Genomic DNA, 137,291 nt, shown 5'->3' on the forward strand with positions numbered 1-137,291 from the left:
TCAATGGATAGATCACCCACACAGAAAATCAATAAGGAAAGAGTGTTTTTAAACAACACATTAGACCAAATAGACTAACAGATAAAGAACATTCTATCCAAAAAAAGAATACATATTTGTTTCAAATGCACATGAAACATTCTCCAAGATAGGTCATGTTAGGTTGCAAAACAAGCCTCAATAAATTTAAGAAAATTGAAATCATATCAAGCATCTTTCCAACCACAACATGGTGAAACTGGAAATCAATTACAAGGAAAAAACTGAAACCTCTTCTTTAAATGGTTGGTCAATTCACCATGAAGTGATCTTAGCCTGACATTTCCTTTGTAAGAATTTTATAATTACTAATTCTCTTTCCTCATTATGTATTCAGATTTTCTGCTTCTTCTAGTGTCAGTTTCACAGGTCTAGGAATTTGTCCATTTCAGTTATGTTATCTAATTTGTTGGCATACAGTTGTTAATAGTACTCCCTTATAATCCTTTTTAATTCTGTAAGGTCTATAGTGAAATTTTTTTCATTTCTGACTTTAATAACTGGAGTCTTCTTTTTCTCGGTCAATTTAGTTGAAGTTTTCTCCATTTTGTTGACGTTTACTAAGTACCAACTTTTGGTTTCACAAATTTTCTTTATTGTTTTTCTATTCTTTATTTTGGTTCTCATTTCCTTCCTTCGGCTTGTTTTGGCTTTATTTTGCTCATCTCCTTCTAGTTGTTAACTAGATAGAAACTAAGATTAGATTAGGTTAGTTTTTGATTGACCTCTTCTTTTTTAAGTAACTTGCTGTCCATTAGGTCTCAGGCCTCCATGGTGTTGCTCAGCAAGCAGATAGCCCACTGCACTCTGGTCACATTGCCTCCTGGCATCAAGGCTGGATGGTTGTTGAAACTAGCTGGAAACCAATCTACAAACTGAACAGAGTTCCTTGACTTCATGGCTATAATTGCAGCATTCACATCCTTAGGGACCATATCCCCTCTGTATAGTAAGCAACAGGCCATATACTTGCCAAGTTGAAAATCACACTTGACTGGTTGCCTAGACAACTTAAAGAAAATAGTGGTATGACTGACACAGAGATCTACTTGCAGTAGGTTTTGTCAGCAGAGATGATGAGGGCAAAGGCTGTCATGGGGAAATGTATTCTCAGATAAGGTACAGTGTTAGTCTGGAACTCAATTAGATCTACATTCAAGGACCCTTCAAACCAGAGGGAAACAGTAATGGAAGATCTATCAGCCTATTTATGCAGTAATAAGACAGGTGTTCTACCCCAACTACATGATGGCACATGTCATAGATGGTCATGGGTGGTGAGGATAGAGCTATAAGGCTCTACTGCAGCAGTGGGGATCCTGAGGGCTGGATACACAAAGAACTCCCAATTTAATCTTCCTGCTATATTCTATCAAAAGCCACACTATTAAGAGAGATGTGAACCCTAATTCAACACCTCCTTCAAAGCTTAAGAAAATTAAAAATCCCTTTCCCTTAAGTCCTCTACAGTGTCTGCCAGCTTTGGATCATCTCTAGATCAAGACTGACAATCTCTGACCCCACAGAGTTGTGAACCCAGGCGTGGTTGTTTGTAGCATCTCCCCTCCGTTATGCTAAGAAGCTGCTCTAGGTGGAAGAGTGAATGGTACTTCCCTGTAAGAATTCCATCTACAACAGTTGGTTCTTGATCTGGGAGGGGTTCCTTGGGCACACACTTCCCAGCTCTTGCCTCACAAAAAAAGGTATCAAAAGGCACTCATAGTCTCCAATTTTTCCAACTGATGCTTTTTATTGTCAAAAATGATGTCACCTGGCTGGATTCCATATTCCAGGCAACTGTGTTCCCAGAAAGTGCCCCCAATCTGAATACCAGCTTTGCCAATGTTAACAGAAGGGCATTTCCTCTTGTTGATCTGAAGGTGTCAACACTGCCCTGTGATAGTGATTCTAAATTGTTTCCTAAAGACAGCACATAATCTGATATTTTTACATATACTTTTCCAGTTTGTATCTTTTGATTAGAAAGCTTAATATACTTTATATACCATAAAATACATTTTATATATCATTTTATGTACAATAAAATATATCAAGCTTTCTCTTAATTTTTCTATTGTCTTCTTTAGTGTTAGATATTTCTAATATACCATTCCTTTGTTTCCCCTTTACATTTTTTATTTACTTAATGGTTTCCCCAGTAATTACAATTAAAACCTTACTTAAAGCAATCTAGTTTGCTAGCTTTAATTTCAATAGGAAACAGAAACTTTACCCCAATATATTTCCATTTGCTCCCCTCTCCTTTGTGGTATAATTGTCATACAATTTGTATCTTTACACATTTTAAGCCCCTTCAGTTTTATAATTAATGCTTTATGTAGTTTTCTTTTAAATCAGACATAAGAACTACAAACAAAAATACATATTGTCATTTATATTTACCTATGTAGTTACCTTTACCAGTGTCTGTATTTTTGTGTATGGATTGAAGTTACTATCTAGTGTGCCTTTACTTCAGCCTGTATTTTTTTTGTAGGCCAGGTATTCTCTCAATTTTTGTGTATGTAACAATGTCTTAATGTTATAAGGTCTTAATAACACCTTCATTTTTGCTAGATATAAAATTTTGGTTGAGAGGGTTCTCTTCTAACACTTTGAATATGTCATTCAAGTGAATTCTAGCCTCTATTTTTTTAAGGTTATTTGTTTTGAGTGAGAGAGAGTGAGTGCACATGTGTGCACACACAAGAGTGGGGCAGGGGCAGGGGCAGACAGAGAGGGGGAGAGAGAGAATCCCAAGCAGGCTCCACACTGTCAGTGCAGCGTCTGATGTGGGGCTCAAACTCACGAACCATGAGATCATGACCTGAGCTGAAATCAAGAGTGGGAGGTTTAAGTGACTGAGCCACCCAGGCAGCCCAAGCCTCTGTTATTTCTGATGAAAAATCAGCTGTTACTCTTATTGAGGATACCTTGTACTCAATTAGTCATTTCTCTTGCTACTTTCAAGATTCCCTCTTTAGCTTAGCTTTTAATAGCTTATGATATGTTTGGTGGTAGATCTCTTCAAGTTTATCTTACTTGGAGTTTTCTAAACTTGAATATGCAGATTCATAATTTTCATGAAATTTGGAAAATTTTCAACCATTTCTTCAAATATCCTTTCCATCTCTTTCCCTCCTTTCTGGGACTCCCATTATGCTGTTGGTATCCTTGAAGGTGGTCCCAAGCCTCAGTTTTTTTGTTTTTTTGGGGTTGTTTTTTTTTTTTGGTGTCTCAGTTTTTTTTATTTTTTTGTTTTTTCAATATATGAAGTTTATTGTCAAATTGGTTTCCATACAACATCCAGTGCTCATCCCAAAAGGTGCCCTCCTCAATACCCATCACCCACCCTCCCCTCCCTCACACCCCCCATCAACCCTCAGTTTGTTCTCAGTTTTTAAGAGTCTCTTATGCTTTGGCTCTCTTCCACTCTAACCTCTTTTTTTTTTCTTCCCCTCCCCCATGGGTTTCTGTTAAGTTTCTCAGGATCACATAAGAATGAAACCATATGGTATCTGTCTTTCTCTGTATGGCTTATTTCACTTAGCATCACACTCTCCAGTTCCATCCATGTTGCTACAAAGGGCCATATTTCATTCTTTCTCATTGCCACGTAGTACTCCATTGTGTATATAAACCACAATTTCTTTATCCATTCATCAGTTGATGGACATTTAGGCTCTTTCCATAATTTGGCTATTGTTGAGAGTGCTGCTATAAACATTGGGGTACAAGTGCCCCTATGCATCAGTACTCCTGTATTCCTTGGGCAAATTCCTAGCAGTGCTATTGAAGCCTCAGTCTTTTCAGTTTTCTTTTTCTTTCTGTTCCTATTCAAGATAATCTCAACTGACTCATCTTTAAATTCACTGATCTTTTGTCAATCCAAATGTGCTCTTGAGCTTCTCTAATGAATTTTTCATTCCAGTTATTATACTTATCAGCTCCCTAATTTCTATTTGATTCTTTCTTACAATTTCTCTTTATTGATATTGTTTGGGGAGATGTTATTCTCATACCTTCCTTTAATTCTTTATATACGGTTTCCTGTAGTTCTTTGAACATATTTATAATAGATGATATAAACTCTTTGTGTACTAAGTTCAACATCCAGGTTTGCTTTGGACAGTTTTTCTTGATTGCTTATTCTTTCTCGCACACAGACCATACTTTCCTGTTTCTTTGCATCGCTCACTTTTGTTGTTTTCAAAACTGGACATTTTAAATATAGCAATTTCCAACTGTGGAATCAGATTTTTTCCCCTCTCAACCCAGAGTTTATTGTTACTACCAGTTTTTATTAACAATGATGATGATGTTTACTTAGTGACTTTCCTGGGCTAATTCTATGAAATGTGTATTCTTTTCATGTTGAGCTTTGTTTAGTGGTCAGTTAATAATTGGACAGACATTTCCTTAAAATGCCTGAAACCAATAAACCTCTGAACCTTTGCTTAGAGGCTGTATTTTCAACACCCTGGCAGTTTACAATTCTGCCTTAGCCTTCACATCCTGTTTTCCAGAACCTCAAGATCAGCCAGTATGAAAGATCAAAGTCTTTGTAGGACATACACACAGCTTTGAACATGTCCACAGCCTTTAGAAATCCAGGAATTCATTACAGTTTTTCAAAGCAGCCTATTAACATCATTCCCAGGTTTTCCTATTAAACTGTTTTCCCTCAACAGGTGTTGAGGTGTTACCACCTCAGGCAGCTGTGATGTTCAACAAATGCCATGATTTTTTTTTCAACAAATGCCCTGGGAAAAGAGTTTTTCCACTGAGCAAACTCTGACTCAGGTCAATAAAGACAAGCCCTGTGCATGGGGCTTTCCCAGAGAGCTGCCATATAGGTCGAATAGTGACAATTCCTGGCAATGGTGCTTTTTGAGAATATTGGTTATTAAAACCATTGGTTTTCACAGCTAACATGACTGTAAGGCTGCTGGTTTATGAGGCTACTGCAGATCTGGGGGCAGGGGCATGGGAACAGGACAAGTTAAAACATGACAAAGCTTACAATTCTTACCAAGATTCAGCTGTTTTTCCTTGAATAAATGTTCTTCAAATTGATGCAAGTCCTTGGTTAATTCCCAGAGTTCTGAAAAAGTTGATTTTGACAATATTCTGCCAGTGTTCTTACTGCTTTTATGGAGGATATTTTCAGAAGTCCTTACTCTGACCAATCCAGAACTGCTTCCACATGTAGTTTTAATAACAGAAGATATGTTATACCAACAACTAAGAAATGATAAAGCATGTCACTTGCTGAGTTAACAGATGTTGACATTTAAATACACCCTGAAATGACTTAGCATTGATACTATGAAATGAACCAGAAGCTTCCCATAAATTTCTTTTCAGAAAAAGTTCATATTCTTAATTTTTTTTTTAACGTTTATTTATTTTTGAGACAGAGAAAGACAGAGCATGAACGGGGGAGGGGCAGAGAGAGAGGGAGACACAGAATCGGAAAAAGGCTCCAGGCTCTGAGCCATCTGCCCAGAGCCTGACGCGGGGCTCAAACTCACGGACCGCGAGATTGTGACCTGAGCCGAAGTCGGACGCTTAACCGACTGAGCCACCCAGGCACCCCCAGAAAAAGTTCATATTCTTAATTCTCTCCTTTTCAGTACCTTGATCTAATACAGGACATTTTATTTGCCTCAATTACTTTAGTGAAATGTGCCATCCTTGACTCTTTCCTCACATCCGTTATTCCCCTGCCCAAATCATCCTGATTAGCTACTTTATTCTAACATAAACTGGACTGTGCAATTCAGCTGCTCATAAGTTTCTAATAGTTTCATCTCCTATAGAACTCACAATCCTCTATGATCTATGTGCAAAATATTTTTCCAAGCCCATTCTCAGCTCCCCCATTAATGTCCTATACTCCAGCCAAATTCTTGCCTTTTCCCAAATCTACTCTTTGAGCTCTTTTAATTCCCTTGGCCTGAAATACCATCTCCATTTACAAACAAGTGAAATTCCATTGTTCCTCTAAAATGGTTCAAATGTCTATTCCTCAACCTTATCATTCTTCTCTTGCCTTTCTTTCTTGTAGTGACATACATTATTGCTTTTCTTATAGCTCATTATACTGCATCATTCTCAAACTGCCCACAGGACAGTGAACATATCTACTTGCCTTTGCATTGCCGTTAAACATATATACACATATTTCAACAAACATATGTAGCATTTGGGGTGCCTGGGTAGCTCAGTTGATTAGGCATCTGACTTCAGCTCAGGTCATGACCTCACGGTTTGTGAGTTTGAGCCCCGCGTCAGGCTCTGTGCTGACAGCTCAGAGCCTGGATCCTGCTTCGGATTCTGTGTCTCCTTTCTCTATCTGCCCCTCCCTTATTCTCCCTCTCTCAAAAATGAATAAACTTTTAAAAAAAATTTTTTAATAAACATGGGGCATTAAAGAGATACTTAAGAATTTGTCTCTTTTCATCACACATCATTATTTGCCATTTTAAAACAATAAATAAAAATAAATACTACCTTGGTATGCCACAAAATCTGATTGCCACCCCAGTTTCACAAGAGAAAAGTTTCTAGGCATTATGTGGAAAAAAAGGATCTCACCAATTTTGGCAAACACTGGGTTAAATAAAACTAAACAGTTTCTTTTCTAGACATTTTAGAAATGTTACCATCTAATGTGTATAATCAATCTCCAATTTAGCATTCATTATTTTCCAAACAACTAATCACAGAACTCTTTTTGTGCTGAACATCCCAAGGGACTAGTGTTCAGCAAAACACATTTGGAAAATGCCGGTCTAATTCTTTAAACACTAAGTATAAACAAAGTGATCTATTCTTTGTTCTTTTTAATTATCCAAGTCTACTTTAAACCTAACTACTGCATCTTTATAACTGAATCAGCTAAAATTAAGCTCTACTATAAAACAGGAAACCCAAAAAGTAGCAATGGCTTGAATGTGTGGCAATGGTTCTCTTTACTATGCATTAGAATATGACTTAAAGTGCTTGTTAAAACACAGATTTTCAGGCTCTACCCCTGGATTCTCATTTAGTAAATCTAGAATGGAGCCAAGAATCTGCATTTCTAATAAGTTCTCAGGTGATGGTGAGGCTGCTAGTACAGGGACCACACTTTGACGTAAGGATTTTATTCTCTCAAGTAATATGAAAGGTCGAGGCTGGTACAGAAGCTCCAGAATGTTAAGGACATTAGCCCCTTTTAACTTGCTACTCCATCACCCCAGTCAGGGTTTCATCCTGACTTTCATCAAAGTCATTCATGATCCAAGGAGGCTGCCTAAATTCTAACCACCATGTTCACTTCTAAGCAATAAAAAAGGGGTAAAGGCAAAAGAGCACATCTCCCAGCTAAGTCAGCTCCTTTTAAGGAGCCTTATTTGCAAGAACTTATGCAAAAGACCTCAACTAATGGTTAGGAAATGGTAAATGTAGTCTTTTAGGCAAATACATTACCATCCCAAATGAAACTGGGACCTATTATTAACAAAGAAAGGAAGGCTGGGTTTTAAATAGGCAACTAGATACTCTACCATACTACTTTAGTCCATATACACTTCAATCACCAAGTTCAACTGGTCTGCCTTCTAATTATTTCATAAATTTGTCCCATGAGTTTCATCACTATCTCTATTTCTCTAGACCTTGTTTTCATCATTTCTCACCTACTTTATTTTAACAGCCTTCTAACCAGTCTCCCTACCTCCTATCCTGGTAGTAAGCAGAAGACGGATTTTGAAGAAGGTAAAGCTATTTAAAATTCTTCAACGACTCCACATTTTCTATAAAATGATTAGGTCTGAGTATTTTACTATTTTTACAAAGCCTTCACCCACCTACTATAGGACTATTCCCTGCCTATACTATTAAACACAACAAACTGTTTCTCCCTTCAGTGCTTTTATAATGTTTTCTCTGCCAATTAAAATACTCTTGCCCCTCCTTCAACTTTATTACTCATTCTTTAACATTTCACTAAGGTACTACCTCTTCCAGAATGCCTTCCATGACATCCCTCTTCCACAGTGTAAGTATCCCTCCTGTGCATTCCCATAAAGCTCTGTACAGAGCTATCACTGGATATTCCACATTGTAGTATGAAGATTCATTTGTATCTCTGACTTTCTCAATAGACTGTGTGCTTTATAAGTGTACAGACAATGTTTTAATTACCTTTATATCTCCAGAACTGAGCACAAAACCAATTATCATTTGTTGAATGTATCACCTTTCACCATTAGCTGGCTCATATAACTGAAAATCTGCATATGATTTGTCCAAAAATCTAATAACTTTTCTATTGTAAGTATCATAGTCTAATTATGCAATTTCAAAAAGTAACCACAGACAAAAAATCCTTCCATAACAACTCCAGTTAAATGAAATTTCAAAGTATACAATTTTTTGTATAGCCAAACATCTTTTATTTTTCACAACTGGAATACTAGACACAACCTAACTAGCTCCAGAACACTTCTAGATTTTTTCTGTTTATTTAACTAAACAGTTTTAAAAGGAACATCTGCAACAACAAAAAAATACTAATCTATCAATCAAAGTTGGCTTCACCATTTCTTGTCTTTTCCTTATATTTATTCAAGTTCTCTGTCTTTAATTCTTCTTCCTCTTTATATTGGGTATATTCAGTATCTTTTTCTGGGTTTGGAGGTGATTTCCCCTTTGGCACCAAGAAACATTCAGCATTCCAAACCTGCTCAGCAGTCATTGAACTTCTACAATAGATCAAGCTATAGAGGAGGGATTTGACATTATCATCCTGCAAGGAAAAAGACAGGTTACAAAACAAAAGTAAAATCAAAACAAAAAGACAAACCTCTATAAGGAAGGAGGATCCAATGCAAAAATACTTTTAATCAATAACACAAAGCTAAAATCAATTTTTCCTATTTAGATTTTTTACGATTTCTACAAAATTCAATTTATTTTTATTGGAAAGGAATTATTACTCCTATAATAAAACAATGGCATTGAATTACAAGGAAAAACTGTAATAGGAAAGAGAATCACAGCTGAAATATCTCAAAAACAAGTGAGATTCCAAAAAAGAGTATTTTAAGACTATTCCTTTTCCCTTTTTTTAGGGCACTGGTCAGAGTTTGACACTATGAAATTATTACACTGAAGCTCTGTCTGGAAGGGTAATCTCCTTTACTGATCAACTGTCTCTGGTTTCAGTTTTGAGGTTATCACCTCTAGGAACTCTTCAACCACCACTACCATTGTCATCATTCTCATTTTTTTTTCAATTTTTATATCATCATCATCATGGGAGCCAGAATTTATTAGGTATCACTATTTCAAAGTTATTTGTATTATCAATTTAAACAACACTATAAAACTGCTCTTCCATTATTTCCACCTGACAAAGCATCTGGGTATGTCTTTTTTCCTCTCTATGATGACTCCTAACAGAACATATTTCACACTGAATAAAAATCACCTATTTATTGCTACTGTCCTCATTAGACTCTAAGATCCTCAAGATCAGAAATTTTAGTATATCACTTCATCCCCAACACATCCCCTAGCACAGTGGTAGGGATATAGCAGATACTCAGTAAACACCTGCTAAATTTATGATTGACAATGCCCACATTGCACTCTACAGAATGTTTTTTAAAATATTTAAAGACAGAATCTTCAACAGATATAAACTAAAAATTACAAAATCTAAATGAGAAAAAATTAGCACATGCTTGTGAAAACCACAAAAGTAGATTTAAAACAAGTAGAAAATCATATCAGGATTTTGGAAAAAGACTCTCATCACAAATGTGTCAATTTTCCCTAAGTTAATTTATAAACCTTATATGATTCTAAAAAAATATAATCATTTTTTTGGAACTAGATTTAGTTAACTGTAAAGATCTTTTAGAAAAACAATAAGCAAAAAGTGACATGAAAGCTCTAATAAAAAAAATAGCAATGAGGAAGAAATTAGCCCTCCCAAGTATTAAAAGGTAAAAATCTGTTAATTAAAAGAATATAACACTGAAATATGAAAAAAAAAAAACCAATGAAACAAATTAGAAAAACTAAAACTCCAGCACAAATGAAATTTTAGTATGCAAAACAATGGCATTTGAAGGGAGGATATAACTTTTTAATAAAAGGCACTGGGACAAAGGGATACCCCATGGAAAAAGAGAAGATCAGATCTATTCCTCACACCAAAGGATAATTCCAAATGTATCAAAAATCTAAATGTAAAAAATAAAATTATATAAGTACTAGGAAAATATTACTCAACTCCCAAAAGTAATGGCAAACAAAAAATTCTTCCTTAAGCTTTTCCCTCTCATGGATTACTAAATTTCACTAAATCTTAAAACACAATTAAAGAACAAATACAAAAACCATCTCTCTAAAACTCAAACTTAGGGGCACCTGAGTAGCTCAGTCAATTAAGCATCCAACTTCAGCTCAGGTCATGATCTCATGGTTTGGTTCACGAGTTTGAGCCCCGCATCCATCTCTCTGCTATAAGTACAGAGCCCTCTTCAGATCCTCTGTCCCCCCTCTCTTTGCCCTTCCTCTGCTGGTTCTCTCTCTCCCTCTCAAAAATAAATTAAATTAAATTAAATTAAATTAAATTAAATTAAATTAAATAAATAAATGTTTTAAAAAATCAAAACCAAAATTAACTATGTATCTGATGATATAATCATATAGAAAATAATTCAAGTAACTTTAAGACATGTATTTTGATTTTACGATCTTAGTGGGATAAAATTCTAATGAGATTTATCCTAAGAACAAATAGAAAAACCTACCAAGAAATGTTAAAAACTATATCCAAGAACCTTAAGTATCTCTAATAATATCATTGTTATTACTAAACTATTACATTTGTTGTAGAATAAAGCTATTATGTAACTGCTAATATCATAAATATTAAGATAATTAGTGTAAAAGGAAGAGGAGATTTAAATTTAAGTAAAATGTCTATAATCTTGAATTTGACTTGGAAAAACTTATACAATGTATTCATTTTTACTTTTCTTTTTTTTAAAAAAAATTTTTTTTGATGTTTATTTACTGGTGGGGAGGACAGAAGTGGATGAGACAGAGGATCCAAAGCAGGCTCTGGGCTGTCAGAGCCCAATGTGGGGCTCGAACTCACAAACTGTGAGATCATGACCTGAAGCCAAAGTCAGACACTCAACCGAGTCAGGCGCCCCTCATTTTTATTTTTCTAAAAAAAAATATGCACTGCCTTTTGAAAAGATCCAATAACAATGAGCAACCTTTAAACCCATATCTTTGTCTCCAAATTTCCAACTAAAAGGATTCAGGATTCCTTGGAAAATTGACCAATCCAGTTATTGGATAAGGATTGTAGGAGATAATTAGGTACATAGTATCATGCAAAAATCAATTTATAAAAGACAGATCTGTGACAAAAGCCACAGGATGCATCTTAAATAACATTCTCCAAAAAATGGGACAATGTGAGCAAAAAATTGACTTAAAATTAAATGAGACACATGAAACTATGTTTAAATCTATTACGATTTTAAAATATTTAAAACAAAATTTTGAAATCTGACTGATGTCTTCTGGAGCTACAAAGACACCAACTCACTATTGTTAAAATTGCTTTCCCTGAAATTACTGAATGAAGTAAAATTTAGGGTAACCCAATATCTGGTGAGACAAAGTTTATTTTTACAGAAGGATTCCAATTAATAAACACAGATGCAGTAACAGAACTGAAAAATCACCATTCTTCAATAAAACAAAATATCTATACTACAATCATCAATTAATGCTAAAACTATTAGGCAGTAAATGGAAAAATTAATTAATGCATGGATTAGGCTGAACCCATTGATCACTCTTACTGTGACACCTGACACCTTATGACACCCCTCACATGATACAACAGATGTGGAAAGCACCACCTATAATACATACTTGGTGTAAAAACTGAATCTGAGGGGCGCCTGGGTGGCTCAATCAATTAAGCGTCCAAGTTCAGCTCAGGTCATGATCTCACAGTCCCCCCTGTGTCGGGCCCTGTGCTGACAGCTCGGAGCCTGGAGCCTGCTACGGATTCTATGTCTCCCTCTCTCTCTGCCCCTCCCCCACTCATGCTCTGTCTCCCTCACTCTCAACAAATAAATAAATGTTAAAAAAAATTTTTAAAAACTGAATCTGAATTAATTATGTCTCCATATCTACAAGTTTTTTTTTTTTTAACTGGAGAAAGGGGAAATATGAAGTAATACCATAAAGATGTAATCAATCAATTCCAAAATGTGAAATTAAAGTTTCTTCACCAAATAAATGGCATGTAGAAAAGGATGTGGGTGTGAGGAAACTTTACAGATCACAGGAAATTTAATAGATATATTAACCAAATACAAGTTGATCTTGCTGAGATCTTGATCAGAAAAAATACATATATATAAATATATTTGAGAAAATTAAGAAACTAAAACATGACCTTGAAGAATTATTTCTGGGTGGGGGGAACCTGGGTGTCTCAGTCGGTTGAATGTCCAACTTCAGGTCAGGTCCGTGATCTCATGGTTCATGGGTTTGAGTCCCATATCAGGCTCTGTGCTAACGACTCAGAGCATGGAGCCTGTTTCAGATTCTGTGTCTCCCTCTCTCTCTGTCCCTCTCCTACTAGCACTCTGACTCTGTCTCTCAAAAATAAATAAACATTAAAAGAAATTTTTCTAATAAAAAAAATAAAAAAACATTGCTGGGAAGGTAAGCTGGTACAGCCACTGTGGAAGACAGTATGGAGGTTCCAAAAAAAATTTTAAATAGAACTACCATATGATCCAGAAATTCCACTTCTGGGTATTTATTTGAAGAAAACAAAAACACTAACCCAAAAAGATATACACTGCAGTATTATTTTATAATAGCCCAGAACTATAATAGCCCAAAACTAAAAACACTAACCCAAAAAGATGTTCGCTGCAGTATTATTTTATAATAGCCAAGATATAGAAACAACCTAAGTGTACATCAACAGATGAAGAAAATGTGGTGTAAATTATGGAAGCAGCCCAAGTGTCTACCCATAGATCAAAAGATATAGAAAATGTGGGTACGTACACAGACACACACACACACACACACACACACACACACACACACAATAACAATACAAATATTATTCAGCCATAAAAAAGAATGAAATCCTGCCATCTGCAACAACATGGTTGGACCTAGAGAGTATAATGCTAAGTGAAATAAGAAATGCTCAGTCAGAGAAAGACAAATACCATATGATTTCACCCATGTGTGGAATTTAAGAAACAAAACAAACGAGCAGAAGAAAAAGAGAGACAAAACAACAAACGGCCTCTTAACTGTTACTGTGTAACTGACAGAGGTATTACAGGATAATTAATTCACTAGTTACCATGTAACTGCATAGTGTTGGCACAAGGATCAATAAACAAGCCAAAGAACAGAATAGAGCCCAGGATTCATGAGTACATGGAAATTTGGCACAGAACAGAGTGGCATCATTCATCAGTGGGGACAGAATGACACTTGAATAAATGGTGCTGGGTCAATTATCTATCCACATATAAAAAGATACAATTAGAACCTTACTGAATATATACAAAAATGGATTCCAGAGAGATTAAAAATACAGAGGGGAAACAGAGGAAAAAGTGAGTCCAAAAAATGGCAGATGAAGAACATTTACCACAATAGAAAAGATTCATTCATTCAAAAAATATTTAATAAGGTTTTACTATATCTCAAACACTGCTATGGACACTAGGGATACAACGATGCACAACACAAAGTCCCTGCCCTTACTGAGCTACAGATTAAATATAATTTTTTAAAAACTTAATGAAACAATAATCTACTTTTATTTTTTTAATGCTTATTTATCTTGAGAGAAAGTGAGCGAGTACAAACAGGAAAAGGGCAAAGAGACAGGGATAGAGAGAATCCCAAGCAGACTCTGTGCCATCAGCACAGAGCCCAACGTGGGTCTCGAACTCACAAATTGTGAGCCAAAATCAAGAGTCAGATGCTCAACTGACTGAACCACTGAGGCACCCCACAATAATCTATTTTTAAAAGGATAGATACATACCTAGACTTTTCTGGGAAGATTCACAATAACAATGGTGCTTCTGGATGGCTGAGGTACATAATGATAGAGATGTGCTTCTTTTCGTAACTTTTGAATATTTTATCATACATAAGATATATTAAGGAACTACCTTGAAATCAACATAAGAGCTGTACAACAGAGAATGAACTGCTCTGAACTTAAGCAGAGGCTGAAGGCCATCTGTTGGATCTATTACTGAAGAAATTCTTCTGAGGGCTAGAAACTAGTGAATTAATTATCCTCTAATACCTCTGTCAGTTACATAATTCCATTTCTCTCCACTTGTGATATCGCCCCTGTAAGGTCTAGACTACAGTTCCCTCATTTGTTTGATAACTACGTGTGATTGCAAAACATAAAGACAGCCCCATTCCCAGCACTAACAGCTGCCTCAGATCACACAAGCAAACACTACACAAGCCAAGTATTCTTCTAATTTGATTTCCACAAGTAGCTACCCACATTAAATAAAGACTTCTATTTATTCACCTTCTTTATGTATACACCTAGCAGAGTGCCTAGCACACAGCTAATGGATTACAACCTGCGGTAGGCAAACTTCTAAGATGTTCCCCAATGATTTCTCCTTCCTGGTATTCATGTCCTTATACAATCCCTTCCCGCTGAGTGTAGGATTGACATAGTGAGTTGGTTATGAAAAACTGTGACTTCAGTCTAGCTAACAGACTCTGTCTACTACTTTCTCTGCTCATACACTTTGATGAAACAAGCTGCCATGATGGAAATATGGCAAAAATTGAGGGCAACTGCTGGTCAGCTAGAGGGGAACTGAAGTCTATCAACAATCATGTGAGCTTAAAAGTAGATCTTCCTTGGGGCGCCTGGGTGGCTCAGTCGGTTAAGCGGTCGACTTCGGCTCAGGTCATGATCTCGCGGTCTGTGAGTTCGAGCCCCGCATCGGGCTCTGTGCTGACAGCTCAGAGCCTGGAGCCTGTTTCAGATTCTGTGTCTCCCTCTCTCTGACCCTCCCCCGTTCATGCTCTCTCTCTGTGTCAAAAATAAATAAACATTAAAAAATTAAAAAAAAAAAAAAAGTAGATCTTCCTCAGCTGAGCATTAAGATGATTACTACAGGGGTGCCTGGGTGGCTCAGTCGGTTAAGCGACCGACTTCGGCTCAGGTCATGATCTTGCAGTCCATGAGTTCGAGCCCTGCGTCAGGCTCTGTGCTGACAGCTCAAAGCCTGGAGCCTGTTTCAGATTCTGTGTCTCCCTCTCTCTGACCCTCCCCTGTTCATGCTCTGTCTCTCCCGGTCTCAAAAATAAAACGTTAAAAAAAATTTTTTTTTAAAAAGATGACTACTACAGCCTAGAAGATAACTCAATTGCAGCCTGTGAAAGACCCTGAAGCAGAGAACCCAAAGAAGCCATGCTCAGATTCCTGACTCACAAACAATAGGACAGTAAATGTGTGTTAAATCACTAAATTTCAGGATAATTTGTTGCAGTGTAATTTTTATATTAAGCCTAAAAGAGGAGTTTCAAGTGTTCACTTTGGGGGAAGCTGTAACCTCTAACATAGCAGTACTGGTATTTTTCTAATGGCAAGAAATTTGTATCATAGGTTTTTTAAAAGTGTAAGACATTATCAACTTTGTTATCCCATTTCTATACTATAGCCAGTAAGTGTAATAAAATATTTCATAGTCTCCCAAAAATTGTCTCCAATGTTTTTTACTACTATCCAAGAAGTGTGGAAAGCTCCTTAGTAATCATTTCTAATGATTGTTTTTTAAATGCTAACTTCATGGGGCGCCTGGGTGGCGCAGTCGGTTAAGCGTCCGACTTCAGCCAGGTCACGATCTCGCGGTCTGTGAGTTCGAGCCCCGCGTCAGGCTCTGGGCTGATGGCTCGGAGCCTGGAGCCTGTTTCCAATTCTGTGTGTCTCCCTCTCTCTCTGCCCCTTCCCCGTTCATGCTCTGTCTCTCTCTGTCCCAAAAATAAATAAAAAACGTTGAAAAAAAATTTTTTTTTAAATAAATAAATAAATAAATAAATAAAAAATAAAAAAATAAATGCTAACTTCATGGGATATTAGATGTTACAAAATACAGTATTTCTGTGGCCAAATAAGTTAAAGGACTACAGAGTTAAATAAAACTGTATGCGTTCCTTCACTGCAGTCCACACAATCAAAATGGCATGAGATCATGTTATCTGGAAGGAAGAAATAAAACTGTTTTTGTTCATAGACAGATAACAACTGTATTAGAAAATCTGAAAGCACCAGAAAAAAGACTCCTAGAACTAGTGACTATAGAAATGTTGTCACATATAAAGTTAACATACAAAAGTCACTTTCCTATATACAGCAATGAATAAGTGGAATTTGAATTTAAAAACACAATGCACACACAAAAAAATATTTACATATAAATCTAACAAAAAAGGTATAAGATCTATATGAGGAAAAGTGCAAAACTCTGATGAAAGAAATTAAAGAACTAAATAAATGGAGAGATATTCCATGTTCATGGATAAGAAGACTCAATACTGTCAAGGTATCAATTCTCTCCAACTTGATCTATAGATTCAATGCAATCTCAATCAAATTCCCAGAAAGTTATTTTGTGGATATGAACAAAGTGATTCTGAAGCTTACATGGAGAGGCAATAAGACCCAGAATAGCTAACACAATATTGAAGAACAAAGTTAAAGGACTGACATTACCAACTTCAAGACTTACTATAAAGCTACACTAATCAAGAAGACTTTGTGGTATCAGCTAAAGAATAAACAAATAGATCAATGAATAAAAACAGACCTGTTAATTATAGTCAACTAATTTCTGACAAAATAGAAAAGGCAATACAATGAAGATAGTCTTTTCAACAAATGGCACTGAAACTAGACATCCATATGAATCAAGACACAGACCCTACACTCTTCACAAAAAATTAACCCAAAACAGATCACAGATCTAAATGTGAAAGGCAAAACTAAAAACTCCCATACATAACATAGGAGAAAACCTTGATGAAGTTGGGTTTGGCGATGACTTCTAGATACAAGGCCAAATGCCATGAAAGAAGAAACTGATAAACTGGATTTCATTAAAATTAAAATTAAAAATTTCTGCTCTGCAAAAGACACTGTCAAGAAAATTAGAAGACAAGCCACAAATTATGAGACAATATTTGCAAAAGACATTTCTGATAAAGGACTGTGTTTTAAAATATACAAAGATTTCTTAAAAGTCAACAATAAGAAAACAACATGACTTAAGATGGGCCAAAAACCTTGCCAGACACCTCACCAAAGAAGATATACACAGATGGCAAATCAGCATATGAAAAAAATGTTCCAGATCATGTCTCAGAAAAATGTAAAATAAAAACAAGATACCACTATATATCTAGAATACTAACAATACCAAATGCTAGCTAGCAAGGATGTGGAGCAATAGGAATGGTAACGCAAGATGGTACAGCCACCTTAGAAGACAGTTTGGCACTAACAAAACTAAACATTCTTACCATACAATCCAGCAACTGTGCTCCTTGGTACTGACCCAAGGGAATGAAAATTTATGTCCACACAAAACCTGCACATGGATATTTATTCATAACTGTTAAAACCTACACAAAACCCAAATGATCTTCAGTAGGTAAATAGGTAAATAAACTGTGGTACATTCAGAAAATGAGGTATCATTCAGCACTAACAAGAAATGAGCTATTAAGCCATGAAAAGACCTGGAAGAACCTTAAATGCATATTACTAAGTGGGAAAAAGCCAGTCTGGACAGGCTACATACTGTATGATTCCAACTACATGACATTTTAAAAAAAGCAAAACCCTGGAGACAATAAAAAGATTGATGGTACCAGGGGTTTAGAGCAGGCAAAACACAGGTGATTTTTAGGGCAGTGTAAATACTTTGTAGGATACTATAATGGTGAATACATGTCATTATACACTTGTCCAAACCCATAGGGATACACAATGCCAGGGAACCCTAATGTAAACTACAGACGTTAGGTGATAATGGTTTGTCAATGCAGGTTATCAACTATAACAAATGGACCACTCTGGTGGGGGATGCTAATGGACTATGTATATGTGAGAGGAGGGGGTATATGGGAAATCTGTGTACCTTCCTCTCAATTTTGCTGTGAACCTAAAACTTCTCTTTAATAAAATAAAGTCATAAAAATAGTTGTAAAATATTTTAAATAAGTATTTTTTTAATGACATGAGAAGGGCACCTGGGTGGCTCAGTCAGTTGAGCGTCAAACTCGATTTTTTCAGCTCAGGTCGTGATCTCACAGCTCATGAATTTGAGCCCCATATCAGGCTCTGTGCTGAGAGCATGGAGATTGCTTAGGATCCTCTTTCTCCCTCCTCTTTCTGCCCCTCCCCTGCTTGTCCTCACTCTGTTCTCTCTCCCAAAATAAATAAACTGTAAATGTTTTAAAAATGGCATAAGAACTTTTAGAGTTTGATTATCATACCTCCATAAACTCATTTACTGTCATATTTATAACCTATTAATATCTAGTCATACTGGACTATTCCCTTTCAAAAGAACTTAATATTTTAATGTCTTAGTGCAGGTTATTATCTTTACCTAGGCTACCATCATCTCATTCTACCTCTTGTAAACTCCTAATTCAATGTTGAAGATTCTCCTCAAATTACTTGGGTGGCATTTTCTACCTACCCCTTCCCTCTCCCTTTCTCTGCAGAATTAAAAATTATCTTTCTCCAAAGTACTTTCTTAGTACCCTTCTTAGGGATCTTGGTTGTTCACTTGTTCACATTTCTAAATTATCCATTTATTCAATGCTGCAATCCTGGTAATCTAGGATCTAGTTCAATTCCCAGGGTAAAATAGATACTCAAAAAACGTACGTTGGCTGAATACAGCATAAATGGCAAAGCAATATGAATGATAAACATACGACAAAGAAAAGATAAAGTTAGATACTTATAAAAAGTAGTAAAACATTAATTTTAATATAATATGATCTTGAAAGATACCATAAAGACTATTTTTAATTATTACTTATATTATTTATATAATTTGTGTGGAAAATGGACAATCTAGCAGTATTTTCTAGCAATAATTCTCTGGCAGTAGTGTAAACAAGGCATTTGAATTTTTTCAGTATTTCTTTATTGTGAATGCTGTTTTGCATTCTTACAAAAAAGTAGAGGGCATTTTCAAATATTTACATTTTACATTACTGCTACACCTACAGCATATGTTTCCAACCAGTAAATGATAAAAAGACCACATACCAAATGAAACTGATCCACTTTTGGGATTCCATCTTCATTTGTCTCAAATTTCTGATTTTGAACAGAAAGCTGTTAAAGAAAATGAGAACAAATAAATTCCCAATGTAACAAAACATTAATCCTTACAACCCAGTCAAATCTGGAACTCTTCAGATTCTGCAGAAAAAAGAAGGGCTCACTCAAAGGACACACATTATCTTTTAAAGAATAAAAACACTTTCATGTTAATAACTACTTGTTCACAGATAACAGTTCCTGGGGCTCCTCAAGTATCAATCAGATTTGATGAATAAACTACATGCAATTTCAATACTTCATCACCTTTTGAGTAAATATATTAAAACTCAGCAGTTTATATCATGTTGGTTGTATACATTAAGTACAAATAAATTAAGCATGTTTCTTTCCTCCCTAATACTTAACCTATATAATTCAAGAAACACGTGTTAAACTTTTAAAACTCTTACATATGGAGAATTTCTTTCATACCCAAAGTATTCCAAATCCTATTTATTTCACCCAGCACCAACAACCATCAACCAATGATCACTTTTACCCTATGCACAAACCCATATATATTGTTTTTGAGGTAAATCCTATATGTCTCATAATTTCATCTGTAAATATTTTAGTACATATTTCTAAAAGATAAAGTCTTTTACTGTGACACAATATTATCACATTAAAAATCAGTAAATTTTTTTTAGTAATTCTTTAATACAGGCATACCTCAGAGATATTATGGATGTGGATCTAGACCACTGCAATAAAACAAATATCACAATAAAGCAAGTCAAATGAATCTTTTGCTTTCCCAGTGCACATAAAAGTTACATTTATATCATACTGTAGTTTATTAAGTGTACAATAGCATTATGCCTAAAAGAAAAACCATATATATATATATATATATATATATATATATATATTAAAAAATACCTACTGTTAGAAAATGCTAACCATCATCTAAGCTTCAGTGAGTCATAATCACTGATCACAGATCACCATAATGAATTTAATAATAATCAAAAAAGCCTGAAATATTATGAAAGTTACCAAAATGTGACACAGACATTACATAGACAAATGCTGTTGGAAAAACGGCACCAACAAATGCTTGACACAGGGTTGCCACAAACTTTCAATTTGTAAAAAATGAAGCATCTGCAAAATGCAATAAAGTGAAGCACAATGAAACTAGATATGCCTGTATAAAATATCATTTTCAATTTTTTTAAGATTTTATTTTTGAGTAATCTCTATACCCAACATGGGGCTCAAACTTAACAACCCCAATCAAGAGTTACATGTTCTACCCAATGAGCCAGCCAGGCACCCCTAGTTTTCAAATTTTTAATCATCTCATAAATATCATAAGTTACTTTACTTATATAAAGTTTATTTAAATCCATACCCAAATAAGTTCCACACACTGTAATTTAAAAATGAGCAAAAAGACAGGGTGCCTGGGTGGCTCAGTCAGTTAAGCATCCAACTTTGGCTTACGTCATGATTTCACAGTTCACAGTTTGGGCCCCACACTGGGCTCTCTGCTGTAAGCATGGATCCTTTGTCCTCCTCTCTCTCTGCCCCTCCCCTGCTTGTTCTCTCTCTCTCTCTCTCTCTCTCTCTCTCGCTCTCTCTCTCTCTCTCTCCTTCCCTCCCTCCCTCCCTCCCTCCTCTCTCTCTCGCTCTCAAAAATAAATATTTTTTTTTTTAATGAGCAAAAGGACTTCTGGTTTATTCCTGCTTCTCACCATTAAGTAAAACTATGTTTCAAATAACATAACAACCAAAGGCAATCTCCAAAAGGTCAAAAGAGGAAAATAAACTGATTAGAGACCCTGGGATGGGAGGAGTGAGAGTGACAGGGTGTCTTAAGGCCCCCACATAAAAAAAACAAAAACAAAAAAAATGTGACTCAAATAGGATAAACTCAAATTAATGAAACTTCTGAAAACTAAAAACAAAACAAAATAATCTTGAAAGCAACCGAAGAAAAACATTACCTACTGAGAAATATCAATTTGAATAACAGAGCATTTCTTATGTGAAACCATGGAAACCAGAAGGAAGTGGCACATCTTTCACCCGATAAAAGAACTTTCAACCACAAATTCTATATCCAGCAAAACTATCCATCGGGAAAAAAGGTGAAATCAAAATGCTCTCCGATGAAGGGAAACTAAAAGAATATGTCACCAGAAGACATACTCTTAAAGACTGGCTAAAGGAAGTACTTCAACCAAAAAGGAAATAAATTTTGAAAAAAGTACGGGGTGCAGCACCTGGGTGGCTCAGTTGGTTGAGCATCCAACTCTTGGTTTTGGCTCAGGTCATGATCTCACAGTTCATGGAACTGAGTCCTGCAACACGCTCTGCGATGCACAGCCTGCTTGGGATTCATTCATATTCTCTCTCTCTCTCTCTCTCTCTCAATAAATTAAATAAACATTTAAAAGAAAAATGAATATTGGAGCATCAGGAAGGAGTAACAATGGAAAGAACAGAAATATGAGGGAATACCAAAGACTATCCCTCTCACCATAAGTTTCCTAAATCATATACAATGACTGATTGTATTACACTATCTCACATTCAAGACAATGCTGGTTAAAAGTAGGAGGGCAAAGGAACCTAAACAAAAGGCTTCTACACTTCACTCAAAGTGTTGAAACACTGATACCAGTAGAATGTAATAAGACACATACATATAATATCCATACTAACAACTAAGAAAACTACAGAAGGCAATACACTCAAAAACACCATAATAAATCAAGATCAACTCTTAAAAAATATTCAAGTAACCCAAAGGAAGGCAAGAAAAATCAATAAATAAGAAACAGAAGAAAAAAAACAAAACAAATAATAAAATGATAGATTTACCCCCAAAGTATCAATAATCACCTTAAGTGTTACAACAACATAAATTGACCTAGAGAGTATTATACTAAAGGAAAGTCAGACAGAGAAAGACAAATACCATATGATTTCACTTCAATGTGGAATCTAAAAAACAAACAAAATAGACGCATAGATACAGAGAATAATCTGGTGATTGTTAAAGGGGTGGAATTTGGGGGAGATGGACAAAAGATGAGAAAGGGATTAAAAGATAGAAACTTTCAGTTATAAAATAAACAAGACATTGGGATGCAATGGAAAACATAGGGCATATGGTTAGTAATAATTCAGCAACTTTATATGGTGACAGATGGCAACTAGATTCACTTCATAATGTGTATATATAAATGCTGAATCATTATATTGTGCACCTGAAACTAATATAATATTGTAAGTCAACTACATTTCAATTAAAAAAATAAAATTTCCTAGTGTTAACTAGAAAATTCCCATGTTTTAAAAATATTTCTTAAATCACCATAAGTATCTACTACCTCAATTAAAAAGCAAAGACTTAGCAAATATAAAACACAATGCAATAGTATGTACAACCATATTTACAAGAAATTGACTTCAAATTCAACACAGTTTTAAAATAAATGGATGGTAAAAAAAAAAATACCACACAAAATTAATTTTAAAAACAAAGAGATGGTCATATTAATTATAAGATAAAGTAGATGTTAGAGCAGAGAAAATCAGTACAAAGAAGGATGTTACATAATGATAAAAGGATCAATACACCAGAAAGACATTACAATCCTAATATGTACACACCAAACAATAAGATCTTAAGATATAGGAAGCAGAAATGGTAAAGTTGAAAGGAGAAATACACAAATTCAAATTAGAGTTGCAGGCTTCAGCAGCTCTCTCAAAAACTAATGAAACTACTAGATAGAAAAACAATAAGGATAAAAAGATATGAAGAACATAATTAACGAGATGTAATTTACATGTATATGTATAGTAAATTCCACCCAATAACAGAATACACATTTTTTTTTCAAGATCTCAAGAAATATTCACCAACATAGACCATATCCTAGCAATAAAACAAACCTCAACCAATGTTCAAGGATGGTATCACATAGATTACGCTCTTTGGCCACTATTAAATCAAAGTAGAAATACAGAAATACAGTAAGAAAATGTCTGAACACACGAAAACTAAATACCACAGTTCTAAATAATTCATGGTCAAGAAGAAATCTCAAAGGAAGTTAAAACATACATAAAACAAAATGAAACGGCAGGTAAGATTTGCTTACTGACTCCTGAGATTCCCAGGAGCATCCAGACAAACTCTTAAGAACCATGTGGTTCAAGTGCTACAGGCTGAAATAGATTACTATTTCCCTTACCTCTGTTATCCTACACCTTTCAACAAAAGCTTCAATTTCCTGTATTAAAACTCTTTAGAAGTGAAGTAAAGCATGGCTTCTGTTTTCCTGACTGAACCCTAACTGAGTCCTCAAAACTACATTCTATCCAGCATCAAAGCAAAGAAAATTGCAGATTATAAGAAGTTAATAAAAAGAAAACTACAGGCCCAAAAATGGTATCACTCAAGTTAAGCTCCCAAGTCAGTAAACCAAGACTTATTAATATCTAACTTAACTTCAGTTTCAACCTCCCCCCAGGAATGTAACCTCTAGCCAATCAACATAGGAATTTCCTGGTCAGCACTAGGAAATTTACTGACAAATCCCCTTTGTTCCCCTTAGGAGAATGATCTTGCCTAAAACAATGGATTTTTTGCAAATGATTCCTTTTATTCTACTTCCACTTTACCTTTAAAAACCTTTCCTTTTCTATAGTCCTTTGGAGCTCGCTTCTACTTACTAGACGGGATATTGCCAGATCCATGAATTGATTAATAAAGCTAACAGATCTTTAAAATTTATTCAGTTGACATTTTGTTATTTAACAAAGGCTTATCTTCTAACAAGCCTCTTACTAAGAAGCTAATTAGCCTCTTATTAGCATGAACTAGCACACTGATCTAAGAGATAATTAGAAAATTTTGAGAATTCATAACAGGTAAAAATGCCAAGGCATGATTAACTAGAAGGCAAGATGAGGGAGATGGAAGAATCAAAGTAGAACACAAGTTGTTGGCTCAGATGACTGGAAAAGGCTATTGGGGGAAAGTTGGGTGAAATGGGATAGTAGTAAAGAGTGCACATTCTGGAGACAGACTGGCTGGGTTTGAATCTTGGTTCCACCTCTTAGCAGCCATGGGATCCTAGACAAATCATCTAATTTCTCTTTGCCTCAGTTTCCTCACTCATAAGCCTGTGGGGAATAAGCTTAGGAATTCCCTGAGCTTGCACCGATGGGTCAACAAGCCATAAAGAAATAGAAAGACACAGGATGTACGCATCCAAAATTAGATAAACAAGATTAGGTAAACAGGGCAAGGGCCCCCAATATAGGACAAAGGTATAGGAACAGGAAATCTCAGGATGAAAATACCCAAGACTGGGTAAACAAGATTAGGTATTCAGGGAGGAAGCACCCCCCAATTTAGCACAATAGCAGAAAGCTGCTTTCACAGGAAGGAAGGACCAAAATAGGTAAATAGTTAAACAGGGCTATAGACAGCAGCAGGGCAAAGTTGCCCAGAGTGGAGCTAATTAGCAAAAGATAGATGCCTTGTTGACCCTGATGTAGCATGCTCTGTCTTATCCCCTAGGCTAGCTAAGATAAACAGATGGGGTACTTCATGCCTGCTGTAAACAACCATCTGCCTGGCATCAGGACTTTGTTTTTTATTGACCCAAACCCCTAATATGTTTTTACTGACCAAAACCCCTAATACCACATATCTTCAAAACCCCCTTTCCCTCACACCTATGAGTTAATGTTCACAGTTTAATTGCCTCTTTGTGCATGCCCATCATGCTTATAAGTCTTCTGATCCTAGTAAAAATGGAGCAAGGACCCTTACTCAGGCTCTTGTCTCCTCCTGGACATTAGCCTCTCTCTCATTTCAATCCTGCATCCACTCTCTTGCTGGACAAGAGAGAACTCCAGACCCAGAGTCTACTACAAAAGGCCACTGCAAGAATTAGGTTGGATAAATACATGCAAAGTAACTGATACATAGTAAGTACTCAATAAGTGTTACCTATTTTTGTTTTTTAAGTATCACGTAACTCAGGACATAGGGTTAGCAATGTAAAATGTTGTTTTTATAAGGGCCTCTAGTCTTATCCCTAAGAATAGCTTGGTAATTAAATGTTGACAATAGTGAATCTGGTTGAAGAGTATAAAGAGTTTCATGATTCTTTGTTTCTGAGTAAAAATTTCCACAACAAAACAAAAACTAATAGTTGTGGTTGTCCTAACTGGCCCACTTTGATCTTAGGGATAATGGTTTGTATGACAGACTAGATTTCCTTTCTTATAATTGCTAGAAGAAAGATTAGAGCTATCCTAAGTGGCTTATCCATAGAAAATGTATTCATCAAGGATAGAAAAAAGGCTTGTTTTTCAATCAGTACTAATCCTTTTGAGTGCTATTTTCAGGTCATATCTGAGCCCAATGAACATGACCATGATCATTTTGCAGTGTCTGCTATAAGAAAAGAATGGCAACACATGAATTGTGTATCAGCAGTACTAAACAGGTTTCAGTGGTGGATATTTGGTAGTACTCTCATTCATGGTTTGATTTTATGTTCACACCCTCTCTTTCTTATCTACTTTCAATTTATCATGTCTTGTTCTATTTTAAAGTACTTCTGTGAATGAATTGCCTTGTGTCCTTTCTGGAACAATATAAGGTATCTAGTAAATTAAGATGATGTTATGCAGCAGGAATGTACACACTACTGGAAACTCTGGCCAGAGAACTGGGTTACTGTCATAAATGTGGGAGCTACTAACAAATAAATGGTACCAGACACTATGAGAGTAAATAAGAAAACCCAAGGAAAGGCTATACAGTGAAAATTTTAGTAGAATGTAAGGAAAAATGGTGGGGGCACTAACACTTAACATGCATTAAAGAAGAGTAAAGGAAATGCCCAGTCACAAAGGTAAAAGGAACTCAGAAGATGTGCCATAGAAAACAATGAGTAAAGAAATTACCGTGGGGGCACCTGGGTGGCTCAGTTGGTTAAGCTGCCGATTTCAGCTCAGGTCATATGATCTCACCATTTGGTAGTTCAAGCCCCATGTTTGGCTCTGTGCTGACAGCTCAAAGCCTGGAGCCTGCTTCAGATTCGGTGTCTCCCTCTCTCTCTGCCGCTCCCCACACACATACTCCCTCCCTCCTCTCTCTCTCTCTCTCTCCCTCTCTCTCAAAAATAAACATTAAAAAAAAAAGAAATAATTCACACACCCACACAACATTGAGTCTTCAGTCTATGACCATGATGGCTTCGTATTTGGCTTTCTTTGCCCCTGCCCTGCTTGCACTCTCTCCCTCTCTCTCAAAATAAACATTAAAATAAATAAATTAATTAATTAATTAATTACTGCGGATTTTTTGTTTTGAAATTTTTTAATGTTTATTTCTGAGAGAGAGAGAACGAGCCTGGGAGGGGCAGAGAGAGAGGGAGACACAGAATCTGAAGCAGGCTCCAGGCCTTGAGCTGTCAGCACAGAGCCTGACATGGGGCTTCAACTCACAAAGTGCAACTTCATCACCTGAGCTGAAGCCCAACACTTAACTGACTGAGCCACCCAGGCACCCGTTTTGTTTTTGTGATACACCAGACTTAACCATATTTTTAGGCTGACGGAGAAGTACAGAATAAGAAGAAATACACTGAGGCAGTAATTGACATCCAGGTATAATTTATATAAAATATTTTATAAGTCAGTTAAGCACCAACTTTGGCTCAGGTCATGATCTCGTGGTTTGTGAATTTGAGCCCCATGCTGGGCTCTTTGCTGACAGCTCAGAGCCTGGAGCCTGCTTCAGATTCTGTGTCTCCCTCTCTCTGCCTCTCCCCTGCTCATACTCTGTCTCTCTTTCTCAAATATAAACATCAAAACAATTTTTCAAAAAAAAAAGGCCCAGAAGCATTTTTGCTAAAATTGTATTGAATCCATAGACTTATTTAAGAATTCACATCCAGAGGTACCTGGGTGGCTCAGTCAGTTGAGTGTCCGAATTTGGCTCAGGTCATGATCTCACAGTCCATGAGTTCAAGCCCCACATCAGGCTCTGTGCTGACAGCTCAGCCTGGAGCCTGCTTCAGATTCTGTGTTTCCCTCTCTCTCTGCCCCTCTCCCACACACATACACTCTCTCCTCTTCTCTTCTCTTCTCTCTCTCTCTCTCTCAAAAATAAACATTAAAAAAAAAGAATTCACATCCATACAACATTGAGTCTTCAGTCCATGACCATGATGCAACTCTCCATTTATTTACGTCTTATTTAATTTTGCTCAATATATCATAGTTTTCAGGGTATAGGTCTTACATATCTTTTGTCATGTTTATCCCTAAAAACTCCGTATTTTTGATACCTATGTAAATGATTTTAATTTCAATTTCCTATTGTTGGTTGCTAGTATAGAGAAATACAGTTAATTATCATGCTGACTACATCCTGCAACCTTGCTAAACTTACTGGTTAGTCGTAGTAGCTCTTAAGTACATTCCTCAAGACTGTACATAATTAATCATGTCATTTTTGAATAAAAACAGCTTTACTTCTCCATTTTTAAACTGTATGCATTTCATTTGTTTTTGTAGTCTTATTATACTGGCTAAAACTAGGATCAGCAAACTCTCACTTGCACACCAAATTTATGCCACTGCTTATTTCTTATACAGCCTACATGCCAAGAATGGTTTTCACATTTTTAAGTGTTTAATAGAAAATTAGGAGTGTCTGGGTGGCTCAGTTAGTTAAGCACCCAACTCGATTTCAGCTCAGGTCATGATCTCACAGTCATGAGATAAAAACCCACATTAGGCTCTGCACTAACACAGAGCCTGCTTGAGATTCTCTCTCTCCTCTCTCTCTCTCTCTCTGCCCCTCCCCTGCCTTCATGCTCTTTCCCTCCCAAAATAAATAAATAAACATTTTATTTATTTTTTTAATATGAAATTTATTGTCAAATTGGTTTCCATACAACACCCAGTGCTCATCCCAACAGGTGCCCTCCTCAGTGCCCATCATCCACCCTCCCTTTCCTCCCACCCCCATCAACCCTCAGTTTATTCTCAGTTTTTAAATAAACATTTAAAAAGTAAAATAAAGAAAAGAAAAGAATACTATTTCGAGGCACCTAGGTGGCTCAGTCAGTTAAGCATCCAACTCTTGATTTCAGCTCAGGTCATGATCTCCCAGTTCGTGAGTTCAAGCCCCATATCAGGCTCCAGGCTGGCAGTGCAGAGCCTGCTTGGGATTCTCTCTCTCTCTCTCTCTCTCTCTCTGCCCCAATCCCTGCTCACTCTCTCTCTCTCTCAAAAATAAACTTGAAAAAAAAAAGAATACTATTTCATGACACATTAAAATTATATGAAATTCAAACTTCAATTCCATAAATAAAGTTTTACTTACTTATTTATTTATTTATTGCAACAGAGCCATTCATTCATTTACATATTTTATGGCTACCTTATGGAGCAGCAGAGACTATATGACTCACATAGCCTAAAATATTTACCATCTGGCCCTTTATAGAAAATTTTGCTGACCCCTGGGCTAGAACCTCCAGAACAATGTTAAGCAAAAGAAATAAAAACAGAAAAATATAAAAAAAGAAAAACAAAAAAAAGAAGTAAAAACATATTCCTCCCTTGTTAATACCAATCCCTCAAAATTCACAGGAAAGAATAGGTTTAAGCCATGGATTAAAAAACAGCTATTTGGTTTATAATGAAAACAGGAACACTTACTCAAGGCTCATTTAACATTTACTTTCCACATATGCAGGAACTGCTTACAGATTAATATAGGACAAAATTATCTTCACTGTTAATCTTGCCTTAAAGAAAGGTAAAACAATAGCATAATATGTAAAATATATATCAAGCAAATTGTAGAAAGTATACAATAGGTGACAGGAAGTATATGAATAGTTTTTGAAAAAACTGTAAAAAAAAGAAAAGAACAATTTTCTACTAAATTTTTCTAATTTTTCTTCTAAAAATCTACCACTGCTTTTCATCCAGAGCAATATGTTGAGCAAAACCACTATAAAATTATCACTTTATATACTTAAGCACATACAAATGTGTTTGTACATATATATGTATATGTATATATATACACATATACATATATATGTATATGTATATACATATATATACATATATGTACATATGTTTGTACATATGTACACATATGTGTATATATATATATATACATATATATATATATATGAAACTAATCTATTACAATAAAAAATTACATACCCATAATAAAAGGCAGCCATAAGCATACAAGTCAGAACTTGGAGAAGCAGGCTTTCCCATTTTCAGTTCAGGTGATATCAAACTCAAGTCACCAACCATCATGTTCACTGAGGCTCGCTGATTCTACAAAAACAACAGGTTAAAAATTTTAGAGGCAACACAGATGAGTTAAGTCCTCTGCATTTAATTAACACAAAAAAACAAATTCATTTGAAATATTTCATTCTCTCTTGCTTTAAAATATTTTTATTCAGGGGCACCTGGGTGGCTCAGTCAGTTGAGCAACCGACTTCGGCTCAGGTCACGATCCCACGGTTTGTGAGTTTGAGCCCCGCGTCGGGCTCTGTGCTGACAGCTCGGAGCCTGGAGCCTGCTTATGATTCTGTGTCTCCCTCTCTCTCTGCCCCTCCCCTACTCTTGCTCTGTCTCTCTCTGTCTCAGAAATAAACATTAAAAAAAAAAAAAAAAAAAAAAATTTATTCAATTTTTGCTATTATAAATTGCTCTTAAAATTAGTCTCATACAATTAATAGTGAGACTTTGGTTACATTTCACATTACAGATTGAAGTAGATTAAAAACCAAAAAACACCAATTATTTAAATATTTGGTACTTCTTGTAAAAATAAAGTTCATTAGGGCAAGAAGGAGTGCTATTTTCTAATTCTGAAAATTCTAAATAACTTTAAAAATTGGAAGTCAACAAAGTACTTTCTTTCCTTACTGATCATTTTTTAATTTGCTTTCTTTTTTTTTTTTTAATGTTTATTTATTTATTTATTTTGAGAGACAGAGTGTGAGTAGGAGAGGGGCAGAGAGAGGGAGAGACACAGAATTCAAAGCAGGCTCCAGGCTCTGAGCTGTCAGCACAGAGCCCGACTCCAAGCTTGAACTCACAAACCATGAGATCATGACCTGAGCCGAAGTTGGACGCTTAACTGACTGAGCTACCCAGGCGCCTCATTTTTTAAAATTGTTTTAATGTCTATTTTTGAGAGAGAACAGGAGCAAGGGAAGGGCAGAGAGAGAGAGGGAGACATAGAATCCGACACAGGCTCCAGGCTCTGAGCCTCTGAGCTGTCACCACAGAGCAGGAAGTGGGGCTCGAACCCGTGAACTTGTGACCTGAGCTGAAGGTGGACACTTAACTGATTGAGTGACCCAGGCGCTGTGATCATTTTCTTTTTTTTTTTAATGGTTTTTTTTGTTGTTTTTTTTGTTTTTTTGTTTTTTTACTCTTGACAGAAAGAGAGACAGAACGTGACAGGGGAGGAGCAGAGAGAGAGGGAGACACAGAATCTGAAGCAGGTTCCAGGCTCAGAACTATCAGCACAGAGCCCAACACGGGTCTCAAACTAACAAACCGTGCAAGATCATGACATGAGCCGAAGTCAGACACTTAACTGAGCCACCCAGGCACCCCTGTTTTTGGGGTTTTTTTTGAGGTACCAAACTATTTTCCAAAGTGATTCCTCTATCTTTTCACATTCTCATCAGCAATGTTTGAGGATTTCAATTTCTCTGCATTCTTGCGAACATTTTATTGTCTGACCAGTTTTTTTTTTAAGTTTGTTTAGAAAGAGAGAGAAAATCCCAAGCAGGCACCCTGTCAGCGCCAAACCCAATGTGGGTCTTGAACTCAGGAACAGTGAGATAATGACCTGAGCCAAAATGAAGAATCAGATGCTTAACAGAGCGCAACACCCAGGTGCCCCAGAGCAATTCCCTTTTGACTAGTATAAGTCATAATGCTTTATACTTCAGTCATCTGCAAATCACACGGTAATGCCACCTGTGTATATGCAGTCTTAATGGTTTTCATATGGTAGCTCAAAAAGATGAGAAAATGAAAATGTAAAACTATAAAGAAATGCTGGATTATGAAGGATTTATACAATGTATATTTATTGAAATATTTATCATATTAGTTTTTCTGAAAATTAAGATAATGTCCTAAGAAAAACAACTAAATGAGGAGTTTAAAAAGGTTCTCAACTGGTAAGGGTCCTGGTTAACTCACCTTTTGAGCATGCCATTTGCAATATTATACATATCATAATTACTCCAAGAATTATTCTTCCCCCTTTATACTGACTTGTCAACTGTCGTTATCCCACAAAACATTGTTTTAATTTTCATTTAAAATTATTTACACTGAAATACTGATTAAACTCACCTTTGCTCAACTTTTTCACACTTTCAGATTGAAATATTAATCAGGAAGAAAAATTTGAAAGATAGTCTGTTGTCAAGATCACTGCTTTTCAGACTTTACAGTGCATGTGAATCACCTGGGATCTTGTTAATATGCAAATTTTTATTCAGCATTTTTGGGATGGAGATTGTGCATTTCTTCTTTTTTTTTAAGAGGCTCTTTTTTTTTTTTTTTAACGTTTATTTATTTTTGAGACAGAGGGAGACAGAGCATGAACGGGGGAGGGGCAGAGAAAGAGGGAGACACGGAATCTTAGGCAGGCTCCAGGCTCCGAGCCATCAGCCCAGAGCCTGACGCAGGGCTTGAACTCACAGACCGCGAGATCGTGACCTGAGTTAAAGTCAGATGCTTAACCGACTGAGCCACCCGGGCACCCTGTGCATTTCTTAACAAGCTCTCAGGTGATGCTGTAGCTGCTGGTCTTTTGGTTACACTGTGAGAAGCAAGGATAAACATACTGGGAGGAGAAGACATAATTAACAATTAGTGGTATGTGCTAAGTAATTATCGTGCTAATTACCTTTACCTTTACAATCACTCTTTAAGGTAGATATTATTCCCATTTTATAGTTGATTTAGCCTCAAAGAGTTTAAAACCCAAGGTCACACAGCAAGTAAGTGGGAGGGTAAGAATTGCAGCCAAGGTCTGAATCCAGGGTTCATGTTCTTGTTACTGATAATCCTTTGACATTAGAAATCACTGGAAATGGTATACTTGAAAAATGATGGAGAAGGGGGTAGTGGGAAGAGCCCAGGTGGCTCAGTGGGTTAAGCATCCGACTTCAGCTCAGGTCATGATCTTGCGGTTTATGAGTTAGAGCCCCCTATCAGGCTCTGTGCTGACAACTCAGGAGCCTGCTTCAGACTCTGTCTTCCTCTCTCTCTGCCCCTCCCCTGCTTGCTATCTCTCTCTCTCTCTCTCTCTGTTAAAAATAAACATTAAAAGAAAAAAATTTTTAAAAAGGTGGAAGAGTTACTATAGAGCAAAACAAATATATATAGCAAAAAATTCCACTCCCAAGGGAAATGAAAATATATGTCCACACAAAAATTTGTATACTAATGTCCATAGCAGCATTATTCACAATAATCAAAAAGTGGAAACAACCCAAATGTCTATCAAATGATGACTATAAAACCAAAATATGGTACACCCACAGAATAAAATATTACTTGGGCATTTTAAAAAAGGAATGATGTTCGGATGCATGCTATAAGACACATAAACCTTGAAAACATTACACTAAATGAAATAAGCCAATCACAAAAGGCCACATATTGAATGATTCCATTTATAGGAAATGTCTGGACTAGTACATCCACAGGGATGAAATTGAATTAGCGGTTTCCAAAGGGCTGAGTAAAGGAGGAAATGAGGAGTGACTGCAAATTCATATGGAGTTTCTTTTGGAGGGAGTGTCCTGAAATTAGAAAGGTGATCAATGTACCACTGTGTCAATATACTGAAAAACAGTACTGATTGTACACATTATAATATGTAAATTATATCTCAATAAAGCTGTTGTTTTAAAAAAGAAACCTGGGCCGCCTGGGACGCTCAGTCAGTTGAGTATCCAACTCTTGACTTCAGATGAGGGCATGATCCCAGGGTCATGGGATCAGGCCCTGCATCAGGCTCCATGCTGCACATGGAACCTGCTTAAGATCCTCTCTCTCTCCCTCTGCCACTCTCCCTTGCTCATGTGCACATGCACTCTATCTCTAAAAAAAATAAAATAAAATTTAAAAAACTGCTGCCTTGTGATCATATATATTTTGAGGCCACCCATTCTGCCAAAAAAAAAAAAAAAAAAATAGACCACAATATGCTCTTTCATTGTCTGATATCTCCTATCTCTACAAACTGCTTGTTCTGAGGTAATATGACACCAAATTAGCAACTAATGTAGTTGAACCAGCACTTAAACTAAATGGAAAAGTCCAGGGATGCCTGGGTGGCTCAGTCAGTTGAGCATCCAACTCTTGATTTCAACTCAGGTCATGATCTCATGGTTCATGGGATCAAGCCCCAGATTCTCTCTCTCCCTCTCTCTGCCCCTCCCCTGCTCATATGTTCTGTATCTGAAAATAAATAAACTTTAAAATACTTTTACATACTCTCTCTGTCCCAAAAATAAATAAAAAACGTTGGAAAAAAAAAAAAAAAATTTAAAATACTTTTACATAAACAAACAAAAAAAAACCCAGAAAAGTCCAAGGTTCTCAAGTTTCTAAAAATGCCCATTAATCAAAAAATAGCAAAGTACCTATAACTACATTCTATCTACATGGGGGAGGGCACAAGCAGAAGGGGACACAGGAGTTTTCCTTGTATATATCCAAGGAATTAAATATTTCTTGATGATGAAAAAATAATTAACAAGTAGTGTCGTCAATGTCAATGAATATAATGTTAGTCTGCTCCTAATACTTAGGTTTAAAAAATACAATACACAGACTTAGAAACTCTTGTTCTAGCACCTAGCTGGTAACAGTTAATTGTTTATATTACATGCTACATGTCTTAACCAAGGCAAAGATCTCATAATAAATTACCATATTATGTAAAAGGCTGAACTAATGTCTAATAATATTAAATATTAATCTATTTGTAAAACCACTATATTTTACCACAGATTTGGTGAAGTCAAAATCTCCGACAATTCCTTGTTCACGATTTAAAGCAAATACATTGTTCTGATGAAGTGATCCATGAATTATGTCAGCCTTGTGCAATGTATGCAGGCCCTGGGCAACACCTCTCATGACCTTTAAAGCTTCCTACAGATAAGCACACAAAAAAGAAGTCAGGAAGTAGGCAAATCATTTTAACACTGAATCTTTTCTTTAATTAAAAGACTTTTCCAAGAGAGTACCTCCAAATGATCCTTTAATAAGAATATAGCATAGAGAAGGAATTAAAGACCTGAAGCCCTGATTATGTAACATCATACACATATAACTTAAGACACTACAGCCCCTAACATTGAGATTACAAATAATGAACATATAAAGCACCTAGAGACTAAATAGTGTTACCAGATAAGAAGAATCAGGGCATCCTGTATTTTTATTACTAATTCAAATTTACAATACAAATTAAAGCTGTTACTTAAGCACTTATAATATCAAATACACTATACTATGCAATTTACATACAGCACAACTTAAAGGTTATAAGCATGGGCTTTGGTACCAAAAGACCTAATTTCAATTCTCATCTTTGCCTCTTGCTGAGGACCCTGTGCAAGTCACTGAATCTCTGTGACCCTCATTTTTCTCATCTGTATATAACAGCATCACAGGGTTGATGTGACAATGAAATAGCCTGATACCAGGCAAAATTTTACATAATATATAAAGCATGTAGTATTCCCTCTAACATTAGGTGTTATTTTCTCATTTATTAGAAATAGTGTTTTTTACTCACTTCTGAAGTTAAAGGCACACTGGCTTGAACAGCACTCAGGTTTGCCCGAGGATAGTACGGGACCATCAGATAAGCCATAGGATCAGACTAAAAAAGCAAAACAGAATGAAACTCAAAGTGAAAAATTCTTCAATGTATTTTCAGTATACAGTGATTATACAAAATAACTTTCTCTTTTTGTTAAAAGGAATGAACTACCTTTTTAAAGCTTGGAGGTAAAACTTACTGTAAATAAAATGTTTTCTGTAAGAGATTAGCATAAAAACTTTACTGGGGTACCTGGATGGCTCAGTCGGTTAAGTGTCCGACTTCAGCTCAGGTCATGATATCGCGGACTGTGAGTTCGAGCCCTGTGTCAGGCTCTGTGCTATCAGCGCAAAGCCTGCTTCAGATCCTCTGTCCCCCCGCCTCTCTCTCTGTCCACCCCCATCATGCTCTCTCTCTCAAAAATAAAATGAACATTAAAAAAAAAACTTTACCTTACACAAAAATAGGAATATCAGTGGTAGCAACCCAGAATCTTCTTTAGTTTCTCTCCAAGCTCTGTGATAGGCAGCTGTTCTCTGAATCACCCTGGCTTCTGTGTCCACATCTACACAATAGCCCTGATACCAGAAAAAGAGGCAATGATAATCCCAACATTAAAAATCCTACTATAGTTATACATCATTCCAACTTAAACATAGTAATTATAAATTAAATTACATCTAATTTTTTTTAATTGTATAAGTACCTTTTCTACCTGCTTTGAATATATAAATTTCCTTTATAATTTAGAAAGAACAATTCTACCTATGCCTTAATAAATATTCTATAACACACTGCCACAATGGCCAAATTAATTATCCTATGATGATAAACAGTTTCCCAGATCAGTAAAGTAACCAAAGAGAAGACTGTATTGGCAAAATAGCTGAGATTTCTAAGAGAAGTATAAGAAAATAAGAACTTTAAAAGGCTAGAATTGGACAGAAAGTAATAAGTTCACCCAAAAAAGACAACCAAGTATATCCAATTAAAGACATGTGTTATTTAGGGAAATGAGGGAAACTCCGAATTCAAAATTAGTTCTGGCAGCCAAACTGGAAGCATAATCATCAGGCTAGTCAACTCATATAATTCAAAAAACAAGCAGTGGATTTTCACTTTCCTGAAAGTAATGCCACCACTCCCCTGTAATATGTCTGAATCTCCCATAAATCAAAACTTAAACTTACCTTTAAAAGAATTATCTGTCCATTTACCTCAGAACAAACCAAAGGGCGCTTGCCACTAAGTTCCTTCATGGGCTCAGCATCAAGAAGATCCCGTTCCAAACTCATAGTAAGAAGACCACCAGATTTCTAGGCACAAATTTTTGTTACAGTTGAAGAATCCAAACAATTCCACTACTTTTAAATCATCGACATAATTAACTACATGCTATGAGATGGTTTGAACATCATCAACCCTACTAGAGAAACCAATAAAATAAAAATACTGAATGCTTCCTAGTTTTTCTAGTTCCTAGCTCTTGAAATCCTCTCACCCAAAGTATAATCAACATACATGTAATGGCTGCTACAGTTCCAGAACAAATTCTAAATATAACTGGGTTAATCAGACATGCATCCAAAAAGCCCTGATGTTTACTTGGAAAACTTCATGTGTTTCCTAAAAAATATTAAAATGATAACAAATACAAAGAAGGTTGCAGAATGAGAATGAGAACTCTAAAAATTATGACCCCTATGAAGTAATTCTAACACCTCTGCCTCTGAAGTGGAATCCTCAAAAGTGAAAATGGCTTTCAAATATTTTAATTCTATTAGATATTTCTGCCACTTTTTAAAAGGAATAAAATTTTTGCACTAAAACCTGACTACCAACATTTTAGATCAAGGTAAATCTTATCGTGGTGTAGTTTTAGTAACAAGGGTTGCAAAAGTGTTTTCTGATTTTTATTTTTATGTGTTGTCAATATATTTAAGTAAACCACAAAATATAATCAACCAACAGGGGTTTCCTAGGCATACATCACAGTCAAACAACTTAAAATCAATAAAAGAGTCCATCAGCTATGATTAAAATGTTTTATAATGTTCCACAATGAAGAGATCAGCACATTTTTAAAAACTAATTTCCAATTCCTACACAGCACCACATACTCACCCACCATGCATCCTACATGAGAGAGTGTCTAAGCTAGAATTAAATAATTATGAGGAAAACACCACATTATTTTAAAGTCTAGTCTGGAAAAATTTGATAGTAATTGCTGTAACAATTTAAGGAGACTTTAATTTTACATATTTATAGTTCATAAGTCTATGTGTACAACCCTTTCTGTACTACATTTAAGCTATTATCATGAGTTTAATGACAATCTTATAGAATAGATATTTCATCTAGTCCCTTACCCTTAGCAGGCAATATAAAACACAGAGCTAATAGATTCTGCCCTAAGAGTCACAGTTTACCAATCCTGTTCTATACTGCCCTTCTATCTAATATACTGATCTCCCAGGCTTTGAATCCTGCCTACCTAGAAAACTATACCCATGTCAACATCTCTACTTGACCAGTTCTCTAGAATTCTTTACTACCTGCTTTAACTTAAAAGATATATTCTGCTTAAATTCCTCATGAGTGGCACTGTCCTGCTTTTATTCTAACTCCTTTAAGTTTATTTATTTTGAGAGACAGAGAGTGAGGGAAAGAGAGAGCATGTGAGTGGAGGAGGGTCAGAGAGAAAGGGAAAGAGAGAATCCCAAGAAGGCTCCAGTTGTCAGCACAGCTGACAGGGGCTCCATCTCACAAACCGTGACATCATGACCTGGGCTGGAATCAGTCACACACTTAACCGATTCAGCCAACTGGGCACCCCTATTCTAACTCTTGAATCAATAGCTAAAACTGTTTTATCATTTAAGAAAATAAACACCTGTCATTCAAACAAGTGCCATGCAATGTACTGAATAGACATGAGGAAAAGAGAAAACAGAAACAAACATGCAAATTAATATAAACATTAAAATACAATATGCCAATACTAAAGACAATCTTGAGGAAAAGTTCTAACATTACCCAGAAACTATTCATCAGGAACATTTTCATAGTAAGGATAAATTTAACACTAACACACGATTGTACCATCACTTTTAACCCTCCCTGCAGAGTAGTAATTTTCAGGGGCAACAAAGCTTACCATGTACTTAAGTAATCCTATTTCAGGAAAAAGGAGAGGCAGCTCAGGAAACCATTTATGTACCAAGCTATTCAGCTTCTCCTAAATTTAAAAAATATTTTTATTAAGGATATATATGTGTATATATATATATATATATATATATATATATATATATATATATATATATATATAGGTCATATATATTCAATTGTGACATGTTGGTCTTCAGGAAAAAAAAACATACCAGTAACTCCCTTATTGTATCTCTAACAAGATACATAATCTATTGTATATAGATAGCCTAATAAGATACATAATCACTGACTTTGCCTTCTACCACAAGAAATATCATCTTGGATCTCAATTACCATCTTACTAATAGAAGAAAAACTTAATTACCAATTTTACTCTTGGTATACATAAATAGGCACAATATCTTGCCTAAAATCAAAGTATATAATCACTTCCAAGCTAAAATGAAAATGTGTGTTGATAACATCAATTTGTATCATAGAATTGTCATCATTTCTCAAAATATTAAGAACACACTTAACATTTTAAAATAATAGTTATTTCATTTAGGAGAGAAAAAATCATAAAAGCCTTGAAAGAAGAAACAAATATGCAGCCCTACAAAAGCTACTGTGAAGCAAATGTGAAAACTGAGGATACTTAGAAAAGTCACTTGTCACATTTATTAAGTAAAACTTTTGGATACTTGTCAAGTCACTGGGAGACAGCTATTTATCCAAGGTTCATAAGGTAAATAATTAAATACACATAAGGTAAATAATTACACAGTCAGATGAGATTACTATAAACTATAACACTTTAAATGTGTATTATTTTCATTGTATTTTTAATGTTCAAAGCAGTGTCTACCTTACTTGTTCCCCATAACATCCATGAAACATAAAATAGTCTTTCCATTTTAAAATGGAAAAGATCCTTCCATTTTAAAAAGAAAATACACTCATAAACTCTCCCTAATATTAGCATAAGAATAGAGACTTAAAGAGGTAATTTCCCCCCAAAAATCAGGTAGTTGCATTCTGTTATATTCTTCAATTAAATTATGCTGCCCCATTAGTGTTTTCATTGCAGCATTACGTTAAAACAGTGTTCATTTAGATTTTAATAAAGGAAAAAATCTTTAGCTTTGTATGAAACAGAAAACATGCAGTATGCAAAAGTATGTTTGTGTTATAATCTTGATTCTTGCAAAAACAGGCAGAAAGTAGACTAAAAGGAAGTTAAGTACAAAGTTAACAGTGATTACTACTGTTATAACTGTATGCAAAAGTTACAGGTGATTTTTTTCCTCTTTATAATTTTCTGTGATTTCCACATTTGGTACAATGGTTATGAATTATTTTCTCATCAGAAATTAATTTCTAAAGTCACATAAACATTACTATGCAAACATAACTATGCCAATATAATCTCCAGCCTTGTCATTATAGTCTACTTCATAAAATAGATATATGAATTCAATTTCTAGAGTAAGAACTAATTCAAAACTTCAAAGAATTAAATACTTACATATTCCTCCTGCTCACGATAAACTTCCTGAAAGACACTATTGCGCAAGTCAGTTATTTCTTGTTTTATTTTCTCAATTTCAGATCCATCATGGTCATCCAACTTTAACCAGAAAGAAAAAAGTGACCTTACAGGTTTATGAAAGTAGACTCAAAACAAGTCTTCCTAGTATACTAGAATATAACTTCTATAACAAATCGCTCTGATTTCTATGTATCCTTCTGTACCTAGCACATAACAGACCCTCATAACACCCACTGAATTAATATTTATTACTTTATTCTAACACTGATTTTTCCCAAACCTACAAAAAGGATTAAAAACTAAAGACATAAATCAACACAGATTTTTCTGGTCTCTTAATTTGCTATACATTTTCTCCAAGAAGATGACCAACTGCCATCACAAAGTAAATGTCAAGAATAGGAACAAGAATACAATTACATTCCCTAGAATTGTTTTCTACATGAGATTTGGTTAAAAAAAAAAAAAATGACTAAATGTATGGTATGTCTATTAAAGGAAAGACAATGTAGGACTCACAAAGACTCCACAAAACTCCAATAATAAATTAGCCACCTTAAAAAGTACATGTGTTTTCAACATTGTATTTCTCCAAGTTAAAAAATTTCAACTAAAAAAGACCCCATTCCCCACAGCCCAAAATAGAATAAGAAGCTAGAAAAATCTTTAAACCATTAAATTAGTTTCACTTCAAGCCCAATTAAGTGCTCCAAAGAGGAAGAGAGACAGTTCAAGTTGGATTAAGATATAATGAGGATTCCTTTTGTCTGTAAATCAAATCCTCAAGGGAACCCAAGGAATTACAAATTTATTCAATTTCAAACCTAAAGAAGAAGGTTAGTCCAGATTAGAGTGTCTTAATTCTTCCAGTTCTATTATCATATGAAAACAACTTAGTATATTCACAAGAAATAGTTTGTCTAGCCATTAAAAAGAGAGCTAACAAAAAACATCATGATCTTAAAAATACTTTAGGACAAAATTCTACCTTTAGAGGAGTACCTTGCTTTAATAGGTGTATATTATAACAGGTATTGTAACAGTCTAAACCAAAAGAATTTTTAAATTATTTTCAAGGATTTACAGTTACTAAAAACCAAGGCAGCAATATCAAATGTTTCTAAAGAACATTTAATGACATGGTAAAATGTTTACACTATTAATATAATAATTTTACTTACATACAAAGAAAAAAAACATGAAATATATAAAACAAAATGTAAATAATGGTTCTCCTATTTTAAAGAATGTATTTACACATTACTTTGACGAAGCAGAGTAAAATGAGGTACACACAGAATTCAGCAAGAACCAAGAGTTTCCTTACTTCTTCCAAATTATTCTTTTCAACCAATTTCCATCTCAGTCGAGCTTTTAAATTTTTCAGTGTCTTTTTAATGGACAGCAAGTGATCCACATTGGGGCTTTTATTTAAATATTCGATAATCTGCCTCTTAAACTAGTAAGAAAAAAAAGTTATTGTATTTTCAAAACATAGACAACAATATTTATTGAAGTCACTTACTGACCATTTATTATATTTCTATTAAAATTCAACTAGTATTGAACTGAGTTCAGAATGAAATAAGAAATTCTACAATTTTCAACAAGACAATTCTACTAACTGATTTCTTAGTTACCACATTTCTTTTCAGAAGAGTATCAGTCCCAGCAATCAAAGTAGCAAAGGGCAGGGGCGCCTGGGTGGCGCAGTCGGTTAAGCGTCCGACTTCAGCCAGGTCACGATCTCGCGGTCCGTGAGTTCGAGCCCCACGTCAGGCTCTGGGCTGATGGCTCGGAGCCTGGAGCCTGTTTCCGATTCTGTGTCTGCCTCTCTCTCTGCCCCTCCCCCATTCATGCTCTGTCTCTCTCTGTCCCAAAAATAAATAAAAAACGTTGAAAAAAAATTAAAAAAAAAAAAGTAGCAAAGGGCAAAGAAATATTTCACGCTGAGACCCACAATGAGACACATTTTGCTAGAGATGATGCAAACTGGGATTTCTAGTGAGGATGTAAACTGAAATTACCTTTCCCCAAAGTAGTTTGACAATATGTATCAAGTTTTAAGAGTGTTCATTCCTTTTGGGACACCTGGGTGGCTCAGTAGACTAAGTGTACACTCTTGATTTCAGCTGAGGTCATGATCTCCGATTTCGTGAGATACAGCCTCACATCAGGCTCCTTGACAGCACAGAGCCTGCTTGGGATTCTTTCTCTCTCCCTCTCTCTGTCCCTCCCTCTCCCTCTCCCTCTCTCTCTCTCTCATAATAAGCTCTAAAGACAAATGTTCATTCCTTTTGACTTAGTAATTAACAATTTTTGGGAATCTATCTTAAAAACACACAAAATTATGCAAAAGAGTATGTACAGTGTTACTCATGGTTAAAAAAATTAGAAGTAACCTGAACATCTAACACAGATGAAAGGTTAAATCATGTTATACATCTATGCAAATGATGATGTTACAGTTGCTCAAAATGACAGTATAGAAGAATCATTAATCACATAGGCAATATTCATAATACACCGTTAAGAAACATCTTCAAAACAACTTACAACACAATGCAATCAATGCACAAGACATATATATATATATATATATATCCACACACACACACACACACACACACACACGTGTGTGTGTGTGTGTGTGTGTGTGTGTGTGTGTGTGTGTAAGTCACCATCCAAAAAGAAAATACTCTGAAACTGGCACTGATCATCAGGCAAGGGGATTATAATCGATATTTTTACTTCTCCTTATCTTTCTGTTTTTAGCAAATTTTCTACTGTAAACTTGTATAGGCATAAAGATAACAATGTTTTTTTTTGTTTTGTTTTGTCTCCTTTATACTTATTTTTTTATTCTTGATTATTTATTCTACACAGACATTTAGAATAGAGCAAGGACTCATCAAGTTTAGTTGAATATTACATACCGCCTCTAATTTAGTCCCACAGATGAAACCACACTAAGTTTAAACATAAGTAACATTACCACAAGTAACATTATCCATGTTCTGGATACCCATCACCAGGGAAATGTTAAACCCCAATGATACAGATTTAAACCTCAAAAGTATCATTCTAACTATAAGGTTTTTTGATTTTGTTTTTGTTTTTTGATTTACCAAATTGGGATCTTCACAGATCCTGACACAGATTTCTTTCTTTGTTTTTAAAAATTTCAAGTTTTTATTTTAATTCTACTTAGGTAACACAGAGTTGTAATATTAGTTTCAGAAATAGAATTTAGTGATCTATCACTTACATAGAACACTCAGGGCTCATCACAGTAAGTGCTCTCTCAATACCCATCACCCATTTAGTGCATCACCCATCCACCTCCTCTCCAGCAATCCTCAGTTTGCTCTCCATAGTTAAGAGTCTCTTATGGTTTGTCTCCCTCTCTTCTTTTTTCTTCCTTTCCCCTATGTTCATCTGTTTTGTTTCTTAAATTCCACGAGTGAAATCGTATGGTATTTGTCTTTCTCTGACTTATTTCACTTAGCATAATACACTGTAGCTCCATCCACATCATCCATGTCATTGCAAATGGCAAAATTTCATTATTTTTGATGACTAATATTCCATTGTGTGTCTATGCATATATATGTGTCTATGGATATATACATCCCCCACATCTTTACCCAGCAACTGCACTACTAGGTATTTATACAAAGGATAGAAAAATAGGGATTCAAAGGGGCACATGTACCCTGATGTTTATAGTGGCATTATCAACAATAGTCAAATTATGGAAAGAACCCAAATGTCCAACAACTAACGAATTAATAAAGAAGATGTGGTAAAGGTTAGGTTTTAAAGAATACAAGGAAATCAAAGATTTATAACAATCAAAAAATTCAACATTTTTTATCAACTAAATTGTTATTTCCACTGTAGGGTGAATTTAATTACAAATCAGCTAACAATGGCTACACTGTTTTCCTAGCAATAATAAATAATTACCTACACACTGGATATTAAACTATTTGAAAAAAAACTTAAGTCCTAAAAAATTCAAAGCATCAATATATAAGACCAAAAAAATAAAGCATAATCCAACCTCAATACTGTCCTTGTACTTGGATTGTACTGTAGCGATAAGCCTTTCCTCTAAACGGATCTTTTGTAGTATTTGACTATATGTATTTAAAATGATCTCCTTGTCTGCATCACCTTGCTCCTAAGTGAAATAAATCATACATATGGAATTACTGACAAAAGAGTATCCAAAATAATTTAAACCTACAATAACAATGAATAAACTTTAAAATGTTGCCTTTAAGAAATTTCTATTTCAAAGTATTTCTTAAACATGTATCTTTTTCTAAGCAAAAGAGAGATTGATGTCAAAGATGTTCATATAGGAAATTTTGCTCCCATTACACTATTATTCCTATACCTTTCTAGAGTAGTATTAAAGGAAATCAGGGATACCACTCCATTAAATGTAGGAACTAAACAGAACTTCAACACTTTAAATTATTTTTAGAAATCATCTATTAAACACTTCTAAAATCAAGTCTGACAAAGAAGAACTTCCAGTTATAAAATAAATATGTCATGGAGATGAAAAGTACAGCATAGAAAACATAGTCAATAATACTGCAATAATGTTACAAAATAAACATACAGTGACTAAGCTTATCCTGGTGAGCACTGTGTGATGTACAGAATTGTCAAATTACTATGTTGTACACCTGAAACTAATATAATGCTATATATTAATCATACTTCAACAATAAAATAAAATAATAAAATTAAAGTTTGACTAAACCTTCTAAATACAGACTATTTGAAAATAGGGAAATATAGTAACATAGATGTATTTTTTAACGCTAATCTGAATAAGGTTGCAAGAGGTAAAAAAGAAATAAGTAAAATGAACAACATAACCAATGAGACTTTTGTAAGCCGCCTGAAAAACTGGGAAGGAGTCCCAGTAAGCAATAATAACATTACAAAATGCTCTTTTGAGGAGTTATACTAATTTCTAACTTGGCACAGCAATAGAGAACATACACAGTACCTAAAGGAAGATACTAATCAGTCTTGTGTATATACTTCGAAAGCTCTCCCAGATTTTATTTCAATTTTTCACAAATTCTAAAGAGTCTTTCTCTTTGAGTATGATAAACCCAAGAATCAAATGACACAGAAAGCTGATACACTCAGATTAAGAACAATTTTTCTAGAATTTTTCCTAGAATTAATTTCCTAGGAGTTTTCCTAGAATTAAACATTAGGCTTTATTTTTAATGTGAAAAGTCCTATTAAATGAAAATATTACTCTGTGGAAGAATAAGAGTTTGCATTGTTCTTGGACTAGAACTTGGATTAGAACTTGACAGGGTTAAAAAAAAAAAAAAAAGAACTTGACAGTGTTACTATTTTAAATAGGTCTATAAGAAGAAAACTAAGATCAGTCTTCATACTTTCTAAATAGGAAGAGAAACTATATTGCTTCAAAGGAAGCAATAATAAAGACTAACAATACTCACAATCAGAGATATCTCCAGCTCTTTGCAGACACTTGACTCAGTCTTCTCTAGGATTTCATCAATAACACCAATTGTGTCTTCAGAAGTTAGTGGTTCTTCCACAGAGAGATCGAAAGCCTCATTTGCAAAAAATTAAAACATGAAATATCTCATTTAATTATTTCAATTAGTATTGTGTCCTTATACCTAAAACAGAGCATTAGCCTATGCACTGGGCAATGTGGCATAAATAAGGATACACAAGAAAGATAAACTACCCTCACAAAACTTACACATCAAAGAAGAAAAGGTAAGGGGCACCAGTGTGGCTCAGTCAGTTAAGCATCTAACTCTTGATTTTGGGTCAGGTCATGATCTCACAGTTCGTGAGACTGAGCCCCCACGCTGGGCTGTGCAGACTGCTTGGGATTCTCTCTCTCCCTGTGTCTCTGCCCCTCCCCTGCTCACATTCACACTCTCACTCTCAAAATAAATAGACATTAAAAAAAAAAGTACACACATATTACACACTAAATACAGATTTTTTTTTAACATAATCTGTGGTTAAGAGACAGAAGAGGACAATACAGAGGAAAAGTATGAAAAGAAACAAACAAACAGAAATAAGACCAAGATTTGGGGAGAGAGGGGAAAGTAAAAGAAGCAGTCTGACTAAAAGCTGGTAGGAATCTTGGGGCACCTGGGTGGCTCAGTCAGTTAAGTGACCAACTCTCAATTTCAGCTCAGGTCATGATCTTACAGTCCATCTCATGAGATGGAGCCCCACATCAGGCTCCATGCTGAGGGTGGAGCCTGCTTAGGATTCTCGCTTCCTCTGCCCCTCCCCCAAGTGCATGTACACACACGCATGCACACACATGCTTTCACACTATCTAAAACAAAAAACAAAAAACTGGTAGGAAACTTAAGTGCTCAGGTGAAAAGTTAAAAGCTGATAAACAGTAAGCAGACAATGTCAGGCCTTTCAAATAAAAAAGGCCTATAATTATACCTGGTATTTGGTGATGACCTGCTAAGTATTTAGCAATCTGGAGATTAAAAACTAAAAATTAAACCCAGATGACTTCCATATCATTAGGAAAACAAAGGTATTTTCTATCAGGAAATAGACCTTATTAAAATAAAGTGTTAAACAGAATAAAATCAAGGGCCCAAATTATAGAACATAAAGGTCATAACTAGTCACTTTGATTTCAGAGATTCAGATATGTGATTATGGAGATATGGATTTGGGAAACAGCTATGGAAATGAAAGAAAAGGGTAAATGAGAGTTAACCTAAGCAGAGAGACAATTCTGATCAATAACATAAGAAGACAAACAAATAACTTAGTTATACTAATATATCTACTAAGAAGTGCCAAAAATGAAGAGTTCTGGAAGTAGCTGGAGATTAAAGACTTTTTTTCCAAAACAAAGCTAGAAATGCATATTTGTAAATCATTCACACAGATAAATGCCACCACGGATGTCCCTGCCCTTGCTGAGAAGGTTGTAAAGCAGACAGAAGAACAGAAAAAACAGAGAATCAGTATCAAAATGAGGCTGAAATTTAACTAGGTTTCTGAGTTCATTATACAAAACCATATGCCCCCATAGCTTTTAGAAAATTACATGGTGTTTTTACAGTAATAAATAAGAACTAAAAAGAATGATACACAAAACACCTTTTCTAATATCTAGTATCAACTAAGACTAGTGTTCTTCACTTATTTCAGATATCTTTAAGGTATTTAAGATCTCTAGAATGGAAAAGAATTAAACACTGCCAAACAATTCACATATTTTAAGCATGACTAGTCAGTCAACTAATGTTAAAACATATCTTGCTAAAAAGGAAACTAAACGAAGAGAAAGCTCTACTACCCTCTAAAACACATGTATATACAGTTACACTACAGCTATAGAATATACACTACAACTTGTAATAAATTCCAGTAATACTGTCTTATACCCACAACAGCTTACTGAAGCTGTTTTCATATATACTCCTAGAGAATAGAAATATGTAGATCCCTCACTCCTGCACCCCAGCCCTGTTCTCCTCAATCCCTTTCCTCCTTTTTCCCTCAGAAAAGTAGTAAATTATATTTGAAAAATTATTCCTAAAAAGCCCACATTCCCTGGTTTATGCTGCAACACCAACACCACCACTGGGCAGGAGCTCTTATTACCTTTACAGTGTTCTGGAACCATCCTACAAGACGTTGTAGAGAAACCTCTGTTTCACTTCTAACACTGGTGAACTCCTCTCTTTTATCACACTTCCAGTCATAAAATTTCTTAAGTATTTCTTCAGAGTTCAACCCTTCTTTGGCCTTTCCATATACTGCCTCTAAAGAGGTTGACAAATCCTACAGAAAGATATTTCTATTAAAGTTTATTAACTTCATATTAGGATTCAAACACTATATTATAATCTGTGAGACATAAAAGTAGTATGTTGAATCCCTGTCCTTGAGAATCTTATAAATAAAACTTAGAAAAGTTAGGTATGAAAGCATAAAACTACCTAGAAGGTGATTTACTTGGACTATAATAGTATAAGTTAGACAATTCTATTAAGGAAGACACTGAACATATACATGTACTTAAAAAGCATTTTTTAAAGGACTAGATGAGACCTTAGAGCTTAGTTGCTCTCTCTAGGAATCAAACTCTAAAAATGTTGCTGAGGGGCACCTGGGTGACTCAGTTAGTTGAGCATCCAACTCTTGATTTCGGCTCAGGTCATGATCTCAGGATCATGAGATTGAGTCCCACATTGGGCTCCATGCTCAGTGTGGAGCCTGCTTGGGATTTTCTCTCTCTCTCCCTCTGCCCCTTTCCCCACTCATGCTCTGTCTCTTTCTCTCTCTCTCAATTTTTTAAAAAAAATTTTTTTAAAAATTAGAAATGTCACTGAAGCAAGAGGAAAACTTAAAAGGTCCCAGAAATTTTTATCACAAAACTCTTAAGAAACCTTTGGAAAGACAGAAGACAGTTGGTGCTTAGCAAATAATGAATATAATCACTGCAAAGTGGGAAAAAGCCTGCACCACAACAGAAAATAGCATGTAGGAAAAGTAAACCTTCTTCATATGCCCTTCTCTCTCACACCAGAAAGCAGAAGTACAAAGCAAGAAGCAATGGGTTTATACAAGTACAGTATAGGAACCTAGATGAGGCAAAAACTGATAACCAGTACAGAAAAGCTGCCCACTCCTAAACACTTTTCTTCTCTTTTCCCATGAATACCTGGTAGCATTTACACCCAAGGGTAGTAGCCCTGGAAAACAGTAGTTAGTGGCTGAGGCAGAGGGACTGGGAGGTCCACTGAACAGTAAGATCCTCTACAAGAAAAGCCAACAGGAAGTATCTGAACCCAGATTGTAACCCTAGAAGCTCTGACAAACTATCCCATCCTATTCCCTAAACCACCCGAAGTCTTTTAAGTTATGGTCCAAACTTTCACCCCTTCCTAGGACCCCTCTACCACCCTATCCCATACCTACAAAACAGCACAAAACTAAGACAGCTTATAGTTTTCAAAGGGAATATAAGATCTTTGAAAGGAGGTTCAGAGGAGGGTGAAATGTGTGAATAAAACAAGAACTCTGAAAGAAATATAACAAATTAAGTCACCTTATAAAAAGGAAAGTCACGAACTCAAAACAAGCATAACAAATACTCTCAACAAAAAGAAATATTGAAAATACAAAGCAAAACCAATTATTTACAAACAAAAACCAACTGAAGTTATTAAGAATAAAAAAATAATCTTTGAAATAAATAACACAATGGGTTGGCTAAGCTGCAAAAAGGATACAGCTAGAGAACCAATTAGTGAGCTAGATGGTTAAGTCAAGGATTCCTCAGATACCTCCAAAAAGACACAGAAAAGGATAAAAAACAGAAAAAAATGGATTAACAATTAAAATATGTAGAGAACATTCTGTTAAATCTCCATTTAACAGAAGTCTCAGAATGAGAAAAAGTAAATGGGGGGAAAGGAGGAATAGTTATCAAATATTTATCAAATATTTCCTAAAGAAAGATATAAAACCTCAGACTAAATTGACTCAGATTAAATCTAAACTTAAATATGTTTAGTGCAATTTAAGGAACAAAGTCAAGGGCAAATGTTAAAGTTTCCAGTGAGGGAAAAGGTCACAGAACAAAAGGCAGACTGATACCAACAACAATGGAAATAAGAAAACAATGGATTACTGTTGTCAAAAGCTTGAAGGAAAAATGGGCTTTGGACCTAATATTTTATAGCCAACTAAACAAATGTTTAAAGTGCTTAAATGTAAGCAATTATTTTAGTGTTTAAATAAGATATCCTGAGACATTTAATACCTCACAAAAATCAACCCCACAAAGACCTCTTTGAAAGCACTCTTAGAGAAAATACTTTCATACACAGAGAAAAATCAAAAGATACCAACAACTTATAAAACAAGAATGAGGCGATAACTCTAAAGTTTTTTATCTGAGTTATCCTATACAATACCCATAACACTCTGTGCCTAAAATCCTAAACAACTGTGGTTGTTTGGTTACCCGATCTGGGAAAGGGAAATTCAGAGGAAGACACACCACAGGCAAGTGAGAATGTTCTAAGATATAGGGGGAGAAGGTAGAAAAGAAGGGAAAAAAAAGAATCCATGATAAAAATACAAAATAATTACAGAAATAAGTTCTATTAAAACAGTAATTACAAATACATAAATCAAGTTACCCATCAAAAGATAATTTTATACATTAGATTCTTTTAAAAAATGATCCATTAGTTGGGGCACCTACGTGGCTTAGTCAGTTAAGCCTCCGACCTTTGATTTCAGCTCAGGTCATGACACAGCTCATGAGTTTGAGCCCCACATCAGGCTCTGCACTAACAGTGTACAGCCTGCTTGGGATTCTCTCTCTCTCCCTCTTTCTCTGCCCCTCCCCGGCTCAAGCTTGCTCTCTCTCTCTCTTTCTCAAAATCAGTAAACTTCAAAAAAAAAAAAAAAAAAAAAAAAAAAGAGCCATTAGCATGTTGTCTAAGAAAGACATTTAATTTAAAACAAAGGATGGGAAAAAGGAAAGATCTACAAAGCAATTATTAACCAAAAAAAAAGGTGGAATAGGAATTATTAAAGGAAACAATATTTTAACACCACAAAGAAAACCAAGTTTAAGGGCATCTGGGTGGCTCAGTCGGCTAAGCATTTGAGTCTGGCTCAGGTCACAATCTTATGGTTCGTGGGTTTGAGCCCAGTGTCAGGCTCTGTGCTGACAGCTTGGAGCCTGGAGCCTGCTTCAGATTCTGTGTCTCCCTCTCTCTCTCTGCCTCTCTCTCTCTGTCTCTCTCAAAAACAAATAAGCATTAAAAAAAATTTTTTTAATAAATAAATAAACATCCTGGAGTTAAATGAAGAAAGGCTGAGGACTTTTAGAGAAAAATTTTAAATATCATTAAAGGAGACAATAAAAAAAAAAAAAAAGATCTGAATAAGTGAGGAGAAAAATTATGTTAATAGGTAGAATGATAATACTGTCATGCCCGTTAACTCCAAATTAAAGTCATTGCTAGGATGGAGAGAAAGGGCTGAAGACAAAGTTCCATAACATCCTATAGCTATTATACTCTAGCTCCTAATCCTGGATCTTAAAAGCCCTAAAACTCAAGGATCAGGACTCTTGTAACTCTTGACGTGACCCTACCAGATTTTCTGCTAAAAACAGGGATTCACATGCCTGCTACTGCTTCTGTCTCTATGAGTTTTCCCAGTGAATGCTGCTCTAGCAAGCATGATGTGTCTGACCATTTTACCTTATTTGCAAGATAGACACACACACATATATATAAATATTAAATAGATAAATGTAAAATTTTAATTTTATTAAAAAAATCAGAATTCATCAAAGAAGACAAGAAAAAATTTAGCAGCCATCAGTACTATCTGTGGTCTCTTGGTAAATGCTCATTTCACCTCTCAAATGATAAACGTATTTTAATGTATATATAATATATTTTTGAATTCTAACCTGCAATGTTTTCAAGCGTTTATTAAGAGGTAACTCATCTACTTCCAGAATAAAAACTTCTACTGCCATGTTCAGCTTCTGTTGCACTTCATTTCTTCTGGCAATCAAAATACTCACTTCATTCTGGAAAAAGAAAACAAAGAATAACCGTCATTAATACATCAGGTTTTTTTTTTTTTACATACTGACCTATATTAAAAAAAATGATCTCTTAAAGTGAATAAAATTTAACATTATAGGAGCGCCTGGATGGCTCAGTCGGTTAAGCATCCCACTCTTGGTTTTGGCTCAGATCATGATCTCACAGTTTCATGAGTTCAAGCCCCAGGTAGCACTCTGTACCGACAATGCAGAGCCTGCTTGGGATTCTGTCTCCCACTCTCTCTGCCCATCCTTACTTGCACTGTCTCTGTCTCTCTCAAAATAAATAAATTAATTTTAAAAAATTTAACATTACGTTCTTCAAACACAGTAGCCTTTAAGACAAATCTCTCAAAAACAAACAAAAAAAGACAACTATATCTCTCCTGAGATCGCCAAACTCACAGAGTTCTTTCCCTTAATTAGAAATAAGATATTTAACAATCCTGCTAATTTTTCCTGTTATTTGTGCAACAATGAAATTTTTGTTTTTCTTAAGAAAATTATACAAGTTCTATTATTAATTACACACTACCTCCCTCCTACTCCCATTCCACCCTCAATTCCTTCATCTACTTATCCTTCAAGATTCAGTTAATCTCCACCATAGTAAAACCTCCAATTTGCCTAGGTAGATAGAGATATCCAAGAACCCCATACATGATTTCTATTATAGTACTTATCAAACTATATTGAAACTATTTGTATATCTATCCCATACCCAAGAAGGATAGAGAAGATCATGTCTTAAACAAATCTGTATCTTTGCTACCTATAACAATATCTGGCATGAACACTTAAAAGCTTTAGTTTTAGGGATTCCTGGGTGGTTCAGTCAGTTAAGCATCTGACTTTGGCTCAGGTCATGATCTCATGGTTCATGGGTTCAAACCCCATATTGGTCTCTGTGCTGACAGCTCAGAACCTGGAGCCTGCTTCAGATCTGTGTCTCCCTCTCTCTCTGCTCCTCCCCCACTCATGCTGTGTTCTCTTTCTCTCTCTCAAAAATAAATAAACATTAAAAAAATTTTTAAAGCTTGAATTTTAGAATATTTTTTGTGTCCACCCAATCAGACCATTTTATAGCTCTATAGACTAAAGAAAAGAATCTCTTCATCAAAAATACAAATACATAAATGAAAATAACAATACTAAGACCCAAATTAAGTTCAATAAGGGCAATAAAATGGCAACTCTGAGTGGCAGTTATGACTCTGTATTTATCCAATAATCCACTCTTCGGCCTATCAAATGAGCTTTAGGGCAATGAAGCCTAAAAGTAAGTCCTGAAAATATTAGCAATAAGTAGAAACATATATCACTTTAATAAAAAAATCACATTTGTTCTACTAAAATACTAAGTCCTGGAGCTACATTAAGCCCTCTTCCTTTCTGTCTTGAATCACTGTCCTATGCTCAAACCAGAAAAACAAAAGTTAAAAAACAGTTCTTATTCATCTTATTACATGAAAATACTTATGAAATATTTTAATATTGATGATACAGTTTAAATGGGGAGAGAATAAATATACTCTGCAGTCAGACATACCTGGGTTGAAATTCCATATTAACACTTAGAGCTAAGTAATCTTCAGCAATTTCCTTAAGCTACGTGGGCCTCAATTTCCTCATTTATAAATAAGAGCAAAAATGTCCTTTTAAAAGTAAGTGTAAGAAAAAGTTTATAAAGTACCTATTAACACTACGTGTGTTTCATAGAGATTCAAAACTTCTTGCTTCTGCCACTTTTTTTTCTTCCATCATCAGAATTAATCAGTTACGGTCAAATATGTAAAATGACACAAATATAATCGCTTCTCCAAATTAAACATCCCCGACATTTCCAAAGGCCTAGTGATTCTGTTCACTTCTCAACTGAGAGCCAGCTCTAGGTTGCCAACTGGGCAGCCCAGGTATGAACTGGGAAGAAGACTTTCAGAGTACAATCCCCAGAGGCAGAAATCACCAATACTTACAACAGGGCAACTCCAAACACAAGTATAGAGCTTACAGGTACTTTGGAAAGCTATGACTGTGGTGAATTATCTTTACATGAAAAACAAGGAGTTCTGTTCAGCTCAATATGATAAACTAAAGAAAACTGTGAGAGGAAATAAATATACTTGTACCTATGCTAATAAAGAATTCATACGAAATAATCCATTCTCCATACCCCTCCCCTACCCACAAATAATCACCTCTAAACAAGGGGTGCGTTAATAGCATTTAATAGTAAGGCAGAGTTGAATACTGAAGCTTAAAAGACACCAATCAGACCCAAAAACAAGATACATTAGCAAGTGTCAAAGTCACCCTGGCTTACAAGCTTCACTCCACTCAAAAGCCACCATCTTTTATAAGCATAGCTTCCAAGATGCCTCAAGGATGGTATGCCCAGTTGCAAAAGCCTCCACCAATTCTTTGTACTTTATAGCTCAAGTCCAGATATAAATTACCAACTAGGAAGTTTTATTTATCTAAACTAGTAACATGACTGAATTATCATTTTATCAAATTACCAAGGGAACAGAAAGAGAATTATCCAAAGGTCATATTCTCATGCAAAAGGGGAAAAGATTTTTTTGACGCTTTATCCACAGTCACCATTATCTATCCTACTTTATTTTTTAATAAGGCAATAAAAGATATCAAATTAACATGAAGATGCTATAAAAATTAAAGATTTCATACAAAGTAGCACTACAGTATCTACAATCCTTCTTCTTTTTCAAAAGATATCTCCTTATGTTCAACAAATAAAACCATAACAGAAAAAAATTCTTGACCTACCACATTTTCACAAATTTGTATGTTCTCCTGAGCAAGACTGTATTCTGCCCAAATTCTCTCTAATTCAGTCAAAGAAGCTGGGTTAGTAAAGCACTCTTCCTCTAACACTTGCAAAGCATCTGAAAGGTCATTTCCAAAACGAACATTGATGTTGACACGTCTATTCAAAAACAAAAGCAAAAAGGAAAAGATCAAAACATTTTTAAGTTCAGGACACCTGGGCGGCTCAATCAGTTAAGCATCTGACTTCAGGTCAGGTCATGATCTCGCCATTGGTGAGTTTGAGCCCCAGATGAGGCTCCAGGCCTAGAGTCTGCTTCAGATTCTGTGTCTCCCTCTTTCTCCTCCCCTCCCCTGCTCATGCTCTGTCTCTCTCTCAAAAATAAACAAACATTTAAAAAAAAAATTTTTTAATGGATGTGGGAAGAAGTTACACTTAAATAATAATGGTCTAAAGTAACTACGTACAACATTAACATGAAGAGGTACTTTTTAAAACCTTATATAAAATCATAAATAATTGGTATAACTTATAATTAAACATACATTTGATTGAGGGGCACGTGGGTAGTTCAGTCAGTTAAGCATATGACTCTTGATTCTGGCTCAGGTCATGACATCACTGTTCAGTTCATGAGATCAAGCCCCACATCAGGCTCTGTGTTGACAGCATGGAGCCTGCTTGGGATTCTCTCTCTCTCCCTCTCTCTCCCCCCTCCTCTGTTCACACGCATGTGCTCTCTCTCTCAAAATAAACAAACATTAAAAACTTAAAAATATTTGATTGAGAAAAAGAGCAAATAAAACTTGTTAAAAAACCTTTACATAAAGGACAACTTTGGAAGTCTGCAGAACTTTAAATGATATCAAACAGACCTTAAATTTCGGTCTACAATTAGATTTCTGAATACTTCCTTAAAAATGTTAGACTTGGCCAATCTTGCTTACCAAGACTACAGCCACATAGTTTAGCATTTGTGGAATTGAAAAAAGAAAAAACAAAAAAACATTTGGAGAAGCAGGCCAGTTAGCAAAACCAATGAGGCCCATCCATATTCTTTTCTCTAGTTTCCAACTAGACTGCCACCATTCTAACAGCACATTATTTCCTCAAAGATGGATTAAAATTATTGGATTATTTTGGTCCTAAGTCTGACTCACAGCTGTGCCAGTGTAGCCACTTAATTTTTGGTAGTGCATCAAAAGTTGATTAGGTTCTAGAAGGACAAAATTACTCAAACTATCTAAAGGCTTATAAACCAGATGACAACTGATGGATTTATACCAGAGTACATAAATTTCTACTGGACAAAACACCAACACACAGTATTAATTCAGGTCACCAACTTCTTAGTGTTTGAAAGTACATGAGAAAATGAATTACTGATTTAAGTTCTTTATGTAGATTGGAAAGGGAACTAAGTTGTCTTGAGAACTATTTTTTTCCATATTCCAGAACAGGGTGACAAATTATCACTAACCAACAATAAAGCTATTCTCTATTAATATAAAATACCTACATAAATCATATATGGAGTCTAAGAAAAGCCAAATAAACTGTGTACAAGACTTGCTTACCAATTTCTTCTTCTTCTTCTGACTCTAGGAAGACTACTTTTCTGACTGTATGAAAACCACTTTTTTCTTTCTTTAGAGTACTACTATTAAGTATTTAAATTACCGAAATCTATGGGGTACCTGGGTGGCTCAGTCAGTTAAGTGCCCAACTTCAGCTTGGGTCATGATCTCACAGTCCATGAGTTCAAGCCCCACATCAGGCTCTGAGCTGTCAGCACCTGGTGAGTCTGGAGCCTGGTTCAGATTCTATGTTTCCCTCTCTCTGTGCCCCGCCCCCACTTGCAGTCTGTCTGTCTCTCTCTCTCGCTCTCTCTCTCAAAAATAAATAAAACATTAAAAAATAAAATGAAATAAATTACTGAAATCTTTAGTTTCAGTATAAGCCTGAAAATAACACTAAGAACTCCAACTGGACTTAGTAGTTTCCCATCAAACTACCACTTAGAACTTGTGTTAATTTTTACATTTCACTCTCATAGATGACTTTAGAATATAACTCCATGTGGGGGCGCCAAGGTGGCTCAGTTGGTTAAGGGTCTGACTTCGGCTCAGGTCATGATCTCATGGTTGGTGATTTCGAGATCCGCGTCGAACTCTGTGCTCACAGCTCCAAGCCTGGAGCCTCCTTCGGATTCTCTCTGGCTCTCTCTGCCCCTCCCCTACTCGTGCTCTGTCTCTCTCTCTCTCTCTCTCTCTCTCTCTCTCCCTCTCAAAAAATATATAATAAACATTCAAAAAAAAATTTTTTTTAAGAATATAACTACATGTAATGACAAAGGAATGCTGACAAAAATACTATAAAATTTATCTCAGGAGTTTTAGTTTTTCTCTTTGAGGCATAAAAATATAAAGATTAAGTCTCAAAGCAAAAATGGTGGGCATACAATTTAAATAAAGCACTAACAAATTAGCAATTATTTTAAATTGTCCTTCTTAAAAAACCTACCTAATTTCTTTCAGTATTTCAACCTTAGCTGCCAGATTTTTCATTCTGGTACCTACACGAGTCTTCAGAGTGCTTTCTAAATGTTTAGTCAAATCCATGGTAGTTGCTTTCTCTTGCTGCAACAAAAAATAAGCACATCTTAGTGAGTCTCAAACAGGAAACTGTATTTCTACTGTCACTTACATGATTTTAAGGCATAACTAAAATTTTAAAGGTTAAAAAATTTGGGGGCACCTGGCTGGCTCAGTCAGTGGAGCGTGCAACTCTTCATCTTGGGGTCATGGGTTTGAGCCCCACTTTGGGCACTGAAATTACTTTAAAAGAATTTTTTTAATGTTAAGCCAGAGGATAACTGACTTCCCTATAAATTGGGATCTGAAAAAGATAATATATTCCAGGCTTCTGCCTTCACACAGATTAGGGACTCATTCATTGAGTCAGATTAGGATTCATCCTAATAATCCAAACAGAAACAAATTTCATATAATACATGTCTGAACACTTAAATTTTAAAAAGATAAGTAAAAGATCCCCATAGAAACCCAATGATTCTCAATGACAATTTATTTTCTGACAAAGTCTTATGTCATTCTACATTACAAAAGAATCAAAAACATTATTTGCTTGACCCAAACTAGATTAAACTCCCTGATTCTGAGTGGTATCTCAAATACATGTCTACCATAATCATCCAAAATAACATACAGAGCAATAATATAAAGATCTGGCAGTTTTATTCCAGTTATACTACATACCAGGTATTATACGGTTAAACATAGAAATACTACTCAGTATTTGAACAACATGCTCTTCGGTTAAATAAAAAGAGAGAGGGGGTGCCTGGATGGCTCTGTCAGTAAAGCGACCAATTTCAGCTCAGGCCATGATCTCACAGCTTGTGGGTTCAAGCCCCACGTCGAGCTCTGTGCTAACAGCTCAGAGCCAGGAGCCTGCTTCAAATTCTGTGTGTCTCCCTCTCTCTCTGCCCCTCCCCTACTCACACTGTGTCTCTCTCCCTCAAGAACAAAATAAAACATTTAAAAAACTGAAGAAAAAAAAAGAAAGAGAGAACCAGCATATACTGAATGTTTATTACTAATATGCTACACTCAGGTATGCTCATGCCCTTCTGCTCTCATTTGTTGAGCAGGAGACCATGAAGAATCAGTTATGTTTGTTCTTAACTCTGTTTACAACTACTGGAATTGTTCTTATAATTACTCCAAAATTGCATAAACATAAGAAATAGAAGTGGGAAAATAAAGTTGTTAAATCTTTGAAAATGTGCTTACTGATTTACAAAGACTACATTAAAACAAATCTTTAACACAAGCTGCTAATGAATTATATGTGGATGAGAACTATAAAATATGAGGGAAAGAATCATTTAGATCTAAAAAAACTGTGAAATTAAACTCAAACATCTTGAATTTATTATTAATCCACTTATAAAAAATAGAACTCAGATAAAAACAGTATGGTTTTTAAGACAAAGAACAAGACAAACAGAAAATATGTCAAATTTAAACCCAACCACATCAATAATCACATTAAATGAAAATTAGCTAAACATTCCAATTAAAAGATAGGAGATTATCAATCTGGATAAAAAAGCTTACATTCCACTATATGCTAAGACACACTAATCAGACACAAAAGGATAAAAATTAAAGGATGGAAAAGATATACCATGCAAACATGGCTATATTAATATCAGGCAATGTGGACTTTAACACAGGAAACATTCCCAGGGATACTGCATAAAGAAGAGTCAATTCATCAGGAGGACACAGCAATCCTAAATGTGTATGCAATTAATAACAAAGTTTCAAATTCACACAGTAAAACTTAACAAAAAAGGAGAAAACAGACAAAACCACAATAATATTTGGAGATTTCAACACTCCTCCCTGGATATGGATCAGACAAATAGACAGAAAATCAGTCAGGATACAAAAGACTTCAACAACACTATCAACTGATTCGAACTACCTAACATTTATAAAACGCTCTACCCAACAACTATAGAATACACACAACTTTTTAAAGTACAAGGAGCATTTCCAAAGACAAACCATATGCTAGGTAATAAAGCAAATACAGGGGCGCCTGGGTGGCGCAGTCGGTTAAGCGTCCGACTTCAGCCAGGTCACGATCTCGCGGTCTGTGAGTTCGAGCCCCGCGTCGGGCTCTGGGCTGATGGCTCGGAGCCTGGAGCCTGTTTCCGATTCTGTGTCTCCCTCTCTCTCTGCCCCTCCCCCGTTCATGCTCTGTCTCTCTCTGTCCCAAAAATAAATTAAAAACGTTGAAAAAAAAAATTTAAAAAAAAAAAAAAAAAAAAAAAAAAAATAAAGCAAATACAATAAATTTTAAAGAACTGAAATCATAGAGTATGCTCTCTGATACCAAAAAATTAACTATTTCCCCCAAATTAATTGGGGGGAAATCTCCAAATATGTTAAAATTAGGCAACATAATTCATAATTCAAAAATATCACAAAATAATTTTAAAAACATGTTTAGGGGAACCTGGGTGGCTCAGTTGGTTGAGTGTCAAACTTCAGCTCACGTCATGATCTTACAGCTTGTGAGTTCAAACACTGGGTCAGGCTCTGTGCTGACAGTTCAGAGTATGGAGCCTGCTTTGGATTCTGTGTCTCCCTCTCTCTCTGCCCCTCCCCTGCTCAGACACTGTCTCTCTGTCTCTCAAATAAATAAACATTAAAAAAAATTTTTTTAATCACACAGCTAGTAAAATAAATTAAATTAAAAAATAAAAATGTTTAATTAATAAAAAACAAAATATCAAAATCTGTGGGCTACAAATAAAGTGGTGCTTAAAAGGAAGTATCTTTCGGGGCACCTGGGTGGCTCAGTCAGTTAAATGTCTGACTTTGGTTCAGGTCATGATCTCACTCAGGTCGTGATCTCACAGTTCACAAGTTCAAGCCCAGCATCAGACTCTGTGCTGACAGCTCAGAGCCTGGAGCCTGCTTCGAATTCTGTGTCTCCCTCTCTCTCTCTGTTCCTCCCCTACTTGCACTCTATGTATCTCAAAAATAAAGATGAAAAAAAATTTTTTTAATTTTTTTAAAAGTACTTTAAATGTTATAAAAGAACAAAAGATTTAAAAAAATGATATCAATTTCCATCTAAAGAAACTAGAGGGGCAAATTAAAGAGGAAGAAAGGCAATCATAAAGCAAAGAAATCAATACAAAAGAAACAATAAATTAAAAAACCAAGAGATCCAGGATGCCTGGGTAGCTCAGTCAGTTAAGTGTCCAACTTCAGCTCAGGTCATGATCTCGTCGTTCATGGGTTCAAGCCCCACATAGGACTCTGTACTGACAGCTCAGAGCCTGGAGCCTGCTTCAGATTCTATGTCTCCCTCTCTCTGTCTGCCCCTCCTCTGCTTGCACTGTCTCTCTCTCTAAAATAAAAATAAACATTAAAAAAATGTTTTTAACCAAGAGATCCAAAAATCAGTTCTTTGAAAACATTAAAAACTTCACATTTCTGGTCCAGCATGTAAAAAGCCTAGAAATCACCACACCATCTTAACAAGTAAAAAAAACTAAATAAACTGAAACAGCAACAAGTCTTGAAACTTTACATGAGGTGAGGTCACAGGGCAAAACTGCTACCCCCAAAACTAGAGAGACAGGCAAATAAAAACCATCCACAACTTAACTAGAGCAGAAACTTCTGAGGGAAGCAGTCTGGTATAGGTACACCTCAACTTTTTTTTTTTTTTCAACTTTTTTTTTTATTTTTTTTTTTTGGGACAGAGAGAGACATAGCATGAACGGGGGAGGGGCAGAGAGAGAGGGAAACACAGAATCGGAAACAGGCTCCAGGCTCCGAGCCATCAGCCCAGAGCCTGACGCGGGGCTCGAACTCACGGACCGCGAGATCGTGACCTGGCTGAAGTCGGACGCTTAACCGACTGCGCCACCCAGGCGCCCGGTACACCTCAACTTTAACTGACAAATGCTGAAGGCTCAAGGTGAACAACTTGGAGTTAGAAACTCCAGGCAAACTGTCATCAGGATGTCCATCTGTTTTGTGAGTCTCTACCAGGTTCTCATAATATAAATATAAAAAAATCCCCTCAAGCTCCCAGGGAAAGGGGAAAAGGAACCATTTTGAAATATGCCAGAGTATTCTATTCTTAACAAGATCTGCCCTCATGGAAACTATTTAAACCAAGCCTAACTTGCTGGGGTTTTATCAGAGACTAACCTGAGGGAAGGAAAATACCCAACTCTAGCCCACTCTAGCCACCCTGTCCTACCTAAAAGGGGTGGGCGGTGGGGGGAAGCTTGTGTGAAATTCAAAGTCCAGAGACAGAGGACTATAAAATGCTCCTTCCTCCCCCACACCTTATCACCACATTACTAAAGGCTTGATTACAGCAAATCCCTTTACCCAGGACATCATGCCCAACTACCAATAAAAAATTACAATATATAGTAAAAGACAAAAAAACACATTTGGAAAAAATAAAGCAAGAATCAGAATCAGACTCAGACATGGCATGGGTAGATACTCAAACTGTCAGGCCAGAAATTTTAAACATGATATTATTAATATGCTATGGGCTCTAACACATAAAGTAGACAGCATGCAAGAACAGACAGCCACTATAAACAGAGAGATGGAAATTCTAAGAAACATACAAAAAGAAATGCTAGAGATCAAAAACACTATAGCAGAAATGAACCATTTTGATGCACTTATCAGTAGACTGGACACGGCTGAGGAAAGAATCTTTGTAATCCAAAATATGTGAATTCATATGTCCACAAAAAGAGGTGTACAAAAGTAAGTACACAGTGGTTTCATTCATAACAACTAAAACCAGAAACAACCTAAATACAAACTGTGGTATACTGCTACAATGGAATACTACTCTGCAATAAAAAATGAACAAACTTCTAATACACACGACATAGATAAATCTCACAAACAATATGTTGAGTTAATGAAACCAGACACAACAGAGTATATATCAGAATATTCCATTTATATAAAGTACAAGACTAAAACTAAACTATGGTGATATAAATCAGAATAGTGGTTGCCTTGGGTAGGAGGAAGAGAACAGACTATAAGGAGGCACCAAGGAACTTTACGAAGTTGAACTAAACATTTTTAATGTTGAGTAGGTAAAGTAAATGGCCTTTAATCCATTTACAGTCTTCATGGAAAAGGACAGAGGAACACACTCAGAGAAAAGAAATAAAAGGCAGGTGATTAATCTCCTTGTCAATTAGACTTCTAAAGAAAACAGACTATTTTCTAAGAGGAAGAGTTCTTATCTCTGAAATGCCCTTAGGAGGATGTCCCTAGATAAATGAATAGTATTTATAATAGTTAGAACCCAAGATTTATGGATTTATGAGGCAGAGCTCCCTATGGATATGGGTTTATGGATTTAACGGCTGAAAATTCAGTTCAGTTACCAATGCTGACCATTGATTTATTGAGCCTAACAAAACCCTGATTAAAACAAAAAACAAACAAACAAAAAAATCCAGGGGTGCCTGGTGGCTCACTCAGTTGGTTAAGCGTCTGACTCTTGGTTTCAGCTCAGGTCACAATCTCACGGTTCATGGGATGAAGCCCCACTCTGTTCAGAATCCCAAGGATTCTCTTTCCCACTCTCTCTCTGCCCCTCTCCCCTCAATAAATAAACTTTAAAATAATAATAATTAGATTTTAGGGAACTTCCAGATTGGTGAACCAATGTACTGGGAGAGTGGCAAGCTAAAATAAAATACCCTTGCTCCCCTACCCCACCCACCTCCACCCTCATCATAACATCCTCGGTGCATCTCTTCCTTTTATTTGGTTGTTCCTGCATTATATTCTTTATAATAAAACTGTAATCATAAGTATCGCACCTTCCTGAATTCTGTGAGTTGTTTCAGTGAATTATTGAACAAAGAGAGTAGGGATCATAGGAACCCTCAATTTATAGGCAGAAGTGGGGTAGCTGGGGGACATGATTATGGCTGGTATCTGAAACAGAAGTCTTATGGGACCGAGTCCTTAACTTGTGGGTCTGTGCCAACTCCTGGTATTTAGTGTCACAAACGAAATGCAGGACAGACATCCAGGTGGTGATGTGAACTGTAGAAACAGTGTTGGAATAGTACATTTAGTGTACATTTATTCTAACGTACATTAGAAAAAATGTACACATTTTAAAAATACACAGTATTCTTAGGGAAAAAAATGCCCTGAATCTAAGCAAACCTTGAGACCTAACTACCATAAAAGGAAATCGATGGAGATAAAGGAGCCTCTTAAGCAACGCCAAGGATGCAGATTAAGCAATTTAAAGAGACTTATCATCCAAAATGCAATGCATAGGCCTGACTGAGATCCTGAGTGGAGGAAACTAAAGAGCATTCATAGAAATCCAAGAAATCTGAACATTGGATATTAAAAGATACTACAGAATGACGGTTAATTTGTAAGTGTGAACAGTATAATGGTTGTCTTTTGTGAAATTATTTCCAACTAGAGATACACACTAAAACATATACAGTAGAATATTATGAATGGGATTTGTTTTAAAATAACTCAGGAGGAAGTAACTAGGTGGCTCAGGCCCAACAGTGCAGAGCCTGCTTGGGATTTTCTCTCTCCCCCTCTATCTCTGCTCGTTCCCTGCTTGTGCTTTCTCTCTCTCTCTCAAAAGAAATAAACTTAAAAAAACAAAATAACTCAGGAAGTACAGATTTTTTTTAAAAAAGATTGCCCATGTGTTTAATAATTGTAAAATTAAGTGATGAGTACACAGGATCAATTATTCAATTCTCTCTCTCCTGGAATGTTTGAAATTTCTCATAGTTAAGTTTTTTTAAAAAACATAAAAGGAAATGTAAATGAGAAATTATTAATTAGTCCTTCAAACATTCAATGAAATCCAAAGATGATTAGTTTGGAGTGTAAGACAAAATTTCATCTGTAAACAAATATAAAGAAAGGACAGAGTGAGAGAAGGGAGAGAGAAAAGGAAGACAACACAAAGTAACAGAAAATTAAACAAAGAAGAGCAGAGGAGTACACAGATTTCCTAGCTGGTCATTCTTTACCTTATACCAGTGAACATACCATACCTGAAGCTCCTGGATGGTCTGTTCTACTTTGGATTCTAAAGTTTTATAACTTTCAAGAAGAACCTCTTTTTCTGTTTTAAGCCTTTCATTTTCTTCAATCAGTTTCTGGTCCTGCTTAATTTTTGCCAGGCTGACATTAGACCCTAGATTAAAGTCTCCAACAGCCAAACTGTCCCTATTAAAAACAAATTCACTCATTTTAAAAACCAAATTGTGTAAGGCTGACAGAGATCATAAACTAAATCATCCTAGACTTTTTATACCACACTATACCTTAAGTTAATTTTGAAAACTAATTTAAAACCTTTATCTAGTTTGGGGCACATAAGTGGCTTAGTCAGTCAAGCATCTGACTTCAGCCCAGGTCATGATCCTCTGCTTTGTGGGTTCAAGCCCCGCGTCGGGCCAGTGCTGACAGCTCGGAGCCTGGAGCCTGCTTCAGATTCTGTGTCTCCCTCTCTCTCTGCCCCTCCCCTGCTTGCACTCTGTCTCTCTGTCTTCCCAAAATAAATAAACATTAAAAAAAATTTTTTTAACCTTTATCTAGTTCAACATTATAAAATATTTTAATGCAAACTAGGTTTTATAACTAAGGTCACACTTCAAAAACAATGCTACCAACAATGCTACTCAAATATATTCCAACTGCCTTGTAGCAGTATCAACTCAGGCAAATACAGTAAAGTGCATTCTATATCAGTTTCTTCCAATTCCTCCTCCCCATCAACCCCACTCCAGTTGTTGGATCATTACACAGAAGTATACAAATGGTGTGATACTTACAAACATTAAACCTGGCTTTCTGCTTCAAGTTTATAATTCAAAAAGTTTAAAATTCACTAAAAAGTGAATTCCCTTTATAATAATCAAAATTTTACCACAGTTAGCTATCATAGGAAGAACAAAGAGTTTCTCTTTTGTTAAAAAGGAAAGGCAATTCCCTGAAATCCATTAAAATATTCTTAAAGCCATAGGAAAACTTCAAAGTTTAACTGAAATTCTGGCCCTGCCCAAATAATTCAGATTTAGGGACAGATTTTTATTTTTGATAAACATATTCAAAAGAATTAGTATGAGGAGTTGGTATGTGAACTTTAAACAACTGAGAAACGACTTTTCTTTCAAAGTGGCTTTTAATGAAAATATTCCTGCTAAAACAGACAGGAATGCATGTTTGAGAAAAATAGAAATGAGTATCATCCCTCAAAATCACTGACATGTAGATGAGTACTCCAAAACATAAGCCTTCCTTCTACTATGACAAGAGCTTCTACCATGAATTAGAAACTAGGTTAAGACTAAAATCCCCACAACAGTCTTACTTTGGAAACGTCACATGATTTCCTGCATCATTTTCATTCTTCGAGTCCAGAATCATCCTCCCACTTAAACGCCCCTTTGGTCGGCTAAAGGCTGACTGGTTTGATCTGTGTCCCCATGTAGGAATGGGGCTTTTGAGGTTCCTGAGGACAAGCTGACCAGGATCTGATTTTTTTTCCTCACAGATGTTAGTGCTGGAAGTAAGTCTGCATTTTTCCGCAAATCCTTTCTTAGCCACCTCTTCCCCTATATCCACACTGCCATACTCAGCCTGAGCAATAACTGTTCCATCTTGATAAGTTGCTTTAATTCTCATTTTTATCTCCTTCTCAAAAATCAAGCTCCCCAGAAAGGTTCTTCCCTAAGAAAGATGAGGAAAAAAAGAGGTAAACCAACTACACCAACATGTTTATTTTGTTTCTACCCAGTTTTTCAAACAACCATACTTCTTTCATGCTGAAATCTCTATAAAAGTAGTCTTACCTTGTTGTTGACTGTACACAAATATATTTCTGCATGTGTATGCATATATTCCAATTACACACTTAATAAAATCTTCCCTTCCAGAAGTAGAACTAGCACCTGTATAGGCAGCCATATTTATAAATTTTAAATTTTTAAATGTGTACCAATTAAATATCCTAGAATAGTTGTTTTAAAGCAAACAGACTGTGTTGACCATTTTGGCCCCAATGAAATGAAATGGTGTCCTGAGGAGTACAGCACATAAAAATGAATTCTGGTATCTAGTTAAGGGGCTCAAATTCAACAAAACTTTAAAAATAGTTTTAGAATCAGAATTAGGTACTCTGGTTACGGGTGCATGGCTAGCTCAGTGGGTGGAGCATGTATCTCTTGATCTTGGGGTAGTGGGTTTGAGCCCCACCTTGGATGTAGAGATTACTTAAAAATTAAATCTAAAAAAAAAAAAAAAAAAAAAGAATTAGGTACTCTGGTTTTAAAGTAAGACAACAGTAGGAGAGAAAAAAAATAAAAAAAGGAAATCATACCAGTAATAATCCAGGTAACAAGAGCATAAAGACCAAACTAAAAACTAGAAAATATGAGCTGGCTACATTTAAATAAAAAAGGAGGGGGCGGCAGAGGGGGAGGAGGGAGGGAAAAGAAAAAATTTCAAGGTCCAAGGAGGAAGAGGAGCTACAGAAAGAAAAAAAAATGTCAAGAAACTAAATAACATTGGTAGGAAGTAACTATCTTCTCTTTTTTTAACTATATAATAGAAGAGTAGAAAAGTGTATGTGAAGAGTAAAAGTGAAACCTGTGTAGAAGTTCTTAACCTTTTCTGTGCCATGGGCTCCTTTATCAGGCTGATGGAACTTTTGGAATACCCCTCAGAAAAATGTTTTTAAATGCAGAGAAAACTATTTCACTGTGATACATTTTAACCCCAAGTTAAGAAACCCTGTACCTAGAATATATCTGAAAGGGCACAGGAAGGCAAACTATATATGCTCAAGGATCATCAAGCATCCACAAACCAAATTACAAAGTATATTAAGTTTATAAAAACACAGTTTTTATCAATTTTTCAAACCACAAAATGTTTAAATACACACATCCTGAGAGGCTTGAATTTACCAAGAATACCAATATAGATAGCAAAGGTGGTTCAGAAGGCATCCCCAACAAATGAGGGATACCTAGGTGGCTCAGTTGGTTGGGTGTCCGACTCTTGATTTCTGCTCCAGTCATGATCTCACAGTTCATGGGATCAAGCCCCAAGTCTGGCCCTGTGCTGACAGTACAGAGCCTGCTTGGGATTCTCTCTCTACCCCTCCCCTGCTCTCTCTTTCAAAATAAACATTAAAAAAAAAAAAAGCCATCACCAATAAATGAGATGAAGCAAGCAAAGCTAACAAACTCAAAATACAACTCATAGAAACATATCAGATTAAGATTTTGATCAATCAGAACACAGTTTTGGATTAACCTCTTTCATACAAAACCCCTTGGTTTCAACCCTTTATGCTGAAAGTTTATCTAAAATCAAGTACAACTGAGGCACCCGCGTGGCTCAGTCAGTTGAGCATCTGACTTCAGCTCAGGTCATGATCTTGCAATTTGTGAGTTCAAGCCCTGAATCAGGCTCTGTGCTGACAGCTCAGAGCCTGGGGCCTGCTTCAGATTCTCGGTCTCCATCTTTCTCTGCCCCTCCCCAACTTGTGCTCTGTCTCTCTCAAAAATAAACATTAAAAAAAGATTTTAATAAAAACAAAATAAAATCAAGTACAACTTCCACTCCCAACCAATATTAATGGAAGTGACAGTGTCTGAAAATTATTACTGGAATATGTAGAATTCTTAATATCAAGTAACTCTGTCTTTGGGCAACATATGGATTTAAATGGAAATAATCTACTTTGTACAAAAGTTCCAATTACCTAAAGCTGAATGCTCCAAAGGTATACTACTCCTTGCTTAGAATATTTTATGCAAAAATCTGATTTTAGACTTTTCTCTGAAGTCAAATTCCTTTTAGTTATGGCCACCAATAACAATTAGTTGTTCAACAAAATTCTCCCTGAATCATTTATAATCACAAAGACAGAACCCTAAATTTGGAATAAAATCTAAGTTCTCCTAAATTCTAACTGACAGAAAGAATGACCCAGTAGATGATACGTGGGTGTTTTAATATTATAACTTACCATAAATATATTTTCTACATATTCTTTTTTAAATGTCAAATATTTAATTTTTATAGTGAGAAATGTGTTACAGTTCTCATTAAATCTTGCATGCTGGAAAGAGATATATTTATTTTCAAAACATATTTAGGCATTTAAAAGGCATAAGATTCACCTGTTAAATAAATTTGGTCATTGTTTTAGAACACAGAGCTTTCAATGATTAAAAAGATGATGTCACTTTTCTAAGACATATTTCATTCTGTTTCCCAAACTGGTAAGCTTTATTCAGAAACAAGAAAGCATAACTTTCTTTCTACTTTAGTCTACCTAATCTTGTCTGGATATATTAGAAAACAGGCAAAAAGGCCTTTAATCTGTTATACCCAAATTCTAATCTCTACCTCTCATTCCCTGATACTATGTAAATTTTTTAAAACAAGGGAGGCATTTAGGGCATAAATCTGCTGAGCGTCAGCATTTGTAACCACCATTCTGAGTATCAATTTCAACTGTGTTATAACATGGGTATGAAAGTATTGGCTTAAAATGTATTGAAGTTATTTTAGTGCCAAGGTCACCCTCTGGAAGTCTCTCTCTTTTTAACTAAATCTCTACTATTCATTTGCTCAAATGTTAGATAAATTGGATGGTGATCTAACACGTAACAGGCAAGAGCAGGGAGATCAGGCATACAAAAACAAATAAAATACTTTTCTCTACTAAGACAGTCTTATCTCTACAAGCTCACTATCTTGTGGAGCAAGAAAAAGACCACAACTCTGCATACCTTATACACTGAGTGACTAAAACAGCTGCAGGGGAATGGATGGTGGGTATTAGCAAAGACATTATACAGGAAATTTTATTTGAGCCTTAAACTGAAAATTAATGGCTAGACATGGGATTCTTGAGCAGAGACACTCAATAATAACTATTTCTTTCCAGAAAACATTCAGTTTGCTAATTAGCTGAACTCCAATCAACAGTCTTTTTATTGAACTTAAACATACAAACACAAATAGTACCACCTGTAAAGAACCTATGAAGCATACAAAACATTACCAATAACTAATGTTTATTCCTCAGTTCCAAAACCAACTTTTAAAAATGACCTTTTATTCTTGATTCATGTTTGTTTCAATTAACATAAAGTTTATATCATCTTACTATGAGAACAGAACAGACTTGAGTTCCAGCCTTAGCTCAGCCATAATTAGCCTATGACTTTAAATAAGTCATCTAATTGTTCTAGAGCCAATTTCTTTATTTGTAAAATAATGAGGTGAGAGCAGATGAATTCTAAGGTCAATAAATTTCTAGGCTTGCAAGAAATTCAAGACAAGCCTCTACCTTGGTCAAAACATCTGCATTAAAGGGAAACATAATAAACTTCAGATTTTAAACCAGAAACTTAGGGCTATCAATTTATAATAATATCTATGCTTTACTCTGTATTTCTGAAAGTCTTAAGTTCCAAGTACAGAAATGTTTCTTCGAAGTAACTATAGTGCAGACAAAATTACACCCAACAACCTACAAGGTTCTCAAATTAAAAAAAAAAAAAAAAAGGAGGCAAATAGGTTTCTGAATTTTACTATTCCTCATGGTATTGATTAAATCATTTTAACATGTTATTTGAGCTACTAAGTTAAAAAATATAAATCTGATTACTTAGCAGTATAGTATCTCCTCAACAACAGTAACACACACCAAAAGAACATCATTACTGCACAGGAGATTTAAAAAGAGGTAGAATTTAAGACTACCCCTGAAACTATGAAATATCTGCCAGAATTAGGCTACTAATCCAAAATTTAATGGGATGAATACAAACTAGAATCTAGATAGTAGAACATCATTGCCAACTGCTACACCAAACAGAATAAACCCTTGCCAAAATGATAAAATCTGATTAATTCACAACTCCACTTTTTGTGGTATTTATGGCCAGGGCTAGGTTAAAGATCACTCTTATTTAATACTCTCTCAAAAGCAAAAGATAACAATAATTATATTATCATTTTCTCCATCATAAGAGACTCTTAAATTTTCACATGAGAAGAAACTATTTACACTTATTATGTAAATATATATACACATACATATCACTCTGATCATCACAAATGTTTACATGGCAAAGATGAGCACAAATAATTGTTTTTGAATCATTCTATAATTCATATTTTTCACTAATTTATACAGGCTTCAATATTAAAGAATTAGAAGAATTTAACTACATTTATATTTTGTTTCAACCACACAGCTTTACCTCTATTAACAAAAATATTAAAAATCTGTGACTTGCCTGATCAAACTGGGTAACTTCTTGGCCAGAAGGAATCTGTAGTCCCCAAAGTCTATACTTTTTGGCAACACTAGAAAACTGCAGATCCAAAGGAATCTCAACTATATCAGATCGATTTAGAATTTCAGTATTTCCATAGTCAATGTATCTCACCAGACACTGAGAAAAAATTAGACAAATACTGACACAAGGGAACTTAGATTAAACATCTCCAAAGAAACCACCAATTTGCTGCTTTCTGTTAATTACCTGTAAGTCAAGACAGCCTTTCACCTCAAATTGACAAAATGTATTCAGAAACAAGAGCTCAAACAATACCCCCAAAGTAAAGAAAATCCATCCATAGTTCATGAGATTCCAGTGATTTCTGTTTGGTTGTAAGTTAACTAGTTATACTAGTATCAACCAGTACTATCAAACTAGTTATACTAGTATCAAACAGTACTACTATCAGACAGTACCCCTGATTTCAGTTTAGGTCTTAATCCCAGGGTTGTGAGATGGAGCCCCACATCAGGCTCCATGCTGAGAGTGGAACCTGCTTAAGATATTCTCTCTCTCCCTTTCTCTCTATCTCTTCCTCCCTCTCTCCTCCTCTGCCCCTCTCCCCCACTCATGCTCTCTCTCTTTCTCTAAAATTAAAAAATAATAATAATAAATAAAAAGGTAAAGAAACAGCTAATATTTAAATAAACAAATCTATGAAGCTTATGGCCTCCCCTATCTCAAATGTTAAAATCAATCAACACTTCTAAATCCAAGTTAGAAACAGTAACACCTGAAAAGAAAGGCAAAATTCTCAAACTTCCTTTGGTAAAATTAAATCCATCCCAGGTGTTAGACCTAGGATATGAATTAAATTCACCCTCACATCCAGCTCTATTTAGAAAGTAAAAAAGAAAATGAGTTTATCATGAGGTCAAAGCCATCTTGCCCCTTAATTTTAAAAAGTTACAGCCAAAGCAAAAGCAAACACAATATATCATCTCCAGGTGTCAAACTGTGGGGAAAACATCTAATTAGAAAGATCTATTTCACCAAGATAAACCATTATCTGTGATGGTAATAAATCATGAGATTTTTTTTTTTAAGTTACTCTGAGCATTACTTGTTTTATCTTATCATATCCTTTTACACCAAGAAAAATATTTTATAAAACATATACATTTAAGAAAATATTTTAGGGGCGCCTGGGTGGCTCAGTCGGTTAAGCAGTCGACTTCGGCTCAGGTCATGATCTCGCGGTCCGTGAGTTCGAGCCCCGCGTCGGGCTCTGTGCTGACAGCTCAGAGCCTGGAGCCTGCTTCAGATTCTGTGTCTCCCTCTCTCTGACCCTCCCCCGTTCATGCTCTGTCTCTGTCTCAAAAATAAATAAACGTTAAAAAAAAAAAAAAGAAAATATTTTAACTCCAGTAAAGCAGATACAGGAAAAAAACAGTAAAGGAAAGCCTACAGAGATACTTTTACACAGCCTGTAATGTGTAACTGCCATCAAACAGCCATTCAGAATCTCATCTCCACAAATCCCCTTAAAATCTCCCTCAAGTTCAGTTTAAAAAAATCAAATAGCTAAACACAAAGAAAATTCATCACATTTAACCAAAGCATGAAAAAGCAGTAAGCCAATCTTCATTAACAATCTGCAAATCAACTAAGCAAAAGATAAAGAGAACTTCTTTTGAGTAGATCAAATGTTCTTTTCCTACTCAATCTTAATAGAATGAACTTTTAAAGTTACTTAGCAAGAACCAAACGTGACGATTAAGAACTGAGATACAAAGAGCCCACTGGTCAGCAAAAATCATTCACAAATTATGTAATCTATCCTAGGACAATGTGCAGTGATTATATGACAACTTAAATTCAGAAGGATATTCCTGAATCTAACCTGGATTTTTTTTAAGCAATTCACTCCTTTGTGTTCACTAGGTAAAAAAAAAAAAAAAAAAAAAATGTTTTAATCAATTTATAAGTTCATTTGAACCAGATCTTCAGATCTTATTACTACTATGTATAAGGAATGAAGGGCTAAATAAGCATCAAATTTTGGAACCAAAATAATTGTCACTCGGGGCAAAAAAAAAACCGAAACACTTGCTCCTGCCTTTTCATCACTGATGATTTTCAGTACTTTGCATCTGTACCAACATTTATCTTCAGAAAATAATCCACCATAAATCTATAAAGAGAAAAAGAAAGTAAAATTATTTGGCACTTTAATGATTCAAAGTATGCTACATAGATCAGAATGGTTAGCATTTATTAAGCACTTACTAAATGGCAATAAGCACCTTATATATAATAACTTATTTTATTCTCACAATAACTGTAAAAGGCAGATACTTTCTGTTCACCATTATATCCCCAAACTCATAAGCTACAATTCAAAGTCAGGCAATCTGATTTCAGAGTCCATAATTCAATTTTGCTTCTCAAAAAAAAAAAAAAAAAGACATAAAAAACAAAATTCAAAAAAAAAAGCATACGCATCAAAGACTTAAAATCATGCTATTTTAATGTCTGAAGACATAACTGGTACAATTAATTGTTCTTAAAATATAAAGATGCCAAGTACATACCATAAATCTCAACCATGTGGGATCCATACATCCTACCAGCCAAGAAAGATTTTTATACTTTTTACTTTATATGTAAGGACTCTAGTGTTATTAAATGGATAAAATTAAATTAGATAATATTCTTAATACTGAATTTTATTTTAAATTTAGATTTTAATTTAATTATGTCAAATATAAAAACAAAGGAGGAGCGCCTGGGTGGCTCAGTCGGTTGAGCATCTGACTTCAGCTCAGGTCATGATCTCGCGTTCATGAGTTTGAGCCCCAAGTCAGGCTCTGTGCTACCAGCTCAGAGCCTGAAGCCTGCTTCTTATTCTGTGTCTCCCTCTCTCTCTGCACCTCCCTTGCTCACTCACACTCTGTCTCTCTCACTTGCTCACTCTCAAAAACAGACATTTAAAAAAATTATAAAAAAGAACAAAGGAAAATTTACATACTTTATGTCAATTTTTCAACCTTAGCACTACTGACATTTTCAAACAGGATAATTCCCTGGCAGGAAGATGGGGCAGGGGCTCATTCCCATACTGTGCACTGTAGGATAGTTAGCAGCATCCTCCTTAGCCTCCACCTACAATGCCAAGAAGCACCCTCTCCAGTGTGGCAACCAAAAATGTCTCGAGACACTGCCAAATTATCACCTGGGGGTGAGGGTGGGGGATACAAAATCACCCTAGGTTGATAATGACTTTCTTTTTTTCTTTTTTTTTAGCTTATTTGAAATCAAGAGAAAGACAGCGAGAGAGCACACATGAGCGGGGGAGAGGCAGAGAGAGAGGGAGAGAAAGAATCCCAAACAGCCTCCATGCTGTCAGTGCAGAGCCCAACATGGGCTTCATTCAATGAACCATGAGATTGTGACCTGAGCAAAAACCAAGAGTGGGATGCTCAACCGACTGAGCCACACAGCCATTTTAAATCATTCATTTTAATCATACATTCTCAACAGGGTAAATACTATTCTCAAGGAAGTGAAAACTCGTTTGGAAGAGAGGGGTGTCTTCAATATTACAATTGTTTGTAGCCCTCTAAAGTTCAAACCTATCTGACAGCATAAACAGATAATCTATGGTGTTAATATGTCTTGAGGTGAGGAGACTCATTAGAGAAAAAATACCTTAAAAGGGCATATGAAAGGTTGGAACACTGCCTTAAGTGAAGTGTAAAATTAATTTTAAGGGTGCCTGGGTGGCTCAGTCAGTTAAGCATCCGACTTTGGCTCAGGTCATGATTTTGCAGTTCGTGCTGCATTGGGCTCTCTGCTGTCAACACAAAGCCCACTTCGTGAGACAGATCCTCTGTCTCCCTCTCTCTCTGCCCCTCCCCTGCTCAGGCATGCTTACTCTCTCACTCTCTCTCAAAAATAAACATTTAAATAAAAAATATTAATTTTAAGTGTATCACTCTGAAGTAAGACAAATTCACAGATTTTGAAGCAAAGATATATACAGTATGAAATACAAAAGTCTTCAACTTCCCAAAGCAACAAAGTACAAATCAATTCAGAAACACAATGGATATCTAACAAAGCAAATATTACAAAGGATAGGTATGAAATTAGCACTTAACTCTGGTTCCCTCAGCTAACATTCAAAAACTGGAGAGCAACAGAGAGCACAAATGGCAGGGTACATTCTCCCAACCATCTTACTTCATTTTTCAGCAAGCAAAAAGGTCTAGTAGCAAAAATAGCTCCTATCCAATTTCAAACTCTGCAAAAGGTCACATTAACCTTTAGTTAAGACTTTGTAATAATATGCTAATATAATTAAAAATTCAATATTAAGTAAGTGACACAAATGGAGCATCACTGCAACCCAGTGTACATAGAGGTGGGGATACTTGTATCCAAGAATAGAGCTGGGACCCAACAAAGCTGAAGAATCTGAAGTTTTTGACTCTGTTAGTGTGAATAATCACAAAAACCAGCACAAATACAACTCTATCTTGAGGAAATTTCAACACTTTCATAACTTTCAAACACTATCATAACTACACATGCACTCCCATTGTGCCAGGTACCAATCTTCTCCTCTCACAGCTCCACTATTTATAGCCCATGACCCAGCTACAGGATGAGAGGCAGATACTCATTCACTTCGGAAAATTTACAAAGTATAATCCATTCATAAGTAACCAGAGTGGCTGAGTAATCATTTATAATAGGAAATCTATTATTGAAACTAGTTTGAGTATTTTGTAAAGCAAGTAATTTATTTTGCATTCAACAGAGGAAAAGTGGGTATATTTTAATTTATAACACTAGTAAACACAGTCCTAGGCTACAAGGATGCTTAAAAAAACCCTAGAATTTCACAAATTCTAGTTAACCATTCTAATGTTCAGCTCCAACCTACATTCCTTCCTTCTAATCTCTTCTTTTTACACATTTTTATATATGCCATTGGGGTTGTAATTATTTTAAAATAAAAGTAATAGAGGCACATTATTAAAAGACAATCAAAGCACATCAAAAAAAGTAAGACTTCCTTACCAACACTCTTCAACATACACCTCCTAAAAATAATTTTACACTTACACTAATTTTACATATATGCTAGGATATGTTTATTTACACAAATGTGGTCATTTTATATCCACTATTTTATACACCTAATTCTATATTAAAATATAGAGATCTTATTTACAAACAGAGCTTAGAGTTGGGTGAGGCAAACAAGGCACCCATGGCCAAAATTTAAAGAGGCACTCACTCTGAGGTGTACGTTAGAGTGCCTCCTTAAATTTTAATTTAAATGTAAGTGCCTCCTTAAAATTTCCATTTACTTTACCATAGTATCAGCGTCTGAAATAACGAAGTATTCCAAAATAAGGATCTACCACAATTCATTAATTATTCCAGTATCAGATTAACATCTAAGGGGGTGGGCTCTCTGAGTTTGAATACTTAATCCATTATAAACTAGTGGGTGACTTTCATAAAGTTATCATAGCCATGCTTCAATTTTCAAAAACACATAAAATAACAGCATCTGCTTCATAGGGATGCTATGAGGACTAAATGAGCTAATACGTGTAAAGTGCTTAGAACACTGTTTCAAAAGGATAAGATTCAATAAATGCCAGCTACCATTATTATTACTACTACTACTACTAGTAGATATTTAGTTAATCTCCATTTTACCTATTACAAATAATACTGCAATTAATCATAAAACACCTTTCTTTGTGTACTTATAAAAATGTCCAAAGGGTAAATTTTTGACAGAGAAATTGATATATCCAAGAATATAAGCATTTATTATTTCAAAAACACTCATTTACAATCACCTGGAATTTTTGAAAACAAAAATTCCAGTACAACTCAATAAAGAAAGGATGACTGTTTTGATAAGTGATGCTGGCATAACTGGATAACCATATGGGAAAAAAAAATAAATTTGACTCCTACTTCACATCATAACCAAAATTTTCCTGGAGGTAAACCACAGCCCCAAATGCAAAAGATAAAAGCTTGAGGGGTTGGGAGGAAACATAGAATATATTCATGACCTTGGGTTAAGTAAAGGGGTCTTAGATAGGAAACAAAAAGTATACACCAAAAAAAAAAAAAAAGAAATTATAAATTAGACTACAAATGACATAAAGAAAGTGAGTAGGGAAGACACAGATAAGGAGTAGATACTAACAATACACATGTAAGACAAAGGACTCATATCCAAATTATGTAATGAATATATATAGAACTTCCTACATATCAACTAAAACAACCTTGAAAATGGGGAAAAGATGTAAGTAAAAAGGCACTTCACAAAAGAGGATATTCAAAAGGCTAATAAAACTATGAAAATAGTGGGGCGCCTGGGTGGCTCAGTTGGTTAAGCATCCAACTCTTCATTTCAGTTCAGGTCATGACCTCAGGGTCAGCTGTAAGATAGAGTCCCACATCAGGCTCTGTGCTGGGCATGGGGGCCTGCTTGAGATTCATTCTCTCTCTCCCTCTGCCACACCCCTATGTGCACTTTCTCTCTCAAAAAAAAAAGAAAAAAAAAACCTATGAAAAACTACAACTATGAAAATATGGTGAAGCTCTGTACTCAGGAAAATAAAATCAGAACACCACACTACACCCACCAAATGGCTAAAATTTAAAAGAATGACAATGCAAAGGATTGATGAGGACAATGAGGAACTAGAATCCTCATACTTTGCTGGTAAGAATAAAAATTGGTTCAATACTTTCGCCAAACTGTGGCCAGTACCTACCAAAGTGAAACATGCCTACCCCATGACTTAGCAATTCTACTCCTAGGTATGCAGTGAAAATAAAAAAGTTAATACATCCAACAAAAAACTGTGTAAGTATTTCATAGTAGCATTAATTCACAGTAGCCAAAAACTGCAAACAATCCAAACGGCCATCAAAGGAGAACAAACATATCAACTGTGGTGTATTTATATACAAGTACTGCATAGCTTGAAAAAGAACAACTACCAATACCAATACACACAATAATATGGAAGAATCTCAGAAATTCTGCTGAATGAAAGAAGCCAGACATACACAAAAGAGTACACACTGTATGATTTAAGAACAGATAAGTGAATTTTCAGTGACAGAAATCAGAATAATTACTTCTTGTTAGAAGGACTACTGATGAAGAATTGACTGAGAAAGGGTCTGCAGGAATTTTCCAGGAAGAGGGAACCATATCTTGATCTGAGTGATTACTATATCTTGATCTGCGTAAAAATTCTTTAAGCTGTACAGCTATGACTTGTGTGCATTACTGTATGTAAATTATACCTCAATTTTTAAAAAAAAGAAAAAAACATCATCAAAATTTTCTCCATAAAGATAACTTTTACAGATTTTTTTTCTAATCAGTGTCGAAAACAAGGATTGTGTTTTGTTCACCATTGTATACTCAATGCTTACCACCGTAAGAGCACACAGTCCGTAGTATTTTTGAAAGAATAAATTTATTATGACTATAGTTTATATCACTTCTAAAAAGTTGCCTCTCTTTTTCAAATACATCAAAACTTCCAACAATTATAAAATCTAAGACATAAGAAAGCCATCAGGAGAGATGGAATAATTATACCCGAGAATATGGCTCACCTTCTTTGGATCAAGATTCCCAAAAACTGAATTGGCATGGGGACAAACTTCAGACAGTGAGCAACCAATCTTCATAATATCCTTATTTCTACTGATACTCTAGAAGGAAGAATAGCTATAGTGTAAAATTCAATAAATTATTTGACAGTGCTATACAACTGAGAGTTCTACTAAGCATTACTTAAAAGATTTTGGAGCATTCAAGGTGCACCTACATGGCTCAGTTGGCTAAGCGTTGGGACTCTTGATTTCGGCTCAGGGCATGATCTCTCAGTTCAGGACATCAAGCCCCACGCTAACAGCACAGATGCTGCTTGGAATTCTCACTCCCTCTCTCTCTGCCCCTCCCTCACTCATGCACTCTCTCAAAACATAATAAATAAACATTAAAAAAAGATTCTGGAGCATTAGAGATTAAATCAAATTCTTACAGTAACATTTTTTCATAATTCAAATGAGTTCTTTAAGAAGTGGTACTACGCTTTAGAAAATCTTTACTTTGCAGTAAGTTCAAATTACTTGGAATTCAAACTAAGAAAGCAAAAACTATTAAATCCTAAAATGTAATATAAACAATTGTGTCTGGATTTTACTATACATCTAATGGTTCAAAATGGATAGCATATTTTGGTCAAATGATGAGTCTTCTCATATATTTGTTGTTGGATAAAACAGATGTAAAAAAAAAGTTAAATGTATATAATCCTCTATACACAAATACTGCATCTAGTTAGTAAATTCATTTGTCATGGGTATGGGCTAACAATTTTGAAGTGTATACTAGGATCGAACAAATAAGTAAATATACCACAGACAATGATAGCAGGAAAGAAGTTACAAAAAAAAGAAAGAAGGCTAAAATGAACCTGCACTGTCAGACTAGAATTGGAAGATATTCATATGAACTCATAGTATGTATGTGTATATATACACATTTGTGTGCATATACATGCATGTATGAAAGATACAAAAATATAGATATGTACATGTGTACGTTTTTATACACATATTTTTTCCAGCTCTGTCTGCTGACAGGGCCTAAAAGCAATGACACTCCATCAGCAAAAAACACAACTAGTGCTCAGATCTTGATATCTAAACACCATTCTCCAATAAAAGGAACCAGGGTTCTGGAGAGTGGTGGATTCCAGGATGAAGATAGGGAAAAAGATGATCCTGGAATTTTTGGTCATGCCAGAAAGTAAAGAAATGCTCAAAAAATAAATGGGGATATGTTTTAAAAGGCACAACAGCCTATGTGAATAATCTCCTGATGCCCAAAGCTGCAACAATGTAAACAACAAAATAAGCAGTGATAGTGCTGTATTATAGCCCATGGAATAAATAACCATGAGTCCATATTAACCTAAATAATTGAGTAAATGATTGGAGAAGATACAGCACTTCCTCACAGAAGAATTCCAATTAATACATGCAGAAAGCATACGAGAAATTAAAAAAATCATCATTAGACAATGACTACAGTAATAAATAATAAAATTTGTGGGTGAAAAGTTGAAGAGAAATACAACTAGACAATCTTAATGTATCTCCCTCTAAAACATTTATTTATTTATTTATTTTCGGGGGGGGGGGAGAGAGAGAGAGAGAGGGAGGGAGGGAGAGGGAGGAGGGCACAAGTGGGGGAGGGGCAGAGCGGGGGGGTGGGGAGAGAGAATCTCAAGCAGGCTCCACACTGTCAGTGCAGAGCCCAATACAGTGCTCAAACTCATAAACCATAAGATCATGATCTGAGCCAAAGCTGAACGCTTAACTGACTGAGCCACCCAGGCACCCCTAAAACACTTATTAATTACAAAAGGAAAAACAGTAACTTTAAAGTGAAGAAACCCAGCAGATAGCACCTTAACCAAGTGGATAAAGGTTAACATTATCAATAATGATTTATCAATATCATGAATCCCCAAGATAATGCACTAGAAAGGACAAAGTATCATTTCTGTAGTATTACAGCCAATCTATTTATGAAAAACCATCAAACAAATCTAAGAGATGTTGTATAAAATAAGTGACCAGTACTCATCAAAACTTTAAACTGAGAAATAGTCTATAAGTGACCAGTACTCATCAAAAATGTCAAAATCAGTAAAGACAAGGATAAATAAAAGAACAAACCAAAGTTAGAAGAAACTAAAAAAAATGACAACTAAATACAATGAGGGATCCTAGACTAGAAAAAAAGATGGGAGCACCTGGGTAGCTCAGTTGGTTAGGCATCCGATTCTTGATTTTGGCTCAGGTCATGATCTCACAAGGTTCGTGAGATCCAGCCCTGAGTGAAGCTCCTTGCTCACAGTGCAGAGCCTGCTTGGGATTCTCTCTCTTCCTCTCTCTCTCTGCCCCCTCCCACTCACGCATGCATGCGCTCACACTCTCTCAAAATAAATAAAACATTTTTTTAATTTAAAATGGAATTTTAAAAAAAAGACAATGAAAAAACTGTTGAAAGTTGAATACAGGCTGCAGCTAATTATCTGGCTTTGTTTAACTGTATTATGGTTATGTAAAATGTTAGCAGTACTGGAAGCTACATGAAGGGTATAAAGAAAGACTCTGTACTAATTTTATGACCTTCCCATAAATCTAAAGTTATTTCAAAATAAATAAATGTACATATATGTTCTTAATATATCAACAAAATATTTTGTAGCTATATGACTAAAATAAGGAAATATCTTTCTTTCAAAAAAAAGTGAAGGCCACTTAGGATTCCTTCAGCTGCTACTCATTCCACTTGGCCTACCAAAAATTCTCATATAAGTGGCCTATATGGCAGAAATCCATGGAGTCAGAAAAACAGAGAGTATAGGTGAGAAGAACTTCATCTTGATCAGCCTCCACATATTTATGAATATTTATTCTTTATTTATATCCCATTCCAACTCCAGTCAAATTTTATAATTTGCTTCTTGAAATAATCATTCAATTCATATGAATGCCATTAGTAGCTTTAATTCTTAATCTTTTCATACATTTATGACATGTTTCATAACTTCTTAAAATGTTTAAATTTCTACAAGGCCTCCACTTCATGGTTGATATCAGAGGTTGGCAAATTTTGGCCTCCACCACTTGCTTTGGTAAATAAAGTTTTAATGGATCACAGCCACATCTATGTACTGTCTTCATAAGCCTTTGCACTACAACAGCAGAGCTGACAGAGTTGAATAGTTACTATAGACTATATGGCCCACTATCCTTAAAAATATTTACAATCTAATCTTTTACAGGAATAGTTTGCTGACTCCTGGTTTAAATAATAACTCCAAATTCGGGTGCCTGGTTGGCTCAATTGGTTAAGCATCCGACTTCGGCTCAGGTCATGATCTCACAGTTCGTGGGTTCAAGCTCCACATCAGGCTCTCCATTGTCAGCGTGGAGCCTGCTTCGGATCCTCTGTCTCCCTCTCTCTCTGCCCCCCCTTGTTGGTTCTCTCTCTCAAAATAAATAAATAAATTTTAAAAATTAAAAAATAATAACTCCAAATTCAATCAACAGCTTCACAAAAAGGTCAGTTGAAATCAAAGTCTACAGCTGCACTGATCAATAGGCAATACCCTCCTGAAATGTAGCTAGTCTGATTTGAGATAGAGTATACTGTAAATCTAAAATACACATCAGATTTCAAAACTTAATACGAAAAGGAAAATAAAATACTTGTAAATATATCTGTGTTAACTGCATTTTGAAATATTTTGGATATATTGAATATATTAAAATTTATTTCACCCTTTCTTTTTAGGTTTTCGTGAGTCTGCTAAATTTTAAATTGCTTATGTGGCTCACACATTTCTACTGGACAGTGCTGGTCTAGAAAATCTTATTTAAGCTATGAGCTTAAACATATCTATCATCTAATCTGGGACATTGTTGAGTGACACAGTTGCTATTAATACAGAGACAACATGCATAAAACATTTGGGTAGAATATATTTGCATAAGCAGAAATACAAATTTACCACAAGTTTTCTATGAATACCACCCTTCCACAGTGTTTTCTATATAGATATAAGAACAGTGGTTAATCGAATTCTTCTACAACTTTTCTTCTCGTAAATTCTATTTCCTATATCGCCAATTCGCTCCACCACCACAAAAGAGTTCTCATACTGCAGTTCTTACAGAAAAATGCCATACCTTTCCCTCCCATATTATGTGTAGTTCACAAAATTAAAAACTAGTGAGTAATTGTGTAATTAGAGGAATTCACCTTTTTAAATTCTAGAACACAAGCATTTTGGTACTTTGCTTTATATTTAAACCTAAGGAAACTTATCTGACTTGAAGTCCGTAGAAAACTATAAATGTTCCACTAGTGCTTCCAACTTCATGATGAAAAAGAGATTATATGCCAAATTCAAAGTTAAAGTATTAAAAAAAATTACATTAAAAAGGTAATATCTTTCAAGAAACAATCTTATAAAAGACCCCTAGATGGGGCTATAACTTCACAAATACAAGTTTCTTAGCGCATTCAGTAATTTATGCAGCCTAGATTGTTGGTGTTAAATTGAGTGTAATTCTGAAACCACAACTATAATCTTGCTGCTTTCTTTCTTTTTTAACTCAGTGCATTATAAGCATACTACTCATAACTCAGGTAGTAAGTCCCAGCTGTAACCAGTGTGCTTCCAAAAATGGCTTGTGTTAAATGTTCAATAATTAGGCACTGAGAATGACAAGGATATCTATATTCTGGGGTTTTTGTTTTTGTTTCTGTTGAGCAGGACCTGGGTTGGTGGAGGAAAGGGATGGGGAAAGAAATCAACCAGGCTATTTACCTGGGCCCAAAATGTTACCGCATCTTCCACATGGCTTCCAACCACATCTTCAACTAAAACCAAATCAAAATGCAAAGAAAATTAGAAATTAATCAAGATTATCTAGCTCTTACATCCAAAAATAATTTTTAGTGTCAGTACCTTTATTGTAATGTGTATCTTCATCCATCTGGGCAATTCCTGAAAAACTAAAACAATTCAATACCTTAAATTAAGTTCTAATAATCTGTCCATTCACAGTGAATCAAGAAAGCCTAAACTGTATAATGTTCAAATTCCTGCAAGTATGTTTTGTTCCTAAAGTTATCAAAATTCAACCTCTATATCAAACATGACCTGAGAGATTTTCTCCAATAATTCTTGTCTTGAGTATACTGTACTCTGCAATTTCATCATATACAATCTCCATCTTTTGAAATTATCTCTTTTAGCCAAGATTTTACAAATTTACACTGAAGTAGATATCTAGACACGTTCTAGTCAGTTACATAAATCAATACTTCAGAACAATATGCATATTCTTTCAAAAAAAGTGATGCCCTCCCAAAAGGAGAGCAGGACTTCTACAATTCAAACAAAAAGAAACACTACAAATATACAGAGACCAAACGCTTCAGACTGGTAATCAATTTTATTTAAAAGGTACAGTGATTTCTATTTTTGAAGAGATATTTCAATTAAAGACTGCAAAATCAAATCAAATTTTGCCTATTACTTCAAAACTAATTTTCATTATATAGTATTATACGTTCTAACTCCAAAATATTTCAAAATAAATGTCTACTCGTTTATAACTTTATCATTAATATACTAGAATACTGCCCTTTACATAAATGTTAGTTCTTGGAAGGAAACAGAAAACAGACTTTTTAAGAGCTTTAAAAGTTACCGAAGAACTGTGTTACACCAGAGTTTCAAATGCTCCCTCAAGTACTTACAGAAAGAGAAAAATCGTCCCAGGTTAAAAAAAAGAAAAGTCAAAAATTTTAAACTTTTATTCTTCTGGTTTTTGTTATACCTTATATAGTTTTTTCACATACATTAAGCTGCATGAAAAGGTGTTCAAAATACGTATCCTACCTCCACTACTGGTCAAAAATACTTTTTTATTTAATTGAGCAAAAAGTCGTAAAACCAAGATGAAATGTTGAGAGAGACTGTATTTCTCTTTAAGCCATTGGCTTAGATTTAGTAAAACTGAAAATATCTGGAAATGCCGAGAAGCTGTATGGTTCATCATAAAATCTGATTTTAAAAGGGGTCAAAAAGACTTTGCCGCGATGATTATGAAGAAACCGACGCTGTACCCGCTTCCAGCAAAAGTGGATTACCAGATGGCATTTCCAAATCTCCAATTCGTGGCAAAATTCGGAATAAGTGAGTCCAGGTTGCCCCTTGACACCTATTTTATGAGGGATTTTGAAGTTTAAATGGCACAGAATTTGCGGGAAAAGAGAATTCCACCCCACAACAGGCCTGCAAGACCCTATCAACACCGAGACTACGTAGGCCCAAGTTATTTGTAAACAGGTTTCGCCTCGCAGCCCTGCACTCAAAACCGGGGGTGCCCGGCACCCTCAGAAATAGGTGGGCGGCTCCAAGGCGAAGGAAGGCCGGGAAATGGGCCTTACCCCATACTTGGGAGACCTAAACGGCAAGCAGAGGTGAAAAGACGGTCCTTGCGGCGGCTACAACCGCACCTACCAAAAAGACTACCACTGACCTCACACTTTCCACCACAGAAGCTCCAGAAAAGTGCCCCTGACCCCACATGCTGGGCCCTCAGCCCTCCACCGCCCGCCACCGCGGCTTGCCGTCAGCCCGCCGTCGCGCACGTGCAGAGAGATTTACCACGCGTGCCTAGGTCGCTCAGGCCCCGCACTGCGCTTGCGCCCACGTTGCTGCGCCATCACCCTGGCTTTTCGGGAGCCGCTGCTTGGTTCACGTGGCCGCCAAAGCCTGGGGCCTGAGGCACGGCGTGCTGGGCGGGGCCACGCACGGGGAACGCTGCGCACAGAGGCTGCAAGTGCGGAGATTCCTGAGCTTCCGCGCTCCACGCGCGCTGGCAGGTGGGCGGTTAATTTTACAAGGCTTCAAATAATGACGGAAGAGAGTGGTTTGGATTCCACAGTCTACTAATTTGCTCATATTGATTTAAATTTTAAAACAACCGAAATAGAAGAATCCCAACATTTGTTATACAAGTTGGAAGATAAGTAAATGAAATGTGACTTTTAAATCAGTAGCTTTACAAGCACTTCCCAGCCAAACCTTAGCATCAGATCTTTCTCTTGTTGCGGCCTTTTTTCAGGACAGTAAAGAACAAAAATTAGTAGAGCTTAGCTGTTATATGCACCTATTTGTGGCAAACTTTGCACAACAGTTGAAAGTTATCTCTGTTGGGCGCCTAGGTGGCTCAGTGGGTTGAGCTGGGTTGAGCCCTGGTCTCTTGATTTCGGCTCATGTCACGTGAATTTAGCATGAGCTCATTTAACATTCTCATTCTCTCTCTCTCTCTCTCTCTCTCTCTCTCTCTCTCTCTCTCTCTTCCTCTCTCTTCCTCTCAGAATGGAGCCCATTTCTGGGCTTGATTTCACAAACTATGAGATCATGACCTGAGCCAAAATCAAGAGTTGGAGGCTTAATCCACTGAACCACCCAAACACCCCATCCCTGTTAATTTTTAACAGCTTTACTGAGGTATGATTAATGTCCAGTAAACTGCAGTTATTAAAAGTATGCAATTTTATAGGTGAACATATGTATACAACTGTTGAAATCATCCTCACAATCAAGGTAACATTTCCTTCACCACCTTCAAAAGTATCCTCATGCCCCAGAAAAATACTTGGCTTCCCCCCCCCACCCCCACTCAAAGTGACAGGTTCTGCTTTCTGTCACCATACATTAGTTTGCATTTTCTGGAATTTGACGTTAATGAAATCATGCACTATGTATATTCTGTCTGGTTTCTTTCACTCAGCATAATTATTTTCAGATTCATCCATTTTGTCATGTGTATAAACAGTTTATTGCCCATTATTGCTGAGTACTATTCCATTACATGAATATAACACAATTTATCTACCTTTTAATAGATATTTAGATTGTTTCCAGTTTGGGATTGTTTCAAATAAAGCTGCTACGAACATTCATGTGCAAGTTTTTGTATGGGCATATGCCTTCATTTCTCCCAGGTTAATACCTAGGAGTAGAATGTTTGGGTCATATTATTGCATGTGTTTAAATTTTTAAGAAACTCCTAGACTATTTTCACAAAATAGTTTTACTATTTTATATTCCCACACCAGTGTTTAAGAGTTCTAGTTGCCCCGTATCCTCATCATCATCTTATACAGTCTGTGTTGTTGTTGTTATTTTTAATGTTTATTTTTGAAAGAGAGAAAGAGAGCATGGAGGAGGGGCAGAGAAAGAGTGAGACCCAGAATCTGAAGCAGGCCCCAGGCTCTGAGCTGTCAGCACAGAGCCTGACTCAGGGCTCGAACTCATGAACCGTGAAATCATGACCTGAGCTGAAGTTGGACACACGACCGACTGAGCCACTCACGTGCCCCATATATAGATTTATTTTTCTTTTTCTGTATTTTTATTTTTATTTTTTTAAGTTTACTTACCTTATTTTGAGAGGGGGGGAGAAAGCAGGGGAGGGGCAGAGAGAGAGAGGGAAAGAGAGAATCCCAAGCAGGGTCCACACCAGCAAGGCAGAGCCCCAGTCAGGGCTCAAACTCACAAAGGATGAGATCATGACCTGAGCCAAAATCAAGAGTAAGTTGCAAAAAAAAAAAAAAAGAGTCAGGATGTTTAACCGACTATATATGGCCCATGTTTTTAAGTTTAGACATTTATGTACAATAGCATCTCCTTGTAGTTTTAATTTCCATTTCTCTTGACTAAAAATGTTGAGCATCTTTTCATGTTTATTTCCCAACCATACAACTTCTTAGGTAAAGTGTCTGTTCAAACTTGTTCCCATTTTTTAACTGAATTCTTTCCTTATTGAGTTTTGCAGTTTGTTACATACTGCGGATATAACTCCTTCAAATTTGCAAATATTTTCTCGCAGTTTGTGGCTTATTTTTTCATTCTCTAAAAAGAGTATTTCAAACAGCACAAGTTCTTGATTTTGATGAAGTCCAATTTATAAGTTTTGTCTTTTATGGATCATGCTTTTGTGTTGTATCTAAGAAATCAGTGGCTAACCCAGTTCACAAAAGCTTCCTATATTTTCTACTAGAAATTTTACATGTTTAGGCTTTGTTTAGATCTATAATTCTTTTTGAGTTCATTTTTGTGTAAGATGCAAAGCATGAATCAAAGTTTATACTTTTGCATTTGGATGTCCAGTTTTTCCACCACCATTTGTTGAAAATGCTATTATTTTTCCATTGAAGTGCCTTAACATCACTGTCAGCAATCAACTGACCAGGGGTCCCTGGCTGGCTCAGTCAGTTGTCTGACTTTGGTTTTGGCTCAGGTCAAAATTTCATGGTTTATGGTTTTAAGCCCCGAATTGGGCTCTGGGCTAATGGCGTGGAGCCTGTTTGGGATTCTCTCTCGTGCGCGTTCTCTCCCCCTCCTCCCTCCGCCCTGCTCACTCTCTATCTCAAAAATAAATAAACATTTAAAAAAAAAATCAATTGACCATATATGTGTAGGACTATTTCTGAATTCTCTATTCTGTTACATTAATATATTTGCTTTAGTCTAAAAACACACCATCTTGATTATTGTAGTTTTATAATAAGTATTTAAGACTTATTATAGGCAAATACTTATTATAAGGCAGGTACTGTAAGCCTTCCAATATTGTTCTCTTTCAAAATTGTTTTAGCATTGCAGTTCTGTGTGAATTTTAGAATTAACTTGTCAATGTCTACACACACAACACATACACAAAGTCTGCTGAGATTTTTTTTTTTTTAATTTTTTTTTTTTCAACGTTTTTTATTTATTTTTGGGACAGAGAGAGACAGAGCATGAATGGGGGAGGGGCAGAGAGAGAGGGAGACACAGAATCGGAAGCAGGCTCCAGGCTCCGAGCCATCAGCCCAGAGCCTAACGCGGGGCTCGAACTCACGGACCGCGAGATCGTGACCTGGCTGAAGTCGGACGCTTAACCGACTGCGCCACCCAGGCGCCCCTGCTGAGATTTTTATTGGAATTACATTTAATCTATACACTGAGAATTGACATCTTAACAATATTGAGTCTTCTGATCTATGAACACTGTGTATATATCCCCATTTTTTATATATTACTTTATTTCTCTGAGCAATATTTTGTATTTTTCAATGTTTTTTCAATGAACAAATTTTTCAATGTACAAAAGGTTTTGTACATCTTTGTCTAATTTATCCCTAAGAATTCTTTATGCTATTGTAAATGTTATTATTTTCTTGATTCCAATTTCTAGTTGTTTTGTTGATAGTATACAGAAATATAATTTTTGTATATTGATCTTATTTTCTGCATCCTTGCTAAATTCACTTATTTCCGGTTTTTTTAGTATATTTAATAGAATTATCTGCATATAAGTCACACGCAAATGAAGACTTTTACTTTTGCCTTTCCAATCTGGATATCTTTTCTTTTATCTTTCCTTATAGCAATGGCTAGAACCTCCAGTATGTTGAATGCAAGTGCCAAGAGCAGCCATCCTTGCCATGTTCCTCATCTGAGGAGGAAAGCGTTTGCCTTTCAGCATTAACTATGATGTCAGTAGTGGCTTTTTAGTAAATACCCATTATCAGATTGAAGAAATTACCTTAATTCTTAGTTTGCTGAGAGTTTTTGTCTTGAATGTGTGTTGAATTTTGTCAAGTACTCCTACATCTATTAAGATGGTCATGTGGTTCTTTTTTAGTTTGTTAATATGATGAATTATATTAATTTTCATGTTAAGACAACCTTCCATTCCTTGGAAAACACCCATTCAATCATGAAATATTATCCATTTTACATATTCTTAGATTTGCCAAAATTGTTAAGAATTTTTGTATCTATGTTTGAGAGGAATTAGTCTGAAACTTTCTTTTCTTGTGATGTCTTTGTCTGGTTTTCATATCGGAGTAATGCTGGCCATATAGATTAAGTTGTAAAGAATTCCCAACTTTAATTTGCTGGAAAAGGCTATATAGAATTAGTCATCTTTGCTCCTTAAATGTTTGGTAAAATTCACAGTACAGCCATCTGGGCCTGGAATTTTCTTTGTGGGAAGATTTTTAAGTATAAATCAGTTCTTTAATTGATATATGAGCTAACAGCATACAATAAAGGGCTAAACAGGTTATCTATTTATTATTGAATGAGCTTCAGTTTTTGTATTTCAGGGAATTTATCTATTTCAGTCTAAGTTGTCAAATTCATTGGCATAAAGTTGTTTATCACATTCCCTTATTATCCTTCTAATAGAACATATAGTGATGTCATAACTCTCATTCCTAATATTGGTGTTTTGTGTGTTCTCTTTCTTTCTAGCCTTTGCTGATCAGTCTGGTTATAGAGGTTTATCAATTTTATTGGTCTTCTCAAACAAACTGTTTTGTTTTATTCATTTTCTCTATTGCATTCTGTTTTATATTTCTGCTTTGGTCTTTATTATTTCCTTTTTCTTTTTTTAGTTTTCATTTTCTCTTCTTTCTCCAGTTCCTTAAGTTGAAACTGATTTGAAATCTTTCTTCTTTTCTGATATAGGCATTTGATGCTATAAATTTTCCTCTAAATACTGTTTTAGCTAAATCCCACAAATAGTTTTCATTTTCATTCAGTTAAAAGTATTTTGATTCCTTTTTTTACTTTTTTCCTCTACCCATGGATTATTTAGATATTATATAACTTAGAAATTTTTGGAGATTTCCCAGATATATTTGTTACTGATTTCTAATTTAATTCCATTATGATCAGAAGACATCATGACCTGAATTATCTTAAAAGTATTGAGACTTGTTTTGTGACCTAGAGTGTGGTCAATCTTAGTAAATGTTTCATGTGCCTTAAAAAAAAATGTGGGTTGAGTGTTCTGTAAATGTCAATTACATAAAGTTGGTTAATAGTTGTTCAAGTCTTCTATATCCTTACTGACTTTGTGCCTACATAATGCTTTGGTCAAGGGAGGCCCCTGGGTCATTGACTCTGACCCAAACCTACAGCATCTGAACAGTATCTGGGGCATGAAGCAAGTGTTGTCAATGTAGGCTCAAGGACTCTATCAGCTTCTAAGTAGAGTATATCTGTCCCAATTATATATATTTAGGTACTTTAGAAATAAACAAAAAGTGGGGCCAGATACATTATACTCACTGGGACAGACTTTGGTTAGGACTCCATTTATCACTGGGTTGCATACAACCAGAGGACCACAATGGTGTTTTGGGTTCTTTGGGATCCATATGAGCTCAGATGCTACATCCAAAAGTCCTTGGTTGAAAAATCTGAGTATTCCTCTTTCTCCACTGCATAGTTACACTAATGGGTGCCTCTCTGGGGCAAGTATATACATGATGTTTATCATGTATACTGGAGGACCCCTCCTCAAGGGAATCTGGGCTCTCCCTGCTATGAGTGGGCTCTAGATCTGACCTACCTGAAGTCTGAAAACTAGGTGAAGAATACAGTAGTTACACAAGTGGATTTACAAATCAAATAACAACCTAATCAGCTGTCCTTCTATCTTGCCCCTTGGAACACCACGATTTTAAATTCCTTCACAGATCCATGCCTTGGTATCCATTAATTATGTCCACTGGGCATCTGACAGTTCAGTTCCACAACCTGGCCTTCAACTGCATCCCATCATCTACATTGATATCAAGGAGCCCAAGATCATGGCAGCATCTTCTACCATCAATTCTAGCCTGTAGATGTCAGCCACAGCCAATCTTCTCAAAATTGCCAGTATACTCTTCACCATTACATTTTTTATTGCCTTAATTGTGAGTGTCATCTGAGCCTTCACAGGGAAAATGCTCAAGTGGTAGCTTCTGAAGTTTCAAACAACACATCCATTCTAACATTGTGACTTCATTGAGTTTTGTGACCCCTTCCTCAATACCATGCCAGATAAATTCTAGCATTTCCACCATATCTTCCAGATGCCACCCTAGCAGTGTTAGGACCAACTCCAGATATCTAAGGCATTAAAACCCAAGTTAGGAGTTTAAGTGCTACCGTGTTACTCTCTCCTATCAAGCCATATATTCCATCCCCCTCCAACACCTTCGAGACCTACTGCCAGGCATGTTTCCCAGGTTCCTGCCAATACATTTTAAGAAGAACCTGCAGTTCATTCAGTTGTAACTTATCCTCCTATAGGAAGGACTGTATTTCCCCACTTAGGGTATGCTGAGACCTGATCCTAATTATCAGTTTGGAGTAAGGAGAGGTAGCAGGGGTGGGTCTTGAGGAGGGCAAGTATCATCTTACAATGCAAGTGCCCCCAATAAATTCTATGCAGGATCTCCAAACAAGTGTACACTGATCTCCATCAGCAAAGTGGAGGAGAAGAGTCTGCTTCTGTGGCTCAGAGAACCAAGGGAACATCAGAGTTCAAGTTTCTCAGGCTCACCAACACAAATATTCCCATTCTATGATCCAAGGTTCTAATCTTTTCCTGTCAGCATGCTGACTTTGCTGGAGGAGACGATTGAGGCTGTGCATTCAGTTTCCTTTGTGGCCTTGCCACCTTTACTATTTGGGCTGGATCATCAGCACAGATTGCCAGCGTCTGCAGATGAGATTTTTCCTTAAAGGGTGCTATGGAGGCAGCACTCTGGCTTTCACAGCATACCTTGACTTAAATAGCTAACATGAACCTATGCCATTTTCTTTTTTCAAGCTTGTTAAAGCAGTTAACAATAGCTAACCAACATCTCCAGCTTTATGATTTCCATTAGTCTCATTTCACTGTAATGCCACAGCTACTGTGCAACCTAACACTTCACCTTCCACCTACACCCTACCCAAATCCAATTCAGAAACTGTGACGCATCCCCGTGACAGAAGTTATCACTACACCACTTACCACTAGCTATTGGGTCTTTGTTATCATCAGTCCAGTGAATGATCCAGTCACAGAATCCAAACCAGAGGGTTTGCTTTTTAAGGCCATTCCTGGTACCCATCTTGGCCTGGGTTTACCAGCCACCCAAAAGCAAAGCCTAAGACAAATACTCACATACAGGTATTTATTTGAGAAGTAATCTGAGGGAATCAGAGAGAAGGATCAGAAAGGGAGAAGTTAGAGAAAGCTAACATAACAATATATTATGGAGTTGGTCACAGCTATGGGTGACTGGTGCTCAATCCCACAGGATTTTCTGAGGAAGCTTATAAAAGGCATCTCAGAACTATCTTCCTAGGAGATGGAAGAGAGCATTTACCCATTAGTCAAGGATGGTCCTGAGGTCATTAATTCCCCCATATATTTCATACATCTATGATGCATCCCAAGTCACAGTGTCAGAAGATCCCTGGAGAAAAAAGCGAGAGAGTCATGAAATGCTCCCAAGATGAAATGCCATCAAATGAAATTTGTACTTTTGTCCATAAGAAGCTGTCAGAGTCTGCCTCAAACTGTTTCACAGCAGTAATGGAGTAAGAGGTGGGGCCAAGAGGATTTGAAGTAGCACACGAGAAGTGTCAATACAGTTATATACAACCCATAGTTAACAAAACAACTTAAAAAATCAGTAGACACCACTAGAAAATGATTATATAATTTTAAAATACAGTTTTTTATTTAACAACATAAATCAAGATTACAAAGCTTGAAAAATAAAAAATCAAGATTTTAACTTACTCATTTTAAGCAGTGGTCAAAACCCTCAATAACATATTTAATTTTCTAAATAGCCTTAAAAAGGTAATGTATGACAGACTAAAAACAGTTACTGTATTTTCTGGTTTTGACTAATATGAAAATAACTTCATTTGTTAGGAGAGACAAAAAGTATATACAAGATATGAAATCATGACTTTTGACAGAAGTAATATAAAGTATTTTCACTTGTTTGAATAAATTAGGAAAACAACAATGGGGTGCCTGGGTGGCTCAGTTGGTTGAGCGTCCGACTTCTGCTCAGGTCATGATCTCACGGTTCGTGGGTTCGAGCCCCACGTCAGGCTCTGTGCTGATGGCTCAGAGTCTGGAGCCCGCTTCAGGTTCTGTGTCTCCCTCTCTCTCTGCCCCTCCTCCACTCACACTCTGTCTCTCTCTCTCTCTCTCTTGATCTCTCAAAAATAAATATTTAAAAAATTTTTTTTAAAAATTAAGGAAACAACCAAAATGACATTTTTACATAGTAAAAGAAGTAAATAATTTGGGAGAAAATAAACTATTATTGTATTTAAATAAACACAAACAAAACCTATTTGGATGATGGTTTTAATTTGATAGTCTTCATGAAGGTTTTGTACTTGATGGCAACGGTGCTTTTCCTTTCTGCTTAGCAACCTTTTCCATTTTTATCTGTAAAATTAAAATATTTGTTGATACAATAATATGTAAAACATCCTGAAGAAAAAAAGGTTGTACACACCTTATTTGGATTCATGTCTCATTTATCACAGCCATTTCACACAGTTACTTAGCAAGTCTTAAGCTGCTAAATTCTAAAGCCAAAATCTAATAGTTAAAGGGACCTAACTGCATTTTTAAACTGTGGTTTGATTTCAACTTTACAGAAGCATTTTAATAAAAATAACATAGTGAATATTGCTTTGGAGAAAATTACTAAGTGTATTTTAACTTCCACTTAAAAACTGTCTTACAAAAGCTTAAATACCTAACCATACATCCAGCCTATGCATATTCCCTACAGAATATACCTAATGCAGCTGAATTATCTCTGGCACATGGGCTACTGTAAGGACAGTTTCCTCTAATTCTGGTTTTCACATTTCCACAGTTACATCCCTGAAGGCTCCACTATAACTGAAGCAAAGAAGCAGCTTGCATTCCCTAGTAGTGGCTTTCTGACCTTTTGGAAACATCTAAACCCCTTCCATGGGAAAAAAGGTCCCAGAGAACAGAGAGCCCACTTTCCTTACAATTCCAAGAGGCAACACCACTGCCTTCTCTCTGCAAGAGAAAGGGGGACAAAATATGGGGCATGATAGGTGGAGGCAGGGCCTCCTACCTTCTAAGGTGATAGGAATAATATCAAGAAACGAGAAGGGACCTAGTACCCAATCTTACCAAATTGCAAATCATAACATCCCAATACTAAAATGTTTATATCTTACATTTGTCTCATCCCCATTTTTTCCCCTCTCTCTCCTCTCTGAGTTGGTTAGGACCTGATTCAGAAATCATACACTCAGAGGTGCCTGGGTGGCTCAGTTGGTTAAGCATCTGACTTTGGCTCAGGTCACAAACTCATGGTTCGTGGGTTCGAGCCACACATTGGGCTCTGTGCTGACAGTACAGAGCCTGCCTGGGATTCCCTCTCTCTCTCTCTCTCTCTCCCTCTCTCTCTCTCTCTCTCTCTGCCCCTCCCCCACTTCCTCTCCCTCCCTCTGTCTCAAAAATAAATAAATAAGCTTTAAAGGAAAAAAAAAAAAAAAGAAATCATACATTCATATCACTCTTACACACTGGATCAGTCAGCAGGTCATCTGAAGGACCTCCAAAAAATACCCTATATTAAGGCAAAGATTATAGGCAAAGATTATAAAAGCGTATTTGAATCTTTACCATTTATTAACTATTTGAGACAAGCTATATAACCAATAATTTTCTCATTTGTAAAAAAAAAAAAAGGTCATAATAATAGGTGGTTCTCAGGGTTGTTCTAAAGGTGTAAATAAGATCGTATATATAAAGATCTAGGTACTTAATAAGCAGTCAACAAATCCTTTCCCCTCATTTAGGACCAAGTGTTAGCTTTATGTAATATCAAAAAAGAGAGAAAATGCTAAACAACCAAACAAAGCTAAAGCAGGGTTTCCTCACTTAAAATAGTACTTAGCAAATACATCCTAGTCTAGTGTCTAGTGTCTGAAGAGCAAAGATATCTCCCCCTTCCTTTTTTCTTTTCAATTTCCTGGCACTAATAGCAATAGCACCTTGCACCTAGTTGGCCTTTGATACTGTTTCCTTAATAAAATTCTCCTCTCTTGGGGATAGGAGACCAAGGGTCATCCACAATGGAAGAAAATAACTTGACCTAAGATATAAAAGAAGCAATGAAGCAACTCTTCAATAATATCTAAAAGTAGTTAGTAAACCATGTTACCACAAAGGCATCAACTATCAAAGCCAACTCATATTTATCATAGATCCTTCCCCACACTAAATGTTACCAATGATTAGCAAAGGATACAAGCAAAAACCAGATACAGACATCGCATTGCTTTCTAAAGGGGCCCTGACCTATCAGATTGAGCTTCCTAGTTATCCCTTTTCCCTCAACAGTGCATGGAGTAAAATGCAAGTACTAATAATGTGTATAGTACATGTCAGCTCAGAAGAAGTTGTTTAGCTTTGAACTTCTTAGTTTTTATACTCCATTAATCACACAGGCTGGCGAGTTTATAAGCTGTGTCTCATAAATCCACAAATCACACAAGCTGGAGAGTTATAAACTACATCTCATAAATCCATAAATTCTATGTCTATTTATAATAAGTAGCCTGGATTGGCCAGGTATATCCTCTAAAACAATCATAGATAAGAACTCCCCCCATTATCTTCCCACAAGCAAACACCAACTGGCATGTTTTCAAGGTAGTCAACACTACCCAGGCTTCTGGAGGAAGGAAGGAAGGAGTTCTAGAACACTGTTCCTCATGAGCCTAGGACGAAAAACTAAAATTCAGCTGTGCACCTGTGTATTCCAAGAATGGAGACTGATTTAATTCAAAAAGTCTATCCTTAATGATACTGTAAAAATAGCCTTTTCTTTCTTCACTCTGGCCATTTAATCTCCCTTCCAGAGATCCTACCACCACCTTTTACCTTTAGATGAGTACTTTCTAGTTAAGGTAGCCACTAGCCATACGTGGCCTACTGAGTACTTGAAATGTGGCTGGTGTGACTGAGGAAAATAATTTTAAGTTTCAGTTGATTTAAATTTAGATTTATAGAGCTACATATAATGAATAGCTACAGCACAGGTATAGAACATTTGCATCACTGCAAAAAGTTCTAGTTCTTTCTCTGCCTTAAATCATATCTAGGACACTCCCCCTCTGCTTCAAAATTCTTCATCAGGAAAACCAAGCTGATCTCTGCCCCCTACACCCTTCCTCTCCTCTTGGAAGGTGAATTTATTTAATGGTCTCCTTTTACCACCCTTCAGTTACTCAATAAGCTACAACAAAAAGTGACAAGAGTGTCTTTACTTTCTTATCACTTATTACCCAGTTGGAGAGATAATGAATAGCCACTGAACAACTATAAAATAATCCTAAGAAAAGCACTTTGGGGAATGTACCATATGGATGGATACCATTCCCCATACCTCATCAAACCAACACACTTTCATCTGGCAATAACCAAAAATAAGGCTATCAGATATGAACACTGCCAAGAAACACATCAAATGTGTAAGTATATGAGATGTATGAAAGTGATGATCAATCAATAAGTGTTTACTTTTTCCATTTTCCATAAATATTTATTGAAAAGTTATTATGTGCAATGCACTGTAGTTAATTCTGAAGAAAATATAAAAAGGAACGAAATACTGTTTATCCCTAAGGAGTTTATAGTGTGGTGGAGAACTGATGAAAATTCTCACTAGTGAAAGCTGGGAAAACATCAATACTACAGTTGCTGAGCTCTCGGGATCGCTAACATACATTTAGGTTTTGTGTTCTGTTTCTTAAAGACTAATGGGTAATTTTAATTTGAGTCTAGATATACCTTGAATGCACTGAGAAGAAGAAATATTACATATTAAAATTTCAAGATTAAAAAAAGAATTCAAGATACACGTAATTTACAAATCTGCTGATGGTTGGTGTTTATTATTGACGATTTTATTTGTATATTTAATCAATCTTTATGACCTTCATAAATTAGCATATTAGATATCATAAAGCCTCAAGTCCTAATACAGCTATAAATAGAGACTTTATAAATTATTTTCAATGATAATCCACAATCAATATGTAATTCTACTGTGTGTTTGTCACAAGTAAATGCTTAAAGTAAGCAGATTTCCCCACAGACTTACCCTTTCTTGGTATCGTCTTTCAAAGAAAGCCATATCATCCTCTTCAGGTCTCTTTAAGGAAGAAACTTGACCACTTGTACCTACTAATAAAGAAAAAAATTCTATGTGATATATTTACATCATTATAAATTCTCCTGAAATTTAAAAAAAAAGAAAGAAAACTTTACTGTTACCAATGATGAATTCTTATTTTTCAAACCAGAATGGTCTAAATGGTAATTAATCCTACCACCTAATTATTTTTTAGAGTTCAGAGCATTGTAAGACAAAGTAATTTTTATTGGCAAACATTCTGCTAATGTCCAACCGGTTCATATTAAATAATACCATATAGCTACTTCACATAAGAGCACACTTTGCTTTCTTCAACGACATTTTAAATTTTATAGTGAAACTAGAAATTCATGTAACACCATAACCAATAACACAGAGAAGTAATTACAGAAGGTCTATGCTATGGTCTGAATGTTTGTGTTCCCCTCAAATTCATCTGTTGAAATCATAATGCCTAGTGAGATGGTCTTAAGAGGTGGGGTCTTTGGGAGGTGTTAGGTCATGAGTGTGGAATCCTCACAAACGGGACTGGTGCTCTTACAGAGATCCCTCAACTCTTCCACTATATGAGGACACAATGAGAAGGGACCAGCTATGAACCAAGAAGAGGACCTTCACCGGAACACAACCATGCTGGTGCCCTGATCTTGGATTTCCCTACCTCCAGAACCATGAGAAATAAATTTTTGTTTATAAGCTACACAGTCTATGGTATTTTGTTACAGCCACCCAAATGGACTATGGCAGTGTGTATAAGCAACCAAGATACTACCTGCTTTGAAACTTTTCAAAACTAAAATAATTTTAACCATTTTCCATGGTATTCCTTTTTATTTATTTTTTTTTTTTTTTTTTGAGAGAGAAAGAGAGCAGGGGAGAGGGGCAGAGGGAAAGACAGAATCTTAAGTGGGCTCCGTGCTCAGCACAGAGCCCGATGCAGGGCTAGATCCCACAACCCTGGATCATGACCCTGGATCAACCCTTGATCAAAATCAAGAGTCAGATGCTCAACCAAGTGAGCCACCCAGGCTCCCCTTTGGTATTCACTTTTTAAAGCTAAACAAGCAATAGTTTATGTTGTAAAAGGAATTTAAAATTGCTTCAGGAAGGAAAATCAGGATTTCATAAAGAAAACACTAAGGGCACTAAGAGCCTTGTTCCATGAAAAGTTCACCTTCATTTCAGGTGAATGTGCTGCTTGGGTCCTTTCATATTGAAAAAAGATTATCAACGTGAATACATGTTCTAGTTTTCAAAGCATATAAATTCACCTCAACCAGCAACACAAAAATCACCTAACTACAGACAATCAGCACAGAGTATAACCACACTCTGTCAACTATCTAACAAAAGCCTATTGAGAAAAGTAAGAAAAATGCTTAGAATATGTGCTGCCTATCCATTCTTCTCAAAACTATGGGTCTTTCCCTGGATCATGTTGGACCATTTGAGCTAAGTCACTTGTAGAATCACCTTCGTTGAGTTGCATTTTAATGATATGTTACCATTTATCCGGTAAAACAGTATTTCACCACTTTTATCAAGGTGACTATCAGAAATGAGCAACCACATGCTGCATTTGCTGAAAAAAGTTTTCAAGGACCTTGGGCCACTGCATCATTGAGGTTCACACTATAGACACATCTTTAAAATCTACCACTGGTGGGGTGCCTGGGTGGCTCAGTCGGTTGAGCATCCCACTTCAGCTCAGGTTGTGGTCTCACAGTTAGTGAGTTCGAGCCCTGAGTTGGGCTCTGTGCTAACAAACAGCTCAGAACCTAGAGCCTGCTTCAGATTCTGTATCTCTCTCTCCCCCTCCCCCGCTCATGCTCTGCCTCTCTCTCTCGGAAATAAATAAATGTTAAAAAATAATAATTATAAAATTAAAATAAAATAAAATAAAATAAAATAAAATAAAATAAAATCCAGCACCAGTATACCTTTCATTAACACTGTGGAACTCACAATAATATGATGAGTCTTTCTAATAATGAAAAGTATTTGGCTGATCACACCTTTCTCTGTGCCTTGGATGCCACTACACTCAGTCAAAACTAAAGCTTAATTACATCATCAGCAATTATATCAACCTGGAAAGTTGATATAATTGTATCCTTTTTCTTGGTTTACATTTCTTACTTCTATCTATATTTTATCATTACTTTGCTGTGTGTTGTTTTTGTAAGTATGGAAGTAGCCCTAAAATCCCTTGTGGAGAAAGTCAGGGTACATGAAAAGATTATATGAAATTATTTTTTAAAAATCTCATTTAACAATACTTGCAAATATTAAATACCTAATGCACCATAAAAATTCCTTCTTCAGGGGCACCTAGGTGGCTCAGTTGGTTAAAGCGTCAGTTAAAGGCTCAGGTCATGATCTCATGGTCTGTGAGTTCAAACCCTGTATTGGGCTCTGTGCTGACAGTTCAGAGCCTGGAAACTACTTCAGATTCTGTATCTTCCTCTTTCTTTCTGCCCTCCCCTGCTCGTGCCCTGTCTCTCCCTGTGTGTGTCTTTCTCTCTTTCTCTCTCTCTCTCTCAAAAATAAACACTAAAAAAAAAAAATTCCTTCTTCAATGTTTTGTCTTGTTTTAATAAAGAAATAGAATACAAGTGCTTAAAAATTAATAAAACTCATGTATATGTATAATTTATATGTATATGCATAATTTATAAATGACAAAACCTTGCTAATTTATACTTACCACTGGATTACATCCTGATTGGGAGAGCCTGGAGGATCAAGGCAGTCCTCTAGAGGGCTCTCTTACTCAGACATCAAAACAATCACATGCAAAAATAAGGTTTTAAAACTTTAAATTATTGAATTATTAGAATACTCATAATGCTCCTGTTTAGAAATTTTGCCCACCAAAAGAAGTTTCTTGCTTTTTTCTCAGTGCATGGTTAATAAAAAAGTAAAATGACAACCAAATTATGGTAATACTGAAGAAAAAAAGATCTAAAAAATGAAATCAATCTACATTCTTATTTACCACATCCAAAAATATTTGTCAATTTATTTTCATTACCATCTGTTAGTGTTTCTGGAGAAGAACTAGATGATGCTTGAAATGCTTTCAGAAATGGGTGGTCCATGGCTGTAACTGGAGAGTCTAAAAATTCCATTGAAGGTGCACCTGATAACAAAATGCATGAAGAATGAAAATTAAATCTCTCTGTTAAAATACAAAAAAGTTATTTCCGTGCAAAATAAATTAGAACCTCAGCAGAATAATTAGAAAAATCCTTTCTATAAAAAAGAAATTTTTAGTTAAATTTTTATCTGCCATGTAAAGGGAATTAGGTAAAAGTATTTTTTTATTTCTCAGAGATCTTCTTTACAGAAAAAAATTATGCATGAATAAAACCTTAATATAGTCACAAAAACACTATCAAAAGCAAGTCATTCATGGGGCCTGGGTGGCTTAGTCAGTTAAGCATCCAACTTCAGCTCAGGCCATGATCTTGCTATTCATGGGTTCGAGCCCCACATCAGGCTCTGTACTGACAGCTCAGAGCCTGGAGCCTGCTTCAGATTCTGTGTCTCCCTCTCTCTGCCCCTCCCCTGCTTATGTGCATGCTCTCTCTCTCAAAAATACATAAACATTTTTTAAAAAATTTAAAAAGCAAGACATTCGTGACAAAGAACCTCTAGTTGAAGAGGGCAGAATAAGTGTGTTTTTACTCTGTTCCTCTCTAGGAAACCATCTCAAAACGAAGTATGAAAAATAAAGAAAAATTCAATTAAATAAAGATTCATCCACAAATTATGAATACCCATTGCTAACTACACTGACTTTTAAATCAAAAGTAAGGAAGCTGGGGCACAGTCGGTTAAGTGTCCGACTCTTGATTTTGGCTCAGGTCATGATCTCACAGTCCATTAAGATCAAACCCTGCATGGGGCTCTGAATTGACAGTACAGAGACTGCTTGGGATTCACTCTCTCTCACTCTCTCTCCCTCTCTCTCTGCCCCTCCCCCTTTCATGCTCATTTGCATGCGCTCTCTCTCTCTCTCTCTCTCTCTCAAAATAAATAAACCTAAAAAAAATCTTAAAAAAAAATAAAATAAAATTGAGTACTTCCTTATAACCTAAACAATTGCTCATTTTGCAGATTCCTGTCTGTTCCTTCCCCAGCTCCTGTCTCATGTGGCTTGTAGGAATATAAGACAAGGGACTCAGGTCCACTCAGGTCCTTGTGCTGTCCTCTGGCTGCTGAATGCACTACTTATCTCAAATGCTCAAGGCTGGTAAGTGGTAATTTAGACCCACAGCTTGGTAGGTCCTAACGCGTGTTCTCACTAAAAGTCAGACGCCTCAATGCCTACAACTTCCTCTATTGAATCCCCCAGAGCTCAGGGGACCCACCTTTAGCTCTGCTCGGTGGCCCCTTGCTATGATAAATGTCAGAGCATGTCAACGGCCTAACAGCTCAACTGCCTGCCAACCACCCACTAGGAGTTGGAAATGATGGACTCCTTCTGCATCATAAAGGAACCAAATTCCAGCAAGATACCATCTCTGTCCAGGACTCTACATAGCTAACAGAGCAGATGTCCCTCTGCCCCAGGCTCCCCTACATCTGATATCAAGACAAAAACAACTTATTTCCTCTCTTCACTCTCACCTTTCTTCACCCCACCTTCCCCTGGGGGCAAAAAAGGGAGAGATTTTCTTTCCTTACATTATAAAGATGCTTAAATGATAAAATACCAGAAGTCACAAGAGGGCAAATATGCCAGCTCTTCCCACTATTCCCTAGCACTGTTCTGCAAGTACCAGCCATTGTAACTAGTCAAGAGTAAGAGCCAGAAATATTGGAAAAGGCAAAAATACCATTATTTACAACATCAACCAAACATTTATTTTAAACACTTAAGATTAAGTAATAATGACTGGTAACAGAAGCAATCTTTTTTTTTTTAATTTTAAGTAGGCTTCCACAATCAATGTGTGACTTGAACCCATAACCCCCAAGATCAAGAGGCACATGCCATACTGAGTGAGCCAGCCAACATTTGCTTTTTTATAAACAAATAATAACCAGCTAGAAAATTTAAAGGAAGGAAAAAAAAAACCCACATATGATAGCTATTTAAAAAAAAAAAAGAAAAGAAATACCTAGAAATAGAATTAAGAAAATTAAGAAATAGAGGACTTTCACGAAGATAACTTCAGAATTCCACCCTACATAGAAAAAGATAAATGAAGATACTCAATATTTTAAAATATCAATTCTTCCTGGGGCACCTGGGTAGCTCAGTTAGTTGAACGGCTGACTCTTGATTCCAGCTCAGGTCATGATCCCAGGGTTGTTGAGCTCCATGCTGAGCATGGTGGAGCCTGCTTAAGACTCACTCTCTCTCTCTCTTTCTCTCTCTCTCTCAATCAGGGCACCTGGGTGGTTCAGTTGGTTAAGCACCTGACTCTTGGTTTTGCCAGGTCATGATCTCATGGTTTGTGGGTTCAAGCCCCACATCAGGCTCTGTGCTGACAGTGCAGAGCCTGCTTGGGGTTCTCTCCCTCTCTCTCTGACCCTCCCCTGCTCTCTTTCCCTCTCTTAAAATAAATAAATAAACTTTAAAAATTCAGGGCGCCTGGGTGGCTCAGTCAGTTGAGCATCTGACTTCAGCTCAGGTCATGATCTCGCGGTCTGTGAGTTCAAGCCCCGTGTCAGGCTCTGTGCTGACAGCTCAGAGCCTGGAGCCTGCTTCAGATTCTGTGTCTCCCTCTCTCTCTGCCCCTCCCCTGCTCATGCTCTGTCTCTCTCTCTGTCAGAAATAAACATTTAAAAAAATTAAAAAAAAAAAAAAAAGATTCTCTAACTCTGCCCTTCTCCCCTGCTTATGCTCTCTCTTAAAAAAATAACAATATAAAAAAATAAAAAATAAAATATCAATTCTTCCTACATTAATGTATACATCCAATGTGTTATCAACTAAATAATAGAATATTTTGTAATAATAGAATGTTTTCAAGAAATAATGCCAAAGTTCTGAAAAAATTAGAGAATAAGAATAGTCAGGAAAATTCTTTTTTTTTTTAATGTTTTTACTTATTTTTGAGAGAGAGAGAGAGATACAGCACGAGCAGGGGAGGGGCAGAGAGAGAAGGAGACAGAATTTGAAGCATGCTCCAGGTTCTGAGCTGTCAGCACAGAGCCCGACATGGGGCTCAAACTTGTGAACCACAAGATCATGACCTGAACCAACCAACTGAGCCACCCAGATGCCACAAGAAAATTCTTAAGTAACAAAATGAAATCATAAATATTAATTTATTATAAAGTTATAGTATTGAAAACAGTATGGTTGTTGCACAGAAAGAGGCAACAATGAGGCACACTAACAAGCCCAGAACAATTTCTGAGTTGGAGCCAAACCTACCACTTACTAGCCGAATAACAAAGAACAAGATATTGCACTTTTCTGTGCTGAGTTTCCTTATCTGCAAAATAAAAGTAATAATAGTACCTAACTCAAAGTTATAGGGAGAACTAAATGAGTTAATAGATGTAAAGAGGCTAGAAAGACTCCTGGCAGTACAAAGCTGCAATCATCATCAACAACATCATTATTTTTTCTGTCACTTATAACTGGATCTTCTGTAACTATTTCATGAGTTTAATACTATCATGCACCCAAGAAAACTGAAAAATGATTTACTTATGGAATTTAACAAGCTAGTTGTAAAATTACCTAGAAGAGAAAATGCATAGATATATCAAGGAATCTTGAAACAAACACACACACACACACACACACACACACACACACACACACACACACAAACAGGAGGAATTTACCATACCAAACATCAAAACACTCTATGAGGAATAATAATTAAAAGTATGTAATATTGGCACAAGATAGACAAATAGTCCAATGCCACAAAAACAGTGAGTATGACAGAATGTGAGAAAGATAAACTTTCAAATAACTAGGGAAAGAACTGTGTTTGGATAACTTGCCACCAATTTGGACAAAACCTGAAGTTATACATAACTCACACTTTCCCAAAAAATATATTCCACATACATGAAAAAACAAAAAAATTAAGTATTAAAGTAAAATGAAGGTGAACATAATTATAAAATTGCCTCCAAAATTTAAAAACTGTATTAAACAAACACAAACCAAGGGGCACCTGAGTGGCTCAGTTGGTTAACTATCCGACTTCGGCTCAGGTCATGATCTCACGGTTCATGAGTTCAAGCCCTGCATCAGGCTCTGTGCTGACAGCTTGGAGCCTGGAGCTTGGAGCCTGCTTTGGATTCTGTGTCTCCCTCTCTCTCTGCCTCTCCCCTGCTTGTCCTCTCTCTCTTTCAAAAATAAATATGTAAACATAAAAAAAAAAAAAAAAAAAGCCAAGACAACAAATGACAGATTGGAAGAAAATATCTGCAAAGTAAATGACAAAAGATCAGTAGACAGAATATAGAAGACTTCCAATAAATAAATGAGAAAAGTTAAAAGCATAAAAGTGAACAAAGTATATGAACAGGTAAGTATAGAAAGCAAAATGGCCAATAACTACGAGAAGACTCTTATCCCACTAATAACTAGGGAAATCAAACTGAAACAATAACATTTCACAGGTCAGACTGGAAAAAAATTGGGTTTAATGATATCAATGATCAGCATAAATGTGAGAAACAGGGAAGCTAAAAAATCACTAGAGGAAGCATAAACAAGTGAGGCATTTTTGGAAGGCAATTTGACAGCATGTATTAAATCTCACACACTTCAACCCAACAATTATTCTACTTCTCTGTATCTACCTTAGGCTCAAATTTATGTAGTATACAAGGAAGCAAGTTCAAGGATGTTTTTGGCAGGACTGTATGTAAAGGCAAAAAACAAAAAGGAAACCATCTAAATTTCATGAACAAGGTTTAGAAAATCCCACAAAGCACCATGATCAAAGGGGGCCTGGCCAGTGGGCAGGGCTGAGAAGGCAAGATCAGCCCCATGCACTTGCGTTTTACAAGGAAACGCTCCCAAGAACTGTAAATATGTACATTTGTCTGACTGTGCGCCTTTAGTGCAGCATTGTTGATTTATTAAAAGCAAAAAGTCTCAGGGAAAAAAAAGAAAAAAAATCACAGAAATGGTTTAGAAAACCCGATAAATCTATAGTGTGAAATATTATGCAGCAGTTTAAAAGAATTAAATAGATTTGTGTGTCCTGATATGACAGGCCTTCAAATTTTTTCCAAGTTAAAAACTATAAAAATGTATGCTAAAAAGAAAAATAAATATCAATTGTTGACAGCAAATTACTCTCTGAAAAGAATCTCGGGTAAAGAGAAGGGTTTAAGGGGTCCTTGTAGTACTTCATTTTTCTTTTTTTTCAGTTTATTTATTTATTTGGGGTGGAAGGAGAGGTGCAGAGAGAGAGGGACAAAAAGAATCCCAAGCAGGCTCTGTGTTATTAGCATGGAGCCCTACAGGGAACTCAAACTCACAAACCATGAAATCATGACCTGAGCTGAAATCAAGAGTCCAGCACTTAGCCAACTGAGCCACCAGTTGGCTTCATTTCTATTGTTTGAATCTTTATAACAAGAAAATGTTTGTTCATCTTTATATAATTTTTGTAATGAAAAAAATGAAAGAAAAAAAAAAGAATACAAAAAAGTCCCTACACAAAGTATTTAAAGTAGATAGGAACCTGGGCCCCTAGGTGGCTCAGTTGGTTAAGCCACCAACTCTGGATTTCAGCTCAGGTCATGATCTCATGGTTGGTAAGTTCAAGCCCTGCATGGGGCTCCACACTGTGAGCATGGAACCTGCTCAGGATTCTCTTTCTCTCCACCCTTCCCTTTCCTTACTCCACTCACGCTCTCGCATGTGCAGTTTTTCTGTCTCAAAATAAATAAACTTTAAGAAATTAAAAAAAAAATAGGGGCACCTGGATGGATCAGTTAGGCGACCCACTCTGGGTCAGGTCTTTGGCTCAGGTCATGATCTCACAGTTCATGGGTTTGAGCCCCGCATCAGGCTCTATGCTGATAGCTCGGAGCCTGGAGCCGGCTTGGGATTCTGTGTCTCCCTCTCTCTCTGCCCCTCTCCCGCTCATGCTCTGTCTCCCCTTCAGAAATAAATAAACATTAAAAATAAATAAATAAATAAATAAATACACAGGAACCATATTCTCCCCAATCCTAGTCAACTCAGAAGGATCAAAAAAAGAAAAATCCAGCTACCTTCAATAGTTCAAGACACATCCAACAGAACTTTTCCCTATATTACTTAACTTTCATGTATGCAAGCAGTGTGTGCATACATTATCATGTGATAACATGTACACACGTGCATAGACATACGCACACATAGACATAAGGCTGTTTCCAAAATGAGATGGCTATAATGGCAAAAACATGCATACAACAGGGTAACAGTTAGGTAAACTCTATCATATCAAATAAAAGAAATATTCAGCTATTACAAACAGGGTTGGGTTGGGATTTGGGTATTGGGGTAGGCGTGATCTTTTATTCTTGTGTTTTCTAAATTTTCTGTAATAGCCATATATTGTACAGTGGCAATAAAACCTTTATAAAAAATAAAAATAAAATGAGAGACTTTTTCTGGAAAAAAACAAAGAATATAAAGTATAAAACAAATATAGGGCTTCACTATTGTCAGCACACATAAAACAGTATGACAAACTCACATTCCATAGATTGTCACTTACCAATCCCACTGTCATCTAATCGCATGTAGCCTTCTGCCAGTGAGCTGAAGCCAGTCAAACCTCCCATTGCTGCATAAGGGACATCCTGTCCCACTGGTTTTCCCTGAGCCAGTCTTTCTTGCTTAGTTTCCACGACTGTGTCATGAGCATATGCAGGCTGACCACAAGCACAAGTGAAGCAACTATGGAATCCTGAACACTTGGAACCTGAATCAAGATGTAAAGGGAGTTAAATGTCTTTAAATACAGGTACTAAGCTGTCTGCCCTAAAAATGCTTAGCTTGGCCACAATCACCTGAATCCAGATCCCTCTATGCTGTCCTCTGGCCTCTGTAACTCTAATCTCCAGCCCTAGAATTCCCTCCCGGCCACTGCTCTTACTTCTGTAAGGTACTGACGTGAATAAGGCAAGGTAAGGCATGTAGCAGAAAAATAAAATAAAATAAAATACTGGAAAAACCAGCTAGGACCAAAAGAAATTGGGCTAACACCGGAGAGCTAGGAAATGTAGGCCCTCTCCTCAAATACTCAATTAAAAGCACATGTGGACTGCCCAGTGGTAGGATCAGGTGAAGAGATAATGTGGAAACCTCCCTATGGATTAATGCCCCATAAAAGCCACATAGGAAAGCCAACCACAGACATAAAAAGGACACAATGGAATACTGTTTAACAATAAAAAGGAAAGAAGTACTGATACATGCTACAAAATGGATGACTCACACAAACATCATGCTAAGTGAAAGAAGCCAGTTACAAAAGGCTACATATTCTATGATTCCATTTATATGAAATGTCTACAATATGCAAGTCCATACAGACAGTAGGTAATTATTGGTTGCCTAGGGGTGAGGGAGAAGAAGGAATGACTACTAATGGATATGGAGTTTCTTTTGGGGGTGATGAAAAGTCACACAACTCTATGAGTATATTAAAAACCATTAAACTACACTCTTGAAATGGATCAGTTATATAATATTTGAATTATATCTTAATAAAATTGCTATATATTAAAAAAAAAAAACCAAGCCATACTGAAATGGAAGCCAAAATACACCATTAACAAAATTTTACATGCTCACACTTCCAAAAAGTGTGTACATAATAAACAATAAATAAATTTTATTTGACTACTTCCATAGCCAATGAAACATTTATTCCTGCCACTGTCATTAAAAATGTTTTATAACATATTTCAATTCCAACTGCCATGAAAACTGGAATAACTCTCTCCTGAATAAATTACTGAACTAATGTCCTACCTATTTCAAGGGGTTTTTAAAAGGATGATCAAGTAAAAGGGCCTAAAGGATCGGGGCTGGGATTTGGGTACAGCCATTGAGGTAAGAGTGCTATCACAAATGAAGTGTTAAAATTATTATGTTACATTTTGCTTTTCCCATCAGCCTACGCTTTAGGCAATAACATAATAATCTACCAGCAAAACATAACATTTTTTTCAACTTATCAAATCCTTTTTAAAAGCCTGTAAATACAATTTAGTTGATAAAATCCCCAATCAAAAATTTAAATCACATCACATCTAGGAATTCTTTAAAATCTATCACTATCATTTAACTTATTTTAATTACATGAGGTTAAGGCTTAGGATTGCAAAGCATACAAATAACTCCACGTTTTTCCACAAAAATAACATGTTAGAGTAGCTGTCCATCAAATTTTTCTGTGTTGTTTAATACTGACAACACAGCTGAATAAAACTGCCACAAAGACACATTAAATATTCAATAAAGAAGTACAAACATTCTGTTGGGTGTGTTTGTAATAACGTTGACTCACAGGCATTGCACATAAAGCCAGGCGCAGCCCTGTGCTGATCGGCAAAGTGCTTGCACCTGCAGCGAATGGGCTGTGCACCATTGAGAGGGACATAAAGGTAAGCCCTGCACTGGCAGCCAGTCACTCGGCAAGGGAGACTAATAGGGCGCTGCTGTGGAATCGTTTCAAAGTCAGTTTTATGTTGTTTATACCTAAAAAAATAAAAGGGAAGAAGTAAAAACAATACAAGTATTGCTGGAAATTAGAATTGGTCTATTCTGTTAAATGCACAACTATTCTTTTTTATTTTGCTTTTCTTGCTAGTAAGGTAAAAATCAACTCCCTTGCAGTATTTCTGTCAACTATGTCAGAAATTGGTCAGAAAAATCTTTCACTCTTTTATATTTTTATTTTTAGTTATTTAAGAACAATTTTCACAGCAATATACAAAGAAATATAATCCCCTTAAAATACTTACCACTACAGATTCTTTAATATGGACAGCCTAAGAGTGTGAAAAAGGTTCTTTACAAAAATTCTTTTTATCAAAGTGCATTACTTAAATTTATTTTCACAGGTGTGCTACTTAAAACTGATATGAGTTCAATAATGTAATTTATTTTAATATAATTTAATTTTTAACTTTTAATTTCAAAATAAATTGTCAACATTTTTAAAAGCAAAAGCTCTTTGTTAATTAAAACACTGTAATTTTCTTAAATAGGCTAGTCGCTTCCTGCTGTTAAGGTGACACTCAATAAAAAAATATTAAATTTATTATTCTCAATATTAAGCTAAGTAGTACAAGTTAAAATAGCAATGAGATATCATTTTTCACTTAGCAGAGAGAACCAACATTTTTTATACTATACATAATTCACAATGCTGTCAGGAGTGTTACAAAAGAACCAATCTCATTTACTGTTTCAAGAAACTTAAAAAGATCCATCATTTCCATAGTGTATATAATTTCAAATATAGCATTTCCTAATATATATAATTGTTGAATCACTGTTATACACCTGAAACTAACATAATATATCAACTACACTTCAATAAAAATAAAAATAAAATCATCAAATTTAATAGAAAAAAAATCCTTTAGGGGCGCCTGGGTGGCGCAGTCGGTTAAGCGTCCGACTTCAGCCAGGTCACGATCTCGCGGTCTGTGAGTTCGAGCCCCGCGTCAGGCTCTGGGCTGATGGCTCGGAGCCTGGAGCCTGTTTCCAATTCTGTGTCTCCCTCTCTCTCTGCCCCTCCCCCGTTCATGCTCTGTCTCTGTCTGTCCCAAAAATAAATAAAAAACATTAAAAAAAAAAAAAAGAAAGAAAAAAAATCCTTTAACCTGACAGTTCATTTTTTAAAAATATACCCTAACAAAATAATTCTGTGTATAAGGAGTTTTGTGCATAGATAATATCAGCAATAGTACTTACAATAGCAACACACACACATAAATACATACACAACACATTAATAAAGGAATGAATAAGTAAACCACTAGACAACAGTTTTTAAAATTTTTAGCAGTGAAACCCCTTTTTCAAATAAAAACTTTTACAGAACCATAATATATAAAGTAGGTAAAAGCAGAATTGGTTAAAGCAAGGGAAAGAGCCAGAACTAGAGTCTGTCCTTCCCCTAACCTCCCCTTCTACCTGGTACACCCCTGAGACTTCCTCCAAGGCTCTGGGGAACATACAATGAACACCACTGGACTAGCTAGAATATTGAGCAGGTATTAAAAACCTTGTTTAAGGGAAGCCTGGGTGGCTTAGTCAGGTGAGCATCCAACTCTCGATTTCAGCTCAGATCATGATGCCAGGGTTATGGGATTGAGCTCACTTGGGATTGATTCTCTTTCTCCCTCTGCCCCTCTCCCTGGCTCACACTCTCCCTCTCTCTCTAAAATTAAAAACAAAAAATTTTTTTCAAATTAAAAAAAAAAATCTTGTTTGTGATTACTACATAACAATGGGGAAACATTTCTCTGAATCTGTCATTAAAAACTTAATATTTGTGAGCACACATAATTAACAACTAAATGAACTGTGAAGAAAAAATACATGAATATAGTAAAATGTATTGATAGCAGCTGGCTTTGGGTGATGAGTCTTCTTTCTACTTTTCTGGATATTCTTCATTTACCTTAATAATTATTATAGTATTTATAGGGGCGCCTGGTGGCTCAGTCAGTTAAGCATCTGACTTTTATTTCAGCTCTGGTCATGATATCATGGTTTGTGGGATCGAATCCCACATGAGCCTCTGCACTGAAAATGCAGAGCCTGCTTGGGATTCTCGCTCTTCCTCTCTCTGCTCCCCCCCCCCCACTTTATACTCTCTCTAAACTTTAAAAAAAATAATAATAAATAGGGATGCCTGAGTGGCTCAGTCAGTTAAGCATCCGACTTCGGCTCAGGTCATGATCTCATGGTTTGTGAGTTTGAGCCCCAAGCAGGGCTCTGCACTGATAGTGCAGAGACCTGCCTGGGTTTCTCCCTCTCTGCCCCTCCCCCACTCGCTCACACACCCTCAATCAAAAATAATAAATAAACTTAAAATATAAAAATAAAAATCTTTTAAAAATAATAATTATAATATTTATAATAGGGAAAAATAATAGTTTAGACAGAAATCTCACTGAGTGCTCCACTGGTACTAAGGAACTTAATGATGAAAGTTGGGTTGGGTCAATTTTGAAGGTTAATTCCATGCTACGTAATTACACATATATGAGACTAGCAGTAAATTTAATCAAGGATAAATGATAAAACCAACACAAATTTACCAAACTCCTCTTCAATTCTGAAAGATATCAACATAACCCTCATCCTCCATTCCTCCGTGGTGTTTTTCATCGGGGTTGCTAAATACGTTTCAAGTAGATCTATACACAACATCACTCATCCTAGCAACCGCTTAACAACCTTTGGCAGACAGCAAGTCTGTAAATAGCAACTCTACAAAGAGTCTCTCACGAGAGCGCCCCAGAAACTATCAGAACAGGGCAGTTCTCCTTCCACAGTTTCTTTGAACAGAAAGTTAAAAGTTGTTACCTGAAAACACATAATAGGTTCAGTGATTTTTTTTTTCATGATGCAGCTTTGTCCTTTTGAGTTTTACAACTGTGACCTGTGACAGTAGTAGAATTTAAAGTAGGACACAACAAACACAGCTAAATGCAAACCTCAGGTATTGGCAATACCCATCAATGACTGGAGCCTCTTGTATTTTCTTTCCTCCCTGTGCTTTACTTGGAAAAAGACCATTTGCAATAAAAAGCTGTGTGCTTGTATTTTTGTTTGTTTAAAGAAAGGTATCAACACAACATGTTTCTTAAAATACAAAGGGAGATTAGTAAATTTGAGGAGAAAAGCTTCTATTTGTAGGTTGTAACCTGTTCACTATGGGTCAACTCAAGCAACTCTTAAGGCAGTTTTGCATTCTGATGACCTGTCCTCTGGTACCTCATCCAATAGTGGGTGAAGTAGACCCCTGCCAAAGCTGCAGGGGTACCAATCTTGTTTAACCAAGTGCAAGAGAAAAGATACTTAGGGTGATGGACTCCATAATGAGTTCTAATAAGATATACTGGAAATTTTTTAATTATAGCAAAAAAAAAAACTTTTGACAGTGTCTGGGTTATTATATAAAGCCTATTTTTAATGTTTCTCAATTATCACAAGTAATGTTATTTATCAAAGGAAGTACACTCTTCTATAGTTTTATATTTTCTAATCTTACCTATGTGTACAAAAACACAGTGTCTCTGGACCCACAAGTTTACAATCCATTCCAGTTGGGGATCGCCAGCTCACAAACAATCTGTTTTGTAAGCGCATCGGTAATACTTTTTTTTTGTATTCTTCATATTCTTCAGGAGTAAAATGTTTCCCTCCATCGTCCTCACCAACAATTCTACAAGAACAAAAAAGTCTCTTAAGCCTTGAATATTTATTTTCCAGATTATAAATAGCAAACTCTAAAACTAAACTATACTTGTACAGTCAAAGGAAATGCGGCTTCAGCTTCGATTTTTTACTTTAGGCTTATGTTAATAGCAAAATTAGACACAATGGTAATAAAACGTTTGCTTCCCATGTAAAAGAGGATTATAAATAAAGAAGACAATGAACTCATAACATCTGACTTTACCGATCCAGGTTTATCACTGGAGAATTACCACAAATCCATCACAATTTTTCCTTTGATCCTGAAGCAAACATGCTCATTCTTTTCATTAAATGCTGGAGCCTAATCTCCTAAAAATTCTAATATTTTCCTCCTTTAAAAACAGTACTCCCCTCAAGAAAAAACAATAGTAAAAAAAAACATCAGTGCAGAAGACAACATGGGTAATGGAAACCCAAATCCTGGCTGGGAGTTTAAACCCACAAATACCCTTGGATCTGCACAAGCTCAAACCCATATCTGTATTGGGTAATCATTGTTTAATTCCAAAACTACAACTTCAAAATCTTATGGAAAAAATCAAGCCGCCACTATTTCAAACGGTAGTTACATAATAACCAAGGGATCTAGTTCAAATGCATATTCAGATTAATAGGTTTGGAATGGGCCTGAGAGTGTGCATTTCCAACAAGTTCCCAGGTGATGCCCATACCACTGGTCCATGACTGTTACACCTTGAGTAGCAAGGCTCTAACTTTTACAGCGAACTGTTCCAGGTTATTTATGTTTACAAAAATAATTTTCCACCAGGCCTTAATATCTGAACTAGGCAAAAGACCATATATGAAGGCACACAATCCACACATCTAAACATCTAAATCTCTAATAAGTTATCAATCAACAGCAAGGCCCACAACTCCCTCACAGGGAAAAGCCCTGAAGACTTGGAGGCTAAAGGAGCCGGCTCTGCCCGTGGTGAGGGTTGGATGGAAGCTGTTCTGGGCACAGGACTCATGGCCTCACCTGGACCCACCTGAACTGGAGATAAGGCCTGACCCATCGAGCTACTCATTCTTACTTGTCTGACTCAGAATTACCAACCATTTCTACTTGTTATCAAAAACTATACTACCTAGACAGCCAGAAGGAGTGAAGATCAGCTAAGGAATCCGTTTCCCCCAAAGCCCCTGGGTGATTTGGAGCGACCACCTTTAAGCAGGGCAGCCCCTCTCGCTCAGGTTTCCCAAGCCGCTCAGATTTCCCAGGCGGAGCTGGAAAGTGCCTCACGCCGGTTTATACACCCACATTCTCCTCCCCGCAACCCCTCACCGCCGCCCCGGGGCCAATCCGCCCCCCCTTTCCACACCCCCACCACCCACCCCCGCTGCCACCCTCAACCGCACATCCTCCAGCCTGTCCCTCTCCAGGAATTCCCACTCACCCAGTCTCCCAACTGCCAAAAATGTTTCTTGGGAGACCGGAAAAAATAACACGTTTCCGCAGGTGCATCAGCTTTCCTCAGGGCCCAGGGCAGTGAGTCGTGTCCTCAAACCAAAGCGGTGGCTCTGTTTCCATTTCCGTGATAGGAGTTTCTCCAGAACCACCGAAACTACACCAGTAGTGTCTTTCTCCTAAAAACAGCACCTCGGGGTTGGGAGCACGTTTGGAAGTTCACGACATACCCTATTAATTAAACTAACATGCAAACGATGTCTGTTACTCCTTATAACGCCCGAGCACTCGATGTGTAACTCTTCAGTGGCCATTTAGATTAAAAAAACACTTGGACCTGGGCATAAATAGAAGAGTTAAAAATTCTTCCTGGAAGGGGTCAAATAGGGAGACCTCTTAAACACTCTTGGAAGAGACTTATTAGAATAGAACTGCATGTCATTACAATATTTAATTACAAAAAGACGAAACTTATATCAATGTAAGTAAGCCTCCCCAACAACCCGGGAACAGATTCCCGGAGCCCCAGCGGGCGGCGCCCCGCCCCTGTCCGCGCCACCAGCGCTCCTCCGGCGACGGGGACGCGGCCCGCCCGGGTTTTCCTCGCCCCGCCAAACCGCAGCCTCACCTTCGGTACTCCAAGTACTCGTCCACGACCGCCGCGCCGCCGGAAGGCAACGTCAGCCTCTCCATGGCCGGGGGAATCGAGAGACGCCCCGCCGCGCGCTCGGAGCGAGAGCAGCTAGGAAGCCGGCCACTGAGGAGCCGGGCCGGCTCCGCCCCCACCGGCCGCGCCCCCTCCCGCCCGAGTCCTGATTGGCCGGACCCAGGTCCGCAGCGAAGGCCCATGGGCGTGCGCTTCCACCTGGCGGCAGCTCCTGGCGCAGGAAACCTTCCGCCTCCAAGCGCAGCCCATCCGGCTTGGAATGCTGTTTACTGCAAGCACAAACCTGGTGCCTGGTGCCTCTCCCTAACCCCTGGTCTTGCAGGTCTGCTTGTAAGATAACAAGTGACAAGGGAGTGCAGTGCTTTGCATATAACGGATGCCCAGAACATGGCTTATTTCTTCATACAGAGCTTCCCGCTGATTTTGAAAAGGTTCTGGGTCGTTGGAGGCCCAGCTCCCCAGATTCCCCCAGTCGTGTTTTCAAAATTGGCGTTTAAAAACCTATGATATAGGGAGGGGCCTGGGTAGCTCACTGGGTTAAGCATCAGACTCTTGATATTGGCTCAGGTCGTGAGTTCACAGTTTGGTTTGTGAGATGGGCCCCGGTCAGACTCTATGCTGAGAGTAAGGAGTCTGCTTAGGAGTCTCTCTCTCTCTCTCTCTCTCTCTCTCTCTCTCTCTCTCCCTCTCTCTCTCTCTCTCTCTCTCTCTCTCCCCCTCCCCCCAGCTTGCATGTGTGCTTGCTCGTTCTCTCTCAAAATAAATATTTAAAAATTTTTAAAAGTAAATAAAAATAAAATTTAAAACTGTGATGTAGGGACACCTGGGTGGCTTTTTTTTTTTAATGTTTTATTTATTTATTTATTTATTTATTTATTTATTTATTTATTTTTGAGAGAGAGAGAGCTTGGGGGGGGGGGGGGGGGCGGGGAAGGGCAGAGAGAGAGGAAGACATGGAATCCGAAGCAGGCTCCAGGCTGGGAGCTGTCAGCACAGAACTGTCAGCACAGAGACTGACTCAGAGTTCCAACTCATGAATCGTGAGATCATGGGTCAGAGGCTTAACAGACTGAGCCACTCAGGCGCCCCTAAGTATCTGATTCTTGATCCCAGCTCAGGTCTTGATCTCAGGTTTCTGAGTTTAAGCACCATATTTGGCTCCCCACTGAGCATGCAGCCTACTTAAAAAAACAAAACAAAACAAAAACACCCTGTGGTGTTAAATCAATAGTCCTGGGTGTCTGTGTCCAGTTTGGGTGTCACTAAACAAACCACCGTGTTCTTCCAAGGTAGTGAAAGGTGGTTTAAGAGAAAACAAATAAAAACAATATAGTCAAGATTTTTTTACACCTTTGAAAATATTCTCCACAAAAAAATTTTTTAAGATTCTATTTTTAAGTAATCTCTACACCCAGTGTGGAGCTCAAACTCACAACCCAGAGAACAAGAGTCCTAAGCTCCACCAACTGAGCCAGCCAGGTGCTCCTGCACAAAGTCTTTTCTAAAGCTGAATTACAATGCAGAACATTTAGCAGCCCAGAAAAAGAATAGGAAATCAATCATTACTCAAGGAGTCCTTAAACTCTGAGGCTCCCTACAGATCACCTTTAGTGCCCTCTATAAATTATCTGGGAGGAATAATTGGCAAACAGAAAAATAATTGGCTGAACTGCAATACTTTATTTCAAAAGTACTTTTCTGACTCTTTCCCATCTTGCAAGTTGGCAGACGAAAAAGCTGAGAAGCCGATACTAAGGAGAAGACACCTGAAGCCAAGAAGGCTGATGCTGGTGGCAAGGTTAAGAAGGATAACCTCAAGGCTAAAGAAGAAGCCCCACTGCAGCCGAAACCCTGTCCTAGTCAGAGGAATTGGCAGATATTCCCAATCAGCTATGTATTCGAGAAAGGCTATGTACAGGAGGAAGTATTCAGCAGCTAAATCCAGGACTGAAAAGAAAAAGGAGAAGGTACTTGCTACTGTCACAAAACCAGTTGGTGTGACAAGAATGGTGGTACCCCAGTGTTAAACTTTACAAAATGCCTAGGTATTATCCGACTGAAGATGTGCCTCGAAAGCTGTTGAGCCACAGCAAAAAAACCTTTCAGTCAACATGTGAGGAAACTGCTAGCTATCATCACCCCTAGGACCATTTCGATCATCCTCCCTGGGCGCCACAGAGGCAAGAGGGTGGTTTTCTTGAAGCAACTGAGCAATGGCTTGCTACTTGTGACCAGACCTCTTTCCTCAATCGAGTTCCTCTGCATAGAATACACCAGAAATTTGTCTTTGCCACCTCCACCAAAATTGATATCAATAGTGTGAAAATCCCCAAACACCTCAAAGATGCTTACTTTAAGAAGAAGCTGCAGGGGTGCCTGGGTGGTTCAGTCGGTTGAGTGTCCGACTTCAGCTCAGGTCACGATCTCACGGTCCGTGAGTTCGAGCCCCGCGTCGGGCTCTGGGCTGATGGCCCAGAGCCTGGAGCCTGCTTCCGATTCTGTGTCTCCCTCTCTCTCTGCCCCTCCCCCATTCATGCTCTGTCTCTCTCTGTCTCAAAAATAAATAAACGTTAAAAAAAATTTTTTTTTAAAAAAAGAAGAAGCTGCATAAACCTAGACACCAGGAAGATGAGATCTTCAACAGGGAGAAAGAGAAATATGAGATTACACAGCAGTGCAAGGTTGATCAGAAAGCTGTGGACTCGCAAATTCCACCAAAAATCAAAGCTGTTCCTCAGCTACAGGGCTACCTCCCTCCACTGTGTGCTTCCTCTCACGAATGGAGTTTACCCTCACAAATTGGTGTTCTAAATTTCTTACAAACACCTAATTAAATAACTGATCTATTAAAAAAAAAAAAAAAGTACTTTCCTGAACACTGTATTTCGGGTCCCAAAGACAAGATGTTATGTAGGAATATTGTTTAGATGCCCCTCCCTCTTTCCTTTTCGGTGCCCTTTTCTCCTTTCCAAAGGCTGTCTGCCTGCTCAGGCAGGTCCCAGTCCCACTTTGACACCCTCACTACTTTTTGTTAATTACTCTCCACCAGAATCTTATCTCATAACTCGGCTTAGCCAATGAACTTCAGAGACTCCCAAATACATTAGAATTTTATAGAGACAGTTTAAGGTTAAAAACTTTTCAACAGCCAGATAGAAGAGTAATCCCAAAATGGGATTTTAGGAGAAAGAACACTGCTCTCCAATCACACCTGGTGGGCTGCTTGCTGTTGCCTGTTTTATCTCTTTATGAGCACCAACCCCTGCTTTCAGGCAGCAGCTTAACTAGCAAATATAAATGGCAGAAAGTGCCAGGCTATGTGACCTTATAGAAAGTGGCAGGGGAGTGTCTATGTAGGCAGGTACAAGTTAATGAGTCCAGAAAGAAATAATTAAAATAGACTTAGTGCAATTGTGGACTCTTCTAGGAAGATGCTGGAGCAATAAACTCTGACCAAAAAAGTCAATAAAAATATAAGGCATGACAAATAAGACAATGGAACAAAATTGAAAATGTTATTCTAACCTTTTATGAAACTGACACCTTTGCTAATTAAAATACTATATATGGTTTTGACCTCTGCTTTAAAAAAAAAGTATCGTGGGACTATAATTTCCTCTAAAAGTTGTCTTAAGTGATCTAGGAAATAGATGGACAGATGGAAATGAAAAAGGGACACTTGCCTTGGTAAGTGTTAGATATTTTACATATATAGTCTTGTGTTTTTTTCTGCAAATAACAGAATAAATCAACTAACAGTGGCTTAATTAAACATAGGGTTTTCCTCATCTTTGTTGTTATTCTAAAATGTTGGGAGGTACCTGGATGGCTCAGTCAGTCAAGCTCTGAGACTTCGGCTCAGGTCATGATCTCACAGTTCATGAGTTCGAGTCCAGTCAGGCTCTGTGCTGACAGCTCAGAGCCTGGAACCTGCTTCAGATTCTCTGTCTCCCTCTCCTTTGCTCAGCCTCTGTTTCTCTCTCTCAAAAATAAATAAGCATTAAAAAAAATGTTTTAAAGAAATGTTGGTGTAGACGGTTGCTGGCATTGGTTCAGGGCATTTTCCCCATGGCTGCAAGATTTCTTGAAATGCTTTCCAAATTCAAGAAAGAAAGAAGGGAGACAACCAACGTCAGCTATTCCTCTTTATCAAGTAAGAAAGTTTTCCCAGAAGCCACTCCAAAACCTTTTCATTTACGTGTGATTGACCCAAACTATGTCATATGGCCACCCCTAGTTGCATAAAGGAGACTTGGAAAAGAAGCATAGTACTTACATTTCCCAGGCTTTGTGAGAGGTCAAAGAGAGGGTTAAAAACATGGACTTGCTTAGTCAGACCATAAGGACTGCCACAGCTCACCCCTTGAGTTGCTTAATACCCATGCACACCTTTCTTCTCATGTAGACATTTTACACTGCATGCATTCACCAGACCCCTAAGGAAAGCAACCCCAGAGTTTCTATTGCATTCACCTGGAAGACTGGAATCTCGGCAGTCTGCTCTGCCATCTACTCTTAATGGTTTGGCAGTTGATAGCTAAAAGACAAGACAGTTGTTTGCCCCCCTCACCTTCCCCAAATACCCAATATTACAGTGATGAGGGTAGAATAGGATAATTACAATAAAAACATTCTCATTAAGGGGGCACCTGGGTGGCTCAGACAGTTAAGCATACGACTGTGGCTCAGGTCATGATCTCATGGTTCACCCAGCTCTCCGCTCTCAGCACAAAGTCTGCTTGAGATCCTCTGTCTTCCTCTCTCTCTGCCTTTCCCTTGCTCTCTCTCTCTCTCTCTCTCTCTCTTAAAAATAAATAAAACATTTAAAAAGATTCTCATTCAGAAAAAGGGAGAATGGGAAATACACAGAAAACACTAGTCCATGGCAAATACCAAATTCTGCCAGGCAGGAATAATAATGACTCCAAGTTCCAACAGTGGAGAAAGTTCCTTGAATGACCCATCAGATCAGGCAGACGCTGATTTTGCTCTCTAGAAGGATCTCCCTTCTCCATCCCCTCCCAATTCCTGGTATGCCTCCTTGGAAGATATTCTAAAGCCATCTATGGCAGCATCTGATGTGGGCACTGGGGAAAGTGACTTTTCTGGGGGAAATGCACAACTTTCACAATCCATGCAAATGCAGGATCCAGGGGATGGTGAGGGTGGAAGAATCTTGAGTTATCCAAGCAAGCTTGAGAATTTGAGGGCAGTATAGTTTCCTCAAAAATTTAGCAGGCTTCAAGTGTTTTTCTTTTTTCTGATCAACTATATGTATGAGTGACCACAGCCAAACACCCATTTAGACAAAATCAATTTTTCTTATTTTTATTTCAACTCTATTATACTTACAAAAGCACATATACTATATGCACAGTTCAGTTTTTTTAATATAGTATGAACATCCAAGTAGTACCTTCAGCTTAAGAAATAACCAATACCAGTAATTTTTTTTTGCTAATATTTCCTTTTTTTCTTATAGAAAATCCATCCCTAAGTCATGGTTAATTTTGCATGCTTTTGAACTTTATACGATTTGTTCTTTTGAAAACTGTTGAGGTTCACAACGCTGATGTCTGCATTAAATATCCTGTTTGTTTCTGAACAGTAATCAAGTAATTATGTAAAATTTACTTATCCATTCTACTGTAATCTACTGTTAGATTGTTTCCAGTTTTTGTTATTATAAACATTGCTATTATGAATGTCCAATGTACATCTCTCTTGGTGCAAGTGTTTTTCTAGGGCATGTTTGAAACAATTTTATGATATGTAATTATATCCCCATAAATCTGTAAAAAGTATACATGACTTTGAACAAGTTTCTCTAGGACAACTGTTCTTGAAATTTAATGTATGTTAAAGTCATTTAGAGAGCTTGTTAAAACATATTGTTGGCCATATCCTCAGAGCTTCTGATTTAGAAGGTCTGGGGTGATACTGAGAATTTTTATTCCTAATGCTTCTTCTGGTGGCTGGAGACTCTTCTAGGGAACGTACAGAGGTGTAGAATTGCTCAGTTGTATGATAAATGAATGTTCTCCTTTCTATAGAAAGTCAAATTGTTTTCCAAAGTATGCACCCAGCATCAGTGTAAAACATATCATCACCAACATTTGAAATTGTCCACCTTTTTAAAAAAGATTTTATTTTTGAGTAATGTCTGCACCCAACTGTGTCTTGAACCCACAACCCCAAGATCAAGAGTCACAAGCTCCACCAAATGAGCCAGCCCAGGACCATCTGGAATTGTCCACTTTTCATGCTTACCAACATTGCTGTTCAATTTGTATCTCTCTAACAATTAATGACACTGCACACCTCTTCATTTTTATTGAGCATCCCTATTCTCTCTTCTGTGAAATGCCTGTTCACAAATTTCTCCCATTTTGAGTGCTTCATTCATTGATTTATGGGAGTTCTTTACATGTTTTGTATAATATTTTTTTGTTGTTGGTTGTATGTGCTATAAGTATCTTCTCCAGATGGCAGCATAAGTTAAAAAAATTATTTAATGTTGTCAGACTAATCTATCTTTTTGTTTCTGGTTTGTGCTTTCTTTTTTTTATTTTTTTAATGTTTATTTACTTTGGAGAGAGACAGCACAAGCAGGAGAGGGGCATAGAGAGGGAGACACAGAATATGAAACAGGATCCAGGCTCCAAGCTGTCAGCACAGAGCCCAACGCAGGGCTTGAACTCCAGAACCGTGAGATCATGACATAAGCCAAATCCAGATGCCCAACCAAATGAGCCATCCAGGTGCCCCTGTGCTTTCTATGTCCTCTTTCAGAAATCATTTCCTAACCAAAGGTCATAAGTATATATACTATATATTTTGTTTTCTGCCATTTGTTTCTGCAATCTGTATCTATATTGTTTTTGAAAAGGTTTACATTTAGAATGTTAATCTGGCTAGAGTTGACTTTTGTGTATGGCCTAAAGTTAAGGACCTAATTTATGTGTTTTCAGTTTTAATATTCAACTGCCCTGGCACTAATCATCAAAAGCTTTCCTTTTTCTACTGATACATCAAGTGTCCAAATATGTATGTACCTCCTTATAGACGCCTTATTATGTACCATGGTCTATTTGTCTACATTTTACCAAAATCCCTCTGTATTACTGCAGCTTCAAAGTAAGTATTAATATATGGTAGTCTAAATACCACAAATTTTTTAATTTGATATTCCATAATTTAGGAATTACTGTTAATTGGGCTCTTATAATGGCACTGTGGTTACACAAAACAATGTTCTAATTCTCAGGAGATGCATGCTAAAGTATGCTTAGGGTCAGGTGTCATAATGTCAAGCAATTTACTTTTAAATGACTCAACTGCCATTGAATCTAACTTGTGAGTATTCAGGTCTTAATTTTGCTATAAAGTCTCTGTGTGTTTGAAATGATATGATCATGATGGTAATATGATCCAGGAAAATAATGTTAGGATGGTAATATCCTTCAACCTGACAACTGCTTACTGCTTTTAGGATGATGGTTTTGTTTTTTTGAAAATATTTTAGGGGTGCCTGGATGGCTCAGTTGGTTAAGCGTCCGACTCTTGATTTCGGCTCAGGTCATCATTTCATGGTTCATAAGTTTAAGCCCCACACAGGGCTCCATGCTGACAGTGAGGAGCCTGCTTGGGATCTTCTCTCTCCTCCCTCTCTGCCTTTCCTCCTCCTCCTCTCTCTCTCTCCCTAAAAAACAAACTGAAAGAAAGAAAGAAAGAAAGAAAGAAAGAAAGAAAGAAAGAAAGAAAGAGGAGGAAGGAAGGAAAGGGGGAGGGAGGAAGGGAGGGAGGGAAGGAGGAAGGAAGGAAATAAAAAAGGAAGAAAAAAAGAAAAAAGAATACAGGTATGCACCCCAATGTTTATAGTAGCACTACCAACAACAGCCAAAGGATAGAAAGAGCCCAAATGTCCACTGATGGGTGAATGGATAAAGAAGATGTGGTAATACTCCACACAATGGAGTATTACTCAGCAATCAAAAAGAATGAAATCTTGTCATTTGCAACTACGTGCATAGAACTGGAGGGTATTATGCTAAATGAAATTAGTCAGAGAAAGACGAATATCGTATGACTTCACTCATATGAGGACTTTAAGACACAGAACAGATGAACATAAGGGAAGGGAAGCAAAAATAATATAAAAACAGGGAGGAGGACAAAACCTAAGGGACTCTTAAATAGGGAGAAAAAACAGAAGGTTACTGGAGGGGTTGTGGGAGGGGGGATGGGCTAAATGGGGAAGGGGCATTAAGGAATCTACTCCTGAAATCATTGTTGCACTACATGCTAACTAATTTGGATGTAAATTTCAAAAATAAAAATAAAATAAAATAAAATAAAATGTAGTTAGCACTACATGCTAACTAATTTGGATGTAAATTTCAAAAATAAAATAAAATAAAATAAATAAATAAAATTTAAAAATAAATAAAATAAAAAGAATACTATATATAATACATATAACATATGAAAAAATAAATTTTTTTCATATTTAAAATTTATTTAAAAAATTATTTTTTATAAAAAATAAAAAAATAAAATAAAATCTACTTTAGTTGATATTAATAAAACCATGCCAACTTTATGTTGATTGTATATCTTTCTGGTCCTCTTATTTTCAACAGTAACAAGCAGCCAACACACATCAAAAGCCTGAGATTTTTCCAAACATTTCTCCTTAAACTATAGCCAAGTTATTGTTACATATTCTTGGTCCCAAAACATAGCTGATAATAATTTGATCAGCCCTCCCACTGTTACCACCAGCGTAGGTCCCCAGTACCTGCTATCCTAACCCCTCTACTCAGCCAATTCCTTATTTTAGATTCCCTTACTTTAAGCATCCCACTTATGGAACTGAATCCTCTAGAGTTAGGAATGCATTCTGCTCAAAATAATAGAAAACTTAAGTGGCATAAATAAAATCTAGCTGGTTCAGCAGCTAAATGGCATCATGACTGATGTCTGCCATTTTCTGCAGTGAAATTGGACTTTTATTCATTATCATAAAATGGCTAATGCAGTATCCGCCCTCCTCCCTGACATTTCTGGTTATCAAACTCCTGTCCCCAAAACACAGCTCAAATGTCCCCAGCTCTGGAAAGGAAAGAACTCTATTTCCCAGCCCGGCAGTTTTAGGCCCTTTAAAAACACTGAAATAGCTAATAGTATGAAATTTTTTCATGAATATTCAGATAATTTCTGATTTCTGGGCTTTACTGCTTATGCTGGCAATATTTCTGGAACATCTGTCTGTTCCCTTGTCTGCTATGCAAACTCTTCACCTTTAAAATTTAGGACAAGCATCCAGTCTTCTATAGGGTCTTCTTTGATTCCCACTTTCCAAAGACTGTCCTTTCCCTGAACCTTCTGTTATAAAACTTAGCACTTAAACTGCATGACTTGTCTCTCCCCTGTAGGAGACAAAGTCCTTCAAAATCTCACAAGTAGCCCCAATATTCTTCAGGAAGACAAAAGAAGGTGAGCTTTCTATCTATGGCCACGTTAGAAGTCTCAGACTGGTCTACCCATGAGTTATTGGATCACACTGACCTCAGATCTTCTGAGCCAGCTCCCTGGAGCTAGGAGTCTTTACTAATTAAGAACTCCAGGCTGCCTATAACTTTACCTTCATTCTGGAAGGAGGTGAGTGGAAAACTGCCTCCAGACAAGCCTCAATCAATATGAACATATTGAAATGTTATTTGAGTTGTAGAGTACCTTCACTTCTAGCCTGCATTTTGGAGGACTTCAGACTGACAAGATGATTGAGTACCTGAACACTACAATCTTTTCAACCTGACATGATGTGAGTCTCTGATGGCCTATGACAGCATCACCTCCAAGCCAAACCTGGAGAAACATGTCTTTGAGAGCTCCAAGTTAAGTTCCTGAGCCACTTCTACTTAGCTGAGAGTTCTAAAGCACATATCAAGAGTTCTGTAGGAAAGCCTTCCCTGTCTCTAGTCTATCACAGATACTGATCATTTCCTGTAATTCCTTGACTATTACAAAGTCCTTCCAAGTTAGGGAAACCTCAGCCACATTCCACCCAGAGGAGGTAGTAGAATAGAGAGGAATGCCTCAAAGAGGTCATCATGGGTGTCTTATCAAAAAGACCCCTGCTTGAGGCGCCCGGCTGCCTCAGTCAGTGGAGCATGCAACTCTTGATCTCAGAGTTGTGAGTTTGAGCCCCACATTGGGCATAGAGATTACTTAAAAAAATCAAAAAGATCCTGCTTAACATCTAGATGTGGGGATTCCTTCCAAGTTCTATCTCTATTCCCCCTCTGTACTTCACTCTATTTCCAACCCACTAGCTATATCTGGCTGGGCAGACAGAAACACAGGAGTAAGATAACGATTCTGGGAGACAGAAGAAATCCAATGAATAGAGAATTTTTTTTTGTTGTTATGATGTAGGGATATCTCACTGGCCTTTACCAGTGCCTAGGATAAATATTCTATGTCGGTTCCCACCAAACAACTTTCTGATTCAAAATTTAGCTTCTCAAGTATCTTAACACTGAAAAAGTAGGAGCTAGGAGACTCTAGCACCATTAGACAGGAACAAAGTTTATTCTAAAAGAACAAAGTGGCATTTCTGTTTAAATACCTGACTCAAGGGGCGCCTGGGTGGCTCAGTCGGTTTGGCGTCTGACTTTGGCTCAGGTCATGACCTCGCAGTTTGTGAGTTCAAGCCCTGCACTGGGCTCTGTGCTGACAGCTCAGAGACTGGAGCCTGCTTCGGATTCTGTTGTCTCCCTCTCTCTGTCCTTCCCCACTCATGCTCTGTCTCTATCTCTCAAAAATGAATAGATGTTAAAAAAATTTTTTTTAAATAGCTGACTCAAGTACTGCTAGTATAATACAAAAGTATACACAAGTATACAAAAGTATAATACTTTGCAGAGCTTCCTGTGTGCCAGGCACTCTTCTCAGACCTTTATATATATTAACTCCTTTTATCCTAATAACAATCCTATGATGAAGTAGGTTTAATTGTCGTGGTTCTCATTTTCTGAATGAAGATACCAGGGTATAAAGATGTTAGATACTTTATCCAAGGTCATATCTGTTGCTAAGAAGTGGTAGAGTGGAGATTTGAACCCAGATAGTCTGGCACAGAATTCATTCTCTCAGCCACTCTGCTGTTCAGTGTGGAATCTACCTGCAAAGGCAAGGCCCAAGCCTAGAATTCTAACCACTATGCTGATCCTAACAAAGGCGGGCCAACACTCCCACACCTTCCTAACAACTCAAATGATCGTTCATTGTCCAAGCCAGATCATTATTTAAATAGAGAAATACAGAATGTGTGGTATATAATGAATATATCAAAGGCTTATTAGAAGAGTTTTCACTAATGCTCAAATCATTTCAGGTTTCAGTGTCTTTCAATATGCCGGCAATATTTTCCACTCTTCATCACGCATGCTCCTCCCTGCCTTTCAGATTCAGAACAAGCATCCTGTTCTCTGGAAGGCCTTCCACATTGCATCCCCCAAAGGCAATCCTTCTGCCCTGACTGCTGCAGCAGTTAGCACTTCATATTATAACCACTCTTGTTCTCATCTCTCTAGATGTGAACTCTTTGAAAGCAGAACTCTTGGGAAAGCCTCTGTTTCCCATTTGTATATGGAGAATAATAAAATTAACCACCCCCTCATGAGAATTAACTAAAATAATGTCTGTAAAGCACTTACTTGACATTCAGGTAGTTCTCAGTAAAGGACGGCCACTATGAAAATACAGTTTTGTAACCTTGGGAAGGTGGTACAGTGTTGACACACAATATACACTGAATGAATGTTTGTTAAATGAGTATAAAACAATGTTCCAAAAAAGCACTAAGGATATACTTTTAAAGTCTTAGTTGAAGGTCTTTAATATAGTGCTAGCCCTGATTTGCTAGTTTTGCCCATTAAAATTTCACAATCCGAATTGTCATATACCTTACTGGTGTCATTTCATTTTTTCAGTTATAGTTGAAGGGATGCTGTGACCAAAACTGTTTGAAAATTAAAATAATGAAGGAAATATATTGAGGTAAGGAAAAAATCTCTTGCTTTTAAATTATTTCATTACTACATTTAGTCATCTTACATTTTAGGATAAAGACAATAGGCTAAAAATAGTCCTTTTGCATTTTTCCTTTTTTGGTTCCTTTCCGTGCTTCATAGTTTTAGCTTTAAATAAAGAACAATGACTGCCTTCAATTTATTTTCTAAACAGATCAAGTTCTGTTCTAATTACCAGCACAACAAAAATTTCAGTGTATCAAAAAAAATTTCTAAGCTCCTTGATGTGACCTACTTTACCGGATTACCATTAATACAATAAAAACTCCAGACTAATAAAAGAATTTGGAAAATGCCTTTGAGAAATGGGTTATCTATTGGATATAAAACATTTCCAACACTTAAGTAAGTTTTGGTCTATATTTTATTTAATTGAATTCATCATAAGTATCTCTAAAATGCCTATGTTACTCATCACTCAAATATATAAAAATTGATTAGTATTAGGTCAGAGAACAAACTGGTGATTGACAGAGGGGAGGGGGTTGGGGATGGGTGGATTAGGTAAAGGGGAATAAGAGGTACAAACTTCCAGTTATAAAATAAATAAGTCATGGGGATGAAAAGTACAACATAGAAAATGTAGTCCATAACATTGTAATAATGTTATATGGCGACAGATGGTAACTACACTTATGGTGGTGAGTATTTAGCAATGTATATAATTATCCAATCATTATGTTGTATACCTGAAATTAATATAGTATTATATGTCCACATTTAAAAACATTAGTTAGTGGGGCGCCTGGATGGCTCAGTCGGTTAAGCGTCCAATTTCGGCTCAGGTCATGATCTCACAGTCCGTGAGTTCGAGCCCCGTGTCAGGCTCTGTGCTGACAGCTCAGAGCCTGGAGCCTGCTTCGGATTCTGGGTCTCCCTCTCTCTCTCTGACCCTCCCCGTTCATGCTCTGTCTCTCTCTGTCTCAAAAATAAATAAACGTTAAAAAAAAATTTTTAAATGAATTAGTATAAGGTTATTTATTGTACCTTAATGCTTTTGAAAGGAATAAAACAGCCATCTTATACCATTTTATAAAGCAACTGTTTTCTCATGCAAGGAATTTCTTGTTACAATTAAAGTTAATAATTTTTACTCTTTATATATTTATGAAACCTGAACCATATTTTTGCAGAATTGCAGAAGTCAGTATTAAACTTGACATAATTATTTGCATAATCCATAGACATTCCTTCCACAAATTGTTACCAAACACCTATTCTGTATAAGCACTATGCTGGATTCTCCGGATGTTGGAAGACAAATGAACAAAACCCAAAAAGTAAGTAACGATAAATATTATAAAGAAAAATAAAGCAGGTCAAGAGGAACAGAGTGGAGGGGATGAGGTGTTATGAGATCAAATAAATATCTCTGAAAACTTAGGTGACTTAAGCAGAATCCTGAAGGGAACAAGAGGGTGAGCCACATAGACACTGAGAAAGAGCTTTAGGCAGATTAGCAAGTGCAACATTCCCTTGGCAGAAGTGTATTGTGCTTGTTGCTAGCAAAGAGATCGGTGTGGGTGGAGGGGGCTAAGCCAGGGAGAGGAAAAGAAAGCAGGTGCTGAGACCAGAGAGAAAACAGAACCTAGATCGTAAAGGTCTTATGGATCTGATGGAAAGATGACGTGAGCCACAAATATAATTTTAAACTTTTTAGTAATTACATTTTAAAAAGTAAAAAGAAACAAGCAAAATTAATTTTAATGATATGTTTTATTCTATCCAATATATCCATAACATTATTATCTAACATGTAATCAATATAACAAAATACTCAAGAGTTACTTTACATTTTTTTCTTTCTTGCTAAGACTTTAAAATCTAGTGTAGGGGTACCTGGGTGGCTCAGTCAGTTGTGCAACCAACTCTTTTTTTTTTTTTTTTTTTTTTTTTTAATTTTTTTTTTCAACGTTTTTTATTTATTTTTGGGACAGAGAGAGACAGAGCATGAACGGGGGAGGGGCAGAGAGAGAGGGAGACACAGAATCGGAAACAGGCTCCAGGCTCCGAGCCATCAGCCCAGAGCCTGACGCGGGGCTCGAACTCCCGGACCGCGAGATCGTGACCTGGCTGAAGTCGGACGCTTAACCGACTGCGCCACCCAGGCGCCCCACAACCAACTCTTGATTTTAGTTAAGGTCATTATCTCTCGATTCATGGGATTGAGCCCCAGGTGGGGCCCCACTCTATCAGCAGAGTCTGCTTTGGATTCTCTCTCTCCCTCTGTCTCTGCCCTTCCTCTCTCTCTCTCTCTCTCTCTCTCTGTCTCTCTCTGTCCATCTCTCTCTCTCTCAAAATAAATAAACTTAAAAAAAATCCAGTGTGTATTTTAGATTCATAGCACATCTAAATTCAGACTAGCATATTTCAGGTGCTTGATAGTCAAACGTGGCTAGTGGCTACCATATAAGTGCAGTTATACACAATTGTAAAGCCTTTGAAGAGTTTTGTTTTTGTTTTATTTATCAAATATATACAGAAATAAAGAGAAGAGTATAATGAATTTAGTGTCATTATCACCCACTTTCAATAATTAGCAATACATGGCCAGCTTTGTTTCACCTACCTCCATCTACTCTCTCCAAACCCAAATATTTTTGAAGGAATATACTGGGGAGTTGTGAACACAGAAATGACTTTGAACAGCTCTATCTGCCAAGTTGAGAATAGTTCATGAAGTAGAAGCATGGGTGGAGACAGGAAGACCTTGTTATGAGAGTATTATAAAAATCCTGGTGAATTTATAGCACCTTAGTCGGGGGCGGTGCTGGCAGTGGAGATGGTAAGAAATGGAGGCTTGATTGAATCCTTAATATATTTCAAAGGGAGAAGCTGACAGGATATACTGATGGAACAGTTATGGAATATGAGAGAGAAAAGTCAGGATGACTTCCAGATATTTGGCCTACGCAACATGATAGAGTTGCCGTTTACTGAAACACGGGAAGCTGCGAGAACAGTTGGATGGAAATCAAGAGTTCACTTTGCGGGGGACGCTTGGGTGACTCAGTCGGTTAAGTGTCTGGCTCTTAATTTCAGCTCAGGTCATGATCTCACGGTTGGTTTGTGAGTTCCAGCCCGCTTGGGATTCTCTCTCCCTCTCTCTGCCCCTCCCCTGCTCATGTGCATGCTTGCTCTCTCTCACTCTCTCTCTCAAAATGAATGAATAAGCTTAAAAAAGAGATCATTTTTGGACATGTTAAGTTTAAACTATCTATTAGACATCCAAGTACAGACAGTGAATGAAAAGTTGGATATCTAGATCTGCAAGTCAGGAACAAAGCCCAGGCAGGAGATATAAATTTGAGAGTGATCAGAAAACAGGTGGTGTATGTGGTTCCTGGGTGGCTCAGTCAGTTAAGCATCTGACTTCAGCTCAGGTCATGATCTCACAGTCCATGAGTTTGACCCCACGTGGCACTCTGCAATAACAGCCCAGAGCCTTGGAGCCTGCTTCGGATTCTGTGTGTATCTCTCTCTCTGCTCCTCCCTCACTCATGCTTTGTCTCTCTCTTTCTCTCTCTTTCTCAAAAATAAATAAACATCAACAAAAAATTTTAAAGAAAACAAGTGGTGTTAAAACCATGAGACAAGATGTGTTCACTAGGACGTGAACTTAAATAGAGGAGAGGTCCAAAGTTTAAAACAGGAAGGGAAGGAGGAACCAGGAAAGGAGACTGAATAGAAGCCCACATAAGCCATAAAAAAAATAAATGAATAAAACACGAGAAAAGGTATTGTCCTGGAAGACAAGTAAAAGAAATATTTCAAGAAGGAGATAGCAAGCAAAATACAAAACTAAATTTAAAAAGAAAATAAAAACCAATATCTAGAATTTGAAAACAAACTGAAACAAATGAGCCTACCTGGTATATCAGTTTGGTGAAAAAACCAGAGAAAAGAATTATTCCAACTGACCTTTGAACAAAATATTTTGACTATACAGTTTTGTTTTTTGGGTTTTTTTTTTGTTTTGAGAGACACGGCCAGCACGAGTTGGAGAGGGGCAGAGAACGGGAGAGAGAGGATTCCAACCAGACTCCACACCGCCAGTGCAGAGCCGGATACGTGGCTCAAACCCTCAAACCCTGGGACCATGACCATAGCCAAAACCAAGAATCTGCCACTTAGCCGACTGAGCCACCCAGGCACCCCTTGACTATACAGTTCTGACTGGGTTATATTTTTAGGACAAAAAAATTTAAAAAGGCAAATAATCTTAAATTATCTAGTTTCATTTAGTAGTTTCATTGTTAATAGCAACAATTATTATTTTGAAACCAACAAATGTATATTTTAATATACTAAGAAACTATGTTAAAGCTGTCAGGGACTTAATGTTCAGCATAAAAGCTCAGTTAAAAAAAATAAAACGTGGTGGGGCGCCTGGGTGGCTCAGTCGGTTAAGCGTCCAACTTTGGCTCAGGTCATGATCTCACGGTTCGTGGGTTGGAGGCCTGCGTCGGACTTTGTGCTGACAGCTCAGAGCCTGGAGCCTGAGAATCTGTGTCTCCCTCTCTCTCTTCTCCTTCCCTGCTCATGCTCTCTCTCTCAAAAAATAAATAAACATTAGAATTACTTATTTTCTAGCTCTGTCCACTGAAAAGGCCAAGAAGCAATAATAATAATTCAGTAACAACAAGAATCCCATACTGTGGTCTCAAAACATCATTTCACACTAAAAGGGCTTGGCATTTTCTGTACAGTCAATCCAAGAAATATACCAGTTGAGCTTGGGATATCTTATTGTGCCAGAAAACAAAGAGGCTATCAAAAGATAATACTATCATATCAAACAAATACAGAAGCCTCAAAATCTTCCCACTTACACTCAAAATAGAATAATTTGAGTGTCTAACAACTGCAACCAATAGAAACACATTTAATGTGTAAAGCTATGAGTTCATAGTGCTATTCAAAAAAGGAAAAAGAAGGGCACCTGGGTGGCTTGGTCGGTTAAGCATCCAACTTTGGCTCAGGTCATGATCTCACACTTGGTGAGTTCGAGCCCCACGTCAGGCTCTGTGCTGACAGCTCAGACCCTGGAGGCTGCCTTGGATTCTGTGTCTCCCTCTCTCCGCCCCTCCCCTGCTCGCTCTCTCTCTCTCTCTCAAAAATAAATAAACATTAAAAAAAAATTTTTTAAGAAAAACAAAAAAAGAAAAAGAGAAAGACCCTGGACACCATGGAGGTTGCTAGGTAATGAACACATGACTGTAAAATTGGATAGTTGAAAGGAAATAATTAAAGATCTGTCCTGTTTTTCTGGTATGAACAGTATTTCAAGGTAACCAAATAATCCTTATGGATGTAAGAAAGTTCTCTACAGAAGACTTCTAGCTAATAAATGAAAACAGAATGATTAAATCATAAAATCACCATCTTGCAACCCATAATTGTTTTCAAATGAATCAGACAGTGGTCAACAAAAGATACCAAAATCATTAAGTAAAAGATAGTTGGGAAACTTTACAATCAGACAGGAATCAGCGTCACCACATGAACACCTTAAGCATACTAAAAGTGAGGCCATCTGACACTATGTGGCTCTTGAGATGATAAAATAATATGAAGTCTGTAACATCACCTATAGTATATTCTCGTCAAGAACCTAAAACTGGACTGCCTGAGTGTCTCAGTCAGTTAAGCGTCCAACTTCAGCTCAGATCACGATCTCACTGTTCATGAGTTCGAGCCCCGCATGGGGCTCTCTGCTGTCAGCACAGAGCCCACTTTGGACCCTCTGTTCCCCTCTCTCTCTGCCCCTCCCTTGCTTGTGATCTGCCTATAAATAAATAAATAGGTAAATAACTAAATAAACACACAAACATACATTTTAAAAAAAGGAATCTAAAATAGAATTTAATCAAGTCTTTAGCGCTAACTTGTAGACTGCAGGAAATACAGAGGATAGAAAAACAAATTAAACACAAGATGCAACTGCAACATTCTACAAGACCACCGACCCAGTTTCTTCAAGAAGTAACTCAAATAAAGGAGGTGAAGTGGAGCACTTATGCGAATGAAAAGGGATCCTAGAGACTATAATCACCAAAGGTGGACCCTGTGCGGATTCTGGCTTGCAAAAGTAATAATTGTAAAAAGAAATTCTTTGAGATGATAGGGAAATTTGAATAGTTTGTATTACAACTTAAGAAATGTTTATTTCATGTTGTTAGATGTAAATATGGCCTTGGGTTATATAAGGAAAAAGGTTGTCTTTTAAAGCATGATGAAGTGGTTAGAATAAAATATCAGGCCTTTTAAGGTTTGCTTTTAAATACTCCAGTCAAAAAAACCCCCACAAAAACAAATAAAATAGAAATAGCTCTGGTTTATCAAGATACGCCCTTATACCAGCAAAGGGCCACTTGTTCTTCAGTAGCCACAGGAGCATACTGTCCTTGCTTCAGATACTCGGGATGCACATCAGGACCCAAGAGCTGTTGAGTGGCAGCAGGGAGGTCAGAACCGAATCAGGCAAAAGAAGCAACCTCATGATTAAGAGCCAATTCCAGCTTCATGGTACCTGCCACTTGCTTCCTGACCCTGGTTTGGGCAGCAGATCTGATACAGGATACAGACAAGCCAACAGACACCTTTGTAAAACACTTCTGTTTCCAAGATCTGCCCATCAGTGATGGAGGTGACATTCATTGGAATATAAGCACACACATAACCAGCCGTGTTTCTCTGACTGGAAAAGCAGACAAGGAGCCACTACCAAAAGAATCATTCATTTTGTTCTCTCCAGCAGACAGGAGTGTAGTTAAAACATATCGCTAGAATAGGCCTCATGAGCAGCAGAAGTGTGGCAATAAGCAACAGAGCATTTGGATAACTCTTGATAGATGATCGAAGCATATTTTCCATTATCCTTAAAATATTCTCCTACAGAACAGCCGGAATAAGGAGTCAGGCACTGATGTGGGGCAGCATCAGCAGTAGCTGAAACCACAATGGTGTACTTCATGGCATTTGCATCTGTAAGTCTCTTCACCAACGAGGCAATGTAGATATGATACAGCTTCTTCTTTTCATCAGATGCATCGTTGAAACATTTCTGGTTAATGATTACATCAATCATTGACATTTTGCCAGCCTATTGGCCACCAATAACCAGCTCATGTTGACCATCTATCCACAGACTTAATGCCAGTCTGCACAGAGATTGGAGGAATGATCCCAGGGGCTTTCAGCCAACTTGCCTACAGTTCTTGCAACCCATTACCAATGGCACCTACTATACGACCCAACAGCTTCTTGCCACCTAGAATGCCCACAATGTCTCCTGTCCTCTTCAGGAGATCTTCTTCCTTAATTAGTTTTCATTTCCAAACACAGTAACACCAACATTATCAGGTTCCAAGTTCAGAGACATACCCTTTAAGCTTGTAAGAAAACTCTACCATTTCTTCTGCTTGAACATTCTTTAGCCCATGACCTTGAGCAATCACCAATACTTAAGACATACCTAGTCTCTTCAAGGTCAGCAGAGAGTAAAGCTCCAAGAATAGGCTCTTCAAAAACAGAAGACACCCCAGCAGTTCTAGTCTTCTGAGGACAAATGTTAGGCATGGAGTTTCCTTGTGGCAATTAAGGATGATCACAAAATGTTTTTGGAGACCAGCCAAGCCTGCTAAGGGAGGATAAAAGCCACAGCCCAAGGTCACATGCACAGACAGCATCTTTTTTTTTTAAGTTTATTTATTTATTTTTAGTAAATTCTACACCCAACATGGGACTCAAACTAGACCTCAAAATCAAGAGGCACATGCTCTTCTAACTGAGCCAGCCAGGCACCCCCAGACAGGATCTTTAGAGCTCTCCTTAGGTCATTCCTCTCCCGCTGCAGCCTCTGTACTGACACCCAAACAAATATTAACCAAAAGAAATTACACTAGTATTCTGAAACAGTACATTAGTATTATGAGATAATTACATTAGTATCAGACAAAATATACTTTTAAGAAAATTTCTTTTTATGGATAAAGAAAGTTACAACATAAGAAAAAAAGAATACTTCACTAGAAAGATAAAACAATTTTACATAATTTTTAAAATTTTAACTTTTTATTATAAAGTTTTCAAACATATACAAAAATAGGAAAAACGGTACAATGAAGACCTATAAATCCACTATTTAGATTCAACCATTGTTAACATTTACATTTTGTCATACGAGCTTTCCTGTTTTATCAATGTATCTATATTTTTTTATTATTGTGGTTGATCTGTTACAAAGTGTCACACACTAAGACATTTCATGCCAAAATATTTTATACATCTAAAAGAAAAAAGAAAAAAAAAGGACATTCTCCTATCTAGATACAATGGTATTGTCACCCCAACAACATAAAAATAACTCCCTAATTTCATCTCATACCCATTCTATATTTAAATTTACCTATGTCCTCAAAATGTTATGCATAGCTCATTTTTTTATACCACGATTCAATCAAGAATCATTATATTTGATTGATATGTCTTTTTTTAATGTTTATTTTTTGAGAGAGAAAGCAAGCCAAGGAGAGGCAAAGAGAGAAGGAGAGAGAAATCCCAAGCAGGCTCCATGCTGTCAACACAGAGCCTGACATGTGGCTCAAACCCATAAACCATGAGATCATGACCTGAGCCAAAACCAAGAGTTGGATGTTTTACTGACTAAGCCACCCAGGCGCCCCTGATTTTTATATCTCTTAAATTTCTATTTAATGTGTAGCTATTACCTCTCCCCTATTTTTAGGAAATCCCATTTCTAAGAATCTACACCAAAGATAACACCAGCAAAAATGTTCAATTTATTTTTTTATTGATGTATAATTGACACACATTATACTACTTTCAGGTATACAACATGATTCCATATTTGTATATATTGTGAAATGATCACCACAATAAGTCTAGTTAATATCCATCACCATACATAGTTACAGAATTTTTTTGTGTGATGTGAACTTTTATGATTTACTCTTTTAGCAACTTTCATATATGCAATATAGTATTACTAACTGTAGTCGCCATGCTGCAAATTACATTCTCATGACTTATAGCTGGAAGTTTGGTTTTCTCAAATATTTTTTTAAGTTTATTTATTTATTTTGAGGGGGATTGGAGGGGCAGAGAGAGAGGGAGAATTTCAAGAAGGCTCCATGCTCAGCGGGGAGCTGGATCTCAGGATGGAGAGATCACAACCTGAGCCCATATCAAGAATATTGGATGCTTAAACAACTGAGCCACCCAGGTGCCCCTTATAACTGGAAGTTTGTACCTTTTGATTCCCTTTACTCATTTTGCCCATCCCTAAAACCTGCCTCTGGCAACCACCAGTCTGTTCTCTATATTTATGAGCTTGGTTTTATTTTATTTTTCCTTTGTTTTGCTTTTTAGATTACACATGTACATGAGATCATTACCAACAAACAACAAAAAAATTAAGTACATATGTAGAAAGTTATTCCCTTCAGCACTATTTGTTCCAGCAAAAAGAATGGAAACAAACCAAACATCCATTAATAGGGAGCTAGTTGCATGAACAGCCATATAATGAAGTCCTACGTAGCAGTAAAAATAAATACATAAATAAATAAATAAATAAATAAGGAAAATCTCTTGAATAACTGCTATGAAATCATCTTCAGAATATATTATAAAATGCAAAAATCATGCCGCAGACAATGTATATAGAACCCTACCTTTTAACTAAGAAATAACCAAAGAGCAAAGCAAAAATAAATAAAAAATAAAAAGCAACATCATTACAGAACATACTATAGATATTAAAAAATACTGTTATTGGGGCGCCTGGGTGGCTCAGTCAGTTAAGCGTCCGACTTCAGCTCAGGTCACGATCTCGCGGTCCGGTCCGTGAGTTCGAGCCCCGAGTGGGGCTCTGGGCTGATGGCTCAGAGCCTGGAGCCTGCTTCTGATTCTGTGTCTCCCTCTCTCTCTGCCCCTCCCCCGTTCATGCTCTGTCTCTATCTCAAAAATAAATAAACGTTAAAAAAAAAATTAAAAAAAAATACTGTTATTAACAACAACTTTATACCAATAAACCTGAAGATTTAAATAAACAAAAAAAATTTAGGGAAAGACCAACTTACTAAAACTAATACAAAAATAAAATCTAAATAAGGGTACCTGGCTGGCTCATTTGGTAGAGCCCCTAGTTGGGTGCAGAGATTACTTACAAATAAAATCTTCAAAAAAAAAATTAAATTAAAAAAAAATCTAAATAGCCGTATACCTATCAAAGAAAATGAGCCCATATTTAAAGACACTCCCCAGGGGCGCCTGGGTGGCTCAGTCGGTTGAGCAGCCGACTTGGCTCAGGTCATGATCTCGCGGTCTGTGAGTTCGAGCCCTGCGTCGGGCTCTGTGCTGACAGCTCAGAGCCTGGAGCCTGTTTCAGATTCTGTGTCTCCCTCTCTCTGACCCTCCCCTGTTCATGC

The 137,291-nt window shown here is 36.6% G+C and overlaps 2 protein-coding genes, 1 non-coding gene and 2 pseudogenes across 8 annotated transcripts; 2 read left to right on the forward strand and 3 right to left on the reverse strand.

The window, feature by feature from the left end:
* Window positions 1-8,444: 8,444 nt before the first annotated feature.
* Window positions 8,445-84,930, reverse strand: STK31 (serine/threonine kinase 31). 4 transcript variants are annotated; one of them, XM_058724809.1, is made up of 24 exons: window positions 84,819-84,929; window positions 83,109-83,155; window positions 82,968-83,020; window positions 78,166-78,264; window positions 72,605-72,679; window positions 70,501-70,659; window positions 65,547-65,905; window positions 64,225-64,399; window positions 57,093-57,208; window positions 54,569-54,728; window positions 51,638-51,760; window positions 47,797-47,976; window positions 45,624-45,740; window positions 44,186-44,305; window positions 41,447-41,578; window positions 40,096-40,197; window positions 38,572-38,652; window positions 36,602-36,727; window positions 35,864-35,989; window positions 35,385-35,471; window positions 34,586-34,735; window positions 29,741-29,863; window positions 19,448-19,516; window positions 8,445-8,836 (listed from the first exon to the last, which is right to left on the reverse strand). In XM_058724809.1, the coding sequence occupies exons 1-24, from the start codon at window positions 84,875-84,877 to the stop codon at window positions 8,609-8,611; spliced, it is 3,066 nt and encodes a 1,021-aa protein (XP_058580792.1). In that variant the 5' UTR covers window positions 84,878-84,929; the 3' UTR covers window positions 8,445-8,608. The 4 variants fall into 4 exon arrangements, with proteins under 4 accessions (XP_058580792.1, XP_058580793.1, XP_058580795.1 ...); XM_058724810.1 differs by lacking the exon at window positions 84,819-84,929 and adding an exon at window positions 84,691-84,799; XM_058724812.1 differs by lacking the exon at window positions 84,819-84,929 and adding an exon at window positions 84,691-84,763 and having other exon boundaries at window positions 83,109-83,147.
* Window positions 84,931-92,695: 7,765 nt separating this feature from the next.
* On the reverse strand, window positions 92,696-114,861 carry FAM221A (family with sequence similarity 221 member A). Of its 3 annotated transcripts, none has more exons than XM_058724814.1 (7): window positions 114,701-114,860; window positions 112,453-112,626; window positions 108,727-108,917; window positions 106,927-107,133; window positions 100,254-100,361; window positions 97,166-97,248; window positions 92,696-93,453 (listed from the first exon to the last, which is right to left on the reverse strand). In XM_058724814.1, the coding sequence occupies exons 1-7, from the start codon at window positions 114,763-114,765 to the stop codon at window positions 93,385-93,387; spliced, it is 897 nt and encodes a 298-aa protein (XP_058580797.1). In that variant the 5' UTR covers window positions 114,766-114,860; the 3' UTR covers window positions 92,696-93,384. The 3 variants fall into 3 exon arrangements, with proteins under 3 accessions (XP_058580797.1, XP_058580799.1, XP_058580798.1); XM_058724816.1 differs by lacking the exon at window positions 114,701-114,860 and adding an exon at window positions 114,062-114,311; XM_058724815.1 differs by lacking the exon at window positions 92,696-93,453 and adding an exon at window positions 94,548-94,624 and having other exon boundaries at window positions 114,701-114,861.
* TRNAR-UCU (transfer RNA arginine (anticodon UCU)) lies at window positions 93,026-93,110 on the forward strand. Its single transcript has one exon. It is a non-coding gene; the product is annotated as a tRNA-Arg (tRNA).
* LOC131509269 (large ribosomal subunit protein eL6-like) lies at window positions 114,764-117,779 on the forward strand (annotated as a pseudogene).
* Window positions 117,780-132,726: 14,947 nt separating this feature from the next.
* On the reverse strand, window positions 132,727-134,525 carry LOC131508409 (ATP synthase subunit alpha, mitochondrial-like; annotated as a pseudogene).
* Between the last annotated feature and the right edge of the window lie 2,766 nt (window positions 134,526-137,291).

This window comes from Neofelis nebulosa, chromosome 4 (assembly GCF_028018385.1).
Source record: "Neofelis nebulosa isolate mNeoNeb1 chromosome 4, mNeoNeb1.pri, whole genome shotgun sequence".
NCBI classification, from domain to species: Eukaryota; Metazoa; Chordata; class Mammalia; order Carnivora; family Felidae; genus Neofelis; species Neofelis nebulosa.

Coding starts and splice junctions, on each gene's coding strand:
- FAM221A (XM_058724816.1), bottom strand. CDS start 114,129: ATGCACCTGCGGAAACGTGTTATTTTTTCCGGTCTCCCAAGAAACATT. Junction 112,627..114,061: donor TTTGGCAGTTGGGAGACTGG/GTGAGTGGGAAT, acceptor TTGTTCTTGTAG/AATTGTTGGTGAGGACGATG. Junction 97,249..100,253: donor TCCAGAAACACTAACAGATG/GTAATGAAAATA, acceptor TTTCTTTATTAG/TAGGTACAAGTGGTCAAGTT.
- STK31 (XM_058724809.1), bottom strand. CDS start 84,877: ATGGCGCAGCAACGTGGGCGCAAGCGCAGTGCGGGGCCTGAGCGACCT. Junction 38,653..40,095: donor ATCGTGAGCAGGAGGAATAT/GTAAGTATTTAA, acceptor TTTTAAATTTAG/GAGAAGCTGAATAGCTTGGT. Junction 34,736..35,384: donor GTGTGCCTTTAACTTCAGAA/GTGAGTAAAAAA, acceptor GCTTATCTGTAG/GAAGCTTTAAAGGTCATGAG.